This window comes from Pleuronectes platessa, chromosome 1 (genome assembly GCF_947347685.1).
Source record: "Pleuronectes platessa chromosome 1, fPlePla1.1, whole genome shotgun sequence".
NCBI lineage: Eukaryota > Metazoa > Chordata > Actinopteri > Pleuronectiformes > Pleuronectidae > Pleuronectes > Pleuronectes platessa.
The window spans coordinates 20,942,503-21,077,506 of NC_070626.1; the positions used below are offsets into that span (position 1 = coordinate 20,942,503).

The 135,004-nt window shown below is 41.9% G+C and overlaps 4 protein-coding genes across 6 annotated transcripts in view; 2 read left to right on the forward strand and 2 right to left on the reverse strand.

Moving 5' to 3' along the window:
• Positions 1-3,113: 3,113 nt before the first annotated feature.
• On the reverse strand, positions 3,114-69,242 carry plekha7b (pleckstrin homology domain containing, family A member 7b). Of its 2 annotated transcripts, XM_053435679.1 has the most exons (28): positions 68,802-69,242; positions 68,608-68,684; positions 68,410-68,467; positions 36,004-36,087; positions 31,894-32,002; positions 30,940-31,044; positions 30,306-30,378; positions 29,697-29,797; positions 26,037-26,215; positions 24,280-24,708; positions 23,498-24,038; positions 21,238-21,321; positions 20,659-20,793; positions 19,785-19,838; positions 17,524-17,595; positions 16,292-16,372; positions 15,965-16,114; positions 15,071-15,172; positions 14,789-14,900; positions 13,752-13,951; positions 13,407-13,598; positions 13,196-13,313; positions 12,972-13,063; positions 12,158-12,364; positions 9,701-9,928; positions 7,808-7,941; positions 7,517-7,665; positions 3,114-3,804 (listed from the first exon to the last, which is right to left on the reverse strand). In XM_053435679.1, the coding sequence occupies exons 1-28, from the start codon at positions 68,882-68,884 to the stop codon at positions 3,782-3,784; spliced, it is 3,972 nt and encodes a 1,323-aa protein (XP_053291654.1). In that variant the 5' UTR covers positions 68,885-69,242; the 3' UTR covers positions 3,114-3,781. The 2 variants fall into 2 exon arrangements, with proteins under 2 accessions (XP_053291654.1, XP_053291735.1); XM_053435760.1 differs by lacking the exons at positions 3,114-3,804; positions 7,517-7,665; positions 7,808-7,941; positions 9,701-9,928 and having other exon boundaries at positions 10,001-12,364; positions 19,770-19,838.
• Positions 69,243-79,813: 10,571 nt separating this feature from the next.
• nucb2a (nucleobindin 2a) lies at positions 79,814-86,936 on the forward strand. The gene is made up of 13 exons (XM_053442555.1): positions 79,814-79,947; positions 80,305-80,439; positions 81,665-81,772; positions 82,017-82,149; positions 82,282-82,385; positions 82,474-82,659; positions 82,806-82,896; positions 83,005-83,063; positions 83,142-83,234; positions 83,552-83,641; positions 83,765-83,935; positions 84,342-84,402; positions 84,496-86,936. The coding sequence occupies exons 1-13, from the start codon at positions 79,843-79,845 to the stop codon at positions 84,714-84,716; spliced, it is 1,557 nt and encodes a 518-aa protein (XP_053298530.1). The 5' UTR covers positions 79,814-79,842; the 3' UTR covers positions 84,717-86,936.
• caprin1a (cell cycle associated protein 1a) lies at positions 86,786-94,657 on the reverse strand. Of its 2 annotated transcripts, XM_053442476.1 has the most exons (17): positions 94,503-94,657; positions 93,279-93,413; positions 92,911-92,973; positions 92,569-92,655; positions 92,075-92,316; positions 91,856-91,938; positions 90,861-91,016; positions 90,728-90,780; positions 90,541-90,624; positions 90,266-90,427; positions 89,723-89,831; positions 89,120-89,181; positions 88,672-88,803; positions 88,254-88,413; positions 87,720-87,908; positions 87,522-87,628; positions 86,786-87,397 (listed from the first exon to the last, which is right to left on the reverse strand). In XM_053442476.1, exons 2-17 carry the CDS (start codon positions 93,411-93,413, stop codon positions 87,311-87,313), a joined length of 1,911 nt encoding a protein of 636 aa, XP_053298451.1. In that variant the 5' UTR covers positions 94,503-94,657; the 3' UTR covers positions 86,786-87,310. The 2 variants fall into 2 exon arrangements, with proteins under 2 accessions (XP_053298451.1, XP_053298459.1); XM_053442484.1 differs by lacking the exon at positions 88,672-88,803.
• A 28,288-nt stretch (positions 94,658-122,945) lies between these two features.
• alx4a (ALX homeobox 4a) overlaps positions 122,946-135,004 on the forward strand; it is a 16,994-nt gene continuing 4,935 nt past the window's right edge. Inside the window, exons 1-2 of the mRNA XM_053424253.1 lie at positions 122,946-123,300; positions 133,435-133,754. Of these exons, the coding sequence (XP_053280228.1) occupies positions 122,946-123,300; positions 133,435-133,754 (675 nt within the window). The remainder of the gene's footprint in view (positions 123,301-133,434; positions 133,755-135,004) is intronic.

Genomic DNA, 135,004 nt, shown 5'->3' on the forward strand with positions numbered 1-135,004 from the left:
ATGTTGGTTTAGGACTGGACCATATGGCTGAAATTATATTGAGATGAAAATGATGGTATGAGTCGATATCAATATGATCATCGTGATAAACGTCACATTATGGTTTCTATTAAGTCTAAAGACAGATTTTCACTCCTGAGTAAAGGTCGTGGTTTAAACTCCACTTTACTGGGCAGTGACTAACACTTCATTTTACAAATCTGCTGTGGATCAACTCGATGTCACAGCTCTTCACGGTGCTTATAAAAAGCATTATATTGATATATAATGGACTTTTATTAAATTGCTCTTGATAAATTTATATTGGGAGGATTATTGGTTTATTGCACAGCTCTATGTCGCTTTGCTGACTGTATGTAAATTTCACTTAGCTCAGTGTGTGTGTGTGTTAGTGTGTGTGTGTGTGTGTGTCTGTGGAGCAGCTAGATTAAAGAGGAGGCCCAGAGGCATTTGCTTCATTTACAAAGCAATTGCTTTTATGTACAAAAAGCCCAATTCACTGTAGGTATTGTAAAAGCCGAGCGTTTAAGGAACATGAGATGAATCCATTGTTTAATGTAACACAGCACATTCTCAACACGCACTTAATCATTTATGTCGGAGGGATTGTGTTCTCTTTCTGTTATATTACGCCAGTAAACGCATTATTCAATATTTATTATTTCTGCACTTGCTCCCAAATGATGCCGCGGCTTTAATACATAAACACTGTGGCTCCGGAATCAAAGATTTCCACAGAAGCTATTGTTTTAATTTCTGCAAATAGAGCCACTGTGGTGCAGCGTGACTTTAATCCAGCTTTCCCTCTATTCTTTTTATAGCGCGCACACACGTTGGGAAAAATATTCAGTGATTCTTAACTGTTCAATTATTCAACAAATCTCCATTCTATTTCTTACATATTAAAAAATGTATCGTATGTGGAGCTGGAGAATGATAAAACAGCATAAAATACTCTTTTGAAATCAAAGCACCTATTGCATCGGCTTCCTTGCTTTTGTATTTGTACAATTGCACTACAATCCGGATCCCCACTGTGTTTCCCACTGTAGTCTAATCCTCAGACACTGTCGGCGAGTAACAATCATATTTATGTGATGGAGATATTGGTATCACTGGGAATCACTGTAGGATTTCTCCTTTCTCTGCGGCTGTCGGGGGGGAAAAGAGTGAATATGTTACAAACGCAGGGTGCAGTGTAGTGAACAATATAGACCTGAGAACAAGGTCGGACTCCTCAGCAGGGTCTCAATAGGTTTCCTCCTTTCAACCACAGACCTGCCAAAAAAAGAAAAAACAAGAAGCAACACAAGTCAAAGCCTCGGCCTGATCTGTGTCTCTACAGCTCCCTGGAAACACCGGAGCTTTATTCAGCGTGAGGTCTTTTATTTACTGCTGCTTGTTTATTAGCTTTTATTTACGTGTAGAAAAACCCTCTCTGCCTAAGATTCCTGTCAGGAGACTGAGCCGCATGTGTCTAAGTCTCTCCCCATGTGAAGAAGCATCTCTGAAGCCAGTGAGTATTTAGTAAAGGATTAATGCGGGAGGCCGTGATTGCGTTTAACAGAACAGGACCCAATTAGCATAATAGGCCCTCTTTCATTCTCTTTGAAGTCCAGAGCATAGAATAACAAATGTATATGAACCAGCAGCCAGACGTCAATACATGGAAATGCCACAATTCTCAGCGGAGGGTCTCGGGTGAGTTTTTCTGCAGGAGGAGGGAAAAACATCCCATTTTACTGCGGAGTAAGCAGAACAGAGGATGCGATGGGTCTTCTAGCCACCAGGGCCGGCTGGTGCTGTGGGCCACCGATCCTGGAGGAGAGATGGAGGCAGGGAGGCTGTGGCTGCTGTGGGAGGTGCATCCTCCCTCTCTCTCTCTCTCTCTCTCTCTCTCTTAATCTCTCTCTCTCTCTCAGGTGTTTTCAAAGCACCGCGGTGCAGACGAGTGAAAGTAATTACTCTCTAATCAGAGATAAAGATGTCACTTGGGAGGGAGCCGCAACACAACAGCTCGCTGCGAGAGAGGAGAACCAAGGCGAGGGTGCTGCATCCATTAACATCCTGCTTATGCATATTTACCGCAGTGATTTATGATAAATGTAATAAATATTCGTATTGAAAACTGCAAGAATTTGGCATAAGGGCAATGTCTCACTTTTTTATTTAAAACATATTCTCACTATTCCTTTCTTTTTGAATTGCATGTTCTTAGAGATTTCTTTTTACAATTACAAAGGAGGTATGGGTTCATCATTTAAAGATATGAATTCTGTACTTCAGAATCCAGAGTTATTAGTATCCACCTTCTTGGGTGAAAATACACGGAATTAAAAATGCTCTTTTGAGAAGGAAAAAGCTTTGAACTTAAGAAACACTTCAAGAAGCCTCCCAGTTTTTTTTTCTTGCATTGAAACTTCACCTCCTATGAGCCCGCCATAGTTTGGTTCCTTTTTCAAATAATAGAATGAGGTTTAATAGGTCATGGCAATCAATGTGGAGGTTCAAAGAGAATCCTGGAGCTGTGATGAGTGCACATTTTGTATGTTTCCTTTGTACATGATTGGAATAAAGATTCGTTCAATAAACGCATCGGCGAAATATGAAAAAGAACAAAGGCTCTTTTGGGTTAAATGTTAATGATTAAATTGATTTTTTAGGCAAATTTTCTTAATCAGATTTAAGAATAACAAAACCATGTGGATTCAAGTGTCTAGACGTGGACAGCAGTAAAAGAAAAGCACCAATCAGTGAGAGGCAACACTGTCCTGCTCCTGCAAACACACTTTACTTGTTGCTGTTGAACTCGATGACTCCGGCTCAAACCATTTAGACCCTGTGGGATTATTCAGACCTCTACTGTTTCCAGGGTTTTTAATTTGCTGGAAATTCTTCCTTCATTTAAAACTGTTTTTAAATCGGCTCAGTTTGGCATCAAAGGCTAAGTAAACATTTAGCTTCGCTCCTCTCACAGTTACTGAACCTCATATGTTTGTTTGATTGAATTCACTCGTCTGACAGCGTGGTGATCAACTCATTCATGTCTAAATATCAGAAATATCAGGAAATAAACACATTTGTGAACCATGATGAACCAGATGCTGTGTTAATATCTTTAATATTCACATTTTTATAAATTTCCATTGTGCAACCGTCCCCCCCGCCCCCAGTCACACAGAAAATATGTTTAGGGTTATTTTCGTCCTGATGTAAGCAAAAATAAAATTCATTTTGGCAAGCTACAAGGAGACTGGCAGTGCTACCGATACATACACATGATATCTCAAGGGGTTTGGCGTAAGAAAATGATCTGAGTCTTGATAAAAATAGTGACTGTCATGACACAGTTACTTACAGCTTGTTTGTAACATTTTGTACCTGAAAAGAAACAAAAAGAAACTGGTAAATGTTCCCAGTTGATATCACACTGCAAGTACAAGCCAGTCAGTCATACCTTGAAAACGCTATACAGTGTACAATTCAAAGTGCAATAACATGTAGAAAATATTTCTTTTTTATTATTATGAGATTAACATTTGTTAGACACTCATAGTTAATAAGCACAGCAGCTCCCACAGTTTTCCTAAGGAAGCGTTCTCTTAGTGCTGAGAAGTGTTTCGGAGAGTCGACGCTGTTTGAGCCTCGGAGAGAAATGTTTTGTCTTGTAAATCTTTACACACGGTTCCTCTGCTGCTGTATGGAAACGTATTAATGTCCAAAACCAAACTGGATCCTCTTTTCCTGCAGAATCCAGTGGCTGTCGATGTGGACGAGCACCTCAGTGTCCAGAGATGGCTTGAGCTGAGAAGAGAGGAGGGATAAACACAGAGTGAGGACGCAAACATTCTGAAGTCAGAGAAGAAGACGTCACATCAGTTAGTGAGTTTTTATGTTCGTGACAGAAATAAAAGACCAGGCTCTTTCTGTCTTGAGATCGATCAGAAACACATTTTTGCTTTTAATCCTTAACACTAAGCGAGTCGTTTTTTTCCTAGATGTATATATGTTTTAGTCGGGTGAGCCTGTCCCCTAAACGTACTCCTAAACTTAGTAATAACTTACTAACTCTACTTAGTTTAGTAAAAGTCACATCAGGGGATAATCATTAAGGATATTATCAGGAGGTTTAAAGCAGAAATAGCTGCCTAACAAATATGAAACCTGAATGATCAGTAAACATGTGAGTAACTACACTCACACACAATAGTGCAAAGTGCAACTTTTCAGTAAGTGTAAAACAACCGATAGAAAACAAATGTGAACGTTGCAGGACCACTGGTTGGTGAACAGTTGAGTGATCTCTGCTCTGGTTCTAGTATTTTGATACTGACACAGAATCTGACGATTAGATCCTGAATGTCTGATCACAGAACTCACAAAAACTGACCACAACAACCAAGGACATGTCACATTCCCACTAACAGCCGACCTGAACGTGAGGTCAGATGACTCAGCAGAAACAGTTTGGTGAAAAGAAGAAGGAGTTAAGGAAAAAGGCCATAAAGGTCAAAGGTTCAATGCAGCTGGATGGACACTGTCCTACTGTGTGTCCATGTATCATAAACTTCATATAATTATTCTACATATGTGTGGACATGTATGGAACCTCATTCTCCAGCTTTTCATTTCAGACTTATTTGTCCACGTGGAGCTTTTTGCCTCCTGAGTGAATCACCAGCACTTCAGAAATGAAATGGAGTAATCAGGTAGTTGTCAGGTCTGTCTGATGGAGGTAAGTCTATTTTTAATATGGCGGTGAAATGACACTTCCCAGTGCGTTCCCAGTGACGCTGATTCCCAGTGTGTGTGTTCCTCCGGCTTCTCGCTGCCAGGCTACAGATGGGGAGCTAATTGGTGCGGAGGAATGCAGCTGTGCTGACTGGTGAACTGTCAAGGCGCTAAATCCGAAGGTGTCTCTTTTGTTAATTACACACAATGCTACAAACGCTCCCGCGGCCTTTTCTCTCCTCAATCAGCCATAAATATTTTGGCAGTGGTGCAAAAAAGAGGCAAAAAAACAAAACAATTTACACACAGTTCTCACAGTGGGATGAGCAGACTGCCTGCAGATGTTTGTTTTGATTGTAATGGGAGAGCGGAGTGGCAGGGATTCCCCCCCGATCCAGACGAGACGTGTTTCCCACGATCAAAACAGAGTAGCGCAAGCACGGGGCGAGGTGCCGGACCCCCCCCCCGTGTTAGAGAGAATCAGGGCCGCGGCCCCCCCATGTTAGAGGGAATCAGTGCACTGGCCCCCGGGAACATGAGCACCGTGAAACATGCAACTCAGGCCTTACTTCGTTTCTCAGGTTAGACAAACGTGTAGTGAATTCCGTTGCTTAGAGGAGACGAAGGAGCCAGAGACGAAGGAGCCAGAGGACAAGGAGCCAGAGGACAAGGAGCCAGAGGACAAGGAGCCAGAGACAGGGGCGAAGGAGCCAGAGACACGGGCGGGAGAGGAGGAGGTGGAGGCGGAGGAGGAAGAGGCAGAGGGGGCGGGGGAGGAGGAGCGGGGAGGTTAGCCTGTGGTGGAACTAGTAGCAGGAAGAGGAGAAGGAGAGGAAAAGACAGAGGGAGAAAAAGGACATGTGATGTTAGTCCTGTGACAGGTTAAAGGCTGAAAAATGGTTGAGAACAAAACAATTAAAGGACAGAACTCTGTGACAGTGATGACGCTCTGTCAACTCCTGCCGACTCTGCAGGAACAAACCTAATGTCGCTCTATATTTTTATATCCTTTTCAGGGGGGTTGAATAGAATGTTTTTTTTCAGTTAAAATAACCCAATGGGTTTGATAATTGTTAGAATCAATGATCAGAAAAAACACAAATGATTCTCTGCTACTGTGTTTCATTTGTATATCATTGTTCATCTTTTGTACTTTTTAGGGCTGATATTTGAACAAAATGAAAAAGGTTAAATCTAAAGATGCCACCTTTCGTGTTTGAAAAGATATTTGTCATGGAAATCTTAGAAAATAAGGATTTTGAAAACCGGAGCCCAAGATGGTGTTTCAAAGATCGTGCTTTGTCAGACTCGTCCTAGAAGAATCCAAAAATATAAAAATATTAAGTTTACATTCACTCATGACAAAGAAAAATATGAATCCTTTCATGTGAAAAGCTTCAACCGGAGTGAAAGATTTGACATTTTGCTCAACTTGACCAAAGCAGCTGCTGGTGGATGTTGTGTCTGTGAAGGAGCCCCGCCCTGACTCATGACTGTAGATACAGATGGTTTCTTCAACAGCCTCTTCACACACGTTACATGCTACGTGTACTGTATGTGCGTTTGCTTTTACCAGCTTTCAAGTATATGGTAGTGTAAATAGTTCAATGCAGATTTGATCAAATGTTGAAGATTTCAGGTAACGTGAAACACTGATTCATTTTAATTTTTCTGAACATTTCACCAGAATAAAAAAAAAGGAGGAACTACACAATGCACTTTGTAAGTCATTGATATTTTGTAGATCTTTTTGTTGAGATTATTTCAACATTTCTGACAACTAATTACAAATATAACTGATCAGAACACCACCTCTTTTAATATATAAAGGCCAACTGTATTTAATTGTAGTGCTGAATATTCCTGCTTTCATGCTGGATGTATAATACAGACTCTTCTTGAGTTGAAGGTGCACCCCCCCAACACCACCTCCACCACCACACCTGCCTTTAACACCAAAGGGAGAGAAAGTCATTGATTCAGTCTCCACTGACAAGATGCCACCAGTTATATTCTCTGACATTTCTCTATGCTGGAAATAATGTTATAATTGTTGACTTTGCCTCGCTGTGCATATTAAGCTTCCACACATGCTGACAGCTTGAGTGTTACTGTGTGTGACAGATATACTGTGTGGGGTTGTGTGTGTGTGTGTGTGTGTGTGTGTGTGTGTGTGTGTGTGTGTGTGTGTGTGTGTGTGTGTGTGTGTGTGTGCGTGTATGGCAGACTGACAATCTGCTGCAGCTCCAGTGAAAATGAACTTGCCTGCCTGCTGTAGAGTATGAAAGAGATGAAAAGTGAGTGCAGTGTCTTTTATGCGGGTTCAGAGCTGCGTTCAAAGCAGCAGCGGTGGTGGGCAGAAGGAGAGTTTGACTGGGTCATTGATCAGCTCACAAAATGTCCTCATCAAGCGATTCCTCCCCCGTCTGAAAGATTCTACACGGCTCGCAATTAGAAACTATCTGAGCCGCTAACAAGGAATAATGTTCGGTTATTAAGAAATGAACGGCCTTTCTGCCCGACTCTGCACCTTACGCCCTTCTCATCTCCACTTCATCAATCCAGCCTTCTTGAAAGGCTGCGTCCCTGTCTCTCTATCCCTGCTTCTTCATCCGCCAAAATATGTTAATTTGTTACTGGGAGAAAATTCACTAAAACTGTCTGCACTTATTTATTCTTCTTTCGCAGATTCAGTCATTATTTTGCTGAGTGCTCCTGTAAAAAAACAGATTTCCTCACTCCCTTTATAAAGCAAAGAAACCATGAAAAGAAATGAATGACCAACCTGCGACTAGTTTGCTCTTGAGCGAGGCCTCCGAAGCCAGAGCGTAGGACATGGTGATGATCCTCTCCTGCTCCTGCAGAGCTGAGTCCAGGGCCACCAGCCCCGCCTCCGGCTTGTCCACACACACTGTGGGTGCCAGGTTCTGCACACTGCACCCCATGTACACAGATATGTGTTGGTTATTGATATGATAGAGCAGTTGAGGTATTATCTCTCATCTTGGTCTAACCACAATCTGATTTGAATGGGCCACACTCAAATAGAAATGCAGTTCTGTAACACTTGATTTACCTTGACTTTGCCAGGATGCTCTTGATGCGCTCCACCTTACGATGCCGCTCCTCCTCCTCCTGAGGACTCAGCGGCTCCTCGGGCTCCGAGTCCACGTAGCGCTCTGGGATCAGCACTTTCTGAGGCTTGGACAGCTACAACAGAGATATGATGTGTGTTAGGACCCAAAGTGCTTCGTCACCATCCTCTGCTATGAGGTGTGACACAGAACAACTCTACCACTTACACAAGTCTCATCAATCATCAAACTGTATCTGTACAGCACCTTTCATACAGATTAGTGCAGTGTAAAGAGCTTCACTGGCCGATGAGCCAAAAAATAAGAATAAAAAAATGACAACGAAATTAACGAATAAAATTAATTTTATAAGCTGGGATAACAATTAAAAAAGATTAAAATAAATAGAAGAGATCATCAATAAAGGGAGATTAAACATATGATAATAATATTAACTGTAATGTAAAGTGGAATAACATGTACAACATGGAATAAAATAAAATAAAGGTATGTCTATAAACTATATTTAATTAAAAAACAGTGTTCAAGCTCAGGTTTTAGGAATCAACTGATTTTTCTGAGTTGAGATATTGAATACATTGACAGTAAAATAATTTACACATATAATTAATGATAAGTAGCAGGAGAGGTAAGAATGAGCTCCGGGTTGAGCTGTAGCTCTCCTGAAGCTAAACCTACAACAAGCTGGTAATTTAGCCGTTTGTTTAAAACTGAAAGCAGCGCACGCAGTCAAGGCTGCAAGTAATTGGGACAGTTATAAAAAACATTTTTTTGTTCAGCAGCCTCTGAGCTTCAGCTCCTTCAATTTGAAATAAAAATAATGGAAACAACAAAAGTTAAGTGCCAAGTCTCAGCTTTAATTTGAGGTTTACATGAATGAAGAAAGAGCTGTGTGGGAGATGTCGCCCTTTAAACACAGCAGAGTTCAAAAGTTTAATTTTAATTTTAGGAGTTGAGAACTAATTACACTCTTGACTACTAAACGTTTCTGGCTGCAGTGAGTCGGTTAATGTTGGTTCATGCATGAAAAACAACCTCACACGTGGCTGGTGGAGGAAGAACGCAGCTGCACATAGAGACTGTGACTGTGTGAGACAGAGGCAGAGAACTGAGCTGGAAGAAAACAGATATAATCCAACATTAGTGGGCGGTGCTGGTGATTCATCAACACAGGAGTACAGATGTATATCTGCTTTCTTCTTCTAACTCATTTGTCAGCCTCATACAATCAGCACTCGATGTTACTTTTGCTTTTCTAACATATGATTTATTTGTTTAGCACTGAAAGAGGGTGTTCATGTGACTATATCAATACCCAGGGTAGAACAAAACAAGCAGTCCCATCAACTCAGTCCAAAACAAGTTTGAGCAGTAGCTTCCAAACACCAAATCAGTTGGCTTGTTCTCTTTATTCAGTTCTCAGGGTCTAAGGTCTGTCAGTTGAAAAGGAAATAACAATCTCAGTTTGCAGAAACTTCTTCTGCAGTTTGGACTGAGGTCATTCAAATTCCAGCCCTCTTATCTGTCTCTGAGTGAATGTGATGTTCCTTCTTCTACCTTTATTTATTATCACTGCTTCATGGAGGATTCAATTCAAATTCTTTCACATTGTGAGAAAAGGTGTTTCTCCACTTTTTTTGTGAATTTCTTAAGACATAATACAGAGATCCTGATAACACAAAATTGGACTGATATTTAATCGTGTGAGCAATTTGGTGCAGATCAAAATAAAAATCTGGATCTATTGGATTAAATATGGTCTCATAAGGCGACTGTTGGGCCTCGACAGACGTATGCACTCTACTGGGTGACATTCTAGTTGACCTAAGTATTCACATCAGCTGTATTTCTTCACTGAGCCAGAGAGAACTCACCTCTTTGTTAAGGTCCACGTCATAATCCAGTGGCTCCAGGTCAACTTCCTGTGCAGGAGGAGTCATGGCCGTGGAGCGATAGGTCAGCCATTCGTCCGACTGCGACCGGGGTCTCTCCTTGTGCTCGGGGGGTCTCTCCTCCCCCTGGACGCTCCTAACGCCCTGTGCCTCCTCGCCCTGAACAGCCCTCTCGAGCAGCTGCAGGTCAAACTCTTGCTCTCTCTTCCACTGGAATACGCACACAGGGGAAAACATATATATATATATATATATATATACTGTGAAACAAACGACAGGATGCTGCCATCAAGATGTCTCGATTCTCAAGTCAAGGTGAAACTGACGCGTTTCACTTGCCTTCATGCTCAATTTCATGAAACTCGTACCTTGCACCTGTTATCACGGATGATAGAAGAGAGGGTGTTTGTGTGTACAGGTGTGAAACAGAAAAGGGGAGCATGCATAGATGAGTATGCATGTGTAAATGAAATGAAAGGCTCTGACATTAGAGAATTCTGTCAATTCTCCACAACAGATATAAGGAGGACGCCACAATGCCACTGAGAGAAACAGGAAACATCTCTTCACTCACACCGATGAGGTTCCATTCACATGACAACACAAATAATGAATAAAAAACATGGCAATTTATATTCATCAGAAAATATTGTTTATTTATTTGCAAAACATTCACATGCAAAATGAAGGATTCTTATAACTAACAAGTAATTAGCAGATAAAGACACTGAGCAAACAGTCAAATGATTTAACCTTTGTTTTCAGAGACGTTCGTTTGTCTAAATGAAAGAAGTCCTCTCACAAATCCTGGGGGCGGGGGGGGCACCAAAACCCATCAACACTCAGATCATCTCCATCTTCATTCAAGTCAAAGTAAATCCAGTTAGGAAAATACTGTGAAGATCTCGAGTTGAGTCGGTTTAAATAGACAGTGCTCAGTGCATGTCAGTGTTTTGGTCAGTAGAAAAATAAGAAGGCACTTTATTTAATTTTCTCTCTCTCGCGCACACACACACACACACACACACACACACACACACACACACACACACACACACACACACACACACACACACACACACACACACACACACACACACACACGGACACACACACACGGACACACACACACACACACACACACGGACACAAATAAACAGACTGCTTTGAGACAGCAATTTGCTTAACTGAAGAACATTAATATCTGAATGAAGACACACAGGACAGACACCAGGTAGAAAACATGAGTGAAATCAGCCACGGTCAAGAAATGAAATGATCAGGGAACAGAGGAGAGAAGAGATGGATGCAACAGAGGGAAAAATGGGGTAAATAACCATAAATGATCAATGAATGTGAGGAGTAGATGTTATTAAGGTCCGATGTCGTAGGTAATTAGTGTGTTACATGTTTGGTAGGCAAGACACTTTAAGATATTAGCAAGATTATCATCCTTATTTAAAAGTAATTATTTCTTCCTCATAATAAACACGTTTCAGTTGTTCTACATTTTAAACACTTTTGTGCTACAGATTGTAAAGCAGAGAGTGTTACCTATCTTTGTCAGCCTTTTTCACTGAAGACGTTTTGACTTGTCAGAGCAGGAACTACACAGATGTAAATTATAAAAAGTATTGATGGCTGTATTCCATTGAGCTGCTTCAGTTTCAGGTCCTGTTATTCTGCATATATACCACTGTCACAGTGGCTTTCAAAGCAGCACAAAACAGAACCAATATTTAAGTTAGAAATTCTACTACTACTAAGGTAGTGGAATTACAACCCTGCACCAATCAGAGCAGATTTAGTGAACATATATTTATTTCCAGACTCATATGAGATCACAATGACCTTTGTCCACTGAAATCTTTTCAGTTTATCTATTGAGTCCAACTGAACATTTGTACCAAATTTGAAAAGATGCTCTCAAGGCGTTTTTAAGATAGCACGTTCACAAGGTAAAATGGTTTTCAGGTCACATTAACTTTGACCTTTGATCACCGTATTCTATTCAGCTCATCTTTGAGTCCAAGTGAACGTTTGTACAAAATTTGATGGAATTCTCTCAAGGTGTTCCTGAGATGTTGCGTTCACACAAACACCACAAATGAGTTCTGTAAGGTCACAGCGACCTTTACCTTTGACCAACAAATTCCAACCCTGAAGCATAATGCCTCTGGCCACAGGCTGACTCAGACACGGGGGCTTAAACCCTGAGCGTTCCCTTCATCAACAAGTCAAAATGTCTGCTGGGAAAAAAGATCAATTCAAGCATGAAACAACATGCATGAAATAGTAGTGAATTATCATACTGCATTAATTGAATGTATTACCAGCTACTCTGAAGTAAGGCATGCACCACTACCGTAGATTGCCATTCTCGGTTTGGCTGTCGTCAAGCATGAGAGTGTTATGTGTGATTCTGTTCTAGTAACATACTGATCCAAAGTCTGCAGAAAGTGGACGCGAGGATGCGGCCCGGCGGTCTCCGTGACTCAGGGTGCGTTTGCGCTGGCGGACGAGGGCCTTCTGGTGCCTCTTCATCCTCTCCAGCTGCTCATCGGCACTCATCTTCCCCCTCTGCTGCTGCTGCTGCTGCGCCGGCTCCCCGGAGTAAAGACGCTCCAAGGCACTTTTTGGTCTCTCCTGAGAGGAGTGGGAGGGAAAAGAGAGAGTTGATAACAAGAGCAAAAGGTGCAGCTGAAGGTAGAGAAGTCGAATGAAAGAAAAACAACAAGCTAAACAAGAAGGTAGAAGCAGACAGCAGCTGATGTAAATAGGAAATGCAAAAAGAACACAGGAAATATCTGCAGCGAACAGACAGAAGCAGATGCAGAGAGCTTCAAATACTAAACACTAAAATCTGAGATCTTTTGATCTTCAATCGAAAATTATTATTAATATTTTGTACCTGGTGATTTAAAAAACTGACATATTAAGATCTATATCTGACAGTGGAGGTGGTTATTATTTTTGCAAAAGCCCACGGTGCAGAAATAACAGCATCCTTCCCTCTACCTGTGAACCTCCAGCTGGTTCTGATGGAGCCAGATGAACTAAAGCTCTTAATATTAAAGAACTTGACTCTCAATGAATCTTTTAATGAACATCATTGATATGATCCAGAATTGAGAGTTACAAGCTACTTCATGTATATCTGTGCTGTCTCTCTGTTTATTTGTGTCTTCACTTTGAAATCAGATTTTTTATTTGATGTTGGATTGGATTCTTCATAAATTAGTCGGTGGCTCACCTTCATGCCGGCAGCTGAGGCTGATCTTCGGATGGTCACATACGACGAGATGCTTGAAGACTGATTTAGTCGGAGTGAGGAGCCAGCAACTCCTGAGGCAGAGTCAACATCAAGACACTTGGCAATATGTACACGGTAATACGAAATACATTTATGTATACACAAAAATCTTTGTTAGTGGAAATGAGGTCATCTGAATCCTACAGGCTCTTTCATCCACGCACCTCTGCTAGGTAACGTCTGGTAACCTCCATCATGTCCAGATGTTACCACACTGATGTGACTGGAGCCGTCTCCAGCTCCCATGAGCTCCGGGTCGCTCAGGAAAGGCCTGAGTTCCACCTGAGACACGCAGACAGAGATTAGAGACCGATGAGACACTTACATAGAGAGATGGAAGCAGCACACACAGATACACAGAGAGAGGGCTTGTACCTTACTGTCTCCATTAGTGTACTGGCCGATCTCCCTGTCCCGCTTGCGCTCGTCTGACTGTCGCTTGAGGCCCCGCACTGACATGTGTCTGATGACCGTGGTCTCCCGGGGCAATGGGGGCACAGTAGGGGGGGGCTCATCTGGACTGTAGACTTGAGGTAGAGGAGGTCTAGGAGGCACATGTTCCTCACCCTGCACACAGAAAATCTGTTAAACAATGTGAGATAGTAAATGAAATGTGAAGGGCTGAGCAAACAAAGTAAAGAGACTTGATGTGATTTTTCTTTTATGTCTTTAGTCTCTATCGACCAGCTGGAGTTACTACTGTGGCGAAAGGTCCCTCACCCATTTGAGCCCACTGGTGAACGTGGAGGAGTGGTGCAAGAGCTGCTGGATGGGGCTGGAGGAGAGGGTGGGGGTGTGGCCACTCGGGCTGAGGTGGGGGCTGGGCTGCTGATGCTGGGACAGTCTCATCTCCATAGCAGACGGGCTCCCAGACACAGAAGGCACTGATGATGCCGACACTGAAGGCACAAACTTCCTCTCTGGGGAATGGGACGTGTATGAACATGTAACATGAACACACACTGTGTAAAGACTGCTTTCTTTTCCCATGGTAAATGTTCAAGGCATCAGCACAGAGTATAGGTTTAAAAGGCTTAATGACAACACACAGACACATGAGTACATGGCATATACTACAAATACAATTTGGATTGTTCACATTTAAATTGAGTTATGCTGTTTTTTTAACCTGGGCCACCTGTTTATGAATGATATGAATAAACAGGTGTGTAAATGAATGGTACTTACAAAAGCCTATAATAGTTATATTGATCGCCACCACCATTAGCTGTGTCACAGCAGCACTGGCTACAATGTAATCTTATGGGGCAACTGCGACGCTCCATGGAAAGTCTTCTAAAGGTTCTTGTTCTCATTTAAAGATACTTACTCTCAGGTCTCGTTAGACTTTGGTTGTTGCAGGAAGACCGGGGTGGAAACGAGAGTGAGAGAGTTTGAGAGAGGAGTTTGGATTTTAATCAGAGAAACTATTATGCCATAATCAGTTTTTTTTAACTGCTGCACGGTGGAGAGTGAGACTTCTCATGGACTGAGACATGTGCAAGGTTGCCAGATTCTCAGCAAAGACCAAGGATAAAACAATCCACCTTTCATTGTAAAAAAAGCCATTTTAGTGGATATTTTGTGGACTGTCACAGTTGCCCCATTAGATTTTGTTGTAGCCACTAATGTCGTGTCACTGCTGCAGGCAGAGGTGATCTACTGGACCTATTACAATGTACACAGTTAAAGACATCGGGCCCAGGTTGCAAACTACCAGAATCTTTCTTCCAAACCTCCAGGAGGCTTTGTCTTACCTGGGTTGGTGACAGACGAGATCGTGACTTTGTAGTTGGCTTTACTGCTGCTGAGACCTGCGATGACGTCCTCAATCCTCCACAGCTCCTTTCTGATCTGGACTTTCTCCTGCTGCTCGTACAGAAACATGGACCTCAACACGGACACATTTTCCATAACATACACGGTAAATTAGCCGTGTACCAAAATATTCATTAATGATCCCACACACACACACACACACTTATGTACGTATTGCATATATGCACTAATTTGTAAAGTGAGATCACTGCTCCACAGACCTGAGAGAGATCCGTGCGGTTCATGTGTCCCTGCAGGGCTGACTTCAGCCAGTCCACATCTCTCTCCAGCCGACTGTATTCATTCCATGCGTTCTCCATCTCCTGCAGAACAAAGACAGAACGCACTTCATGCTTTAATGAGACAAGAAGCAGCCTCCAGTGAGAGGAGTCATTACACGAGCCAGTGCTACTTAAAAATGTTTTAACCCAGAGATTTACAGTCACGCTTCACACATAAGCTCATGTTAGGGGGTTGCAGGTATCTTACTCCTGTTTAATGCTTCCTCATTGAAATCCAGTGTTTATAGCTGAATCACTGATCTGAGTTTGTTTCCATCGCTCAGTCAGTCATATGCATCACCTACTGTCCACTGGGAGGGTCATACATGTTTGACTACAGACAATGTGGTTGGAAAATACCTTTTAACTGTTGTGTAAGCCTGTATTTTCCATTTAAAATTCACCTTTTTACTCAAACACTGAATATTTTGAATATCACTGAGTTTTTTTTGACTGAAGCATTTTTCTGTGAAGTGGAGACATGCACTCCTGAGTTTCCCTGTGGCCTCAGGCTCATCCCCGAGCACGCATTCTCACACTGTCACCGTCGAGCTGAAACATGGTGCCATTTGCAGAAACCATGAAAAAGGGAACAACTAAAAATAGAGGTGAACACGATGCTGATACTGAAGACGGTCCAACCAAAAAGAACATGATGCAAGAGGTATGTGTCTGATCTAAGTGGAGGAGACAGTGTGAGTGGTTTGAATCAGAGAAACCCTTCCCTGTGAAAACTAAGTGTGAGGGAGCTGCACTTCATATTTGAACTTAAACGAAGAATCTGTATTTTCCACTATAAGCTAACAGAACTTGTGAGTGCTGCTTGGGTCTCACCGTGGAAACTTGGGATATTTCCGCCCTGATGTGCACCACATCCTCTTGTAGTAATTTCTGCTGATAGGCGATCTTCTCAGCGTGGGACGGCTGATCTCTGTACTGCTCCATCTGCTGGTGGGAAACATCTAGCACAGACTCCAACTTGTCCTAGATAGGGACATGAAAGACACTGTCATGATGCAAGAAGCATTCATGAGCCACACTAATACACCAACACAGGCCAACACACACACACACACACACACACTCACTTACACAAACAAGCACACACACACAAGTTATACTGTATATTGAGAAAAACATATATGCGGATGAAACAAAAACCTTGTCCTCCTTCAAAGTTCGTATCGTGGCCTCGAGCTCCTGGAGAATCTTGTCTTGTTCACACAGTCGACTTAATTTCACCTAAAGGAAAAACAAATAGAAATAAAAAAGAAGATAGAAACTACGTACACTTCTCCTTCTTATTAGTCTCTGTTAAGCTGTAATAATACAACAGTGTGGAGATAATGCAACAATAAAAACTGAAAAGAGATAAAAAACAGTAAGTGGACTGATGAGCCACAGTATCTGTTAACAACAGACTGTTCAGTTCTTGTTTTTGTGGAGCTACAGTTAAACAGCACAGCCAGATGAGATGGATTGATCGTCTCCCGCAGTCTCTGCTGTCTGGGAATATGTCAATAAGGCTCATCTGTATGAAAACCCCAGAGGAATCCTCTCATCAGCGCAGTGAGAAATATCAAAAGGCTCCAGACTGTCTAGTTTGGGGGCGAGAACTGGTAATACCCATTATAAGTAATCATAATCAAAAATCCATATTTTCACATTCACTTTTGGCAAAAACCGCCTTAATTGAGAGTGACAGATTTGTTTTCCCAGAAATGGGTTATGTGTTTATGAAAACAGCATAAGACTGCCTACTTCACAGCCTTTCTCACACAGTGCATTTCTCTCCTCAGATCTATTTATCATTCTGTTCAATTAATAATTAAGCTGTTTTTATTTTTGCGGCCGTATATTGTTGTTTTTAATTGCATGAAATATTCATTGTTCAGACAAATTTACTGGCAATTTCTTATAAATTGTTAAAATGGAACAATGCTAATGATGAAAAGCCAGGACATCCATCTGATTTACCTCCATTCAGCAGAAAACAAAGAACCAGAGAAGCGGCATCAGGCAAATCAAACTGAAAAATTTAACAGCTCAACATCTAAAACTCCCATTACATGTATTTTTCTCTTTAAATTGCAGGGAGGAAAATAAAAGCTGTGGTCGATACTTTCAGGCCCTCACTGTGCAGTGTGCGTGGAGGTCCCCACAGTGTTGCAATGCACATAAGTTCCCTTCCCTTAGCCGCCTCTGTTTACCACAACTCAGAATCATGCACACACAAAAACCACACCAAAACACACAGTAAAGTCGGGCGAAAGTCAGATGCTTCTCTGTAATGGATTACAAGAAGTGTAGAAAAAATAGATCTTACAGAAAAGAAAGAGACGGATAAACAACGTGCTCATCTTCAAATCCTGAGACCGTAACGATTCACTTACATCAGCATCACTTTCTGCTATTTTCACAGGCCTGGAGGGTCTTTCTTTTTTTAAACTCTCTCGTCCAGTAACCTGAAATTCCCAACAGCCACAAGTAAAAGTGTTTAACATCAGTAATCGAAAGACATTGTTTAAGATATCTTACGACTAATGCTTCCAGGTCACAGATAACAACAACCACAAGAATATTCATCATACAATGAGACTTTTGGACAAGTCAAATTGATGGAACTACAAAAAATAATGACGAAAATAAAACGCAACCAAAGGAACCAAAAGCACAAGCTGGAAAAATCTTAGAAGAGGCAGAGAGAGTTTCTGTGTCTTTGAATTGGGGGGGGGGGGGGGTCCTAAAAATCACAAGGCTGCTCTTTCTTAGCAGCTTCATACAAGAACAACCAGGTCCTTTATCAGAAACATCCCTTTTACTACTGGGTATATTTAAAGTTGAAATGTTCTTTATTATAATTTGGGTCAATGTTGAACCATAATTTAACATTGCCTCTAGTTTCATGGTGTGTAAAAGCTGCATGTTCTGTATATGTGGCTGTGATAATAAATACACTTTCTTCTTTTACTCTTTATTTTTAACATCCATAATTAAAAAAATTCTATTCTGGGGTTTTTTCTAATCACCTGTGTAGTAGTTAGAAGCAACTTTTCTATTTTCCTTTTTTAAGTCTCAGTATATTAAATAAATCCAGTCCTGTCCAGAGGTTCTCTAGATAATGGGACAGTCAGTTAGTGTGACTGGAATATTCATGAGACACCCAGATCACCACCCGAAGCACAGTAGTATATCCAAAACCAATGGGAGAGTCTGATAAAGGTGCATTTCATCATTTAATTTAATTTTACATGTTAAAGTTAATAACTGTGACTTCTACTATAATGAAAGGTAACACACAGCCTGTATTACAATTTATTCTCTGGTTACTGAGGAAGTCTGGTTGTTTTTTTTTTACTCGAGTGATCACTATATTGAGTTTGACAGACATGGGTTTTTACCAGAATGAAAAAACAATACTAAGTTGAATGTCACAGGTCACAAAGTGTGTTGTGATCCTTCTTTCAAATTTTCCAGCTTTATAACTGTATTATTAATTTTCTACTGTACTCAAGACCAACATCATAACAATGATGTGAAGACACCACCGAATGAAACTAGAGGCCCAAAAATCGTTTTCCTAAAAAGCTCCATTGGGTGATCTTCTCTGCTCTCACAGGCAAAACAAAATCAAAGTAATGATAACAAAGGCACGTGCAACAGCACATTCAGAAATGCATTCTAGCATGCAAGGAGTCATCACAACTTCCTCTCCATCATCTCAAGTCTCATAGCAGCGTTATAGAGTCACACAGTGAGGGATCGGATTAAGGGATTCATGTGCAAAATCCAGGGGATGCATCGCATTCCATTCGAGAAGCAGAGGAATGGTCTGATTGAACTTTGTATGCACACCATCCTTACATTGTAACAGTACCCACAACTCGTGGTGGAGTTTGCAAACACATTGTGTACTGAAACGATCATCGGGTCAATACTTTGGATCTGTTTTGAAACAGGAAATGGAGAGGCGTTACAGGACGTACTGTCCGTTAGAGGAACCTCCCGTCGTTCCAAAACACAACCCACATTTCCAATTATTGCATAGTGGTGTAACACATACAAATCAATTAGGAAAATGCTTTGCACAGGAGTAAATTGAATCTGTGTCAGCGGATAACAAAATGAGGCATATTGTTAAAATACAGCTCAAGTGGGGCTTTGCATTTGAGCGACACTGAAATGGGAATGGGAGTTTACACGACTCAGACATTTTAGAAATGCAACCATGTGCTTATAAAAACTACAATTGACATCAACATGTGTTACAGTGACAAAACTACGTAACAACACTGCATCATCCAGTAGTTTCATCTACTGGAAAACATTGTGACGTACATGAGAACTTCCACTCTGAGTGAGAAGCCAAATGGTTCTTTAACTTTACGATGCTCACATTCGTATACTCTCTTATTAATGTGAAAATGAGCATTAATCCTCAATTGTGTTATTTACATAATAAGAAGACAAGACATGTAAATTCCATTAGAAGTAGAAAGCAGACAGAACAGTGCAGAACAGAGGAGAGATCAAGGGGGAAACAGGAAGGCAGATGTTGGAGGCAGCAGCAGGAAAACAGCACTGCAGTCCAGAGACAGGGAAATGAAGTAGAGGATGAAAAGGATAAAGTGGCATTTACTTTGTTGGGGCCCACCTTCAGATCTAGATACTCCAGGTCCTTCTTCAGTTGTATGTAACTATCATCAGCCTTTAAATGAGCAGCGGAGAGATAAAATCATTTGAAATGAAGCTGCAAAGGATAATGGGTGTCCAGACGACTCCTGAGGCCTTTATTAGCTGTTCAGGCTTTGTAAACAGAACTCGAATTACCTTGATCTCAATCTGCTTTTTATCCACAGTGAGTAGAAGCCAAACTGTAACTTGGTGATGGTGGAATTGAACTGGTTTCATTTCTCATGACTGACCTTGAACACAAATGAGCAACACAGTTCTTGTGCATGCCATGAGGTCAAAGTGAGTGTTTACACTCCTTCATAAGCACAGACAATGGTTGGATTATAGAAACTGGGTGGTGGTGTCATTACTGAGCACCACTACAGCTTCACTGTGGTTTTCTTACAGCTCTGCTCTCAGAAGAGAAACTGTGGCCTGATTGCTGCTTTACAGTGATAACACCAAGAGCAGAGATTTACAGGAATGTAGATGGAAATGTGAAAAGTTTTAAAACGCAAGCACAGTCAACAAGCAACATGCTGGAAATATGGCACATTACTTATTATGAACAGAATAACACAAGGCTTTATTAGCTCTTTTTGAACAAAGTGGACGAGCGACACTCATTATTAAGACTGATGTGATGCTAAAAGGCAAACTGGACAGTCTGAGGTACTACACAGCCCATGCCAACATGATTGAGTAAACAAGACAACCAAGCAGTGCCAATGGACTCACAGTCTCTGAAGCATGACAGGGAAGTAATGTATGGGATTGGCTGGGGTAATGGGAACCACAATGCACTGGCAAAGGTTGCAGTTAAGGTGGTTAGGGAATGTGCGAGGGCCCCTGACCTGCATGCCGGGGCCTAGAAGGCCGTTGTGCTGGTGGTGCTGCAGGTGAGCGAACGCATAGTTGGGGCTATGCACACCAACCATCTTGGCCTGGTGCCTCCGAAGCTGAATGAGGAGCAGAGTCAGCTCCTCCGGCTGTGGCCGAGCCCCGGGGTTTAAGGGCCAGAGGGCCAGTGACAGCACAGAGGAATGAGAGAAACATATTTGAGAACCATCTGTGGTAGTGCAGTGGTTGAGCTACAGCAGCAGAGAGAAGTGGTACAGGAGACTTCTGCTCATGTTCTCATAATGGTGGGAAAGTAAAAGCTACAGCTGCTGTGTGGAGATGTGATATATTGTGCTACAAGGGCTTTGAGGACAGAGGTTATCATCTGATAACACACAACAAATATGTGACTTCAAGATTTTACAAGCTTTACAATGGAGCAGCTCTAGATTCTAAATCTTGTTGCTGTCACAGAGATAAGCATAAGAAATACAGTGTTCATACCAGGATGTCTATGTTCGACTACAGTTAAACTACAACAACACTACCAATGAACCCAAGGTATGTGATGCATGTAGTGGAGAGGAGCGTACCGTCTTGCCATGTAAGCTCGGTGCACTGACGGTGTGTGTGATGTAGCCCATGGCGGGCATGGACCTTCTCTCTATCTGGGAAGTCTGTGGACAGACAAATTAAATCAACTTGTTATTACAGATCCTATGCAGTCAAATCAAACAGAATGTCTAATTTACTCCTCAGTGTTGAAAGTAAGATACAAAACCGAGATGTTGAAGTTAAACCATCGCCTCCAAGTCTGAAAACAAATTTGTCTACACGGCAGATTTATTTTTTCATCTATCCCTTTCTCCCTTTCATCGCTCCTCATCCCTTTCTCGAAACAAGGTGTGCCCCGAGTTCGAGACGCTACAGGGCTCGGGAAATTTGACGTTTTTGCTTAACACACAGAATAAGCGAAAACCAGGCCCACTATCGAGCCTTAAAAGGACACAAACAACAAGAGATTTAATTAACTACACATAAATTATACTAAACCTGCTTTCTTAAAATAACATTTGTTTGCTACCAGCAAGAGAAGCACTGTAAGCCATTCCCTCGGAGATTCCCATGCCACTATTTTTTTGCTGTATAATAGGTTTTTTATTTAAATGAGAGATCAGAAGAAAGAGACCGCTGCTGATGTTTGAGATACAGTAGAGATGTTTATGGGTGCTGAGGAGCCCTGGGCAGATTGTATTAGCTGCTAATAAAACATACTTCTTAGGGATATTCCACAGAGGAACACAGACCGCTATTACTTAAGTGCACCACAGCCAGAAAGAACCAGCAGCCTCAAAGATGCTGGGTGCACCAAAACTAAGTTTGTGGCGCTTAGATTTGGTTCCCATACACATGGCTCACTCGGATCATCTTGCACACGGGCTGTGGTTCCCTTTGTTAAAAATGTATCTTCTATCAAAAGGGTTTTCCGTAATTGTGCGTCACTGTTTTGTGGTTATAATTAGTGCTTTAACACTGGGGTGAGTGATGGAGGAAACACAGCATCTGCGACACTTTGTTTACTTGTGCAAGGCTAACGGGTCGGTCGTGAGGCTTGTGTGTGCTGGCAAGTGTGGTGACGGTTTGGAGGGAGATCTTTTCACATGTGGAGGGAGTGGTGGGGAGACGGCGCAGGGTGTGGAAGACGGGACGTCCCCTCGCTCTGTCTCCTGCGGTGGCGGCGCTGCTGTCTGAGCGCTGCGATTGGTTTGGGGGAACGGCGGAGTCGCGAGCTCTTGCTCACACACGCTCACACCACCTGTGGAGGAGGCCTGGGTGTGGACTGTGTGAATCTGCAAATGATTCACATGAGCATCAAAGTGTGCGCGCTGAGAAATCAGAGCCTTCTCAGGCGGATCGTTCCCATGGTGTCCTTCAACAGATACCTCACATCCCCTTCTGTGAGAATGAGACCTTTGTCCCTTTGGTTCACAACATGTGAATTTACACATTTTACTTTAATCACAAGCCAATGAAAGACTACTGACATTTACAGTGTCCCAGTCTTAAGGGTAAAAGCACCAAGGAGTGAGAATACACATTTCTGTGGGGCGGGACTCCATCTATCCATCTGAGCATTATCTAACTTCAGTCAAATAATGATCTTTTTATAACTGATTCCCATGAGGTCCTTCACAACGACAACTCTAACTTGAAGTGTGAGAACACACCTACTAGCACCCATGTGAATCCTCACTCCTCTTTGCCACATTAAGGGCACTGTGGCACAAGAGACCTTTTAACTAAACAATAAGTAATTTTGTCTACAGAAAAATCACACGCTGAAGAAAAAATGCTCATCAAAATTTCTCATGGACAAAACCCACATATTGACATTACCTTCTTTTACATCCAACAGTCCAAAATGCAAAGATAATACATCTACAAAGATAGTATATACAGATCCAAAACTAAGAACAAGTAGTTAATCAGCAGATTAGCTCCGCAATTTTCTTATTGTCTATAAACTAATCTATAAAGTATATATCTAATCTGATTAAGCAGTAAATTATTTTTAGGCGAAAAGACAGCCCATTCTCCAAAGCCCTTAGTATTTTAAATATAGTTCAGGAAGATTAAGCTACATAAGGACAAAGAACAATACTTGTTTCTGATTTGACCTTTTCATAATTGGTCAATATAATACGAAATAAGACCGAATCTGATCATACTTTATATTTCTCTGAAAAATTGCTTTAGATTAAGTAAATCAATACAATAATATAATGACTTTAGTGACCTTTAAATCTACAGGATTAACCTCATCACCCTCTCCACACTTAGCAGGAATCTTACCTGGGAAAGATGTGCACAAATATGGCCGGGGGAGCTGGATCGTGTGTTGTCCCCGGAAGTTACTTCATCCAGGGGCCTGACTGTGCGTCTGTCTGAGGGAGTGTGTGGCCTGCGAGGGGACAGCGGTGTGAACGAGGAGGGGACGGACGGTGGGACCTCACACGGGGACGGAGGGACGGAGATGGAACGGGGCATCTCCACAGTGACTCTGAAGGAGGAAGAGTCCGTGAAGTTCGGCCCACTGTACACGGGGGCGGTGGGGCTGCCGTGACGGAACTGATGCCGCTGCTGCCACTCGTACAGCTGCCACACCATTCCCTCCTTGGCGGCCATCCGCTCGTCGGTGGACATGCGGAAGTGGCTGAGTCGGTCATGAGCGTACTTGTAGTCACTGGGCAGGTTGGACGTTGCTGGAGGAGAGTTGCTGCCGGACGGAAGACGGGGAGACTTTGGCAACGACTGATATGTGGCATCCACTGTGCTGCCTTTGGGCTTTAAGGGGGGAGTCCGCCGGGGGAGGTTGTACTCAGTAGAGGCAGCACTGAGACAGAGAAACACACTTTAATACAAAGATTTTCATTTTATCCGCGCACAATTATGATTCTTATTCTACATAAAATGAAAAGAAAATAAATAAAACCACTGGACAATTCAAATACACGTATAAGCCACTAGAGGGAAGCATTTACTTGAGGTTATTTTTCCATCCTTGTTCATGCTGCTGTAGAGAGAAATGCTGTTGGAGTCCATGACTGTATATAAAGGAACGGAGTCACACTGACCTCTTTGGTGGATCCCCCTTCTGAACTTGGACCCACTGCTCCACCTGAGCCCGTGTGTTCTTCCTCTGCACATGTTTCTCAGTTCCTTTCTGAGAAACAAAGCTCCGCTGATAGACAAGATTTCCATTTTGTTCCGGCGGCAGAGCCACTTGGATTACAGTCGGCTGTCCGTTCTTGTGGGCGGCACCATTGACAGGGTCAGGAGAGAGTCGCTCCGCTCGTTCCGCTGAGGTTGACGGGCCGGGCCTCACTTGGATCTCTATTCCATACCTCACTTCATCTCCAGGAGCCAGTCTGATGCCGTTATCACAAGACTCCTCTCTGTCGGCCCTGTGAAGGATTTCTGGCTGAGGTGAGTTCTGGACGACATGGACGTGGTTCGTTTGTGGGAAGGCCTGCTGTCCAACTTTCTCTGGCTTCTCCACCTCACTGGGGAATAGTCAGATAAAAACTATTAGGGGTATTAAAAAGACACACTATAACCTGTCAACCCTGTTGTGGTTATCAAGTGTTTATCAAGTTCATTTAGTTGAAATACATTGTAGATAATAATGAATTGAAGGTTGGTTCTTCACACAAGCAATTAAAAAGAGGTGGATAAAAAAAAAAGCATGACCACACTCAGATTACACAGCCATAGTCATTTCCATATCCATTTGTTTTCATACGGTCAGATTCATTACTGAGTTTCAATATCAGACACCACAGGGGATTACACAGTGAGTTCCCATCTGCACTTTCTGAGAGAATCCATACACGGTGAATCCTCAGGGAGAAATGACAGTTGTCTTGTCTTCATTTAATTGCTCAGGGTAATGTGCTGCATTTCTAAGTGTGCTTGACTGATAAGACTCATCAGGTTTCATTTTTAAAATCCATGAAGCATTAGTCCTAAAATGAATAAAACATGTTTTAAAACAGCATACTTCATACATCTTACTCCTTAAATAACTGCTGAGGTAAAGGTAAATATTAAGGAAGGGCAATAATTAAATATACTGTAGTGTAAAATAATATACTTTGGTTGATTGAGGCACATGTTTTCATGGCAGCAGGGTGAACATTAATGTTAATTATAACTTCCTTAGTGCAAAGCATTTCAGGAAGTTAGTTTCATTTGAAAGGCCCAAACTGAGATTATCATGAACATGAGCGCTTTCTGAAATAAACATTTCAGTAGTATTGACTTACATTGGCCTCTAAGTGGCATTATTGCCCAGATTATTCAAACCATGCGGAGCATCCAGCTAATCTAATTACAGTTTACAGTACATTTACCACAGACACAGCTGTCACAGAGTATATATTGCAGATTATTTCTCTTAATCACTGTTAATATTTCCGAAAACCATTCAGTGCACAAGTCTCTTTTGTACATTATGATTAATGCTGTAGAATCAAATTCTGCTGTCAAATGTATTATGTGTGATCAGTGGTTGCAGTGAGCCTCATTTATATCAGCCTCAGATTGACATCTACACACTGCAGACACAACACTGCCCCATAGGAAACACACAACACTGAATCTGCTGTTATAATAAAACACATAAAGGAGAGAAAGCGAGCAAATTCAGAAACAAGACCAAAATTAAAGCAGTGACCAGTTTAACACTACAGTCCCAGTGATGCCCAGGTTCTCCAATGATGTATCAAGACAAATCCGCATCACAGAGACTGCTTTGCTTTATGGATGTAAAGACGATGGTACTAGAGTACCAAGCAATAAAGTGAATCCTGCTCTGTAGTGCGAGACCAACCTCTTCATAGTGTGACTCTGCTGCATCAGCGCAGCCTGGTTCATGGCGCGGATCCAGCCATTCATGTCCTCCTGTGTGTCCGCACTGAAGAAATATGTCCTCATCCCGCAGTGTTCCGCCTGTGAGCCAATCACAGAGTTCTTATTGTAAATGTAGGAGCGCATTCCTGTGTGGCTCGCCTGTCAAACAGAGAGAGGTCCAGAGGGAGAGAGAGGAGGTACATGACAACTTTTTTATCACAAGATTAGACAAACATGTGAGTGATGAGTGAAAAGCTTTGCTGTTTAATTTATTGAGACGGACAGCTGTCAACTTAGTCAGCACAAAGTTTACAGCAACACTCTACTGAGACTAAAAGAAAAGGGAGAAAGCAAAGAGCTGCAGCAGAAACAACACTGACATTGTGCAGTTTCTGGGAAGAAAATAAAAGCATCAGGTTATATTTTCCACTGATATAAGCTCTGTGCAGTCTCTTCAGCACAGAGGATTAGACAGCAACTAAGTAAACAGCCATAGGGTAACAAAGAAATAACAATTATGGGCACCTGTCACTGCGTTACACACACACACACACACACACACACACACACACACACACACACACAGAGAATATGTTGCGGGTCTCATCTATCCAGTACGCAAATAAAGCAACAAAGGAATAGTTAGTAATACTTTCTATCATTGTGTGTTTCTCCATAATCAACATTTTTGTGTATGATGCCATTATTTCTTTTCTTGTAACTTAACTGTAAAATTCATGAATAACTTCTGACACTGCATCTGTGTCAAAGGAAGAACTCCATTCTATGCTACACATCTTAAAAAGATCATGATCTTTAATGAATCAAATACCACAATAGGCTAAATAAGCAGAAGTAAAATCTGCAAAAACCCTATCCACAATAACATAAAAGCATCTTTCATTTGTAATCCTGAAGAATCGCATGTATCCTCCCTCAAAAATAAAATGTAAACTTTGTTACATTATCTCATAGCTCTTATCACACCTGCACACGAGAGCTGGGGTTTTGACCTTTGACCTCTTTACTAGCTTATGCACCTGAGAAGCAAAAAACACAATTTTATGAACAACCACAATTACTTCATTTTTACATTGTCAAGCCAAACACTGCAAAGTAAAGTCAACAAGAATCCTGTTTCAAAATAAATGTAGTGAAACAAGTAAGCAGTTTATACGGTACATATATGTATATGTACAGCAGGGGGCAAATATTCAAAGAAACTTAAATCAGGGAGTGTGGAAAAAGTGGCTCAGATGCTGTCGTCCCACATCTCCCATGATTATGATGACGTGTTAAGTGTTGTTCAGCTTGACAAGACAAACACCAGAGCCATATATGTGTATATATTTGCATGAGAGTGAGCCGCTGGCAATATGACTGTCATGCTGTACCTGTTGACCACATTTTTTAAATTAGAACTTAGCTATTGTTTTTCATTATGACCCGGATGTTATCATAGCTATGAAACTATAAGTTCTATGTTCTAATAATTTGTTGGCTGTCACGTACAGCTTTGAATGTGAAAATTGTTTTATTTTTCAATTAAAATCCAATTTACTGGAGTACAAAGGTGTAACTGCCTTAATACCAGCATTACATAAGAAACTAACTAACTATCTAACTATCTTTATATTCCCGAATAAATTCACACTGAAATGATTCATTAAAACTAACATCACCCCTTCAGGCTCTGAGATTGTCCGTAGACTTCCGCTGTAGTCATGTCAGCACATGATACTACTTCGCTGCACATTGATAGTAATGTGCATTCAGCTGATGGGACGATATGGAATAAAATGAGCTGAGAGTGGCGGGCCGCTGATGAGGCTAAAGTGAAATCAAATACTTATTCATGCAAGACAGGAAGTCAGGATGGCTGCCTGCAGATAACAGTACTCACTCCGCCCGTGCACACACACCAGGTCACAATGGAAGGCAATAGACCACCAGGGAATGAGAGAAACACAGTGAGATGAGCAAAGATATGAGAACATAACAAAACAACAACAGCAGATCAGTGCTGACTCTGCAAAATGTCGTGGTCATCACAAGACTGAGTAACAGTGGCAAAAGCATACAGTGTTATGATAAATGAGAATCTGACATCAGAGCACAGGCCATAGTGCTTTCAGGAAGGTAAAGAGAATCTATTCTAACATGTAAATATTTCAGATAAGTAGCACACTGACTTACACAGACTGTTGTAGTCTCTTATATCTCCACTCAACTGCTGCTAAACAAATTAGTTTTATGAGTTATTTGAGTCACCAACTATAGTACATTATTTCATCTCATTATTTCCGGCCAGCACAGACTGTAGTCTGTAATTCACTGTACATGTCAGTGGCTCTGACATTCCTCTGTTGAACAACACCAGACATCCACTGAGCAGCTGTCACGCTTGCTTAGCAGTAACTGAAATATTCCAAAGCACCTCCGATGCACGTAATGTAATCTCCTGCTCTTTAATGCATGATGGCTCGGGGAAAGAGGGAGCGAGGGAAGGAGGGGATAAGGATCTCTTAAATACAGGGTGGGAAAGCACAGCCCCGGCTCATTTCACCTAACCTTACATATACTCCCTGGCAAGCGGTGGGAGGAGACAGTGAAGAGGCTGAATGTATAATTAATACTCCCTGCAGAGCAATTATTGTACAAATTCCATTGTGCGTAATTTGATCTTTAATGCACGGGCGGTATGTCCCACAGAAGCACCCACATTCACACACATGTACACACAGACTGGAAGAACAAAAGCCCCACTACAAAGGAGCTGAAGAGGATTGCAACAGAGTGCCCTGAAGCTGCAGTGATGCATCAAACATTCAGGTACCATTGTTCTCTGCAACAAGCTCTGCTTCCACAGAGGAGGAGCTGGAGAACAATCACCCTCTCGCCATAAGAAAGAGACATAATCCCTCTGTTGTCCTCTGGCACAACTCACAAAAGACTTTCCAGTAAAAATGACATTATTACCAAAATGCTTTCTGGCGGTTTTATGTGCAATAAACAATGTGCCATTCAAGGTTAGATGGGAAAACAAAGCTCCTGCACTGTGCTCACCGTGGTGAAGACTGCACTACTGCAGCCTCTGCAGTGCACTGGAGCTACTGAGAACAATTTGTTTCTACCCTGCTCACAGCAGATGAATAAAATGAGACCATGCATAAGTCTGCTGTACTTGAAATGCATATGCTAATATAGGCAGATCACCTCATTAAGAAGGTGTGACTAAAATATGTAAAGCCTTGTGCTGCAGCCGTCCACTTTAACCCTCAGCAAAAGGTTTGTGTCAGAGAAGACCATTTGGTCAAAAGGTCCTCATGATGTTCATAGAATTCAAAACGTGAGTTGCATGCAAAATCCCTCTTGCACAGAAATGTAAATATAAGTAAAAATGTTTTTTAATTCAACAAAATGAGGCAAGCCAGCTTTTCAACATATCAGTGTTAATGCTTTCATGCTGTAACAGCAGTAAAGGTTTTCATTAATAAAATAAACGTTAAATATCTGATGTACTAATAATGATGATGACCTGATCCAAATTTTTTTGTACATAACTGTAATATTTCTTGATCTCTCATTTTACACACACACATGATTTCATATGTCTGACTCAGTGACACTTCAGTGTTACCTTGAAAGCATATTTGCGGTTGATGTGGTCATCAGGCTCAACTGGTGCAATGACATAACTGGGCAGAGGGATGCTCCCGAGCACGGCCTCCTCTCGGCTGTCTATGAACCAACAACACACACATAGACTATTGTTACTGGCATCCAATACAACAGTCTTTACATTTGCCAAGAGATCTTTTACAATGTGAATGGCTGATGGCAGGTTAATGAACAGCAGGAGGATCAATGAGGCATAATTCATGGGTGACTCTTTTCTGGGCAGGGCTATGTTGTGGCAACGTGTGGCACGAGGTGGCATGTGGCTTATCTATTATTCAGTATGATTAATGGAGGAGAGGAGGTAGATGCTATGGCAACACAAGCAGAGATCACATCCCATAATAAAACACTCAAGTTAATGGGGAGGGAGAAAGGAGGGGAGGAGAAAGCCAGGGAGAGTCAGTGATAGCAGTGGGTGTCATACGTCTAATTAGAGGGTGTCATCAATCAATAACTGTATCTTCCCACAGAGGAGATCTCTAAATGTTGTTATGTGTGATTTCACAACCAAAATCACTTTATTTATTTCCCCTTAATCCAGAGCCAAGTGGACTTTCCACACACTCACCTTTGTAGTAAAACAAGCAGAAGTCTGACAAAACAAACCACTTCCTTTTCCACAGTCGCATTCCAGAGCTGTCCTGGAGGTGAAGGGAGAAACACAGCAGAGTGTACTTAGAAACCCTCCTCCCAGGAAACACATTCCTCTTTTGTATTTCAAAAGAGGAATAAAGTGCTATATATAAAATAATACAGTCCTGATACAAACTTTAAAGCCCGTGAATACTGATATCAACTGTTTATCCTTTGTTCACAAGGTCACATCACACACAGATACAGATGGATCTCACTTTCTGCATGGAAGGTCAACCGATCAATATGCAACTATTATGACTATGATGTGAAGTGAGAGATTTTAATCGGTTTTAACTTTTTAGCATCTGCCAGGCTGCAACTAGCGATTATTTTCAATATAGTTTTTTTATTCGTATGATAATCGATTAAAAACTTCCACCAACAAATGTCAGATATTAGAACTTAAGTCCAAGAGCAAATCCTCTAGTTTTTGAAGAGGAGGAAATAGAGAATGTTCGGCTTAAAAAAATAAAAATTAAACAAATTTAAGTTCTCAAACTGTTAACTTAGCTGATAGATAAGTGACAGGTGGGGTTTTCACCAGGAGCAGAGGAAGTGCAGCTCACCTGTTTGTAGAGCCAGCCTCTCACCACCACTGGGATGTTGAGGTTTCTTTTAATAGCATGATCCCTCTTGCCAAAACTGTGAACTTTCCCCAAACCTCTGGAGCCCTGCAGAAAAAAAAAAAAAAAAACAGAGTTGGCTGTGCTGAAGAACTGTGTGTCTATTTACTTTGATTACCTGAGGAAACATGGGGTAATTATTAGTAATATTAAAGTTTCCGGGACAATGTTGGTGCAAAGAATACAAAAACAAAAAGAGTAAAATGGTTTTTTTCCTGGAACTTCCTTCTTTAACAACCACAATGAGAAGAGGAAATACCAAGTGACTGTTCCTGGGGAGGCGTCCATTTATAATCAGGCTTATTTTTAGACAAGGTCATTTCAGACCACAAATTATCAGAGGAAATGAAATCATACTTTTTCTCAGGTGTTCTGCTACATATAAATAACTTTGGCTGTCACGTTGTCCAACTTAAAATAAGACAAAGAGACAACTGTGAGGTGACAAGAATTCCTTTGTTAAATGTTTATACAAACACGTGACATAATTATTGTTTTAAATAGACAAAATCTGAAAAAATATTCTCTACCTTCAAGTTCAATGTCTTTGCGAGGTACAATTTAGGATTCCTATGTGACTCTACTGTCTTTTGCTTCTGTGGTGTTTCACATATTCAGCAATAATTGACATGGTCATTGTGGAAACAAAAGCAAGGATGCACACAAGCCTGTTCAATCCAAGGGGATGAGTAAAAGAGTCTTATTAAGCTTGAACAATGACTGAATCATTAATCAGAATGAGATAATGTCTCTGAGTTGATTAAACCCATTTATCAACATGAGAATTAACAGTGATAGAGCTCTATAGCAATTCAGTATAAAAAAACTCTTAAAATATCATTACATATTTCAGGTTTTACAGTAAAACATATTTGTAAAAGGTTGAACTCTGCTCACCTTTGACCCTGAGGTATCCAGAGCAGCTGGGGTCCCACCCTTGGAGGACTCTGTGACCATGCTGGGGGATCTCTGGATGTTGGCTGACTTGGACATACGGGCATCTATCCTGCAGTTGAGAAGGCAGCGAATAGAGGGAGATCACTAACAGACAGGATGAGAAGCATCGGACAGTGACGCCTCCTCTGACAAAGTCCAGACAAGCAGTGAAACAGTGCAGCCCTGTGCCGAGCTTTCAGATGGAAAGGATATGGCTATTTCCTGACAACGCCATGCAACATGTCACATAGCCAATGGCTCTGCAGGGGACGTGTTAACAGTGGAAGCTTTCTGATCCAAACACGTCAGTGAGACTTGGTCTGACACTCACCCCAGGGCGGGCTCCTTATACATGCCGAGATAACAGGCCCAAACAAAAGAAACAACAACAAAAAAAGTCTAATGTTATAACAAATACCCACCCAGACACACAAGCGCATAGGAGAAACAAAACCCTGGACATTAAAGTTAGTAAGTGGTTTTACAGGTTAAAATGGTCTTTGGGATCAAAACACATCAGAGTCTATACTTTTCTGTTATGGTACATTCCTATTTAAATACAAAACTTACAAATAATATTATTTCTTACATAGGTAAGCAAAGGATATTTATAGTTTATATTCTTTTCAATAAAAATGGACATTACAATTAAATAAACAGAACTGTTACAGCTCAGAGCCAACATCATTCGAAATGATTCTGTTATAATGATAACATGATTTACAAAATGTTATGTCATGACTTTTCAAAGTGTTGCATCTCATCTCCTAAACAAGAAACTTGATTAACTTGACAACATTGCCAGAAGAGAAGGAAAACTCCTGAAACATCTTCAGAACTTGAGTACAGTCAGTCTAACTGATCTGCAACTGACAGGAACAAGACCCCCGAGCAGACCTGGTCTTAACATCCATCCTGGTCAGGTACAGGTGTCGTCTTCTAACCGGCTAGTTCCATGATGAACCCAAAGTATTGTCACACATCCCTGTGTCTATATTTTGTATTATTTGTAGCCATCCCCACAAAGGGCTGCTACATATTGATTTTCTATTTTTTCAAATGAGTAAAATCTTGTTTCATTGTCAAGCTCCGTGCTTTGAATCCTTCAGCCCCTTCTAGCTCCACTCTTTCCCCCTCTCTACCTCTCCTTCTCACACCTACACACACATTTACAGCACATCTACTACACATCTGTGTAGTTGGAACAGCTGAAAACAACATATTATCTTCTTTGTAAACAGGCGACACACGGTATGAGTGTATTTCCATATAGACTTAGTAAGTGAGATCCGATCACGAGGTTATTCAGTATTGATGTTGGTTCCAGGTCTGAGCAGAATGAATATGTGCCAAGTCCCTCTGCCTCCTGCATTGTTATGCAAAGGGTTTAAAAGCGGCACCAATCTTATTTTTCCCTGCTTTGTGTGATGTACAACACTGAGGCTGAGGAGAAGGAGATAAACTCAAGATGGGTGTCAGAGACTAAAGCAAAAAAGCAGGTAGAACAAGGGTAAAAAAAGAGAGAGAGCACAGTGGAGCAAGACGTACAGTATCTGCACTCACAGTGTGGACTGCAGATAACATTATCAGGGGATGTTTCTCTCACATGAAGGGGACTCCGCTGTTTTATGTGACACTTTCTTACTGTTTACCATCTCTGTCACTGGAGCAGGTCCCCAGGAGATTTGTTGTGGCGTGTGGTTGAGAGTGGCGATATTTCACATCAGACAGCAAAGAAGGGGAAACGACACTAAGCCTCATATATTCCTGCTTCTCCCGCTATGATGGAAATGAGGGCAAATGTGACGTTTTGAAAAATCCTTTCAGGCGGCTGGTGCTTATAAAGAGATTTGACAAACTGATCATGTGTGATAATCTATACCAGAGTCCAAGCTCTCGGACCAGCAGAGCATCGGCTGATCGACCTCTGCGTGGTGAGGGGCTTCCTGAGGATCTGTTTCCTGCTCTGCCCTCAATCCCATACAGGTCTCCAGGGAACCCACTGTGGTCCCCTTCACTTGGAAGTGAGCCTGGGACTCATGCACCCCACTTCCCTTTCAGACATCATTATACACAGAGTGGCACCACTAACCTCACCATGTCAGAGAACAGCAATGTTTTGCAGTTGAGGTGAGGTCACCCCTTTGCCACACACATTCAATACTAAAACTGTCACACGCTGCACACTCAAGTCTTCAACAGGATTTTACCCAGAAGGAAAGAGGACTCGAAATGAGGAGATGGATAAAATAGGAGAAGACGAAAAACAGACACAGCCATAAAGGGTAATGCCCCAATTTCAAACAAGGATAGGTTTACTTCTCACAAGGAAACCTACTCAGCTGTAATAGTTGGATTTATAGGTAATTTGGGATTTAGTGTTTTTGGAGCTTGAGCCACAGTCTTGAAAATAAAGTCAGCATAACTCTACTGCCTTAACTTTCTGGAGTTAGCAGAGTTTGAGTGAGCTACAAAACAATGGGGTTTGGAATAAATGGGATCTCTTATTTAATTAGTGGTATTAAACTAGTGCAACCAACAAATCCCCGAAAAGTCTCTGTAGCTTTCAATGAAAATGCTGAATAAGTGTTTAAGTGGTGTTTTAAAGTGGTGATTTCAGGGCCCGTTCCAATGTTAACACTGATCTGGCCTCATTTTACAAATGTCACTTGATCTTACACAAGTTCTCTGATTAACACATCGAGTGGGGGTGTGTTCGGAAGCCCGGTCGGAAGAGAGCTCGGTAATTTGAAGTTAAATACACCTCGATAAAAAGTAAAAGAAATCCATAAAGTTTTTATAGCCCTCTGCAGTAGGCACGATTCAGCATTAACTCACTAGATATCTCTTTCTCTGTGTGCATCTCATCTCTAAGCAGACAGGCCCACCTGCCCTGCTGTGCTTCAGCTGCATATGACACTGTATTGCATGTGTAACTCACCACTATCCTGACATCACTGTTTTTCAAATATTGGCTCAGGCCCAGGAGGTAAAACGTGTTTGAATATTTTTCTATATCTGTCTCGGTCGTTGCTCAGAACTCTCTATTGATTTTGGTTGCGATATTGTTGCTGTGTGTACAAAGCTTCTCTTCGATGGCTGAAGTTCAAAGTTCAACACAGAACTAGGCTGGAGAATGCATGACATTTTAATATGCTCACTGAATGTGCTATGACTGGGTTTCTTAACCTTGTCTCGCCCGCTACTTGACATCCTCGTCATGTTGTTGTGACAGGGGCATTAAACTGATGCTATTCTTACTATAACACGTTTAAGAGCTTAGGACTAGCATGTCAGAGTAACAGAGTCATTTTGTTATTGATGAAAACATGAGGCAGTTGAGTGAGGCAACCATAACTTTAAAGCCGCTTGATGGTTTACAAATCCCTCGCTGAGCAGCCCCGAAGCAGGGATAATGTGGGGTTTGAGGAAATGACTGACAGAAGGAGGGTGCGGATGAATCACAATCAGTTTTGCATTGCCGCAACAAAACAGCTTTTAATTAGTGAGAATGCAGAGGTCACTCAACACGCTTCTGCCTCAGTGGAAACTCTCTTCTATGTGTGGTCGTCTTACAAGCGGCAGCTTAAATACGATCCGACACCTGCTGCTTTATATTGTGCTCTAAATCTGCCAAACAGCTTTGATGGCTCGGCAGGATGAGATTCACACACCAATATAAAAGAATGACAATAAATCGGACTCCCGTGTCATGACAAGTACATACTGTAGTAAATGAAAAGACAATATTGCTATCCTCTGGGAAAGTCTATCAGTGATCAAGTCTGAAGAACATTCAGCTTTCTGCTTTTATGACTTCATCAACACAGAGAAACAGCTCCGATGGACCTAAATAAACTTACATCACATCCGTAATGAAGCCAACATTAACATAAACCCAATGATTGATGGGACAGTTTCATGACTCCAGATGTGTTAATTGAAAGTCAAGTTTTTATTCTTCTTCTTCCTGCAATTTCCACCCCCACAATATGACCTTGAAGTGACCCCTCTGTTCATCTGAGCATGTGGCAAACGTCTCAGGCACATGAAGAGAAAAGAGCCACTCACCTGTCTTGTAGAGTGTATTCTGTGTTTTCAGGGGAAATCTGTCCGGTGACAGGATGCCGGAACGATGTCATCCTCAGGTTGTGGCTGCAGGCGGCAGGGAGATAGAGAGAAAACAGCACCAGGGGAGAAAATGAAATTGAGAATCACATCATTAATCATAGTCCTGCTCCCTCCATGTTTTTTGTATTTTTTAAATTTGGCTACTGATTAAAGTTACATACAAAGAAAGCTCCTGATGATGCCTCAGTCAATAGTAAACAGAAATCTATGGTAGCTCTAAAGCAAGGTCAGGAAGCACAGCTCATTTTCTTTGACGCAAAATGTAGAGCTCAGCACTCTGCTTCCGCCAGCCCACCAGGCTTTATTGATTTCAATTAGATGGGGCCATTTATTGCTTTAACTAGAGCATAAACGCATGTTACTGTCAAAGCACAGAATACGAAACAGACATGTGAATCATGGTGCTGAGCTGGCTGACATATTGTGCCATGACTGGTTTATATTAGTTGTTGTCTATTGTTTATTTACATATGATATGGATTTAAATATATAAGTAAGTATAAAATTCAAATATATATATTGGCTGATACATATATTAAAACAAATGGCCATGATTCCAAAGATGTTGTTATCAAATTCTTTTGACAAAGAAATGTATTTTAGGCTTGATATTTTACAGTTTAACCATAAAATACATAAAAAGAAAACGCAAATACAACCAGATATATAGAACTTAAATTAAGAAAATAAATCTATTTTAAAAGAAAATATTAAACATAAATGCTTTGTTTATTATGTCAGATAAAAGTTTTCATATTGGCAAATAATATAAATGCAGAAACTGATGCTTCTGTGAAAGGCGCATATCGGCCGATATTAGAAGCCAACATATAAACCAGTAAGACTCTACACATTACAATAAACACAGACATAATTTGGGTGCTTTTACTGTTTTACAATAATAGAAAACAATATCCGAGAAAGTAATTAGTCTAATATCATAGCACTTATATTCTTTTGAAATATTGTCCAACTCTGTCTTGCTGTATCAACATTTGTTGTCAAACACACTGATGGACACATTCACACACATCAAACTGGAAAACTTTCTTTCTCATACTTCACTTGGATTATGTTTTATATATGAAAAGAAATTTTAATTTTAATCACTGACGTATTTATCCAATGTTGAATCATCTGTCATAGAAAGTGGAGCCCCAGTCACTCACTGTCTTTGGTTTTCCATTTCATTTAGATTTTCTCCCTTTTTACACAAAAGCCCACTACAGCAATAGAGTCGTAGGGATGGACGGTTTATCAACTATTAGGATATATATACACATACACACAGGTACAGATAAACAAATAGCTGAGATTAAAATGTTTACACAACCCTCACTTAAAGCATTCCAAGGGTACATAGCAGTTACAGGGCTGAAACAGCAGAGGAACAGCTGCACAGTTTCAGGAATATAAAGGTGCAGAAACATATACAAACTGAACGTGGTGCCCCGTTGCATCACCATGCAGCAGTGGGAGGGGGAACAAACTGAGCCGACAGGAAAGATTAATGATTTGACATTTCAGAAAAGTTCAGGGGCGTATTGAACAGGAGTGATGCTGAGCAATCGTGCACACAAAAACTACCTGTCACCAACTATAAACAAAACATTACATCTACTCATGAATGAGTGTTTTGATCCCACATGCACACATACATGTAGATATATGCAGGTTTGTCCAGGATGGTTCCTGTTAGTGATTCATAATTTGCTGAGCTGCTCTGAACAAAGTCAGCACTGCACCAGCCTCCCCCTGTTAATTAGGAATGTGCATTCTTTAGGCTTTTGTTTTAGCCGCATTACTTCTGAACTATTTGTCACGGAATTTGCAGCATCCCCAGTTAGTGTAAGAACACTGCAGCACAGTGGGTCCATTTGTTTGCAGAACAATTCCTTCCATCAGCGCTTGTGACAACAGTGTCCCAAAGCGGGAAATGGACTCTAGTTGAGATGAGTTAGCACTCTGCATTCTGGATTGTGTCATGGAGAAACAGAAAGTCAGAAGAAGTTGCCAGAATTGAACTTCACAAATCTGATTCTGTGAGGTGAAGATTCATTTCGTATAGTCATCATGTCATTTATATTCTTTGTGGTCAGATCAGATCAGTTCAGCTTCAGTTTAAGCTTTGTTTTGCACATTGATTTGAGTGCTGTTAATCTTTAACACAATCACGCCTGCTCTTATCAGTAACTTGTTTATGGTGTAAAACAGAGATACAGTAAAAATATATTACTTGATTTCAACCTCTAAAGCAAAAATACTCCACATATACATTTGTATATAACTGAAAGAAATCAACAGTTTCTTTTTATCTTTACATGAAGTGTGATCATAGTAAGGTCAAGATTTTCTTCACATTCAAAACAGCTAAATGTGTGTGACTCATAACAGCTGTACAGAGCCCCTTGAATCTCAAGAAGCCAAATTTAGTGATTCATCAGTTAGTCAATCCGAAATCTTCCCAAAGATGAAACAATTAACAAAACATCTCAGTTCTATGATGCTCAATTTAAGATTCAAGAATAATTGAATTACAAAGCAGACATTGTCTCACATCACTAGTATATGCTCTCTGAAAAACAAGACATCGGGTCAAGTGGAGTTCCTGCCTCCATTAGGCAAGAAAGAATGACCGGCATCTGTCCTTGCAGAGAGGCTCAAGAGGGCATCTCTCAATGTTAACATGTACAGCAGAAGTGGTGTCACATCAACGTAAACAAGAGATCAGTCCTAACGGAGTAAAGAGGGGACTCTCAAGCTACGTTTTTTGTGACCCAATTGTTATTCTGATGCAGAAAAACTACCGCAGCAACTTGAGGATTTTCCATAAACAAAACTGATGTGATATAAAGTACGAGAACTCAGCTATGACCAGGGATGAACCTGAGAATGAAATGATAACATGGTTTTGATTTCAGCCAAAGCTTCTTATAAGAAATGTGTAGAAACAGCAGCACTGCAGCTCAAACAATGTGTACATATGCTCTCTCTCTCTCTCTCTCTCTCTCTCTCTCTCTCTCTCTCTCTCTCTCTCTCTCTCTCTCTCTCTCTCTCTCTCTCTCTCTACCTCTACCTCTCTCTACCTATACCTCTCTTCCATGCTGCAACACCAGGCATACCATACCACTGTTGTTTTAAAACAAACAAGAGGCCCGGTGTAATCCCTGTCTGACACGGGGACATAATCAAGGCAGCCGAGGCCCCAGGGGCAATAAGGCTCTGTAGCTTGACCACCTCCTTTCCTCCCTCTTTTTCCAGAACCATAGCAACACACTGAGGCTCCAAACTGCTGCTCACCATCCATCACGGACAGGAATCACACCATCCGCTTACAGTCTCAACCCCTGTATCTGTTTACACCGCTGTCCCTGAGAAAGAATCTCCCACCAGGGGAAACAGAAAACTCCTGTAAACCTGAGCGCTCACTACCGGCACAGCTCTCCTGCTCCGCTCTGTCACACTCGCACAGTGGAGACAGTCTCACCCGCTGAGAGAAAGTGAATCATCGTGAATCAGCTGTTAGGTCTCGCTGTGGTGCCGCAGGTCATGGAAATCCTCTCCTCTGCATTATCGAAGCAGGTGGGGGGTGCAGAGAGGGTCTCTCGTAGCAGCTGGCTGCCCGCGAGGAGCGGAGTAAAAAGAGGAGCCGGCACGATGAGGACAGGAGTTTCTCCGTTTTTTTATCCTTCGTGATGTGTGAGAGTTTCATCCCACACCAGCAGACTGGATAGTCGAGATCTAGCTCCCTCCCATCAGGGGAATACCTCTGTCGCTTACCAGATCCTCCTCCCTTTCCATTTTATACTTCCCTCTCTCCACCTCTTACTCCCTTTTCCTTGGTACAGAATCACCTCTTTCCAGGAAATAACAAGTTATGTAGCTGCTGTTCAAGATAAACTGGCATTGATGATGCAGCCACGAGAAAAATGAGGAGGTCTTTTTTTAATTGGTTGGATAATTGCCAATTCCTTGAACCTTTTTTGCTGCACTGACAGAATTCCTACAATACTGAAGCTGCCATTGTTTAGAGGTATTTTGGGTGGTGTTTGTAACAGGGATATGCCACTGGTATCCTCTGAGTGGCAGCATTGCAACTACAGAGATAAAGAAGGCGGCATGTTGGCAATTTAGTTTTTTTTTTTTTCAATTAGTATATTAACCTCCTTTCACCACTTTGTTGCTCCAAGTTCAATTTTGGACTTCACATAAAAACAAGAGGTACAGGAGCCCCTTAAACAGCTGCAGCATTTACAACAGCTTTATCTAAATGCCTGCTATGTTGTCAGTGGATTGTTAAACCTATACTTAAAACAAGATTCATATTAAACACATGTCAAACTGAGTGTTGAGTGGGACAGATATACAACAATTTGGGATTAAAATACTTTTAAAAACTTTAAAAATAGATCACCTCTTCAAGGGCACCTCAGGGTCATCGGTGTCTACATTTTGATGCACTGCTCTGAGTTAAGAGGGAATTTAAACTAATCCTGAGGAATGCAGGCGGGAGCAGGTGGTACCAACATACTGAAGGCCTGTGGTAAATAATCCAAGCTAAAGCAGCAGAGGCTTCAGTACTTTGTGTATTTTCTTTGGACTCTAGTTTTTGTCTTTTTTTTATTTGGAAGTTTAATGCAATGACACCTCTCCTAACTTGAAGTACTGTACATTCAGACTCAAATAAGAGCCAGCCCACTAAGAACAGGAGCCCCAATAACAAGAGGTTATATTTGTTTTGCATGTCCATTTAAAACTTACTATTAAAATCCTATTATTAACTAAAGAAGAATACATTTGAATTGTCACTAATTACATTAAATTATGGTTATTGTTTGTTCAATGTTATATGATGTTTATGTTTAACAATTGGAAACTCCTCCATTCATTTCCTTGTCAAAATCCAAGCTATAGTGTTTCAAAATAGTAGAACGAGTATGTAAAAGTCTTCCGCTAATTGTTATTTCAAAACTGAAGGCATCACTCATTTTATTGACCACATAACCCTTGTTTTTGTAAGATTTTCATATGTGCACAATAAAACCTAATTATGAGATCCACTGATCAATAAAGGTGAATCTGTGATCATCATAGCAGAGGAACAGAAACAAATCTCTAAAACCAGTGTAGTGTAAGAGTCAACGATGCCTACAGTACATTGTAGCTTTGATAATAAAACACAAATCAATTCCACTAATCACCAGAGAGCACACAACAACAACAACCATTTCATTTAATCTGATGGCTGCATTAATTTCCAGAACAATTCAATTAGCTATGACGAACATCAGCACATTGTTAGTGGGATGAAGATGTTCTTCTGTATAATCAAAATGTCAGGTAAAATGAAATTCCCATGAACCAACACTGAAGTGCAGTGACTGCAGCCATGTCTGTGTGTAAGGCAGCCTGCGCAGGCAGTGTTCCTGTGTGGCGGAGTGTGACAGGACATTAAGTAGAGAGAGGGAGATATTACTGACTCCCAGACACACCCTGCAGCATCCCGAGCCGAGCAGGCAAAATTAACCGAGCCTAAATAACAGTGGTTTGTGCAGAGTACATCCAGGCACAGGGAGCCATTAAGGAGATAAGCATTCTGCAGCAGGATTTGCACATGTTGCCTGACCTTTATCAGTTTCAGTGCAGAGCACTGCAGCAGCCTCGCTCGCTGCGTCTCTCCCTGACATTTACTCAGAATGATCTCGTCAGCCTTTGCTTGGAGTTATCGGGAGATTTCCCTGTCATTCACTTCACACTGGCCTTTCCCTGTAATTGCACTCACTTACTACTATCACCATCATCGTCATTGTCTACAGCTGCAGAAACTCAAAGCGGATTTGACACTATTGCACATTGATTACAACTCTACAGCAGCTAGCTATGCATGCGTGTACATTACTCTGAAACAGCATCAATAAAACAGGAAAACACCTGCTCTGTGCTGTACTCATATGGAGCTCGCAGTCATCCAGCAAGCCACTCGAGCAGAACCAAAGAGAAGCACAGACAGGCTCAAACAGGCCCAATGCAAAGCAGAGACAAGTGCAAAAGGGTTGCCAGGGTCTGAGCCAATCAGAGAGAGGGTTTGGCAGAAAGTGAAAGAGCTGTCACATTATTAACATTCAGCACACACACACTTCTGACACAGCACATTTCAGTGCAGTCACAATGGTCCTTTGGGCCATGCTGTTCCAAAACATAAGCAAAGCAACCGCTGAATACGTCTCAGTGAATACGAGAAAGGCCTGTTGTGGGCCAATAATAAAGAATTAGGATGCAAGAAAACACTTCCAACGTTCCAATCTAGCTCTAAAACAGAACCAGTGCTCTGAGTAAAAACACTGATTATTTCTTTTTCTGCTGCGGATTTACTAATCTTCTGCCAAAAAGAGTTGTTGCCATCATTTCATGCCTGCTCAATTGGAATTTCTATTTCTCAAACTCCAATGAAATTGCAAAAAAGGACAAAAAAGCTATTACAAATAGCCAAAAGCCTGTAAAACGGTTCTGTACATGAAAAGGTATAGTATTGGTTTATAAACTTGTAATAACCTGAAATTCTTCCAGCAACAGCCTGCAGCGAGAGAGCGAATAGCTTCAGCAAAAGATACATACATGTCAGCAATTCTTATGCTCTATTGGCACGAACATAGCTGACTGATAAATAATTATAAAGGGTGATTAGAGGTAATTCATCAAAGAAATTGTGGTTTTATAACGCCTCCAACCATGACGACAAAATGACTTCCAAAAGCACTTAACTAAGGGATCAATAGACGACAGGGATATGCTGCAACAAACGAAAAAGTTAGGAAGTTTTGTGGAGCGAGCAGTACTCTGTGGAATGAATCAATGAAGGGACCCTGCAGCATTAGAGTCAATATCTTACAGCACAGAGTTACTCTGCATCTTACTCTCTGAATAATGATGAACCAGGGAAACCAGTGGTCATCCTTGTTTCATCTCTTCATTTGTGCTATAACAGATCATCAGCCTGAGGTGTGTGAAAGTGTGAGTGTGTGTTATGGGGAATACAAGCAGGGAAAAGGGGCTGTAAGATGTCTGATATTCTTACACTGTAACTTTATATTCGAAGATAGGATTTTCTAAGCAGGTATTCCTAAAATGAATTATTGTGTATATCCAGTCTATCAATGCCTATAGTTTTGAGAAACCAACCATTTGCAGCAACTTCTCCCTGGTCTCAAACGAGGTTAATCAATAATCCTGCACAAATTGTGTAAAATCGAATTTTAGAAAATGTAAAACTCAAATAAAAGTCAGGCAAACCTTTTATGTTATATTCACTGTTCCCTCCCTGTCTAAACATGTATTTACTTAGAGTTGAATTATGTCCTGTGTCTGCATTGGCCAAAACAAAATAAGATTAGAAAAACCATGTGGAGAGAATAGCTTGTTATAATCCACAGTGGATGTCTATATACCTGATTAAAGTTAAGAAAAAGGTCAATGTAAATGTTCTCAGTAAGAGTGAGTGGGATGAGCCTCTCTGTTGCAGCTCCACATTTAGAATAAATCAGATCAACGGATGTATTCTAAACACAGACACCCTACCTTGTTTATATCAAAACATCACAGCAGCATAGCTGGTTCGATCTGGCTCTGCAAATTTCTTCTTGTGGGACTGAAAAGCTATAGTAGACAAGATCTTGCGAAGCAATTATCTCTCAGCAAGAGAAAAACAGACAATCAGCAAAAGCACCACATACCTGACAATGTAAAGGAGATGATAGGCAGTGCACGACGTATGCTGCTTGTCTGAACTGCAGCATTTACTTTTACATGTTATCATTGGTGCTTGTCTACTGATAAAGAATAATTTAATAAAAAGAGCACAATAAAAATAATAATAGCGGATCCCCGTCCTGCCCCATTTGTACCCAATGTTTAACGACACAAACACACCGACACCCCCCCTCCCACAGTACTGAGTCAATCTCTGCCACAGGAAATCACAGGTTAATGAGAAGCAACATGATGACCTCTGACCTCTGTTCCCCTGAGGCTCCATGAGTGCTATACATTGCATTGAGCCACTGCATGTCAGAGGGAGCTGTAGATAAGTGACACATACTACAAGGAGGAATTTGGCCATGAGAGAAGCACAGGTAGGTCATCACATCGTGTGCATGACTACAAAGTGAAAACAAAGTGTCAGCACTCAGCAGGACAAGAGGTTCAGCTGCACGTCCTCTTGTTCTGTCCACACTGGATCTGTCAGGCTGCAGCACTGCACTACACAGCATGACGAGGATTCAGCCACAGATTTAGTATGCTGCTTGATAAAAATGCTACTGTGCTGACATTTTTTTTATAAAATATGCTAAGTGCTCTTCAAGAACACTGTCTAATCAGAACATTTAGGGGAAAGTAGGTGGGGATAAGCTTCTTCTTCTTTTTTTCTTGCAGTGCCTGTGCAGATTATCTTGATTGTGTCGTGCATGGAGTATCAAGTTTCTCAAATAAATCTATGTGTGCACTCAACCAATGAACAGACGACTAATCTGTCTCTGCTATGTCTGATCTTTGATGCAGATGACTATCAGCAGAAAAGTTACACATGCAGATATAATCAGTCCAGGGAAAGCAGAGTCAGGTTAGGTAAAAGACTGTCTCTTAAATGTGAACACACACTGAGGTAAACAGATGATAACTCATAGATATCACACCCTTACATATGCCTGATTCTTTTTAAGATTGACAAATTCTCAGAATGTTAAAGAAAGTGGAAGAAAAGTCCTGGATCCATGTCAAAGTGAATGGCTTCTTTCTTATCCCATCTTTCAACAAAGTTACATCGAGATCTGTTGAGTAGTTTCTGCGTAATCGTGCTGACGGACAAACAAACCAATGGACAGGGACGAAAACATTAGCTCCTTGAGGTAATGGAGCATGGACAGCAACTGCCAGCTAACACAGCCGGCTGGATGATCAGTCTGCAGTGAACCCTCATTAGAAGGAATCCAATCAAATCCATGCAATTATTTATGCTTGTCCGAAAACAATTTCTGGCCTCGCCTGTCCGACACTGACACACTGAGCTCTTCACTAAGTGACATTATGTGGTAATGGGAAGGTAGACAGGCAACCAAGCTCATTCCACTGCATCTTCATTCTGTTTAAAGAGTGTAGTAGTGAATATGTGATATGATGCTGGAATCCTCTTCAGTCAGTTATTCAGATGAGCTGAAAGAGTCTTTGTTTGGCAGTTTGATGAAGTGAGACTTGACAAAAATGAATCATCACACAGAACGAACCTTTCAATTCCACTCATTGCTTCTTATGCAACATGAGCCTGCACACACTATTGCCTGTGCCTAATGAACAACTGGACTAGAGCATTGGTGCTTGAGTGCAACTGGGCTGCTTCTATATATACTGTGTCTCAGCGGCTAAGTCCAACCCACACCGCAGAGCCAAACACAGCTAACTGCTTAGCTGTGCAATGTAGGACAGGAGGGGATGGGAAATGCAGCTTTTCTAAAGCTGAAAAATCATAGGCAGTCATGTTATCTGTAACGGAGCAAATTAAAACTACCAAGAGGCTTCAATGTAATAAAATCTGAAAATGAAAAACAAGTGAAATGCTGTTGGATTATCTGTTCAATTGGCAGAAATATTCACCAATAGCTCAAAACTGAACATCTGGAAAAACAAACTTGCACAACATTCCCCAGAAAGATGCTTCAGTAGTAATTCATTAGAATTTTACTGACTCACCCTTAAATCCCTTCAGGGAGATCCACCCCGTGTGTAGGAGGCTTAACTAGCAAAACGATCATCACACAGTCAGCCGAATAAAAATAAGAATATTAAAGAGCTTAAGGTCCTGAACACTATCAAAGAAAGAAGATAATATCAGTTAAGATAGAGGAATATAAGATGGTCCCTCACACCCTCTACTCACACATTGTTCTCATCCACAACAATACTAAACAGTGTATAATAGCTGCAATGAGTCATCCTGGATGCAGACTGACCAGGCAGAAAGATTGATTTCCTCCCAGGTCAGACAGTCACCAAACACTTTCAACCAAAACACAGAGCGGCACAGCATTCAAGTGAAGCAGATATCACATTGATACTGTCTGACGCCTGATTATGTTGTCAGCTAGTGCAGAAGATGATGTACAAAAGTCAATTCAAAAAAGAAAATTACTTTCAGAAGGAGCGATTTTACACGATGGTTCAAGAGGAATAAAATACAACACAATAGAAACATTTTTACAGGAATATACTAGGCTATTTCAAATTGAGAAAAACGTGCTTGTAGAACACAACTGCTGAAAATATTTTTCTCACGTTATCAATTTTATCAAGGTAATGGGTTAATAGCAAAACTTAAAAGTCTGGCCCATTGTCAAAATTTGGAGAGGTGAAAAAAGGGAGCGGAGCGGAAGCAGCAGAACATTTTGGGAAAACAGGCTCGACGTCATAATTTCCTTTACTGCACGTGTCATTGATTTTCATTCACATCACTGTCAGGCCTGTCACAGCATCCTTCCTATGATACAACTGAGTCTCCCTTCCTAATGGAGCTGCATGTGTGCACCCATGTGAACTGCCTACACATCCTGCAGTTTATCGCTTAAGAGAGAATTTACACTGAGGCAGCTTGTTCTCAATGCTGTATTAATTCTGCAGCACAGCCTGAGAATAAAACACTAAATCACTACCAATGGACATATAAAAAGTAAAAAAAAGGCAAAGAAACTTGATGTCAGCTTTTCTTTTCTGGTGTTAAAGACAATCATAACCAATCATGAGGCCAAAAAAGTCTCATGATTAGGCCCAAGATAAAGGCCTTCATCAGAGGTCTAATCTCTGTGCAGCAGAGTGGCTGAGGTCTGATCCCTAAACTGAGCATCAATACCTAAAATAACACATGTATCAACAGATATAACACATGATGAGTGTTTTAAGTATTTAGAAGAAACCAACACAGTCCTACCTGCAGATTCTCAATGCATGTCCCACACAGCAGCAGTTCTCATTAGCTAAACTGACTCCAAGCATTTTCATTTGTCTTCAAACTCAGAGGAGCTGCCTGCTCGCAGAGGTTTTACTGAACCAAATGAATGATCTGCAGCAGGGCTATGTCAGCATCTGCTAAAAAAAGACAATCTGTCGCACCACACACACACAAATTGCATATGTTTGCGGTCAGATTATCCGTCTGATCTCTGATCCTCATAATCCTAAAACATCTGAAATAAATCAAACATCACAAAAAAAAGTCTAATTGAAACAGACGGTCGTGGCTCAGAATAGCAGAGAATTATAAACTCTGGTTCAACTTTTTCTGTTAATTATAAACAGAAATCAAATGAGTGACTTCTGCAATCACTTAATGACTAATATACCGCAGCTCTGGTACTATGCTTGCAAAGAAAGAGACAGAATATAGCAATGGAACTAGTGTCCACCTTATAAGATCATGTCTGGTAAGCAGGCATGTACATCCGGTTGGGGGGCAGCTCAAATGCTGGGTGACAAGGTTGGTAGAGAAGCAAGTGAGACAGTTTTGATGGCAGTATATTTGTGGGTGTAGATTCTAAAATGTTGTTAAAAGTGTTATTGGGATGAGCTCCAGCAAACAGATGAGCATGATGGAGCAGCTACTTGTGAAAACAAATGGATGTTAATCAGTTGTCATGTTGTCATGTTGAACACAAATTGTTCTCATACATCGCTTCTTTACATGCAATAGTATTATGGTTATATAATGAATTGACGTAATAAGTAATATAAGATATTGGTCATGGTAGTATATTAATAAACGGTATCTTCATGTTGTGATCTGCTTAACCATGCTCGGATGCACCATGTGCTCTTCATAAGCAAAATGGGACAGGTGTGGTTGCTTTCCCTCGTATCTTCAGGGATTACATTATCTGAACCAGGCTAATCCCTGTTTCCAAAAGCCATTTCATGGAAGCCGTGTCACTTGCCAGTGCTTTTGTCCAAAAACACAGGAGCAGATCAACAGCCACTGGATCCTCAAACAATCAGTTTCAGTCCAAAGCCCTTACACAATCATGTCAGAGGCATCAATGACATCCCACTGCTAAACATCCCTTTTCCCATAACCCCCCCAAACACACACATACACACACACACACACTGCTATCAGCAAGATGACAGTGTAGTAATGTATCAAATTAGCCAGGGGGCTAAAAAATCAACCATAAAGAATAATGATCTTATGGATTTTGTTCGGTGGCAAATGATGCTGTCATCATATTTGGATATAAATATGGAAGGTACTGTCTGAGACAAATCTGATTAGTCTGATAGATTTTGCTGCAGAGAATCTTGGTCCTGAGGGTGTCCGAGCTTGCATAGCGCAATATGCTTTACTGCAGCAGACCCGTCTTTACAGCAGTGTTTGCCTCGGTGTCAGCTGAGGTAAACAAAGACATTTCTGACTGTCATCGAGAACAGTGAATATCTTCTCCCCCACATGCAGTCCAGTCATTGCAGGACATCCGAACAGAGAGTGTGTGTGTGTGTGTGTGTGTGTGTGTGTGTGTGTGTGTGTGTGTGTGTGTGTGTGTGTGTGTGTGTGCACACCATCTTTCTCCTGCAGTTCTCATTACAGAATCTGAGCAGACACACAGCACACAGAGTAAAAGCTGCCACTGTACACACTCCCACAGGGGAGTTACGTTACTGTGATACACGGGGTTAAGACAACACAGCATCTCCATGACTGTACTGAACCTCCTGCACACACTCCCACAGTGGCCGGGAAAAACACTTAAAAATCCAGGAGGTACAAACTGATTTTTTTACAATGTCTTGTTACATTATGTAGTTTGATTATGGCTTTGTGTCTATTCTGAATTAATGTTGTACACAAGCTATTAGTGGTTTATGTCAGTTTGTTCCCTCTTGTCCTCTAGTATTCCCCAACTAAGATCACATGAGTGTCATTTGTATGCCTCCATACCAGATACCGACTGGCTGGAGGTGATATGTTTTCAGGTTGTCTCTCTGAAATTACCTCCGACTGTCCGTCCCCTTCTTGTGAACATGAAATCTCAAAAACGTTTTGAGGGAGTTTCAGCAAATTAGGAACAAACATTAATTTTATCTAAAGGACAAACTGATTTAATTTTGGAGGTAAAATGTCAAGGTCACTGTGACCTTATTAACTATATATTTGGTCTTGTGAACATGACATCTCAGGGAAGTCTTGAGGGAATTTCTTGATATTTGGTACAAACATTTAATCAGCCTAAAAAAAAGAAGCGATTCTATTCCGGTGAACAAAGGTCAAAGGTCAAGGTCTTGACATGATTAGAAGATATGTTGTAATAATGTTAAAATTTGATCAATAATGAAGTTGAAACCCACTCCCATCTGTCCCTTTTGATTAATCCGGAACGCATGAACATTAACGCATGAACATCATTTTATCACGAGGGAAATTAAACAGGTGGATTAAATAAATAAGGTGAGGTTCCACTCGGCTGGCAGAAGGTAACTGAATTGAACGGCTATTTTTAGCTCTCGATTGCTGCGGGTGGGGAGACCTCGTATAGCCATAGTAGGCTTATTAAGTCAGACATCCGTAGAAGACAGTCGGACACATCTGGTGCACAGCCTGAAAACTCTCCACTGGCCAGCAGAATCGAGATTTCACCAGAACAGTCCCCTCCCCGGAATGTCTATCCCACTCACAGAGGCTGATCTAAATCTCAACCTGGGAGAATTTAAAAGGTCACTCTCTCAATACACAGAGAATGTACTCCCCTTTTCAAATACCTCAACCTTCTGGTAGATATCATTATGTCTCTTTTTAGAAGTATTAGCCCTCCCTGGAAAAGTGCAGAATGGCTGGAGTTAAGGAGAGGTCACCTCCTCTCTCTGATACCAATTCCTGTTAATCCATGTATTCTGTCCCCTGCACCAAATTGAGAAGTATATTTTTTTCCGACTGAGGAGGTCCAGCCATTCAAGGCCACATGTAAAAGACATGACCTCTATTGAAGCATTAAATGGCATTCTGTGGTGCTTGGGTGCGTTTCAGCCTGTGGTCGAGGGATGAACAGAGGATGAGCTGGATTGGGTGAGACTGGTTTGTACTGAACGTTCCTGGACCTGACTTAGGGAACTGAACATCAAATCAGATGTTATCCAGCACCCTGAGTAAATCCTTACCAAGCAAAAGTCACATTACATAATCCATTAAAAACAGACCAACACACAGAATTGGTAAAACTCACAGGAAGCTCATTGATGTTGGTTAGACCCAAATTATACATGTTGCTATATCCTGCAATGACGATAATATTGATTTGAGTTGGCCCACAGAGTTATCTACTGTTCATAGGTGAATCTTTCTGTGGTTTAATGTTTATGGCCCATTGCCTCTTGGCTGAGTGCACAGCAGGTGGGCTGACCGCTGAGGGAGCACATGCATGAATGATAAATAGCCTGAGTAACCTTATCGCGGCGACTGACATCGAGACCCTGACAGAATGATAATAAGCTTGATATCCTTTGTGTGGATCTGTGAGTGGTTGGATCTATGGCATGGTTTCCATCAATAGAAATTGACAGAATTAACCAAAGAACTGCTCAAAAATGGTTACCAGCTGATACACCTGGAAATGTCATCATAGTTGTAGACTTAATCCCTGGATTTCACCGAATAAATATAGGTAATGTTCAGCAGAAATTTCCAATTCACTTTAATGCTGTAAAATGTTGACATCTATGCTAATATAACAATCTAAAGAGCTCAAAGCAGTGTTGCTAAGGTCAGAGATACAAACGACTCACATTCTCAGCAGACAGAGAACAAAGTAGTACACCAGTGCATGGAAAAGTTTACTATGAGCAGATGTGACAATGTGTGGGCTGGGCCCTAACAGCAGCTGTTCTGAGAATTAAGAGCCATTCCATGTAAACATGTACATTCCTTAAAGATATGTATCTGTGGTTCACTGAGAGGAGGGAGGACTGCAGCAAACAGCCTGTTCAGTAATAACCTATGCAGACATCCCACATTAACCATGTATATAATAAACAGCCTGAGTGATCCCAGATCTGCTGACATCAACAAAGCAGTGACCAATGATCATGAGGCACTGCAGTGAGTCTCTCTCTCTCTCTCTCTCTCTCTCTCTCTCTCTCTCTCTCTCTCTCTCTCTCTCTCTCTCTCTCTCTCTCTCTCTCTCTCTGTCCGATAATGAAGTTATGTATTGGATGTTGGTTTGATGTCATTGATCCATGTACTGATCTGTATTCCATAATCTGATGTTTTTAGGAATAATAAATATGTAATAATTAAATTTTAAGCCCATAACCCCAAAAGTTAATTATTATGTCATTTAAATTCTCTTATTATTTAACTCAAGTGTAGAAAATTCCTTACTGTGCATGTGATTTGTATTTTAAGTATTTAAAACATTAGAGCAGTTGACGTAGAAAATTCTACTCTTCCTGGATGTGTGTCAAATTAATTCCTTGAAGTACATTTAAATGTTAACAGCAACAACAATAATGTGCATATATTGCGCATAAAAATAACAATGATAATATATTCAGGAATAAAGAGCTGTGGCTATTAAAATTAGTTTCAGTATCAGCAGAAATCCAAACTCAAGTATCAGAATCGGATCAGAAAAGGTGGACTGGTGCATCTCTATCCATTACGATGCATTGATATACAAACCTAAAGACAAGGCAGCTGCCTCTTATGCCATAAAAACACAAAAACAGACACATAAGCATGCATGTAAATTCACCTGCCTGCACATCTACTTAAAACACTTAACGGCATGCACTCCGATGCACTTTATGTCCTGCAGCTGCTGGCGAGCTCTGCCAGACACACCTCCTGTCGAGCTACGTAGCGATAGAGTCCCACATACGTGTTGAGAGATGGGCTGGGATACACACCTGAGAGTCGCCCGATACACTGGCTGCCTCCTGTGAGGGATGTGTGCGGTCGACTGTCCTGGTTGGCCCGGCATGTTTGCTGCAGGTCTGTGATTTGCTGTGCTGTGCTGTGCTCCTCTCAATGGTGCCTGTGTTGGTGCCTGTGTGTGTGTGTGTGTGTGTGTGTGTGTGTGTGTGTGTGTGTGTGTGTGTGTGTGTGTGTGTGTGTGTGTGTGATTGTGTGTGTGTGTGTGTGTGTGTGTGTGTGTGTGTGTGTGTGTACTCGTCTCAGCTGGTATTGCTGCTGTTGCTGACGTCCTTCACCGAGCACTGTGGCGTTGATTCATTCAAAACATCCTCCTTCCCGCCTCTCTGGTGCAGGGCTGCTAAGGTGGAGCTAAAAATACCTGCAATCACTGAACTGTCCCGTCTCCCCTGGCGTTAGGTTCGTGATGGGAGTCATTAAAGCAACCAACCTAACCAGTACTAACCACTACATCATGGCGAGGCCCCGACGCACAAAGTGAAACCACAGCTACAAAGGATTAGCTGTAACCCGTGTCCTCATATTGTCTCTCCTCTCTGTAGTGCTACCCTCTCTCTCCTCATCTCTCGTCCGCTCTCTTCTACGTATGCATTCCTCAGCACAGCTCTGCCATCGGAGCTGTTCTCTGAACTGGACGCCCTCTCTGCTCCATCCCCTCTGCAGTCATGCAGGCAATACACAGCATGTACAGCAGGCAGGGGGAGAAGGAGAATGAGGAGGAAGGAAGGAAGGAAGGGGAATACAATAGTGAGTAAGGAGAAAAAAGATGAGGGAGTGATGCGAGGAAAATGAGAGAAAGTGCACTAAAACCTAAATATGACATATTACTTTATAATAGATAATTGTATTAAATATGTGCTGATCATTGTACTATATTGTACTACATTGCCCTATATTCTATACTCTATATGCAAGTAATTTGGTACCATTTGTATCAAGTGGACATTTTTTATCCATCACTAAATTGAAGCTGTACCTATGAGTGCAGAGATGACCTCTAAGGATATTATATTATTTTACACAGGCATAACCTGTCAGCTACATAATAAAGACAAATATATGTATTCAGTAATTTTACTATGCAGCCGGTGACTGTAAACTGTTTAAATAGGAAACCCTGAGACAACAACCGGATCAGCTGAAGAGGAGAGTGAGTTGGGGAGCCGTTATGAGAAATGGAAGTGATGACTGGGCTACAACCCAGCCGCTAAGGAGACAGATGACTGTGCCATGCTACAAATGCCTCCTATAAGCTAATAAAGAGAGTGGGGGTCCAGGTGAAAAATGTTTTCTGTGGCAGCGAAGGACTCCGGAAGTCAGTTTGCAGATTAAACTGACAACACCTGCACACGTACACACGCACACAAACACGCAGGTAATGCATCCAGCTGATGTTGCCCTCGTCCCCCCGGGTTTCATCCTCTGCTGCTCTTCTCATCCATCTCCACTCTCCTTCCCATCTCATTAGCATACCCCAGGAGTCGCAGGCACTCGCACTGCAAGTAAAGACCTCCTCAGTGCTGCGGAGATGATTCCAGGCCGACGTGTCTCTGGGTCTAACCACCACCAATGGTCATATAAATTGTGCATTAGCCCTGTATTGCAGTAATTCATCACAGAGCGTGGAAAATCTCCAACATGAACATCATACAAATGACAGGCAAGGCCACTGGGACCTTGACCTTTGGCTGCCAAAATATTCAATTGAATGTTGGATCATTACTAAAAACCCAACTAGCCTTAATGGTAGAAAGTAACCAATTACTTTTACTCAAATACTACACGTACAAGGTATAGTTACAAATCACTTGAGCCTTTCAGTTCTGTACATTTATAATGTACCACATTATAGAGGGAAATATTTACGATTCCACCATATTGAGACGTAATAAACATTTCACTAGCAGATTTAGGTTTAGCATGTAAAATATGATCAGTTTATAAATTATAAAACTATAAAGTATGATGTAGTGTAGATTTTATTTTAAGTATCTAAATTAGTAAGAAGAACAATAGAACCACAAATTAGGTAAAAATCTGAATAGAATATTTTTTCATTTTCTAACTGGCTGCTTGTTAAACAGGCCAGTGCAATTGCTTTTCCAAGAAAAAAGATTAACATGCACATTTACTCATGTGGCAGATGTAAGCGAATTGTTTTTGAAGAGAGAGAGAGATAACCCCTCTCTGGTAACCTAAGTTGCTCATTCCACAATAAGGAACCGTATGAACTACCAAACTTTTGTGCTGTGATTGTGTTGTGTGCAAGGATAGTGATGCCAGAAGGAGCATAAGCACGTACGATTGATTTAAAGTAGAAAGGCGATAATTACAGAAGTTGCTGTAAAGGCAGCATTAAGGATTTATCCTCTCAATCATAAATGTTTCTATCTTGTTACTTACCAGATGTGACAAATCCGTTCAAAAGTCTCTTATGTCCAAAACTCTCTTTATTCTGAAGACGACCAATAAGGAGTGTCCCTCTCTGTTCTCCAAACGAATATTAACTGAGCCTGTTTCTACTGAGTGCACAGTGGGAGGTGTGCATTAGACAGAGCAGAAAGAGTATCAGATAGGAGTAGATCTGCTGTTTCAGCCTTCTCCCTCTACCCTCCATCACTCAGTTACACTCCGAGCACTTACAGTACACAGCTCTCCTTCTCTTCTCTAGGGAGGAATCAAACAATATCACTACATAGTTTTCTGTCCCTGCAGAGAATTTAGTGGAGAGAAAAAAGCACCTTAACATGTTGAGAAACTGTGAAGCCACCGCTCTTTGTGGTGACCACAGACGAGCCGAGAGATGTGTTCACACAGTCAACACAAAGTGCTGACATTGGAGTGTTACTGCAACCAGAGCCCTCAGTCCCTACCCCAAGTTATAACATCACGTCCCAGTCAGCCGGGGAGAGGGGATGGAGGACGGAGAGCAGACTGTAGCTGAGGGGCAGGCTGCTGCAGTGCCCGCTCAATAATCCACAGACAGACATATAGATAAGAGCAGAGGGCCGGATGACAGTGGTTTACCTTGATGTGTAGACGGCCAGGTCAGCATTCATACCTCACTCTATGGCTTTCTTCAACTGTTGTGATCCCGGTTGTTGTTTACCAAACCCATGTGTTGGGGTTAAAAGCTTGACAATCACAGAAACTCATGCACTACCTGTCTTGTTAAAAAAAGATATATATCAAATATAGAAGCAAATGTGATACTGCATTAAAAAGACAAAGACTCAACAGCAGTATCTAGTGGCTACATTAGGAACAGCACTTGACAATGCACACATTCCACCACGACTCAATTATTCACTGAAAGGGGACATCATCATGAGAAAAACACCATAGCATATAATACACTGTCAAAATCCCAACTAAATCTTTGCTGCAGATCTTGTCTCTGATCTTTATCTCACTAAGTAAATTAGGGTTAGAGGTGACAACTGCTCACGAGGATCTTAAGTCAGCACACAGATTTAGAATATTGAAAATGAGATGAAATCAGAACATGAATAAAAAAAAAATCCCTTGCTTCTCTGCACTAAAGCAAATTAAATTGGATTGCTTCGCGAGAACTCACACAGCTGTTTGGTCAATGTGTTCAATAAATGCTGCAGTGAGTGGAATTGGCCTAACCTCGGATATCTGCTCTCGCCAGCAGCAGACAGATGGTACTTTCATTCGTCTTTTCACACTCAATATTCTATTAAACAAAAACAGCAATATTTAATGAAGTAATCCACAGTGAGACATTATTTCAGGGCTTGTACACAAAATCTGCAACTTATTGAAGTGTTGCATTATTCAGACAAGCAATATATATGGAGAGTAAACCACAAAGCATTATTATTGTTATTGCAATAAATCTTGTGATTATTCCCTAATTGTAAGATTAAGAAGACAAAGCTGTATCGCGATTCACGGTGCTAAGTTGTAAAATAGCTGTGAGTGGAGAGACTTGTTTCTCTTTTTCTTTACAATCGGGACATGGAACTATTTCTGTTCTCACAGGACCGTGGAGTGCAGTAGCGTCCAAGGTCATCTTGTACTTAAAAGTTGTTTTCTCAGATTTGTTCCCCCTCATTTCCTGTCTTAACCTGATTTCTCACAATAGCCCAGTTTCTTGTGTGCAAACATAAGCACAGCTACTGAATGAATGCACTGCAGTGACTATTATATCATATTATAATTGTGTTTTTTTTGGGCCACACAATGGAACAAAAACAATGAAATATTACCTCATAGAAAACTGAAGTCAAGGAAAAACATTTTTAGATGCGTTTCTGAAAACTAGATGCATGTTGGTCCAATAAACTTTCTCAGTAGCTTCACTAACAATGACTTGAATAATATTAAATGCACAATAGAGCTGAGAGAACTGCAGAGCTTTATCTCTCCTGACCTTAAACATAGTCATTTGATCCTGATCACAGACAATATGGATTAGTAAAGCAACTTCGATGCTTTTATATAATAACACTTTAACATTTACCTGTATCATGTATGTGTGATAGTAGTGCCCAGTGGAAGTTTCATGGTAGAACTAAAATGGCACTAATAGGGCGCTTACCACCGCCAAGGCCCAACAGTCTCCTTAAATTCAATCAAGCTGCACCAAATCACACACATCCATATATATCAGTCCTGTAAATATGCCTGATTATAATCTGATAGTAATCCATTAATTACCCCCTGGGAAATCTGTGAAAATGTCAAGAAACACAATGTTGCAAAAACCCAAGATTTGCCCCTTTGTCCACATCTATGATTGGTTTAATGGGTTTTTCCTTGGCCCTTGTCCATCCTTCTACCAAGCTTTAAGAAAATCAGTTCAGTACTTTTGAAGTAATCCTCTTGATAGAGCAAACAGCAATGGAGGTAATAAGTCTGTAACATACTTTTCATGCAGTACCCAACCCAAGTGTTTTTTTATCTAAATGGAAATTTCCTGTGCTTGCAGAAAAAGCAACACAGCACGATATCCGGTATTATATTTTCCACTGGTGAAATGAGTTTCTCACGTTTAAATTACCTTCATATTTCTCATCACCTTTACAGCAATCACTGCAATCTATTGAGCAAAATAGAGAAGGGTGCTTCTGTGAAACTGCTGGATCTTAGATATGCTCACTAGAAAGACTTTCTCCTTCCATACAACATCAATCTTCCACCTTTGTGGCTTTAAACTAATAAATTGTTCTCTCCCTGTCTCCGTGTGGTGAGAGGAGAACAGTGTGGGACCTGCTCCTCTCTGCAGTGGCTCCAGTCGCACTCAGGCTCTGACAGAATGCGGCAGAAAAAAACTGTCATCTGAATTCAATCAGAGGGAGGGAATACGAACTCGATCTCTCCTCCAGAGACGCAGTGAAAAATTACTTGGATGCAGAGCTTCTATCTTTAACATGAAAAGTTTTGAACGATAAAAGTTTTGTTTTAAAATGTTAGGACCATCTCTTTGTTTCAAGCCAGCTACATTGACTGTACATTATTATAGTACATCTGGTGTATTAAAGCCTCTATTTCACACAAAGCAGCAGCTTAAATGTTACTGTGTAATACCATTAAACCAGTGTTACCTTGTCTCAATCTGCTTCTCCTCCTCCTCCAAACTGGAGGGCTCCAGCTCAGACACCAGCTCTGTTTCATGATCAGCTGAGTCAGACCCCTGACCGAGGGGCAGGCAGCTGCAGCAGCAGGTCCCCATCCCAGCCCGGGCATCTCATCTGCTCTGTTCCTGCTCTGACTCCTGCTCCAGCTCCAGCTCTGACTGGACAACCAGCTCAAAGCTGTCTGGACAGTGACTGACTCGTTCTAGAGAATGTATATCATCGTACAGAGCACACCTCAGGTCCACAGCTCTTTATGTATTCATTCATTGCAGGTTAAATATTGCAAGTCCATCCAAGTCCTGATGGAAAGCTTCCTTTCAGCACAACTGCCCACTGTACAGCTCTCTCAATCTGCTCTTTGTTTCCATCATTTTTATTCAGTCCACTTTAACCTCTGTCTATTTGTAGGCCGCCGACAGGAGCAAACAGTCTGTATTGTCTAACTGTCACAGGCCTTGTGATAAGTTACCGCGAACGTGATATTGACAACACAGCTCTGTTTATAAATCGTTTTGGCCTCAAGTGAAGGGACAGGCCGTCTCACCAGCGGACAGACAAGACAGATGCACAGACATAATAGCCGTACACGCTTTAAACATGATACAAGGACCTACTGATAATGACAAATGGTCAACGTAAATCACCCTACAGGACTCGCTACCTCACCAACATCCCATTTAAAATTGCATAGCCATGAATCCTTATATCAGATTCAGTATTAACGCATCTGCTGTTAAAGATGCTGTAAGTATGTGCGCTGCTGCCATCTTCACGGGATTAATGGTTCATGCTTCAAGGCAAGGTTGTGTCTATATGCGTCTGTTGTAGGAGACTGAAGTGTTAATAAGGTTACATATATAGTTTGTGTGTTTGTGTGTGTGTGGGGGGGGGGGGCAGAAAGAGAGAGAACCAATCTCGCGCTCTCATTACTCCATCATCACATTATTTATATTTCATATTATATTTTATTACTACGTATTCAATCTATTATTATTTCTATGATGACGCAAAAGATCAATTTGCTCTTCTCCTGACCTTGAAATCCATTCGGCATGATCATTCACCACTTTCATTGCCTGCACTGCAACATGGTTCAATGGTGGGAAGAGAATTGCAACAAGCAGCAGGTTGTGTTTGTCAAACAGCAGGAATTGTACGCTGCAGTAAAAATGGCTTAAGAGCACATATGTTTACAGCTCATCTCTTGTGATTCAGCTTCAGCTTCATTCTTCAATGGCAAAAAAAAGTCGAATTGCCACAACCCCAGTATAATGTTAATAATAAGAATCCTCCTTCAGAATACAATCATCAGCCAGCAGGTGCTTTTCAGCATATAGACAGGAAGTCTGTCTAACTTAAGCCCTCGACATGGTACAGGAGTTTGGTGTTTTCTATTCGCCTGTCATCTTTTGCAAAGAAAAAAACAGGAGTAATCGGATCCATCCACACTCTGCCTGTCAAGAATGACACAACCATTTTGTAGAATCTATTTTCAGCTGAAGGTCACTGTCTCAACAAACTGCTCGAGGGAAGCTAGAAAAGAGAGGGACTGAACTGTACACATAGTAAAGTAAAGTGATTTGGATAACAGATGCAAACCATGACCAGACGCCATGTGGGTATGAAACAACAGGAAAAAGGAAAACTGATTGATGAATATGATAATACCAGAGGTTCTGGACTTAATATAATTCATAATAAAGGCCCACTTTGGTGCAACACGTGCAAATTACATCCAAATCAGATGTTATCCAAATATATCTGTGTGTCACATAATATCATTCCTTGTACCAACCATGGATGAGTAAGAAAATGTCACCAAATGACAAAATGCATCTAAGTGGAGCCACAGTGGAAGATCTTGAGAACGGGTCCATTTAGCAGGTAGATTACTTTATTCCTTCTTTGAGTGCAAAACTGAAATATGTTTAACATATGATTAATATGTACATTTGCTTCATCGGGCTGAATGAAATTATAAAGCTTGTTTGCTAATTTGAATGTCGACATGCTTAAGCTGATTATCAGCCACCTCTGCTGTAAACTGAAACCTGTCAAACAAAAATCAATCAAACAATGATAGTCGCATTACACAAATTCTACAGGCAAAGAGCCGATTCAGTAAAAACCGGATGAATCCATTTAGAAAGTCCCTGATATAAATATTTGCTATATTAACACTGCATATAATAGCTGTGGTTTCCTCTACGCCTTAAGTCAATGTCTGTTGATGCAGAGTACAAGTGTCAGTGCATCCTACAGTACAGTCAGTTACTCTTCAATTCATCCATCCATCCATACCACATTTCCAATGCGGGTCATGGGGTGACTGGAGTTAATCCCTACTGACATTACACTATTGAACAGCCAGCGAACACAGGGGTGACATACAGAGACAAACAACCCTTCACATTCACACCTATGGACAAGAGGTGGAGAAAACCCTTACAGACACTAGGAGAGCATGGAAACGCTCCCACTTAACCACTGTGTCGGCCCCTCTTCAATTCAGAGGGATACAATCTATATAAAGTGATGCTGTAAGAGTCTGAAGACACAGCTTTAGGGAACATGGTACCCACAGCACCCCCAGGGACCCTGTGAGGGCAAATCCTTTGTAGGGCAAATGCAACACAGTCTGCAATGTGCCCAAGTCATTTCTCACAGTAAGCAGGAAACTTGGAAAGTGTGAGACAGTGTGAAATGATTTGGAAAATGTAGAAACTGCATCTGAGTCTCTGACACCTGCACTGTATAAATATGTAATTAGTATTCACTCCCTGGAGCACAAGTACAGTAGGAAAGCTGTTGGTGTTCTAGGATCTGATTAAATCAAACATCTGTGACAGAAAGTTCTACTTGGACGAGCCTAATGACATACACACTTTCATCTGTACCTGCTTGTCTGTAACTTCCAAACACTGTTTACACACGATCACTCTCTCAGTAAACACAATAGATCTAAACATAACCGTTTCTATATCAGTATCCACATGGATGGCCCTTCTTAAGTGGACTCTCAGTGAGGAGTGAAGTGAGACTGTTAGTAATTGGCATTCATTGATGTTGTTTTTTTTAAGTCTTTCTTCATTCCCATGGCACTCGACAAAGATTACCAAGCAACGTTCCTTTACCCACACAGTCCTTAGTGCAAACATGAGGCTACTCAGCAAATCTAACAGCAGTCAGTCGCATCTATTACACTCACTTACAATTTAAAGTTTGAGGTCATAGTCACAGTCTTACTCTGAGCATTGACAACTTTTTTAAGTAAAGAATGACTTAGTTACATCACAGGTGAGTTTCTGCTGCTTCTTGGAAGAATTGAAAAAAGAAGAAGAAACGACTGAATGCACCGTCTTCCTGCCTGAGCCCAAAGCTGGACCAGTTGGGAAAACACTTGACAAGTGTTGTCTGTCAAACCAAAGTCATATCCTAAATCCATTGTAGTCAAGTGACGTGGCCCTGAACAAAGAAACACCAGGAAGTTTTACCTCACTTTAAAAGTTTGAGTCAATGTCCAGTGTGAAACTTGGGAGTAGGAGTTTGCCTTTCACAGATGAAGACTGCAGCAAGAGATTGTCCGAGTCAGACACGTTCACAGTCAAGAGGTGGTGCTCGGGTAGAGTGTGAAGGAGAATGCTGCTGCTGAAATCTGGTCTTTTTGTTTACAACCTCTTGGAACCTCTCTTTCATCCTGAGATATTTATATTCTTCCGGTTTTGGGTCCACTGTGTGTAATGACTCCAACACGCCCAATCACTCACTGTGACTTTTCCTTTCATTTTCCAGCTGTATCCTCACATGGACTCACTCTGAAGTGGTGTCTGGACTCCAGTTCATATCTGAAAAGAAGCTTCAGAGGGAAGTTTTACTTCACTTTCAAACTAAAGGTCAGCATCCAGTGTCAAGGGTAGAATATTGAAACTCAGAATGGAGGCAGAAATTGCTTTGGAAACACTTTTTTTTACGGACATTCAATTATTTTTCTAGACAGAGCACAAAGATCACCAACACGTCTGTGCTTGAGTTAGCAATATGGTTAGGACCTTGGGGCTAGTTTCTGTCCGCTCTTTTTCGCAATGATGTTTTTAATTCTGCAGTGATGTATGGATTTTCTGTTTGTAGAAAAGTAACCTTCATTAAGTCAGCCTTGAGATAAGGGCCTGTACGGATTCTAGGCTCATTTTTATCTATTAAAATGCCCTGCTTCAACGCACCCAAAACATCCCATGGCTAATTAATCCACTCTGTCCACAACAAATATAGTCAGCTAGTTAAAAAGATGCAAGCACAACCTAAAAGTTCAAGCAGCAGGGGACCGGACAAACACCCAAAACACCACTAAAGATCTAACAACGAAATATCGATGGGCTCATCACATTTCCTGAGAGTTGACACAGAAACAGGGGAATCCATTTTTGTGAGTTTTAGGGTGGTTATCAGACACTTGTTCCTGGACTGTCCCACAGCTATTGTAAGTCCACTCAACAATGTGAACTGTGTCCTCAACAGGATGCCATTGTACCTCAGTGGGGACATTTTTTCCCTCAGGGAGCTATAGAATTGCACATTTCCTGAGTGCCACGAATGTGCTGGAGAATAAACCTAATTGAACTGGATTCCTTTTATGAGAAAGTTACTTAACACAACTTCTTAATAATATTCATATTCATATTTAGCTAACAGACTGATGTATTTGACTGATATATCAGAGCACATTAAGGTTTATAACAGATGAAGTCTACTGCTTTAAGTTGAAAAAGAAGCTTAACTTAGAGTTATACTTTAATTTAGAATTAGTTACACATATCTTGTGCTTTCTAATAGCTTGATCATAGATAAGCAATTACACCTGTGGACCTCAACACACAGGCCAGCCACACAGAACAGTTTCATCTGCAGCATATTATCTTCTTGGATTGAAAGTACAATGACTGTGGAAGATTATTTCCAAATTGGGTCACTTCCTTGGAGCTTTGCAAGAAGTATGATAGTCAGACACACTCCATCTCAATCTGCTCCACAGATGACAACAGGCCTCGCCCCTCAGCTCTGACAATCCCCTCCTCCCATCTTCACAGTTCACTCACTCTATTGATTTGTTAATGCAAGTGTATCAAAAGTACAGTTACAAAAACGTATGCAAATATTTTATCATGAATAAATCTTAAATAGTGTGAGTTGAGAAACTGAAAAGGGTTTTAACTCGCTACACTTCTTGTAAAGCAAACACTGGTCAGGGTGGCTAAAAGGACGATAGGTAAATAAATACGGGGTCTGAACAATCCCTCCTTTGTATCCAACTGAATTCCACCATCAACATAAAACCAAATCTACCGACTGTTGACACGGCTGCTCCGTGTCGACTTCCTGCTAGAGTTTGTGTCTGTGTTTTTCCTGGACAATGGAGAGGTCAGAAGAAAAAAGGGGTTTGGACGACACTAGTTTATATGAAAGAACCTACATGCTTCATGCTAAAAGTCAGTTGATCACTTCAAGTCAGTGGTTTAGTTCAAAACTAAAAAGACTAAAACTAACTAACTAACTAAAAAGTTACGTCGGAAAAATATGGCCAAAGTCCAAGTTGTCCTGTCCCTTTACAATTTTTTAAATATCACATTAAGTCAGGCACCTAAGCTGTTTATTCCTGTTTTAAATCTTTAATCAAAACCAACTCATGTTTTAAAACCAAAGTTTGAGTACATTAACCTGGTCCGTGTCACTCTTACAGCTCGACGCAAGCGGCACGTCCTATAATTACCTCATAGACACAAGGGACACATATAGAAACACCATTATCATCATGGCTTCATCTCTGGGCCCAGTAAATCAAATAAACCACCACAGATAAAATCACCCACAATAGGAAAATTACATTAAATGTTCCTCACTGAGTTCTAATGAATAGTTTGTGCACGTAACATGTTTTACATCAATTATCCATTTCTCTCCTGAACCCTGAAAACCGACCAACTTCTCTGTTGCACTGCTTCAAGAATGAAACAAAGATTGATCAGTTTATCTATCAGCAATCTAATAAAGTTTTATAAACAATTTAGGTTTTTAGTATTACTGCTATTTCTGTGCATTATACTTTGACCTGCCTGACATGGACAACAACTTAATAGTGTGACTATGTTAGATATTTTTCTCAATATTAATATGACACAATAACATAGTCAATGAGCTTCATACAAACTCATGTTTATGTTCGTTTTTGGTTGAAATTGTATGATTCGTCTTTGTTTCAGAGACATTTAATTTGAACCTAGATGTCACCGTATTTTTCAAGATTCAATTACATCACAAACTAGAGCACATAACTCTGTTGATGTTATCTTGCCATTTTTAAAGAAAGCGAAAGGAAGTTCTCGGATCCAATGCCAAACTATACTGGATTTTCCTCCGCTCATGCCTCCCCACTCCATAAAGTTCTATGTAAATCTGTTGTAGTTTTAGAGGTATCATTCTGACACACACACAGAAACCTCAATGAAAACAGGTAATGCAAATAGTGACCCAGCTTTCACCCATTCTGGCGAACAAACCAAGAGAAGGTGGAAAGTTGTCAACTGTGCTCAAGATAAACCTCCTGAAAACACGAGAATAGTGTTGTTTTGTTCCTGTTCACTGTTTGACTCCAAGAAGCCCTCAGCAACAAAGAGTCACGCAGAGAGTCGGAGCAAAACAGGATCCTTCTACCATCCATCTGGGCAACAAGTAGACGCCTGATTTAACCGCCCTGACATTTAGGCCACCATATATCACACAACTTCACTGTTGCATTGTTCTGGCTTCTTTGAGAAAGACAGTGATTGAACAAGGGACACACAAAGGCCACCTTTATGCTAAACACAATATAAGTGTCAGCAGCAACAAATTTGTTAGTCGAAACCACTTTGTGTTTGTTTGTTTTCCAGCACACATTTTGATGCCAGCATGTCTTTCCAAGTGACTATCGACATCAATTTGTTGGATTAAGTGCGACCTCTATTTATGATTTGTAATTTTTAAATCCCTGACTAGATGGATTTTTTAAATAACTATTACGGACTAATTGATTTGACTGCTCATACTTATTTCTGTGTAGCAGGCACTGCCAGGAACTATCAACAGCAGAGAAACGGCAGCTCTGTGGATCTAAATCCCCCCCATACAGGCCTTCTGTCTGGAACCAATGGGGCAAACAAAAAGGGCTATGACAGGACTATGGCTAGTGGAACTGTGCAAAATGTTAAACAAGCTACTGAAGGAGGAGTCACTAATTCAAAAAGATTCCAGCTCCAAAGAGGAATTCAAGTCTCCACTGCAGTGTTCTGGAAATCACTTTCAGGCTGACTTATCCAGTTGATTTCAGCATGATTTTATGGAAGCTGCCGTGGCCTGGTTTCTCTCACAGTAACCGTCTGATACACAGTGATAGCGACAGACCAGAAACCACACAAATACCCACAGTTTAAAACCAATACAACAGAAAGCAGATGGAAATGAAAGCTGGAGTTTGGAGTTTCTCCGATCCCACGGTTTAAGACCGGCACAGTTCTGCCTTATCCACTTGAGAGCGTTTATTTCTTTTAATGATCTTCAAAGAGTGATTCATGCTTTTGTCACGTCTCATCTGGATTATTGTAATACAGCGGTTACAGTGTTTACATCCCGTAAACACAACTTGATTGCACAACTTCAGGATGTGCCAAACACGGCAGCTTGACTTTTAACAAATACAAAAGCATGAGCATATCTCCTCTATCAGATCTCGGCAATGACCTTTTGAGGAATGTGAATTTTACTAAAGAGGTTACAGTAAAATATAGTTTTATTAATAATACCACACACCATTAAGACACTCAGCAGAGTGCATTATACTGTATACTTAATTTTATATTATTCGTTTAATATTGAAATTAATTATTCTTATTATATACATTCCAGCTATTACTTCTCTGTTAACTGTCTTTTCATTTGCCACTGATTTGTGAAGCACTTTTTTAAGTCTTTCTATATGAGCTCTATAGATTAATTATTGATCATCCTTCTGACATTCAATAATGACTGTCATAGAGGTTTTATAAATCTAACAAAAACGGTGGAAAGGCATATTTCTGTCTCTGTGTGTTCACATTTGCTTTGCACACATTTCTTTCTCTCTTTGAATCGTACGGTGCAGTGGTAACACTTATTCTTCTGAGTGCTTTCTTTGGCAACTGGCCGGGCTGCACAGCCTGAAGGGTTTCTACGCTGCAGTAGACTTGGATGAACTCCTCACTGGTCGGTCAAGCCATTCTGAGTTGAGCACATTTGGGGGGGAAAATAGATTGCTCCAAATCGATAGTCGGAAATTTGAACATTTAGAACGTTAACTTTAATAAAAGAAGATTTAAGAAGATTCATCTCACTTTGATTTCACGTTTTGCAGAGTACCTGCTCTTCCTCTCTCATCTCTATCCCGTTCTGTCTTTCTCTTTTTCTCAGTCTCCTCATCTTGGCTCCTCACATCGATGAAAGACATTGAACCACAAGTAGTCAGCAAGAAAAATTCTCAAGTTAACTGCATCCCCCTTTGGTGGTATCAACTATATCTATCCAGTTTGCTGACATATTCAAAGAACCACTTTGCTGCACCACAGTAGAGTTCGTTTTGGCAATTACTTTTATTATTCAATGTGAGTAAACGACTGAGGTCCGGACCTTGGGTGACCTCAGTGGTGTATACAGCCATGATTGTGAGGCACATAAAGGGAAAAGACATTCTTTGTACATTACTTTAAACTTGTCTGGTGGGACAAGTACATTTGTTTTACACTTGCCCTATAAAGAAATCCACTTGTCCCGTATAAAGACACTAATCTTAATGTTGAGCCCTGGCCTACTTCAGCCTCCCTTCTCTGGCTGCCGATCCTTTCAGATTGGATTTTAAATTTTACTCTTGACTTTTAAGGCCCTGCGTGGCACTGAGTTACTGAGCGTCTAAATCACTCCTCACAGCCTGTAGCTGGAGGTCTTCACACAAGACCCTGATGGTCATATCCTCATGAAGGTTGAACACCAGGGGTGACAGGGCTTTAACTAATAGGGCGTCAAACCTCTGGAATATTTTACATGAGGAACCTCAAAGACAATATTCACTGTCTGGTTTTAAAACATTGTTTGATACTTATTTTTTACAGTCTGGCTTCTGTTTAATTAGGTTATCTGTAACTGACTTTATGTGGCATTTATGTGTTCACTCAATTCATTATTTTACAATTACCTTTACTGTTTTCTGTGCTATTTCACTACATCCACCGAGGAGTGTCTTTGCTGGTTTGTTAGCAGGATTACTCAAATACTACAAAAGGGATTTCCACCAAACTGCGGATTAAGGGGTGGATCCAGAATGTTTTTCATTTATATTTCTACTTTAAGAACTAGATAATCCCGTGTAGGATTGTTTTTCTGCCTCGGCGGAGTTATGTAGTGTGTGTTTTAGAGATGTGATTGTTTCATTATTTTCTCCTTTGTCACTGCTATTTGTCTGTTTGTTTGTTTTTTAGCAGAATCGCGTAAAACTGAACCCATTTTATTGAAACTTGGTGGATGGGAGCCCATTCCCTTTTGGAGTGGTTTTGATTATGGGGCAGATCAAGGGATTTTTTTGTCACTTTGTTTGACCTTGCAGACGTTTTAATGCATTTCTCCAGAGATAAAGCAAAGATCTATATGTGAAAAAAAAGGCAGGTGTAGATTGTTAATATCTATGAACAGGTGTAGCTTGGTGTTGATTTGAATAATGATCTGGATGTAGCTGATCTCTACATATGTATATGCAATATGGTAATAAAGTGGCCAATCAGCCGCGGTGGAGGGGTGTGCTCTCAGGGTGTCCTTCTACTTGTTCCTATTGTTATTATCATTAAGTATAATTGTGAGACAAACGTGGAAATCTAACCAAATAAAAAAGACTTCACAGTGTGGTGTGTGACTTTGGGAATTCTTGTCCCCTCCGCCTCAATAATGCAATCATCCCATACATCTCTGTCACCACATGGTCCCACCCCTCTCCTGCAACCTTTGCAGTCTCTCTCTCACTGCCACGCACACTCACGCACGCACACATCAGGGCTATGCACCTATCTAATGGAGAGAGTAGAGGTCCTGCATGGAGGATGTGAGGAGAATGTTAATAGCCCTCCTTCCTCCTGTCCTGCTCGGCACCGCCACTCTCCATTCACAGTGCGGCCGGAGAAAATTGGTTTCACCTATCAGATGGAACCCCAGTGTGTGCATCCATGTGTCCGGGTCATTTGTCATGAGACCTACACGCATGTTACCAGATGAAACGGTGCGTTCACAACCCGGGACTGTTTCGTTTCAGTGTGCGGTGGCAGCAAATCCAGCGTGTTAGCAGAGGAAGAGAGTGGGATAGCACACATACACCAACACACACACACACCAACACACACACACACACACACACTTGCCTCTCTATAGTTGTGAGACTCTCATTGACATAATGCATTCCCTAGCCCCTTACTCTAACCATCACTACTACAAACCTAAACCTGAACCTATTTCTAGTCCTAAACCTAAACAAAGTCCTAAACCATCAAACAGTTGGAAATAATGAGGACCAGTAAAAAAGCCAAAGTAAAAGTACACACACTCTCTCTCTCACTCTCTCTCTCTCTCTCTCTCTCTCTCTCTCTCACTCACTCTCTCTCTTACACACACACACACACAATGTAAAGCAGCTTATTGAGATCAGATTTTTCTTGACAACAACGCTCACGAGCCACTCACTTGATGAAGTAGCTGGCCCCTTCGTCCGTGAAGCCCTCCTCCCATCCTCTGGGCAAGTCTGCAGGGCGAACAAACACACGCTGAAACGAGTGGCACAAACACACACACAAACACACAACAGACAGAAAAACCGACAGAAAACTGACAGAAAGAAACCCGCGCTGCAGCAGAAACCTCCGTCCCCCCCCCCTTTCGTACCTGAGCGAATCATGTGTCCCGAGTTCACCGGCTCACCAGTGCGCGGATGTAGCCAAGTGGTGCTACGAGTTTTATCGCTGCAAGAGAGACACCTGTTACTGAGCGATAATAAAGGAAATGGAGCCGCTAAACCTCCTCCACGCCGCGTTACTAATGACTCGTTACGGGTCCGCGGGCGAGTGGCGGCCACTCACTTGATAAAGAAGACGCGGCCATCTCGGCAAACTCCGTACGACCAGTGGTCAGGTAGGGTGTCCCGTCCTAGAGGGGCCGCCATGATCCCTCGTCTCCGCCTCGGCTGGTCCCCCCTGTCGCCCCCTCTCTCCAGCCCGCAGACTTTCTTCCAGGGAGCCCGGGCAACATCCACCGCTAGGGCTGCATAGTTTGTTTTAAAGGGGAAGAAACCCTCAGTGGGCAGCGGCGACGGCGGCGGCAGACTTCCACCGGGGCTCCCACCAGTGTGTTGTAATGGGAGCTCGAGCTAACCTGTTTCCCACGAGAGGCGGTGCTGCTGCTGCTGGTTAAACATCAAGCTCAGACTCTGTCAGTCACACACGTGAAGCATTAAGAGAAACACGCCTGCAGCCATGTGATCCAAAAACATGTCTGTGAAAGTGTAACCGCACTAAAGCAAAACAGGGGATATTAATGTACTGAGTATGTGAAAGAATTGAACCTGCAGTTTTATCTCTGTTTGAGCTGCAGTGCACAGAAAGAGAGAGAGAGAGAGAGAGAGAGAGAGAGAGAGAGAGAGAGAGAGAGAGAGAGAGAGAGTGCGTGTGTGTGTGTGTGTGCGCGCGTGTGTGCGGGCGTGTGTGGGTGTGTGCGGGCGTGTGTGGGTGTGTGTGTGTGCATGCCTGCGTGTGTGTGCGTTGGAAGAATTGATTAACTAAGCATCCTCCAAGAACAGTTTCATCACAGGCTTATAAGAGACGAGACACAGCCATGTCCGAGGGGGACTGGGAAATTAAAAGTAGCCCATTAGTTCTCAGTCCTTTGTGACTGGGGCTGTTTTAGAGCAAAGTCATCCAAATAGCTAACAGAGGAAATGTTGTACAGGTACAGGATTAATAAGACAACAGACAAAAAAGGGTCAGATGTTGGTCAAGAGGTTTGTCTGCATTTTAACCCAGATGGCATCAACTTAAACTGGTGAAGGGTTAATCAATTTTCTGAGTCATGATGAAAGACTGTGAAAATCCAACGTGAAGAATCTGTGTCTCTTACTTATGGCAATTTTAAAAGTGTTACCACAACAAAGCATTTTCTATACAGTCTATGTATAGATCTATACAATCTTATGTAATCCACTAAAGGCAAAGTTTACAATGAAAATGCACAGTTACACTTGTGAGCCAGAAACGGATGAAGACTTTTACAATAATTTGTATAGAGAAAGTTTATGACGCAGAAATATATATATATATATATATATACAGATTCGTCACTGTAGCAGAGCTCATCTGCAGGTGTGTGTGTCTGTGCATAAATTGTCCTGGATGGTTCAGTTGCAGTTTGTCAGGCTCACGTCACCTTGACTGCAGTCACACTGAGGACAGAGAGCCTCCCCGGCCGTGACAGGTTACAATAATGCTTACACGGCATCAAACAGACCTGCCCAAATTACCATTGCTGCCCATTAATTTTAAGCAGGGGCTGTGTGAGGACAAGAAACATTCAAAGTCACAGTAGTGGTGGCACAGTTTTTATTTTGCTGAGCATCAAACACCAGAAGAGAAGCAGGAAGGTTAGACGTCATCGTGTCACGCCCTCTTACATAATTACCATTATTATGATTACGTCCATATAACTTTAAGTGCTGTAACCGTGTGAGAACAAAAGTTATCCCAACACAGCCATGAAGAGATTCCTCTTGTGTTTCCTACGAGGTGAAGCTTACAGAATTACCTTTGTGAAAGTAAAAAGCTGTGTCAGTTGGCAGGGAGCAGCAAACATCTGCTATAAATATTTGATCTGTGATTTCCATTCCGGGGAGCTTCATTGAAACATTCTCTCGTGGTTTAAGGCACTGTACTTCAAAGATAGTGAGAGATAAAACACTTCCTTTCAAAATCCATTATCGTACAGCTGCAGAAACCCCTTTGTGGTAAATCATTTAACATCATATCTACTTGACAGAAAAGTCAAAGAAGAAATGGATTTCCTCTGCTCGAGTTTATGTTTCTAACCTTGCATGCAACTTTTTCTTCCTAAAGGACACAAGAAAGGAATCATCAAGTATGACAGGTCTACAGAAGAGTGACAAATTAAGGAATACATGCAAATTACTAAATATATAACATAAGAAATGCACATGTCTTCATAAAGGACCGAGTAGAGCAGAATCCATTGATGCCTGCATTACTGGACGATAAGTTTTGAATCTTGGATCTACACCTGATCCAATCACAGTGAAAAACCTTCCACCAGCATCCATTCCAGTTGCTAATTCTGGCCCAAAACCTTCCACTTGCTAAGTATGTTGGATTTCCATGTACCTACACCCACATCTGTATTTTATTTTGAAGGAATAGAGAGTGAATCCTGAGCTGCAGGCGATTGCAACAGATTTAAAGAAGACACAGTGCTGCCTGTGTTGTAAGGTCAAGCGAGGATTGATCGAACTCTGCAACAGGCATAAATACGACCTGGGTTATTCGACTGTCACACTAACACTTTAAGTTTGGTGATATGTGGTGCGGGAGGAACTTGTTTTTGCCTCAACCAGTCCTGCTAAATGAAGCACAGGGTAGCTGGAGCACCATAAATACTCAGTGTTGTGCAAGTTCACTACTCTCATGAACTAGTTCAAAGTTCAGTTCATACAAGTAAACATGAATATTTCAATTTCATAGTTCACCATTTAAATTCTGAACTAGTTCATATTTCAGTTCATTTCATAGTTTTAAGGTGGAAAGTGAGAATGAAAGACTTAACTTGTTAAAGAAAACCTTATCCATCACTACCCCTTGCCTTTAGTGTCGGAATGTTTATCAGACAGTGTGTAAAAATCCCTCAGATAATAATAAGGTGCATCGGATCTCAGATGTCCTCTCCTGGAACCGTCACCTTATCGTGGTGGAGAGGTTTGCGTGTCCCTGTGAACCTGAGGGCTGTGTTGTCTGGAGCCTTGTGCTCCTGGTAGGGTCTCTCATGGCAGAGTGGTCTCAGGTGAGGGGCCAGACTAAGAATGGTTCAAAAACCCTCAATGAATATCGACGGAAGAGGAGATGTGACCCGGCCCGGAGGAAGCCCGGGGCCCCCGTCTGGAGCTAGGCCCAGACGAAGGGCTCGATGGCGAGCGCCTGGTGGCCGGGTTTGCCACGGAGCCCGGTCGGGCACAGCCCGAACAAACTACGTGGCACCCCCCCTCTCTTCATCTCATGGGCCCACCACCTGTGGGAAGACCCGTTGGGGTCGGGTGCGCAGCCACATGGGTGGCAGCGAAGGTCAGGGGTCTCGACGGACCAGACCCGGGCGGCAGAAGCTGGCTCTGGGGACGTGGAACGTCACCTCGCTGTGGGGAAAGGAACCGGAGCTTGTGAGGGAGGTGGAGCGCTACCAGTTAGATCTGGTGGGGCTTACCTCCACGCACAGTCTCGGCTCTGGTACCGTACTCCTGGATAAGGGTTGGACTCTATTCTTCTCCGGAGTTGCCAAGGGCGTGAGGCGCCGGGCGGGTGTGGGGATACTCATAAATCCCCAGCTGAGCGCCGCGGTGTTCGAGTTTACCCCGGTAGACGAGAGGGTCGCCTCCCTGCGCCTAAGGGTTGTAGGGGGGAAAACTCTGACTGTTGTTTGTGCGTATGCACCAAACAGCAGCTCAGAGTACTCGGCCTTCTTGGAGACCCTGAATGGAGTCCTGTATGGGGCTCCAGTAGGGGACTCCGTAGTTCTGCTGGGTGACTTCAACGCCCACGTGGGCAACGATGGAGATACCTGGAGAGGCGTGGTGGGGAGGAACGGCCTCCCTGATCTGAACCCGAGCGGTCGTTTGTTATTGGACTTCTGGTCATGGATTATCCATAACAAACACCATGTTCGAACATAAGGGTGCTCATAAGTGTACCTGGTACCAGAGTACCCTAGGCCGAAGATCAATGATCGATTTTGTGATCGTGTCATCTGATCTGAGGCCGCATGTTTTGGACACTCGGGTAAAGAGAGAGGCGGAACTGTCAACCGACCACCATCTGGTTGTGAGTTGGATCAGGGAATGGGGGAAATTTCCGGATAGACCTGGTAAGCCCAAACGAGTAGTGTGGGTGAACTGGGAACGTCTGGAGGAGGCCCCCGTCCTAGGTATCTTCAACTCACACCTCCGGCGGAGTTTTTCTGGCATTCCTGTGGAGGTTGGGGACATTGAGCCGGAGTGGGCGGTGTTCAAAGCCTCCATTGCTGAAGCTGCGGCGGCTAGCTGTGGCCTCAGGGTCTTAGGTTCCTCAAGGGGCGGTAACCCTCGGACACCGTGGTGGACACCGGTGGTCAGGGAAGCCGTCCGATTGAAGAAGGAGGCCTTCCGGGATATGATATCCTGGAGGACTCCTGACTCGGTTGCAGGGTACCGACAGGCCCGAAGGGCTGCAGCTGCTGCCGTGTCGGAGGCTAAGCAGCGGGTGTGGGAGAAGTTCGGAGAGGTCATGGAGAAGGACTTTCGGTCGGCACCAAAGTGTTTCTGGAAGACTATCCGGCACCTCAGGAGGGGGAAACGGGGAACCATCCAAGCTGTGTACAGTAAGGATGGGACTCTGTTGACCTCAACTGAGGAGGTCGTCGGACGTTGGAAGGAACACTTTGAGGAACTCCTGAATCCGAATAACACGCCCTCTATGTTGGAGGCAGAGCTCGAGGTTGATGGTGTTTCGTCGTCAATTTCCCTGGTGGTGGTCACTGAGGTAGTCAAACATCTCCGCAGTGGCAAAGCCCCAGGGATTGATGAGATCCAGCCAGAAATGCTAAAGGCTCTGGGTGTTGAGGGGCTGTCATAGTTGACACGCCTATTCAACATCGCGTGGGAGTCGGGTACAGTGCCAAAGGAGTGGCAAACCGGGGTGGTGGTTCCCCTGTTCAAAAAGGGGGACCAGAGAGTGTGTACCAATTATCGGGGTATCACACTTCTCAGCCTCCCTGGTAAAGTCTACTCCAAGGTGCTGGAAAGGAGGGTTCGGCCGATCGTCGAACCTCAGATTGAAGAGGAACAATGCGGTTTTCGCCCCGGACGTGGAACTACGGACCAGCTCTTCACTCTCGCAAGGATCCTGGAGGGGGCCTGGGAGTATGCCCATCCGGTCCACTTGTGTTTTGTGGATCTGGAGAAGGCGTATGACCGGGTCCCCCGGGAGAAACTGTGGGAGGTGCTGCGGGAGTATGGGGTAAGGGGGTCTCTCCTCAGGGCCATCCAATCTCTGTACTCCCAAAGCGAGAGCTGTGTTCGGGTCCTCGGCAGCCAGTCAGTTTCGTTCTCAGTGGGTGCTGGTCTCCGCCAGGGCTGCGCCTTGTCACCAATCCTGTTTGTGATATACATGGACAGGATATCGAGGCGTAGTCGTGGTGGGGAGGGGTTGCAGTTCGGTGGTCTGAGGATCTCGTCACTGCTTTTTGCGGATGATGTGGTCCTCATTGGATCATCGGCTTGTGACCTTCAGCACTCACTGGATCGGCTGGCGGCCGAGTGTGAAGCGGCTGGGATGAGGATCAGCACCGCTAAATCTGAGGCCATGACTCTTAGCAGGAAACCGATGGATTGCTTACTCCGGGTAGGAAATGAGTCCTTAGCCCAAGTGAAGGGGTTCAAGTACCTCGGGGTCTTGTTCGCGAGTGAGGGTACTATGGAGCGTGAGATTGGCCGGAGAATCGGAGCAGCGGGGGCAGTATTGCGTTCGCTTTACCGCACCGTTGTAACGAAAAGAGAGCTGAGCCGCAAGGCAAAGATCTCGATCTACCGGTCGATCTTCGTTCCTATCCTCACCTATGGTCATGAGGGCAGGGTGATGACCGAAAGGACGAGATCGCGGGTACAAGCGGCCGAGATGAGTTTTCTCAGAAGGGTGGCTGGCGTCTCCCTTAGGGATAGGGTGAGAAGCTCAGTCATCCGTGAGGAACTCGGATTAGAGCCGCTGCTCCTTTACTTAGAAAGGAGTCAGCTGAGGTGGTTCGGGCATCTGGTAAGGATGCCCACTGGGCGCCTCCCTTGGGAGGTTTTTCAGGCACGTCCAGTGGGGAGGAGACCTCGGGGAAGACCCAGGACTAGGTGGAGAGATTATATCTCAACACTGGCCTGGGAACGCCTCGGGATCCCCCCGTCAGAGCTGGTCAATGTGGCCCGGGAAAGGGAAGTCTGGGGCCCCCTGCTTGAGCTGCTCCCCCCGCGACCCGACCCCAGATAAGCGGATGACGATGAGATGAGATGATGATGAGGATCTCGGATGTAGTTGCTGAGTCTGCGTCTCTGCTTTCTCTTGCCATCTGTATATGAGACCGAGAGCTGTTGTGTTGCAGGTATGGCCTGCCCCTTTAAGGAAAGTTTGTAGTGTGTGACGTAGTGCACCAGGGTATTGTGGGAAAATACGCTAAAAGTGTGTTTATAAGGAGAAGTGACGAGCACCTAGAGGTGATGCGAGTGTTGCTCCTGCTGTAGATCCGAGAAGTAAAGTGGCCGCATTCCAAGTAAAGAAACATCTCCTCCTCCTTCTTCACGGAGCGGTCCGGACGGCTGGTTACCGGCCAGACAGCGAGCCAAGATAACCAGTGACAGGGGCGGCTCCTGGTACAGGCGACATAGGAGACTGATTTATCAAGACGTGACACATGCAATGTAAAACAATACATTAACGTCACACCATCATCCTCTAACCCCGGGGACGCACCGGAGTTAGAGGCGCTGCGAAAAGCGCTCCGCCTCCTCTCCTCGCCCATGTTAGATACTTTGGCTGTTCGCACCGGCAGCGTAGTGCCGGGAAGAACCAGGAAGCGCCGCAGCCACACACACAAGCACATGATCTCCTGTGTGGGGGTGGCGGCTACAGGCTTGCGTAGCTCAGTCACCTGTGAAGACCAGCATAATTTACCCCTGAACCAGCGCGGAGAAATGATGATGAAATGTAATAAAAAAAATTAAATATAAAATGTTTTAATTTTTTTAATTAAATTAAATGGGTGGGGGGGGAACTGCGCGCGCACATCCTGCGCAGAAGCCCACTGCGCACATTCTGCGCAGAAGCCCACTGCGCACATTCTCCGCAGAAGCCCATTGCGCACATTCTGCGCAGAAGCCTACTGCGCACATTCTGCGCAGAAGCCCATTGCGCACATCCTGCGCAGAAGCCCAATGCGCAGGAATTGCGCGCGCAGCTTTTTTTTTTTTTTTTTTTTTTTTTTTTTAATACATTTTTTTCCTGTTTTTAGATTTAATTAATTTAAATTAACATAGTGTAAGTTATTTTGCAATTAATAGGAGAAGTCCTGCCGATTTTAAGTGTAACATATTGCCAGTTTGAAAATGAGAAAGAGTGGGATTCAAACCCGGGTCGCTCTTGCTAGAGACCAACCGCTTTACCGATTCGGCCACTTCAGCTAATGGTTTTCACCCAGATCTATGGATTCTTAGTCGATGGACCAATTATCGTGTGTGTGTCGGTGTCATTTTATGCTGCTTTTGATAAATACTTCAGAGAAAATATTTTCTACTTTACTACATATATTTGACAGTCTTACTTAAAAGTTACTTTTACATTTTTGGCTTTTAGATACTGGATGAAACCTTTTGTTAGAGAATAACCCAGTGGGGGGGGGAAATATTTTTTGAGAGAAGATTCCAGATTCATGGATCATCTCTGATCCATGAACTTCTACCAAGTTGTGTCGCGGACATTTTACGGGCACTGAGCAACGACATGGTGAAAGCATTCGATTTAGACAGCGTCTCTCCTTAGGAGAAAGTATTGAAATGTCCCAGTGAAAGGGTCAGTGAACAGGTAGGGGTGGGGCACGTGAAAGTTCTAGGCCAATGGCTGTAGGGTTTTGTGGGATGCCAGGCTCTCATTGGCTGTTGAGTTGGCGTATCAAGGGTGAATGAGGAAGGGGACGCTACAATATGAACGTGTTCACCGTTCAAATTCATTATTTGTCATTGTGTTGCGTTCAGTTCATCGTTCTCATAAAAGTGAACGTGTTCATTGAACGCATTCTTTTGCGTTCGTTCATGCACAACACTAAAATACTGCAGTGTAATCATCTGGTATCCCCACTCAATTGCTGTTATTTGACCTTGCTATGATTTATTATCATCCCCACAACATACTCATCCTCTTATGCATACTAATTTATACACATGAATACACAGATATTTTATGCGCAGTCCAGAGAAGCTCTGCAGTACGGTCTCTGCTGCTGCTGCTGCTGTTGCTCAGTCCTGCCTCTCGGCTGCCAGAGGTTCACAATGCAGCAAGGTGACTCAATGTTATTGTCTTCTCCTCAGAGAGAGACTCCTCCTGCTGAATCACGGCTTACAGAGGGGGAAGAGAAGAAAATGTATATAATAAAGATTATCTCATGCTCCTCTGACTTTCCGTTCTTTAGTCAAGAATAGTTTTGATCCTAATCTGCCGGGCAGATGCCCACAAAGGAAATCAATTAAATCTTTATTGAAATGCTTTTTCTTTTAAATTCTCACTTCAATCTCAGCAGAGTGCGAACCGGTTTCCTAAAAAAACGTAAAAAGTAAAATACCGTACACACATCGTATTTAGACTGTGGCCTCCTCGTTTGCAGAGCGTTTAATCATCATATAGTGGCTTCCATGTTGATGACATGAGACAATGATGAATCTCCTTCAATTGAGTTATTGAACTGATATCTACAGAGCAGGGATGTAATATTTATCATAAGCCAATTGATGCACATAAAGAAGATAATCATTGTCTTGTTGTGCCGGCTTATAAAAAAGCTCATAAAAACTATTTTTATTAGCCCTTTAGCACTTACATTTCCTGTAGAAAGCCAATGCTTTTACAACTCACAGGCGACACATTTATCTCTTTATACAAGCTGCACCAAACGGCTGCTGGTATAACAGCATCTAATATGAACACAGTTTACATCTTTTCTCTGGAATTATATTTGATAGATTTAGGATTCTGTCATTTTTAGTTATTATTACCACAATCACTTATTTGTTGTAATAATTAATGTAGTTTATATTCATCCATGCACTCATTAACTCCTGTGCTGGGCAAATTTGACCTGTTAAACTGAGTGTGAAGTAGAACAGACAGCAAAATGAACTCAGCCAACACATCACAGCAGCGCTCCCTGCTGGACAGATGACAGCTCAGCATGTGATTCTGCACAAAACATAGTTGAAGATCATCTACAACGGAAGTGTTGCCCATTGTAGGCCGCCCAAATCACCTGTTTCTCTATGTGTACAAGTGGGGAAGATCATCACTTGCATACAACTATCTCCTGTTGTCATCAGCATGTATGTTATGAAGAGCAGTATGATTATCTGTGAGAACAGCCACAAGGTTCCATGTAAGATCTCCCCATGAAGCCGGCGAGCAGAGACGGGGTGAGAGGTGGACGTGGACCCATTAATCACACCCTGCTGCTTCCTGAGTCGAGTAAAAACTGAGATGGAACTAAATCTGCCATTTGGGGAGTTGACACACTGCATGTTTTTAAACCCTTTACCTTTATTACAGAAAGTACTGATTGAATAAGAAATAATGTAAACAGAAGATACCCTCATGACCTTGAAATGTCTTGTTGATCTAGGTGAGTCAAGCTCAAATATACTTTGAGATACTTGTGTGATTTAATTGCATGCTACTTCATACTTTTATTCTAAATATTTTACCAACAAAATCTTTAATCATCTTAACAAGTATGTTGCATTGGTATTGATTAAATCACCATAGGAAATTTAATTTTTTTCCATTTCAGCCATGCAAGAGCAACATTTAAATGGCATAGTAATTGTGGGCCATTTTGAGAAAAAAAATATATATAAAAAAATAAAAGAAAATAAAAGAAATAAAAAGAAATTAAGTAAAATTAGAAAAAAATTTATAAAATATAATAAATAAAAGAAATTCAAATAAATCCTGCGCAGAAGCGGACTGCGCACTTCCTCCGCAGAAGCCAACTGGGCACATCCTGCGCACTTCGGCATGCAGATGGGGAAGAGTGGGGAATGGTGATTGCATTTAGCATTTAGTGGCCATTTTGGCCATATTCCACATTTTTACTTTGAGGTACTTGTCCCAAATGGTGTTTAGTGCATATGAGATTTTAGTCAATATCATAATTTATCCCAAAATTCACAGGAGCCAATTGAGGCACCAGTCTCACTGTTTCAAGTTAGCGCACCATCATGCGTTTAAGCTGTTGTTTCAGGTTTCACTCTAATCCATTCATTGTTTGGTTTATAAAATGTTTACAAAATAAAGTGCTTGTTTTATCTGACCAGCAGCCAAAAATCCAACAATGTTAAATTCTCATTTAAGAGGCCCGAGTCAGTAAAGATTTATTTAAAAATACTCAAATGACCAATCAATTACAATTATCGCGGCCATCAATTGTCTGCTAGTTATCTATTTCATTAATTTAATAACCACGTCAGCTCTACAGTACTACTTGGTTTTCTGGTGCCTGGGGAAATAATGCAATTGGTAAGTAGAGCTGGGGGTCGATAGGGAGCCGACAACAAATCCTTATCCCAGGGCCTGGCTGACAGGGTTAATCCAGCCATTGGCGCAATAATGCAAATTTATTTTACTGTTGAGAATGTGCTTTTTACTCGTGGTACTTTTGTGCATTTATACTTAAGTAGTTTACCATAGGGGTGGGATTTATGACCTGTACTGCAGGCTGCCACCAGGTGGTGATGACTTTGGCTCCACTTTTGAGGAGCGGTAATGTCATCCATCTTTATAAGCAGTCTGTGGTCATTCTGATTCTGAGGAAGAATAGAGGGAAACACTTTGCTGGTAAAAAGCCACATTTGATCATGTAGCATGATTGTTTTGATCGGATCCATTACAGAGCCCTCTCCCTTTAAACGCCTCTTATCCACCTTACATGCGGATGTCTCTTCGCCGCCGCTCTGTCCAATAGCAGCCGCGGATTCGACCAGAAACACGGAGGGCCCGCCCACCTGCTCCGTCGTCATGCCGCCACGTACGATACGCTGCAACCCAGCATGCTGCTCCGTTTGACTGACTGCTCCGGCGACCAATGCGGCCGACACTTCCGCTCGCACAGCTAGCACAGCCGGCAGTGAGCGAGCTAGCTGCCGACGGGACTCAAGCGGAACAGATGGCGTCCAGGATTCATAACAAAGTCAGTATTTCAGTGACACGCGTTTATTCTGCTTTTCTGTGACGCTCTCGACCTAACGCGGACATTAGCTTTGATGCTGAGCCTGACGACGTCACGGTAGATACGTAACAAGCTGTAATAGCCAACTAGCTTCATTGGCTAACTGTGTCAGAGCTAAAGCTTCCTCAGGACATTATTAGCTACTTGGTCATTAATCTGCAAACTAAGCAGGTTAAACGTGTTAATTGAATGTGCTGCTGTAGATTGAGTTTCATTGTTTATCTTTGGGACCGTTCGGCATCAAATACTATTTAATAATATGAATCTCACTGTGATGAACATTTGCTGTGATGACAATTGTTCTCGTTTCGTGTCCAGATGTGTTGGGTCCTTCTCAGCAGCTGGGCTCTGCTGCTGCTCCAGCTCCTGGGCTCGGAGGCTGTGCCCATCAGCATGGATAAGACCAAAGTGAAAGAGCCAGAGCCCAAACTTGAGGAGCCTCCAGCCAGTGTGGTGAGAGGACACAACATGACTCATCTCCATGAAGCCTAATAACTGATCTTTAGTGTTACACCCAATGGTCAGTAGTGATCCAGCAACAATACACGTGTAGTATTAGTGTGAAGAGCAGTTAGTTCGGGGGCTTCACAGCAGAATATTTTCCTGTAATTGGTAATCATCTCTATAGATATAGATCTATCTCTCTATGTAGATATTCATCAGTATAATAATTTTTGGGAGTTGGTGGTCAGATAGGGAACACTGATGGAGTCAAGCAGGCTTTGTTAACTTGTAAAAGCTCAATTCCCTTTTTATTGAGCTTGTAATGCTTTTCGGACATTTCATTTTTACATTATGGCCAAAATTCTCTCCATATAAAAGGTTCACATTAGTCAATATCTATAATTATTCTGGCAAATGACAAATTATTATTTATTTTAAGTGTAAAGACTAATCTTTGCTCCTGAGTGAAGGTGGTAGTGTTTAACTCTGAGCAGAAAACAACAAACATTTTATAAAACCAAGGTAGATCAGTTGTGTGTTATACCTGCTCACTGGGCTTACACCATGTATAAGCTTTATACTCAGTTATATATCTGACGTTTGTTTTATTGCAATTGATTAGATATATATTACGATCGTATATGATATTTGTTCATCGGCCAGCCCTAATTTATACATTAAATCACAAATACATTGTGATTTATGAAATTAGTCAGCAGATATTATCTGTGAGTTGCAGCCATGACACTTTGCATTTATGCCACGTCTTTCTTTTACCTGCCTTTTAGGAAGTAAATGAGTTTTGTAAAAGCCTCATTTGAAATGAATCAGTCTGTCCACACAAAACGTATTATCCATCAAATCATTACAACAGCTCCAGATGTTTTAGCTGTGTGACGGCACAGATTAGACTCTGATTTCTGGGCAAGGCTTTGGTCCTGTTAAATATTGACGCACTGACTCAATGTCCCAAACAAATACCATGTAGAGTCTGTCTAGAGGCTAAAATGCAACTGCAACCCTTGAGAGTCAGCCGAGAACAGCTGCAGGATAATATGGCAGCAAAAGGCAGGAATGCAGTTTGGAGGAATTTGGGTCACAACTTGTCATTTCTACGTTTAACTAGACAGGAGATCTTTTCTGTTAGTCTGCAGACTATGCCAGCTAATGATACTTTGTTAACATAATAGAATTCCCCAGTATGTATAATCTCTCATTTTCTTACATTTCATAGGACACTGGACTTCACTATGACCGCTACCTCAGGGAAGTCATTGATTTTCTCGAGAAAGATCAGCACTTCAGAGATAAGCTCCACAATACAGACATGGAAGACATCAAGGTATCTGCAGTTTCTTTTCTTTCGTCTTATTAACACGGGGCAAAGTTTTTATCAGCCACGAATAAACTGTAAAATTATTATTCTGAACTTTTAAGTATAAACGTTCCCTTGAACGTGATAAATCTGCGTAAATCGTGGATTTAGTTTGAGAAATGACTCCAATCCTCCATTAGATTTAATCATTTTTTTTAATAAATGTTATCTCAAACTGTAAATAACACGTCTTTTCATCACTCCTCAACAGGCAGGAAAGCTTGCTAAAGAGCTGGACTTTGTCAGCCATCATGTCCGAACAAAACTAGATGAACTGAAGAGGCAGGAGGTAAACCGACTGCGAACCCTGATCAAGGCCAAACAGGACATAGAAGGAGGGAATGGTATGTTGCGCAATAAAATGTATATAACCTTCTGATTAAAATAAAAAATAAGATGTTAAACAGTAAATCAATTATAAGGAAAATGCTAAATCTCAGTTTTTTTTATTATCTAACCACTTTATCCCTGAATAGACATCGCAGTGGATCACCAGGCTCTGCTGAAACAGTTTGAGTACTTGAACCACATGAACCCACATACTTTTGAAGTGGATGACTTAGATCGACTCATCAAATCGGTAAGGTTTCCAACAGGAAAATACAGATTAATTGCACGACATAAACTGTTGATCTGATTTTAATTTGTCATTTCTCTAATGCCTGAAGGCAACCAACGATCTGGAGAACTTCGACAAAGACAGACACGAGGAGTTCAAGCAGTATGAGATGATGAAAGAGCACGACAGACGGGAACACCTGAAAACACTGGACGAGGAAGAAAGAGTGAAAGAGGAGGAGCACTATGAGGAGATGAAGAAGAAGCACGCAGACCACCCTAAAGTCAACCACCCGGTAAGTCATCAATTAAACTCCCTGGAGGACGTGGACACAGATATCTGCGGACACCATGGATGTTAACAATCTACCATAATGTAGAAAGTGGTTGGGTTTTTATTTAATCTACCGGTAATTCTAATTATTAAGTTCACTTGTTACAGGGCAGCCAGAATCAACTGAAGGAGGTGTGGGAGGACGCTGACGGCTTGGACCCTGAAGATTTCGACCCTAAGACCTTTTTCAAACTGCATGGTAAAACTTTCTTTAACCTGTCAACTGCTTAAGACTTTGATAGATATTATGTGTCTTCAGATAAAACAGGAAATCATGTGTTCCCCCGTGTCTTTCTCTATAATGCAGATTCCAATGGAGACGGCTTCTTTGACGAGCAGGAGCTGGAAGCGTTGTTCACCAAAGAGGTAAATCCTCGGCATGTGAAAATGTGTCATGTTTCAGGGAACCATCTTTGCACTGACTGTTGGTCTTTGTTATTTTAGTTGGAAAAAATCTACGACCCCACCAACGAAGAAGACGACATGCTGGAGATGGAGGAAGAGAGGCTGCGTATGAGGGAACATGTTATGAACGAGGTAGAGCAAGAGACTTTTTTAATAATGCTGCTTTTCTGTTAGTCGGGTAGCCGTTGTTTTAAGAAATGCATTTAATGAAATATTGATGCATTAAGTTTATCGTTAACTTCATGATCATCTTTTCATGTGGACATTGGTGCCATCAAGGCAAGAGCCACTGTTTTTAAGCTGTTTACATAGAGAAACAGCAAATAAACACCTGGCTTTAAATCTTCATATTAATGAAGACTTCAATCTGTTATTTATTGCAACTGAATAATAATAAACTTGAATATATACAATCTATGCTAACATCTCTCCTCTTGTCTCCATAATAGGTGGATTCTGACAAAGACAGGCTGGTCTCTTTAGAGGAGTTCCTGGTTGCAACAAAGAAAAAGGAATTCTTGGAGCCCGATAGCTGGGAGGTGAGATATACACTCAATATTTCCGACTTTATCATGTTGACATTATTTCAGAGAGATTTGAACCTTTTCTTAAAACATGTGGGGCTGTAATGAATGGTTCCCCCTCTGCTTTGTGTTGCTCAGACCCTGGAGCAGAACCAGGCGTACACAGACGAAGAGATGAGGGAGTTTGAGGATCATCTTGCTCAGCAGGAGCAGGACCTGAACCTGAAGGCTGTCGACCTCCGGAAACAGAGAGAAGAGCTGGAGCAACAACAGGAGCAGCTCAACGCACAGAAAATAGAGCTGCAGCAGGTAAACAGGCCCTCACTGCTGCCTGAAATGACAAGGGTCACTAGAGAAGGCTACTTTAACAAAGAATGAGGAAACTGTCCCAACCGAATGTTTGAGGTTTATGATTTTTCATGTTCTATCACGACAACGGATTGAATCTTTGTAGGTGGAATGTAAAGCTGTTTTCACACAAGTACTGGAGCAATCCAGCTGTGAACGTGTCTGACTCCATTCTGAGAGGCACCAAAATGTTTGGGAAATTTGTATCCGGACATTTTCTGGAGTCTGTCATGTCATGTCTGGAAAAGTGATATGTTCTACAACTTAATTTTCCTCAACTATGTTTGATTTTTATTCAAGTTATTAAAATGTGACTATCCACTGCACTGTATGTCATAAAATCTGATATGAAACTTCTCGGTTACAGGCAGTAGAGCACATGGAACGGTTGAAATCACAGAAAGTAGAACCCCCTCAAGAAGTTCATAGTAAGTGTTTTCTGCACTATTTCATGTTTGTTAGATAATTTTTAGCTTTTACAGGCTGAGCTCTGACAATGTAAAACTTTGTCTTTGCTACAGTTGAAGGAAATGCCCTTCCAGAGATATATCCAGTGGACAATCAGTTGCATCCTGAACTGGATGCTCAACCACAAGAGCATCAGCCTGCAGCTCAAGATGCAGCTCAGGAACTCCACGCACAACAAATTCAAGACCTGGCTCAGCACGGCCTCCCCCACACTCGCCAGGATCTGCCGCCAGGCCACCAGGAAGCTGCACAAAGCCAACACAACCTGCCATAACAGCTTTATCAGAACTTGCAGCACCAGACTTTTGCAGCACCTCCACTCTAGCGTGCAGAGGAGAAGACCCTCCCGAGTTTCACCAGTATGACTTCGGAGTCTGGAGCGAACTCGAGATGAAGGAAAGCAGCACAAGCGGAATCCCTGTTGAATGACACCAGTGTTTGATAATAACTGTAATCGTTGGATTCATGATGACCAACCGAGGACATGCATCTTCAAATGTGCTCTCTTAGTTGTGCTTGATGACGTTAGAAATGATCCAGAATGTTTGGTAATGCAATCAATCAAAATATATATTTTTGTTGAACTTAGTCGACCTGCTGTCGGCTGTTCAAACTACAGAACCTCAAAATGCCACTGGCTCCACTACCTAATGGTTTTGTTGCAGGAGCTTCTCAAATGTCCTCATTGTGACTCTTGTTTTCTGACTTGACTACATAAAAGAATCCCTAAACCTTTTAGATAGAGATTAATTTACACGTGTGGCTTGTGGTGAAATGCTTCACTGGACTTTTTCAGCCATTTTCTTTTTATTTGAGTTTTAAGATTTTCTATCATTGCATTTGACCTGGAAGAAGAGGCACTATTGAGATTTTAACGAGTTTACAGCAATCTGATTCCATAACAGGAACAATTTCAACTGAAAAATAAAGGTTAAAACAAACAGGCAGAGGATGATGTTATAATCTATAAGGCTTCACTCAGATCTTTGTCCAAAAATATGAATCCAGTTCTCCCACAGTCCTTTCAACTGAGGAAATCTTTTAAAAGACTTTTCAAAACAGGACATTTTTGGGCCACACTACAGTTCCACTCCACTTTGTTGTTAAATTAAAGTCTCAAGGTTGTCGAGATAAGGAAAACATTTTAATCATCCAACAAATAACTAACCTTTCCCCTAAATCCTTAGCGCTGCAGATGATTAAATAAAGCAGTCAGTTACAGTTTGGTTTTACCAATAATAATTTGTGAAACAACCTTATCATACAGAAAGAACCGTTGAACCTCTGAAAAAAAAACCTTCCGTTTCACTCCGCAGTATAATTGGCATTTGATATTTCCTTGTTCATACATGGATGTGTGTCATGTTTATTTATGATTCTGATCCAAATTGATCATTAATTCTAATTTGCTTAATAAAACGGTTTCAATGTCAAGCTTTTTTTATCAGTTAGGATATAAACAGAGTATTTTTGATTATTTCCACTGATTGAAAGTTTTTATTAGAAAAGGGTGCATATTTTTACCAGTGACACAATCAAAATACGACAGAATTTTAACCTGTTTAGGTCAAACTCTCATGAATGTTTTAATTACTTTATACATACTCAGTGTATGCACACACACCCATTAAAACTAGTAGCTTGTTTTAATTTTGTGAATGGCCAGTGTAGTTTGCACTCAGTTCCCATTAACTTGTGTCTGGCTTGATCCTAGTTTGAGTAACAAACTGCAGATTTTCTGATAAACCAGCAGTTTGATGTACTTGCTGCCTCTTCTTGTGTAGTGTTGTGTCCGTCACGCTGACAGACTGTGTCCATGGTGGACGTGTTGCATCCAGACAAACAGCTCTGCCTTACTGTGGTTTACTTCATACTAAGTTTTGACATGGAATACTTTTGTTTCTGCGTGCCGAGCGTAGGAAACACTACAGCGCCATGATTTGCACAAAATGTACAGGTGGTGTTTCCGATTACTTTCTGCTGGATTAAAGTCATGTGATGGTACTGTACACCTCCCTTCAACATAATAAAACAGTTATCTTTCAGGTTGATCACCTGGTGAATAATGTATTAAACTTTCACAGTATGATGGAAGACACAAATTTTCAGTTTGAAATCATTTTGTTATTTGTAATTACCTTGTTTATTTATAGTGATTCATTATAAATGGCATGTACTTTGGGCCTGTTTGCAGGCTGCATGTGAGAATGAACAAACTGAATGTAACACAAAGACTTTGCCACTGGAATTGTCTTGATGTCACAGGTTTGAAGGCCTCAGTGACAATAACACCAAACTGAACCAAACCAATGTGAAAGTGTTCGGAATTAACATAGCAGAAAGTAATAGAACACAACTTTATTGAAACAGTCTCAATGAATAACATCAGCATACAAAGAGGTGATGGCGTAAGAGGTGAATGGGGTTAAAAAAAAAAAGAAAACCAAAACATCGAATGCCTTCATGAGACGTATTAGATCAAAAAGGAAAGAGTGACTGGCAACACTGGGCAGAAGAATATCAACCGCATGGAATTAGATCGACAGTGGCAGGGTATTTTTTGCATTTATTTTGTACAAAAAATAAATTAATGAAATCTTTCAAGTTTACAGGAATATCTATTTGTTGTTTTACAACACACAGACATGCTGATAATCCTACATGTGGTGAAGTTCAGCATTTTGTGTTAAAACATTAAGAGGATCTAGACAGACCAAAGCAGACTGACTCAGATAGTAGTAGGCCAGGAGTTAAAAAAATAAGATTACCAATGAGAAATAAAACATTGTTAGAAAAGTGAACAGGGGCGAACACATTCAAAAATCCTGAATGTTCAACGTGGCGCAACTTGGTGATCCTTGGAATCCTTTAGGACCTCATCGCTTGAGCGTTGCCTCGAGACAAACCTCGAGGTCCTTGGGCGGCTCCCCGCTTGTAGCCTTGCTGATATCCCTCCTTGAAGAAACAACAGAGTTTACCATCAATAGCCATCTTACACATTCAAAAATAGTAGAGTATTAACTGGACCACACACAAGATATTTTGTACATTAAGTAGTGAATAATTAAAGAAGCCTTACCCGCTGGTAGGTGGTATTAGAATAGTCCCGAGATGTGTTGAATTGGGTTTGACCATAACCGCCGCTGGGAGCGTTTGAGAAAGGAGGGCGGTAGCCTTCATATCCCCCTGAAATGAAGCATCATGTCAATAAAACAAACCAAACTAAACACTAAACACAACAGCTGTATATTTGTATAACACAGTTTGATGCTTGTACCTCTAAATCCATTAGAGGAGCCCCGGTATCCATTCATCACGCCTCGGGCGTTCCTGGGTCCGGACCTGGGCGCGGCCCTGCTGTTGTAGAAGGACTGTCCCGACTGTCCAAACCCTGCACCTGGAGTCGACTCTTCATGAGCTCCTGCTGGAGCCATGACTGGTTCTTGGGGCTGGAACCCACCAACAACTGGACCGCAGCAAACAAGACGAAAATTTGAAATAACATTCAACCTGAAAAATCTTCACTTGCTTTTTTTTGGCTCAGTCACATTGAATGTCATGAAAGGTATTTAGTGTTTCAGGAAGAAGAAAACATAAAGCCTCTGTAAACCCCAACAAATATTTGACCTGATGCAATCAATTCTGTTTATGCTAAATAGAAAACATGTGATTTCCTGTAGAATCATGATCATAAAATGTGTTTATTTTTCCTCACTATACTTTGTAATGTCGTCTGCTGACTGTAGAGGTGATAAACTATCTCAGCAGCCTGCTCTGGTGTACAGGCAACTAGCTGAAGGTGGAGCCTCACCTGACTGTAATGTTTCCTGTGGGATTTCCGGCTGGTTGACAGTACTCTCTGACTGGCTGCTGAAACCCTGTCCATAGCCACCAGGGAACTGACTGGGCTGCTTCAGAGGGTCTGCTTGGCCTTCAGTGGCTGGAGGTACAGGTGCATTCATATTAAATACCTGAGGAAGAAGAAAATAATTCTGTATTTCAATCTGCAAAAACAAATATCATAATCCCAGTAGAGCGTCTGGAAAGAAAGGATTTATCTCAGGTTGGGAAATAAGGGCAGTATTCGTATTGCTGCAGCAATTGCTATCCAGTGTTTTGCTGCAGCTAATGAGCCAATTCATCCTGTACATACACGTACAGAACCAGAATGTTTTTGACTGAGGATAAAGAGTCCAAACATAATCACTGGACCCAGATAGGACGCGTACCGCTTGCACTGACTGGAAGGGCGCTGCGTTGACATTGATGCCTCCAGTGTGTGTGGGCTTGGAGACAGGTGGGAAGGCAGAGGACAGGGAACATGGGGCGGGGGACTGCTCGGACGAAAGAGACATCGAGGCCTGAGGTGGGAGGAAGGAGGAAACAGGGATGGCGAGGAAACAAGGATTGTGAAGAGGTCAATGTGAAAGAAGGGATCTTAGATTTCCCCCACTTCTACCCTATCACCATTTTATGTAACTCCCCGTAATACAAAGTAGGTGAGATCATGATATGTTGAAGAGCATCTCGGTAAATCCATGTAGCAGCACTTTTAAAACAAGGCCCACAAATACAATGACCTGTTCCTCTCTAGTTAATAAAAGGCTGCACCGCTCTTTACAACACATCAAAATCTCAACAACTGCTTCCTTCTTGCTGAGCTTCCACTTGACTTACTTGTGAGGATTCCTGTGGTCCTGGCACGACACTTGTTTGAGGAAGTCTGGACTCTGAAAGGGCTGTTGGGAAGAGAATAAAAAGTTATTAAGACTTTAGAAACTACCCTGTGTAGTACACTAGAAGGAAAATACAGTTGGATCAAAAGGATGTGGACAACCCTTAGATTTTTATAATTTGGACTGTGCAACAGCAAAATGGAATTGAAAAGACGACATGCAGATGTAATATAAGTTAAAGTTCAGACTTTCAGATTTAATTGAAGTTTGATTAAAAACAGTTAGGCAATTAAAGCCATTTTACATACTGGCACATTAGAGACCCCGAGGAAATGAATTCTACATTGCTCCAGTTGCTGCTTCTTTGTGGGTCTGTAACTTGTCTACAGTGACGGCAAAGTATGCTGAGGTCAATTGACTGACTTGAAGATTTATTTTGAACTAAAGCTGGAAGTTTTCTCTTCAATCAAATCTTCATTTTAAATGCATTGTGATGATGTACAGGCGGGCAAATCTCAAAAGACCCGACAATAAATCCAAATACAGTGACCAGACATTTCTCAATAGAATCTTTTAAGTTAAAGTAAAATGAAGTGGCACTGACGTGAGGGGCAGCTCATCTGCTGCAGGTCCGCAGACTGCGCAGGCTTCATGGGCTGAGCAGACACAATGGCTGGGTCCAGAGCCTGGCCGTCAAACTCCAACACTGAGTCCTGGGATAAAAAGGGAAATATATTGTTGAGTCATGGATCGGATTTAGAGACAGTGATGTAACAAAGTAAGTCATGCATCCTACAACAGCCGGCATTTGCCCTATTCGAGGCTTTCAATAAATCAGCTGAGAAAATCAGGCTGAGTGAGAATCATGTGTTAAATCTCTTTATATTTTCTTTCTACCTTATTGGTTGGCACATTTGTTTCCATGCAGCACTCAGGTATTCTTGTAAAGGGCCTCACACAATAGGATTATTTTTCAAGTATGTTCTTATGGGTTAGGGTTATATAAACTAGCTCCACGCTTGCTCTACAGATTCCCTTTCTGTAGCTCCCTGTGTCATTTAACTTTGTCTCCATGAGAAAGCAGACAAAGATTGAACTACATCAATCCATAAGTAGGACACGTCAGTATATAGCGAGAGTATTTCACCTGCATGAAGTTGTAGGTCCCCTGCATCTGGGCCATGAGGTCTTGCACTACCTGCTTTCTGACCACAGGGTCAGCGTTGGGAGGGGGGCTGTCACAGTTCATGGGAACAGTTGGCTCTGGTGTCAGCTGGGCTGGGGGCTGCTGCTGGATGGAATTGACCATCTATCCAACACAGAAACATATGACCAATGTATCAGAGTAATGTTGTTGAAACATGACACAGTGGCATTATGTTGACATGGTATCAGTGTTGTGATTGCAGCTCAGCAGCATACCTGAGCCTCCACTGTCCACTCCTCCACTTGTTCTTTGTCTGTGCTGCTGTACGAAGCTTCTGGAATGAACTGTCTGTTTACAAACTATAAACACAAGACAACAAACTGAAAAACAGCAGAAAGAGGAAGAATTCTCATTTGTGTGATTTATAAAACAAAGATGAGGCAATTCTCATGGAAAGCTCACCTCTGTGGTTTCCACTTTAATTGGGGGGGTGTATTTTTCACTTGCTGTTCCTTCTGGAGAAAAAGGGCAAATGAGAATTCAGTTTTCCTAAAGAAATAATGCACATACATATCTGTGAGGGGTTTTTAGTTACCAGGTTCTGATAGCTGCTCCCCAGCGTTGGACTCAGCCACCACAATCTGCTCCTCTGGTTCCTCTTCCTGCTCACACGTCCCATTCTGATGAGTTTGGGCTCGGTCAAAGTAACCACTGAGCAGCACTTTGTCCAGAATGTCCTTCAGTGACTTATCTGGAATAAAGAGTGACAAGTTAAACAGAGGAATGTCTCATTGATTGATACAAAGAGTTCCTTGAGATAATAGTCAGACAAAAATAATGCAGAGCCCAGAGTTTCTATGGAAAAAATACTTTGGCTTCCAACTTACATTAAATAAACCACAATGACAAAGTGAAAATATCCATATCAGCAGCCAACATCAATCAGGTCTTAATGGTAGAGAATGAGTTGGTGGAAGCTACTTTGAGACAAGGCACATTACAGCCAGAGCATTTAAAAGAACTTTGAGGGTGAGCAACACCAGCCACTGCTCATAAACTCACAAAGCACCCCCCCAAGGGACATTTTTATGGTGGTAGCAGCTACATGCAGAGAGGTCCTTGAAGAAAACCTGCTCTTGACTGCATATGACATGAGACTGGGGCATCAGCACGAGAACGCTCCAAATCATACAGTCAAAATGACTATTGGTCACATTTCTGATTGTCCTTGAGTGGCCAATCTAAAGCCCGAACTTAAACCCGATCGAACATGAAGATCACTGAAGATGACAGTTCACAAACAACCATTTGATCTGATGAAACTTGAAAGCTGTGACTGCTTCTAAAGGGAATAAATACTGTTTTATATTAAAAAAGGTATTATATCTTTAATACAAGTGCAGAATTGGCAGAAAACATTTTCATTCTGTCATTATGGGTTACTCTTTGGAGATTGATTGTGCAAATGGTTATTTTATTAATTTCCAATAAAGCACAACATGCAAAGAGCTTACCCAATACTTTCAACAGTAATTGTAGCGTGAATTAATTGTGTAATTGTGGCAGAGGATAAAAACACATAAAACTCACATGTGGTCCCTGCCACAGCCTTGTCATGGCCCTCAAGCAGTTCCCACAAGTGAGTTGAGGCTTCTTCATATTGGTCAGTCAACCTGCACAAAGGGAAACACAGTTTGGTAATAAGCTACTGATCCTCTGTTCAACAATCATTTACACAACATATTTAAATGGTGAAAATAAAGCATACTTATATATTTGTGGTACTGGAAATCCCAGGCCCTGTCTTACCTGACGTCATAGTTCCTATCAGGTCCAACGAGCTTGTAAAACTCATCAAGGGAGGTGAGGTCGGCATCAGTGAGCAGAGGGGAACCAGTGGCATCGGGTCGTTTAAGGTCTTGTCTGACGCTCTCATCCCCCAACTGGTCCAGTAAAAACTGAAGCTCCAAAACCGTCTTCAGCCGCCGCTGCTCCATCTCCTCTCGCTGGAGCTGTTCCCGTCTTGCAGTCTTTTTCACTGCCTTTTGGATCTGAACACACAAGGTCACGCATGTTTAGGTGCATTTTGTTTCACACGTCCCAAACAAATCAATGAAATACAATGGCTGAGATCTCGTTATAGATTTTACTTTACTGGAGACTGAGAAGACATTTGCTACCGTGGCCGTTGTGAATAAATGTCACTAAAGAGATGCATCATACAGAGAAAACCATCAAAACGAATGACGACAAGGTTTGAACCAATCACCAGCAAATGAGACTTAAAACAACTCGGGTCTCACCTCTTGGCCCAATGCCATGAAGTTTCTCTGCAATTCTCGAGCAAACTCAAGATTGTAGGTGATCTCTTGGTACTTCGTCAAGGCGTCCTTCAGGAGTAACAGGAAAAAAGAAATTCAGATGTACAATTATAGAAATGATATTATAGGTTGTAGTAATATATAAGAATGCACTGTTTTTGCAGAAAATATGAGAACCCTGATTAGATTCTGATAAATTAAAAGAAACAAAAGGATTTGTATGGATTGTCAAGATGTTCAGTTAATATTAATATTTCAGCAGATGTAAAAAAAAAAATTTAAAAAAAATGAATTGTGTACCAACTGCAGTTTCTCTTTTCTTACCAACTGATCTTGATTCAGGCTTTCTCCTTTATTCTTCTTTGCCTGGTAGTCATCAAGTTTGGACTGTAAGAATAAAGAAACAAACATGAAATACAGAATTTAAGTTGAAATAAATTATACATAAACAGAAAAATCACATGCTTGCATGAAAGAGACTATTTCTGATCAGGCTGCTGGTCGATATGCTCAAAATCTCACATTTCTCATCTGACATTCCAAATAGATTGTTCTAATGTGTGTTGCGCCAAATGATTAAAGGGGATAATTATGCCATATCGTTATCATAACCGCAATATATTCACAACGATCACAACCAGATTAGGGCTACACAAAACAAATGAATTTAACCCTGACAGAACTACAAATACCTTTTTCTTCTCCATATTGCGAACCTTCTTGTCCATCACACCAAGAACCTGCTTCATGGCCTCAGACTGACTTCCATTCCCCAGGTCTGGAGTGACAGACTGGACAGCACTGTTGCCAACCATAGCTGAAGGCATCTATGGGGAGAAGAGGTTAAACAGATTAATTCTGAACCAACACCTCAGGGGCTGAACCAGTTGGGTTATGAAATGCACTGTAGAAAGTTGATACTTATAATGGAAAACCCCAATAGGTACATTGGGTGTAGTTTCTTGGATTTCTTGGATAACTTATACTGATGTAGGAGATGGGGGCATTTTGCACAAGGCTCTTGATTGCATGTTTAATATTAATACATATATAGATTAGTTAAAATTATTTTATTTTATAGGCTCTCAAGTACAAGTCAGCTGAGGATACACGCGTTATCCAGGAGGTTTCGCTTTGAGTAAGGTTAGAAACCCTTCCATGGTGCAGACAGCTTTTATGACTTTCGGGTCATCTGGGGTTAACGTTGGGACAATGACAGTCAAATGAGGCAGGGCCAGAGAAAGTGAAGCATGGATAATCCAGCAAATCAGGCCTTCGTCTATTTTGGCTAAGAACGAATAAAACGCATTATGCTCAATCATGGGGAATCACATGTGTGCAATGGTGTGCAGGAACTAAATCAGTCTGGAAGTTATTACAAGTTAAAAACGCAGGCCTGCTAATCAAAGTTAAAACCCCCCTAGCCCCATTAGAAGACACCGGCTAATCTCACGTTGAGAGATGCTAACCTTACACGAACGACCCACATCCCGTCGGGTTAAACAAGACGAAATAAACCCGTGTTCGTTCGCGGTGTTGGACTGGTGCGGGGTTAACGTTAGCTAGCTACACCAGAACCGTTCAGTAGGCGAGGAACACTGCTCCTAATCTCCCCATCCTATTGTTAGCATGGGAAGCTAGCGTGCTCGGTAACGTTATGTGGCTAAGCCCGGACTCAACCCCGCAGGTCACTTCAAGCTAAACCGATTAAAAGGTGTAATTCTGGGGGGTTTTGTTCTCGGTTGATGAACAAGTCGAGTCTTCGCTTAACGTTTTCAGTCGTTAAAAACAAAGAGCTCGACGGGACGCTGCGACAACTCGCTCGGGGGGGGGGGGGGGGGGGGACAACGAAACATGATTAAAAGACGGTTTTGTTCCGCCGCCATTTGTCGGCGATGGCGTGGAGACTCCTTTACCTTTAAACTCTTTGTCTTCAGAGAGCTCGTGTGCGGGCAGATTGAAGGGGAGCAGAGCGAGCGCAGTCCGAGTCGGTTAGCTGCTCCGGGCTCTTTCTGGAAGGATGCTCAGGCTCACACCGGCCGAACTAGCTGCTGAGGCTACAAGGACCCCCACCCGCGTCTCTGCGAACCTCCGCGCTGCCTGAACAAAAAACATACATCTCCAGAAGAATAAACCCAGACAGGTGACGTCATGCTGTTGTAACGACGACAGGTTGACGGTGATGCGACATTTATTTTGTCACCTTTTGATTGATTTTTGTTTTTTAGATGCAAATGTTCAGCAGGAATCAGGATCTGATTCCAGATGTGGGGTATAGATGTTATGACAGGAGGTGTAGCCCGTCTCGTAGACTGTATATGTGTATAAAACCCTGTGTATTATATATATGTATATACAGTCCTTGATCTGACTGAAACATCTTTACATTTCCTTTAAAGGTACATTGTGTAGAATTTAGTGACATCTAGTGGTGACGTTGCATGTTGCAGCTGAGTGCCCCCTCACCTCAGCCTCCCCTTTTCAATCATGAGAGAGAACCTTGGGAAGCCCAAATTTTCATAAAAACTCAAAAGATGTTTAGTTTGTCCAGTTTGGACAACTGTAAAAAATTAAAAATATGGTGGCCTCCGTAGAGAGGACCAGCTCCTGATGTAAGTATAAATTATTTAAAAATAAAGGGCAAATTCCAAGGTAAAGAAAACAGCAATTCATACAGTTTATATGAAACACACAAGTGAAAACACCACAAATATGATTTGATATTCACTTCCTGTCACTAGATTCCTAAATCTTAGACACTGAACCTTTAAGTAATTGATTTTGTTTTGAATGCATATTCTTGAAAATGGGAGACCACATCATTGAGGATGGCATAATTTTATTTATAGTTGTACATATATGTTTTAAACTCAACTGGTTGTGACTATACTGCTGTACATGATATGTAAATTCTTTGTTGTTGTTTTGTGGGTTTTCGTTGTGCGTCATCTGCAGGTCTTTGTGTTGTATATCCCTGTATTAAAGGTTGAAATGCTGTGCTCATCATTGTATAGGCCTCACCCAACAAAAAAATCAATTCAGAATTCAGAATCTAACATTTTATTTAATGTTTGAAGGACAGATGATCCTTTAGTCTCAAAGCCCATGATCCCTCCTTGATCAGAACTCTGAGCCAAGACCGTAAAAGTAAAAATCTCAGGAAGCCTTAAATTGAGGATGATTATATTTGACTGAAAAAACTACACTAAGCAATAGCAAAACTTGAACAGAAGGTGGCGCAAGTGTCCCATTTTGATAGCGTCGGAAAATAATGTCCAAAACCAAACCAAGCCAAATAAGTTGTTGTCTCAGATAGTCCTTTAATGTGTGTTTACTGTGATGCTGCTGTAATTTCAAATTGTATTCTCTCTGCCTTGTCTGTGGCTTTCGGGCAACATAAATCAACAACCATGTGGTGATGTGCACAGATAAATTAGTTTAGGAGGAATAAAAAAAAGGACAAATCAAGAGTTTCTCCGGATCTTAGGTTGTGTAACAGAATGACTGTAATTTTGTATTACATAAATATCACAAAGCCAAAAAACAATCCAGTACACATTGATACTAACAGTACAGGCGCTAGTTTATTCCTCATGTCTTGATCAACACAAATGTCGAAACCTAATTCTAAGATAAACTGTTTTAGATCAACAGCCATGTGCCACTAACAAAAACTTGCTTTCAGACATTCACAGAAGAGTTGATGTTTTTGCCTCTGCCCTGTTTTTATAACTCTACTGATGAGTTTATCATTATTTTGTCTTGTAACAGAGAATTCCCGAAGCATATTTATCTTTCAAGAGATCAAAAAGTCAAAGTTCAGATCTCTAACGCTTTGCATCGCATGGTAAAAATAACAGCACATGAGATCGGCATTATTAAACCTTCACAGCTTCGGAACTTCTCAATGAACTTTCACGCTAACTTTTCACACCTCCTTTATGATCCCTGTGCCTGTTTTTCCGATCCATGCCAGGTATGCCTGTACTGTAACTGGTGAGGTGGGGGGTGCACGGACCTCTAGCTCCTCTCTCTGATGTGGGCTGCTGAGTAATGGGTGTACATCCCTCAGTGCTCCTCTCCTGCAGCACATCTGAACGGATTAAATATGTGCAGAGGATTTATTGGCTGAAAAACCACAAGAGCCTTACAAACACGTTGGCCCCAGACCACTTGTAGTGCGGGCCAGGCAAAGCACAGGGAGTCTCTTTCTACTCTCTCTTTCATACAATGCTTTTTCCTGACCGTTTATTTACATTCTTATTTAACCTTTCTCCACCATTATCTAAAATTTTATTGGGTTTTGTAAAACCTCACCAGAAACACAGACCTGAAACCAGGATCTTGGTTGTTTCCAGACTTTTTCTTTGGTGGTGAGGAGCTTTTTCCACACACAGCCTCCCTTCAATTAACTGGGCAACATTAATAATTCATGGCCCACATGTGTTACAGACAGATTACGAGCATCTCCTCGTAACTACCGTCATTATCATTATTACAGCCGGAGAATTTTATTCACCATCATGCAGTCTGGGATTCATGCGATTGAGGTTTGATTTTGGAATGAGGCTCAAGGGGGAGATTTGTTTACGGTGCCGGCCTTTGAGACAAACCGTGATGATCGGTCTCTCCAGTGCAGTTGCATTTGAAAACCAAATGTATTGTTTCCTTATTGGAGAGCATTTAAAAGACCATATTGATGCACTTGGGGATGTTGGTATTTTTCTATATAGTTGGCCATTGTTTATTGTCCACAGCTAGTGTGTCACATGTTATGTTGAATATGTTCATATTGTTATTACTTGTATTTGTATTTTGAACATGAAATATAACAAATATTTGAATGTATGAAACTGGAAGAGTGTTTCTTTCATCACAAGTTCTTGATTTGTATCAGAAGTCAACACAGAAGTTATTGAATCAACGATATCATGACATGATTCATGTAACAGATAACGTGATAACACAGAGCTTCAATACAGAACATCTGCTTTGCCTAAAAAACACTGTTCAAAAATAGTAAGTACATTTCTTGGCATGCCTCCTCTGTCACGTGAGACACTGTTGGATGTTTTTTAAGTTCTAGTGCTTATCATCCTTTGTCACATGTCAGGTACAAGTTCGCTAGTTATAGTGTGCTCACAACTCCAGACTCATCCTTGTTTTATTTTATCAATTGTTTTTCCTATCCTGCATTTGTGTTTGCAAATAACAAACAAAGCATCTCTGTGAAAAATCGTATTCTACTTGCTAACTTATCACAAAAAATAAGTTTAAAGGAAAAATTTGTTTACCTAAAAACTAATCTTGTTTTTCTTTATTATAATACAGAAACATTGAATATGCACAAAGTAAAGTTGAGGTTGTTGTTTGGTTAAATGTTCGGATCTCACTGTGAGGAATGGAATAAAGTAAACTAGGAGCTTTGACTCCCTGTCCTGGATTGCGTGACTGGTGTGGGCTCCTGAAGCCCAAACCTTAGTGCTGGGGCATCAAAGACCTGGTCTGCTCAGTCACAGGAATCCAACACACAAACTGATGTTATCTGACGGCATGAAACCAAAGTAGACCTTGCTCCTCTGTCCTACGGAGCCTGGTCCACGAAGGCACCACGAGAAGTCGGCTCAGGGATGAAACACCAACAGAGGTTCTGATTTTTTGGACCTTGTCTGAAACTAGATTCAGACCAGCACTTGTCACTCATGGACTTAGTTAAAGCAGCTATTCATTTCAAGCTACATCATCGTTAATTCATGTTTATCAACTATTTTTCTGAGACTGAACTACTGAAATAAAAACAAGTGCTTAAAATTCATAATTTAAATTTTACAAGTTGGGTCATTTATAGTAGGATATGGATTAAATAAAGATCTCATCAGAACTTCACGCCAATTCAGACTGAAACAAATCAACCAGAAGCTACACCCAGTCAAAATAGGCAGATTTGAGATTTGAGTGAATCCTCATCACAGATCACAAGAGATAATTTGGGCTGAAATGTACGACTGCACGCTTCTTGGAAACATTCTGCGGTTTTTGTTCAGACTCAACCCATTTTGCTGAAAAGCAAATGGAATGTGTCATGTTTGCTCTGCGTTTGGATTCAGATCAGCTTGGATGAAAATCTATAGCTAAGCTCAGGGCCAAATAACCTCCACTGTCCATTTGTGTATTTCAAAGTTATGGAGGAGTTTCAGACTTCGACTGTTAGCTCACGTGAAATCCATCCCCGCTGAAATACCAAAACAAAGGAGATGTGGGGATAATAAAGCTTCATCCAAGCGAGACAAAGTAGAATCATACTCGGCTGCAGCCCGACCATGAAGATGGTATCAACCACCAACCGTGGCTGGTCACAAAAATGTCCTTTTATACATCCTGTTGTTGGTGTTTCAACAGCAAAAATGCAGTTTATCAAATCTTGAGTTACTTAAAGGTTCAGATTCACAACTTTACTTTATTGTCCTTAAATAACTCCCACTTAGATCCATTGTCTATGGAAGGACCTATGCAGAAAAAGCCCACATGACTGGCTTGGAAACACAGAACCTAAATGAGAAATGTAATACACATACGTGACATGTCAAGTCAGAGCTTAAACAGACAAGTGTGGACCTGGATAATGACAAATGTGCGACTGTTTTAAACCAGTGTGGACAGAGCTCTGATGTTATGCATGCTTGTTTCATTTAAGTATTCATGCAACATCGGGACACACAGGCGGCTGACGTCTGGTTTGCATCCCCCCCCCCCCCCCCCCATATCCCAGAATTCCCTGTGCTTCTGGTGAGACGTTTGCACAGAAGGAGAGAGTATCTGGACCCTGTCAGCATTTCCCTGAAGACCTCAATTATACAGGCAGGCTAAATTAGATCAGCCTTGATTGCTATTTCAAATGATGGGAATAGCATGAGGCTGTATTTTTGTCATTCCCACCCATCCCTCGCTGTCTCATTGCTGTCGGAGTGCTGTGTACAATTCTGTCCAGCTTCATAACTCACTCAGCAGCTTCAGAGCCGGTGAGTGAGGGAGTGAGTGGGCGTTGTGACAGTGACGCAGGGCTGATGTGGCAGGTGCTCTGTGGATGATCTGAGGTCAGAGTCTAGATTGAGCCTGAGGAGCTTTTAAGGAAAGACAGGCTACTGACATTATGCACCAGACATCTGTCACAGTCTGCGGATTCATGCAGAGGAACCAGTACCTCCAGACTCCATCACAAACAAACACACACTGCCACGCATAGGGTGACAACCCCGTAAGAAGAGTGCCAGAAGCCCAGAGAATACACTGGTGACCGGGTTGTGTCATCCACAGTCTCCATTTCAGTCACAGGAGCTCATGTGTTTTTTACGTTGATATACCAGTGCTGTTTACTGTATGTTATGTGTTGCTGCATATTTATGCATTTGTGTATTTACATGTTCGTGTTGTCATCACTATACAACCTGTGCTTGGGCTTAATCTAGATCTGTGATTGTGTAGAATAATCAACAAATGTGCACATAGATTTTAGTGGCTAAAACTGCTGAAAGTGTTTTGGACTAAGAGTTAGAAATACAGGCCGTCGTCATTTACGACTTCGGACAATTAGCTGTTGGTTTACACATGATTTTTGCTACACATCTGCCATGGCGCATCTTCAAAGGAATGTCGGGATTTGTCCATATCCAACAGGATCTACAATGTTTATATAAATTAAGGTGTTTATAAATAAGTTCATAAATTGTTAAATTAATGAATTGGTGTTTAATGTTAAACTGGTCTTTGTTGATATTGCAGTGTAGTTTGGCTTCCTCACATTTTGTCTTCAGTATTCTACTTTAGCAATGAAGTGTGTCACAATATTAACTGAAGGAAAACAGGATTATTTGTAAAGTCAAGCTCTTGAAGAGGAATCTCCTGTGAAAAAAATAAAGTGTGCTGGTTGAAGTGGAGAGATACAGGCAGAGGAGCAGACAGAAGGAGACACTGTGTGACTGACATCTGAGGCACAACAGTTCATTATGTAGTTAAAGCTGCAGATCGAGTGGTATTGGTGGTGGTGTGACTGTGCATTCATTGTGAGGCAGCCTGATGCTACTCCAGGTAGACAGAAAAACAGGCCGTGGAAAATTGAGCTTGGCAACTTTCCCATCGTCAACCATGAAATTAAGTCGGTTTATTAAGTCTGTTAGAAAGAAAAAAAAAACTGAGCATTTTGTTTTAAAACTGACAACAGAGCAGGGCAGCCCCATCACCACAGTGGTACCTCTGACGTAAATACACTTGCAATTATGTTCCAACATGGATAAGCTGTCTCCAATTTGGAGTTAGTTTGCTCTGGAGCTGGAAATTGACTTCAGAAAGTGTAGAGTGAGCAAGGGCTCAAAGGGTAATCCATATAGATAATGGATGGGTGGATGGATGGGTGATGAGCAAGGATTTGCAGAACTGCTATTGTTGAGACAGTTAACAAAAAACATGAACATATATTCTGATGAGAATAGTTAAGTTTAGAGTGTTTTTTTTTTTTATGTGATATTTCCTGACTAATTAAGCTCCATAAAAGAAACTGTACACAACAACTCATACAGAGACACAAGAAGGAACCAAGAAACACGGGAGTAAGAAAATAAACTGGAATGTCACCCAACTAGAGCAAATACCTCAGAAGGCCCAATGATCCCCTTTAATTCAATGTCGCTGAACCGAATCCTTCTCACTCATAGAAATCAGTTCCCTGAATGTTCCTGATTCTTTCATCAAGATCCAAACATTATTCTTTGGGATATTAAAGTGTCATAAAAATGCAGTTAACATCTCGCAATGTTAAAGAAATGAAAAACATATATGCCTGGATCTGCCCTTGTTCTTCCCTGACCCTTATCACATCCCTCTACCAAGTTTTTAACTTAACCACTCTTGATGTATATTTAATAGCACACAGTTGGCTTGTTATTTCCTAAAGTTGTAGTCTTATTTAATGAAAGTAAACCATACAACATTTCTCAGAACTTTCTATTTATTTGTCCCATCCACTTATCTCTTCATCCCGACTCTGTGACGTGCACTGGGGGAACGACGTGCTAATCTGTTGGCTGTTTGGCTTGTTGCCTCATTCTAACAAGACTAATAAGCCCGTAGAGCTGCAGCAGCCTCCATATGAACTCACCTATGTATCTTGGTCTAACATGACATCTGTTTGGCTTCACTTGCTTTGACTGATGTCAAGCTGTGGCTGATCCCTCCTGCTGCTCTCTGTCTGCATGGGAAAGTGGACGCTGCAGCAATGCTTGTGTTTTTTTACATCCAATGCCTTAAGATTAATATTTGTTAAGTGAAAGGGTTTTCTGTCTGCCACAAGGGCAACAACGGAAAATTACTATTTTGGGGTCAAAGTATAATCAAGCCTCCATCGTGCCCATTCAGTGCATATCAGTAAACTGGAGGTCAGGGGGTGCACATCTGGGTTCCTCGCTTAAAGGAGCGGAGTTGTGGTTCTGGGTTTAAACACACTGTAACTGCCACAGGAGGAACAGAGAGGGCTTCAGAGAACGCAGACTCTCCTGTCAGTGAAATAAGGCCAAGCCGTGCAGATAGCCAGCAGGGCTTGTTTCCTCCTGTCAGTGAGGAAAGAAGACCATGACCAGTGTAAATACAGCTCTCCCTCCTCCTCCTGGCTTTCATTCTCTCCGGCCACACTCCTCCCTTCGCTCCGTGCATCTCAACTCCCAGATCTTACCACAACTGTAAAATGACAAGAAACAGTGTTCGGTCCCACGTTGACAGACTCAAACAAGCTAGAATTTATTTTACATATTGGATGTAAAGTCTGTGAATGTATATCTGTCCCCCCCCCCAGCCGCCCGCCCCCCCGCCCCCTGCCCTTCCAAGTAAAAACTCATCTATAATCACGCTTGACATGATTCTGCTGCAGTGTACTTCAGGACAAAAAGCATGCAGGACACAGTAATTACAGTGACCTTAGAGATGCAATCAAGAGCTCAGTGTCCTCCAGCGGTTCTCTACTCTTTGTTCCACAGGACCATCTCAAACGCTTGTGTTTGCTGCTCGTTCTGCAAAACAAACAAAGACAAGCGGAGCTGGAGCAGTGATTAGAGAAATCAACAAATCCTCGACAGGACATGAGCGCATCAGGCCTGTAGGCCAGATCAGGTTCTTTGGAAAAGGTGAGTCAATGAGGGTAGAGTATGAATGGAGGGGGGAGTGTGTGTGTGTGTGTGTCGGGGGGGGGGGGAGGGGGGGGGGGGGGGGCTGTTGCTGTGGGACCAGAGGTGTGAACCCCGAGCTGACAGGACAGCCTCTCTCGATATAGTTTTCCATATCCGTCATGGGAACATCACTTCTATTTTCTTTTCATTACCAAAACCAATCTCTCGACAATCCTTCCAAACAACAGTGGAATAACAGCTTATTTGCTCTGTGTGGCCTCGGTGGAAGGTGGGCAGGATCCTCGGAGTGGTCTGGCTCAGTGCTCGGCGAAGGTAGAAACTATTTTGTGAATCACTGAAAAATAAGAGTCTCGCCCACGGAGCTCTGGATTCTTTCACTCTGTTGTTTAACTGTTTGGAGGAGGATACTGTGAATTCTAGAATGAGTGAATGTAATGAAAATTGAAGTAACTAGGAGCTACAGGATAGTAGAGAAGTTTGATGGCACATACCTTATGGTCCTAACTGCTCTGATAGGCACAACCCCAGTGTGACTACCAGCTGGGTGAAGCCTTTCCCCTGACCTCCTTCAAACAGATCTTGTCCACCTTCACAAAAAAGATATAAATATGCCCCCCAAAAATAATTCTATAATTATTTAAACTATATATGTATCTTTAAACAAGTAATATGTATTTCGGCCAATAGGGGTCTCTCAATCAGAACAATCACAAAATACTTAGTTTCACGTCATCATGACACAACCTATGGGATCATGGGAGTTATTGTCTTTATCGCCATTACCGATGAAAATCGACCTGACGCAGCTTTTAAAGGGGATGAATAAGTATTAACCATTACCAGTAACCAATGCAAACAGTGGAAGGAAAAGACAACACTGGCTAACCGGCTGCTAACTGGCTGCTAACTGGCTAACAGTGTGTTTGAACTTTGTCATATGTTGTCTACAGAAGTTATAGAAGAGTGGATATGATGCAATTAAAAGGCGACAGAATGAAAAGTCCCATTTCCCTGAATAAACCTTTGGACTTCTTTGGGTTTGAACATTGTTGGAAACATTTTGGATAATATAGGTACTCATAACAAAATGTACAACACAGGTCTAGTTGATTTAACTAAAGAGATAAATATTATGACTTTGATTAGAAATATACGAAGAAGCAGAGGTCCTTGCATAACTGTGTTAATTATATTAGACCACATGTTTTGACTGCACAGCTTCAAAAATCCCCAAAAATGAAATGTGGCTGATGTTTTCATCCAGTTTGAAAACATGAGCAGATGTTGCCCTGTCTCGGCTTCTTTGGCCAGACAGGTGAGTGATGCATAATGCCATGGCTTGGCACCGCCGCGCACGACTCAGCTCTGTCTCCACCTAATTGTCCTTCCCACACATAGCCTGGTTCAGATCACATCTGACATGTTCGCAGTGAAAGGCACAGAAACGCTCTCTGAGTACATGTGAAACACTTTAGTCTCTGCAGGACTTGTTTAAAAAGTGTGTAACTGTTGAGTCGCCCCTGGCTTTGAGGCTACTAGTATATCAAAAGAAGATAAAGTCGATGATGGTCGGTCAAATTCCTCTGAAAATCTCCCAGAAAAGCTGAAGATCCTCAGAGAAGAATGCTGTCCGCCCAGAGTTCAGTTAAGTGGAGGGGACAGGCAGTCGTGTCTGTATTGATTCATCTCCGCATGATCAAAAACTAGTTTTGTCCTGTGAGTGTGGTCTGAGGAAGACAATAAATCAGCGCTGTGTATTTTAAAATAGAACAAAAGGTTATGCGGCCCTGCTGTGCAATGTTATCCTGTAGGATGCCTGCTCGGTCTGGTGCGTATGGCACATCTCTGCCAGGAGTCCTTGAGATAGTTTCCTGCCATAAAAAGCATGTGTGAAAAAGAAGAACACGAACCGCTCATTTTCAAAATCACGTTAACACCAGAGTGGAACTGGAAAATGTCTGTTTTTGAAAAATAAATCCAGGACTTATCTCATGAGTGAATCAAAGGGATGTTTTGAACATTCTATTGGCAATTATTGTGTGCAGACTGTGGTGCTGTCCAGCTCCTCAGTGGGCTCTTTCAAACAGCCAGACACTCGCCATACTTCTTTTTTTTTCTTCTTCGTGCCCGGGCTTAGCTTTTAATGTAACTGCAATCAACCACAACAAGATTTTTGAGGCCCAGCGTTCATCCCCCCGAAATCCCACCAAACGTGAGTGGTATTGGAATTCCGGAGCACCATGCCAACCGTGAAGCCTCCCTGCGTCTCGCAAGCGCTGCACGGAGGGGCAATTTTCCTCCGGGCTGAACTTCCCAAAGCTGCCTCACCTGGAATCAATCTGTAACACAATCGAAGGGTCCTGACTTGAAAGCCCATTCCTTCCCTTTGAAAGTCTCGTCTTGGTAGCCTGCACGGCGCTGGAAACAGGCCTTTTGTAATCTGCAGATACAAAAGAGCCAGGGATTGGGACGAGTATCCACCCATCAAAGTGCATTACGCAAACAATCGAGAAACAAAGCTCAGATACTCCCTGTTTTTTTCAGCTTTTTTACTGGGAGGATGGGGAAAACTGGGCTTGCGTTTGGAAAATGTTAAGTCTTGTTGTCATTTTTTATTTTCCTCTGGATCATGCCGTGTCATTTCTTTTTCCTCTTTTACATTTGACGCGAGTACTTCTGAAGTATACGATAACATTTTAAGCGACAGGTGGGAGTCGGGCACTGAGCTCCTCTGGTGTAATTTGACGGCTTTCTTTCCACAGTGGCTCTAAAAATTTGCCCCACCGGTGTTCTCTCAGCCCCTCCAATTGGCAAGAGGGGGCAATTAAAGTTTAATAGCTGTCCGTTCAGGGCTCCTGGGAAATTTAGTCCTGAGTCAACATGCCAAAGGCCATTTCCTTCCTTCATGTCTTTCTCTGTGAGCAAAAGCTCCCTCACGCAAAATGGCATCGTAGGCCTTTCCTCAGGAAGGTGGTTTGTAACTGTACTGTAGGTAATGTGCTGCAATATTAATAATAAATGTAAGAATATCTCATATATATATTAGACAGTATCAGACGTCTAAAAGATGAGGCTAAGATTCACCGCTTCTTTCCCACATTCAAAGGAATTACCAGTTATTTTTGTGCACAATCCTTCGAAAAGGTTATTTACTCTCTCATACATGTGATTTCAATTAAATGATTAGCTGCAATTGAATCAGCAGCAGTGTGTTGGATGTAAAGCATGAAATGAAAAGGACACTTGTTCAGGGAGCCTTCTCTCGACACACTCACAGGCCCAAACTTTGACCGACAGTCACAAGCCGCCGCTGACACTCGGCCAACACTGTGTCCTTTGCTGCTCTGCAAAGAGTGAAGTCCGGCCAAATTGTACATGCCTCCATTCAGTCTGCATAATTAGTTTATTATGTCTGTCTTTCATGTTCCTAATTCTCACAAGAAAAGCTTTTTTTTATTCGGTACACATGTCATCTTGTTTCAAACATACTGGTCTTTGACTCGCAAAAATATTTTGGACATGACCTTAACCTTTTGTCAAACCTCAGTTTTGTAACAATCATCTCTGTGTGCTGAATTGATTCGTTGAAGATATCACAAAACGTTTTTACATATTCATCTTATTCTGGACATATTCAAAAACCTAATCCACCTAATGTTTGGATGGATCCATAACTTAAGTTACATACTGATAAGTTTGCAAAATAATTAAATCTAGTTATAGATTATGTGACAATGTTATGTATTGTTACTATAACCCAAACTCAGTAATGAACTGTCAAACAACAGAGGAATGATAAACAAGTTTTAGTTTAACTCTTAAAAAACAAGCAGAATAGATAATGGATATATTTTTCTGGCAGACATTATGAAATGTTATAGTTAGAAAAGACCAGGTTTACTAATAAGATTATATAATTATACCGTTATATCAGCCAATACCAGGACTTTGATGTTGAAACTGAAGCCATTATTAATATCATCATTTACACCGGTGCTTTTCCTACTGTGAAATATAAATCCTAATGAATGGTTGAAGTACTCTTAGCATTTGTTTAAAGACGTATATATTAAATTCAGACAATACTCAATTAAGCACATGCCTGCAGAGAGGACAAATATATGAGGTGTGAATAAGCCTAAAAATAAACTAACTCCATAAACAGTTCAGCACAAGTTGTAATATCAGATCTTCCGACACGTGCTGTACTTAATCATGGCTGTGGTAACTGGTTATCGAGGCTTTTGGCACATTGCCCTGGTTTTTAACTGGTTTTAAATGATGTTTTTTTTTGTCACAAAAAAATGTGTACAGAAAGGTTACGTTTTGTGGCAGTTTGTTTTGTTTGACCTTTTTCCTTTTGAGGCAACTGGGTAAACCACTTTTCCACCGTACAAATTATATTTCAGGTTATATGTTGTACTGTCAGGAACGAGATTTTCAACATAAGAAAAAGACCCTTGGGATTATGTGTAAAATACTTCAACCACAACATGTGCTTTAAGATAACCACAGCCTGTTTTAGAGAAAACTCAAAGAACATAGAACAATCTGCTCTGTCCAGTGACTTTATATAATCTCTGAATTTCTCTGTAGCTCTTTTTCATATCACTGCCACTGAGCGATCTGTTTTCCATTTCAACGACTGGAGTTTCGAGACCACCTCTGGCTGTTTGTATTCATTCTTCTTCTTGCAATTGTTTTAAACGTTTGAACTTGTTAACCCTCGGCTCATTGTCAGAGCGGCGGAGCTTCGTGAGTGGTCTAAGAGGGTCCCGGACAGAAGAGCTTTATGATTTGACGTTTGCGTTACAAGACTCTGCCGGAGCATCTGTTGGCTCCTTCATTCAGCGCTGTGTAGTTTTTTGGCCCCGGGCTCTGCAGATTCTTTATCTTTTCCTTCCTCTGCCCTCTCAGACCAGTCACCTCTCCCTTTCAGTCAGCGGATGCAATATCATACTACAACAAATTGATTAGTCTTGCTTTTTCCCACTCGCCTCCAGTTTGATCTGACCAATTTGCTGACTGGTAGAGTTCAGTTCAGCTGCTCAGTCTCATTTTCTGTGCTTCAGAGCATTACATGCATTCGGTGCTGTTATTATAAGCTCTAGTTTTCAAACATTGGGAAAGTAACTTGCATATTTAACTGTACAAGCATAAAAAGATTAAACATCTTGAGACCAACAGACTTTTTTAATCGCCCGATTAAGAAAGTAAAAGACAGCACATCTCAGTGTTTGTGTGAACAGACTCGGGACAGAGAGAACACGGCTCTGCTCCCCACTCCTCTGATCAGACTCCTTCATGTTTGACTTGCACGACCCCAGCCTCAGTAAACAACACATGCAGCTTTAATTGGAATCACTTGGTCACCCTGAAGCAGGATGAACTGGGCTTTGTTGACGGCCTGGCAGCTCCCACAACCTGACACACACACACACACACACACACACACACACACACACACACACACACACACACACACACGCACACACACACAACCTGACACACGTAACTCCAAGGAGGTGGCTGAACTGCAGAAACTGTATGAATATCTCACACTTCCCAAACCCCAAAACTGTGGCTGATGCTGTGCTTATACTGCTACAGCGAAGATTGTGTTGGGATCAGTGAGTTATATATACGGAAAATATGATTAAAGTTTTTTGCTGGGTCATATTCAACATCAAATTGAAAAACTAGTACCACCAACCTTGTTGTGTTTCCTTTGCTCTTTAGTTTGTCTGGACTCAAGTGACCGAGGATGGACTCAAGAAGGTTTAGGATGTTTATTGTCAAATGAGGTCATGAGCCTGCTGGAGTTCTGAGCAGCCAGATGAGGACATTGCTGGATGAGGCTAAAACACTGGTGCAGAATGGAGGTTGAACCCGAGACAACCAGTGAACATGTATAACCGAAACAAACAATGCGTCTGAAGCTAGGTGAGTTGTCCTGTAATGTTACAACACACAACACTGAGGGACTTAGTGATCTGGTGGTACCTGCAGGGATGAGTGTAACAGATGCAGCAGGTTGACAGACACACACACACACACACACACACACACACACACACACACACACACACACACACACACACACAAACACACACACACACACACGTGCATGTACACTAAAAAACATGTGGAAGAAGGGGAATAGAATCCACTACACCACCTGCACATGTACTTATAATGAACACAGGAAAAAACAAAATTATAGATTAAACTGGTAAGTTTAACATTGTCTAATTAGAAAAACAAAAGAAACTACAACTACTGTACTGTAGTAGTTTTCCTTCTAATAATGTCAGGTATCATATGCAATGTCAACCACAAAACAGACCTATGTATTAGAAGAAAGTGGAAAACACAGTGAGTTTTTCTTATGAGTTTCTTTAACATTTAGATCCACTGTCAGGAAATACTTGGGACAGACAGTATATGTGTAGAAGGTAAAGTAAAGTACCACAGTGATTGCAATCGAATTATTTTATTATTTCAATATTAACATAACTGAGCAATACATTTAGATCCACATATACAACTGTTCTGTGTAAATGTATTTGTTAAATATTTGTATTTATTGTCCACATTTCTCTAATTTCACAAAGAAATGTCTTTCTCTACTCAGTGTATCTGTTGCATTGAACATGTTGACGGCACAAGATATTCCCCCGGGCATTAATAAAGCCCTTTCTTATCTTTTCTTAAATAGCAACCATTCATTCTTGCATGATTCCTTAAGTGGATAAATGAGCATCTGAAGAAAGGGGCATCTGCGTCTGTGCGAACGTCCTCTCAAATTAAATAAAGAACATGACTCTGATTAAGATCCTGTTTGAAAGGACTTTTCTTTCTCCTCGCAGCTTCCAGGACATTCCAGGATATTAGTCCAGTGAGTGAGCTCTCTGTTTTCGCTTGGTGCTGACCTTTGCTAAAAAAAGGTCAGTGGGGTTTTTATGCTGGTCGTCAATGTTGTTTCACTATCCCAGTGTCTCAGTGGCTGCACGATAACCACCAGTCCCTGTCAGAGGGTCTAGTTATAGAGGAACACATGCGCTCAGCTCAATATTCAGAACATTTTTACTATTAAACTATTCTACTCTTATTTTTATGTTTTTCGTAAAGCGGACCCGGGTATAATGAGATCTAAATTCAAGTTATAATTATTATTAGTTTATTAATAATAATATTGTTATTCAACAAAATACTTAAACAGTATTTAAGTCATGTTAGTTTCTAAGTAATTTGATATTTTTCTGTAGTTTTCAGTAAATTAAGCTAAAGTTAAGTTCTATCTTGTTTCAGATCAGATCTAAGAAACCCTATTCTAACTCTTAGAACTTAACTTGGTCAGTGGTCAAAAAACACTTGGAGACCTTTAAAGTATTTTCTGTTATTTTAACACTAAAACAGTTATTATCTCTCTGACACCACTAACTTTAAAGCGTTGAGTGCTGGAGTCCAATGCCTCTCAGTCTCTGTAATGCAACATGAAGCGTGCACAGTGCAACTGACACAAGGATTACCTGCAGCGGCTGTGAGCAGAGTATCTGAATTGACATGTTTACGAGAGCAGCAAATCTCTGTGACTCTAAGATTTCTGAAATATAAACCTCAGCCCCTTTATCCCAATGTAGATATGACTATATGTCAATTTGTACATTGCCATTTGCATGTATCTGTATCTCACATGATGACCCGACCATATTCATCGTGTTTTTCCCCGACTCACCCAGTCGGGGACAAGAAAGACGATAATGATAAAAGAGAAAGTAGATGAACATGAGGATTGCATTTGTTCCCAAAGCTTAAGAACGTTCCACATGACCAAAATTTATATCAGCTAAATGTATATTTTGTACAGATGAGCTTGAGAATAAAGACAAACTGTGTTCATCTTCTACAAATGGAGGCTGGAGTCCTCCTGCAGCGGACGCTACTTCTGTTCTGACTTGTCTCTTTGCTGCATATCTTCCCCCATTCTCTCTCTCCCTATGTCATGCTTACTGTCCAATCAATAAAGGCAAAATGTCTGAAACAATATCTACAAATCACAGATTGAAGTTATTTAGATCATATTTCCCAGTTTCCTCTTTACACATGTCAGGCTATTTTTTTCAATTAGCTGGCTTCTCTAACCCTCTGGAAAAAGCCGGACTAAGTCAAAGACAATTCAGTGAGACCATTTCTTGACATCTGTGCACATGTTCAGCAGCAGCCCTGCCCTCTGACCCCTTCCCACATGCTGCTGCGGCCCTCCTCTCTGGAGTCTCGGTGATGTCCGGCGGCCCCGGTTCGTAGGTCACTGCGATGACAGCGAGCACCTTGCTGCGAGACTCCTATCTGCCCACCAAAATAAACACAGGAGGGTCCGCTCCAGGCCTCCCACAGCATCCCCCTGTCCAGCTCCGACTGAGGCTCAGAGATTAAACACCAAAGATGCACAGGATCCTGCCTCCTCCAGTCTAAATAATGTTGGGGTCAAAGGTCGAGCTGGGAGATCACAGTCAACTTTTATCTCTGCGACACTGTTCCAGAGAACGTGGCTTTACTCCAGCGGAAGGAAGGAGAGTCTTCACTGTTTTCCTTTACTGGACTCCTGTTTGTAGGAGCTTTTCTCCACTACCTGTTTGTGTTTCCCTGCTTACACAACAGCCACTGTTAGGTTGAGCAGTTTCTCTTCTTCTGTCTTTTGGGCGGTTGTGGGTTAAAAATTGAATTGCCAAGTGAAAGAGCTGAAAATGTATCAGCTCCACTGAAAATCATGACAATCCACATCTGTCATTGTCTTAGACAACACATTGAATTTCAGAGTCCCCCTTTTGTAAACATTTTCATAAAACAAAATGAAAGTCAGTGACGGACCAAATCTATAACTTTATTTACAAATTATTCAGAGAAGATAGGAAGATAAAAATGTGTGAAATAAATCAAAATAGATGTAAAAACCTCAGCAATGACCAAAGGAATGAAAGTATGAGAACGGAACGTGTTGTTATTTATCCCCTGAAAGTAGAATCAGATTTTGAGGAGGAATGCCAAGGGAGAGGAATTGAAGCGGCTGTTGAAGACATGGGAACATGGCAGGAGTGTGATGAAGGAAATGTGGATGGATGCAGCCCGGGGGTCGATCAGGTTGGACGTGCAGCTGAAAGCGATGTAGGAGCAGGTGGGTGGCTGGTAAACCGGCGCAGGAATCCTTGGCACAGGAAAAAAGACAGTGTAATCACAAGAACCACAGGAAACAACCACATTGTAGATGGAACCACAGTCAGGGTTCATCAGCAGTGAGCTGATGAGATGATTATCAGGTCGAGAGTTGGAAAGCTGCACCCATGACACATGTATACACAAAGAGACAAACATGGGGAGAGCAGGGAAACACAGAGAAATTCAAAAGAAAAACAAGACATCACATCCATTATCTGTACTTCATGTTCTTTGAGGATCGTGGGGGGAGCTGGAGCTAGTCCTATTTGGCATTGGGCGAGGGGCGGGGTACACGCTGGACAGGTATAGGATACCTAGCAATATGCAGGGAAGACATACAGAGATAAACAACCATTCACACTCACAATCACACCTACAGTCTCCAATGAACCGAACCCCAGTCTGCACATCAGTGGATCCCGGAGTACAGAGAGGAAACCAAAGCTAATGCAGGGAGAACAGGAACAGAGACCTGGGCTGAGCAGGGGAAGTGTAAATTTGGACTAAAACAAAGAATCCAGGTCCATGTTCCTCTGTTTGAGAAGTATAATTGTTAGCACATTGTTTATAAATATACCATAGGCTGGTGTACTGTCTTATATCAAAGAGCCAGACAGTGAGTTTGTCTTTATGCTCTCAGTAAAACTTTAAAGAGGAGATATTGAGGGTTTTATTGCAGATGTCAGGGAAATATGAACATTAGTGGTTAATCTGAAAACACTACTTCATATGATTACACTGCTATAAACCAATAAGGTTTTCTCATATATTAGCCCATTGGCTATTAAAACAAGTCAGTTGGAAAACCTTATTAAATCGGGTCAGATAAATTATGATGTGATATCAAATTTCATTTTGGAGTTTCACGATGGGGCACTGAAATGTTAGTAATAAGATCGAGGTTTATTTTGAAGCGGGAGCTCTCTGGTAAGAAACCTTATGAAGCTCATAAAAAATGTAAAACTTACTTTTTGGCAGCTTCGATCAGTCAGTGGTTTACCAGACTGTAACTGTAACTGTACTTCAAACAACTCAGTTTGAAATGTCCATCTCTCTTGTCTAGGAAGTCCAAAACTATCTGTTATACAAAAGTATATATTTAAAAGAGCAAAAAGATGAACGATGTATGTGCAACAAAATTAAAAAAGAGCCAACGGAACCAAAAAGCTGAAAGCATCAGCCAACACTCCAGCATCTGGACATTTAAAACGACAGGGTGGTAGGGAGGGAGATAACAAATTGCTGGACATTTGTGTAATTTATTCAGAGTGCGGTGCCCTCTGGATTCCTGCCTGCAACCTATTTGCACAGCATTATCTCTCAGAAGTGGTCGGAGCCGGGTGAGGTGCCAGTGCGGCATCTCTGAAGCCTCTTCTTACTGGTTCACATTAGTATCACATGTCCCTGCTGCTTGTTTTTTAACTTAACATGCTGGGGAACTTAACAATGCGTCTCACTTCAGTTGTATTGGCAGCACTTCAGCGCATTTGACACTGGAAAGTATTAAAAGCATTTTCTCATTGTAGGTATCCCACAAACAATATTAAACAAAGAATCTATTATTTCCATGCCTCCAGATTATTCCTCAGATGACAGTTTACTCTTTTCTCTATTCTCTCAAAGTTGTTGTTGTCCACAGCCGCCTACAACACAATAAGTTGTCCTGATGATACAGTAGCACATTTTGAATCACTGCCATCACATTTGTTGCTGTCAGCTGCGCAATCACCATGTTCAAGTGTCATTATCCTCCGAGGAGCCCGGCGGACATATTTGTGGCTGTGGTTTCCCGAGACTGTGAAGCCAATTGAAGACCTCCCTACAAGCTCTCTGCCCAGTAGAGCCAGTACGATTGCTCTTAGGATCTAAATTATAGGTAGGGGCACGCACGAGGCGAGAGACGTTACCGAATACACAGAGCTTTATCCATTTAAATACCAGTGGGTGACTGCTAAATCATAATCTGTCTCCTTCTTAATATGTATTCACTTCAGTGTGTAGAGCAGCATGAGGGATCACAGAGAGGCAGCAACAGCTCAGGTCAGCTTATTTTTATCTTCAGGTTGGTTTGGTTGGTAAGTTTTGGTTGTCTCGTTGGTTGGTTGGTTGGTTGGGTTGGCTTGGGTTGGTTAGTTTGTTGGTTGGTTGTTGGGTTGGCGGGTTAGTTGGGTTAGTGGGTTGGTGGGTTGGTGGGTTGGTTGGTTAGTTGGCTTGTTTGGTTGGGTCGGGTTGTTTGGTTAGTTGTTTGATTAGTTAGTTGGTTGGTTAGTTAGTTGGCTTGGATTGGTTGGTTGGTGGGTTGGTTGGCTTGTTTGGTTGGGTCGGGTTGTTTGGTTAGTTGTTTGATTAGTTAGTTGTTTGGTTAGTTAGTTGGCTTGGATTGGTTGGTTGGTGGGTTGGTTGGCTTGTTTGGTTGGTTGGGTTGGTTAGTTGGTTAGTGGATTAGTTGGTTGTATGGTTTATCAGTGTCACAGAAAAGCACATTTACCCCATAATCCGTGTCCAAACCGTGAAACAAACAACCGAGCCACACAGTACACACATTACACACAGTACAGAGTATTAGACAATAACAAACAAACCTATCTCACTAACATGAAACACTGTGAACTTGGTAAAGAAAAATCAGCAGCTCATGAGCAGCTATGTTTTTCTCCTCCTCTGATCTTTAGAGCACGGAGGTCCATAATAAAATTGTCCTACCACCAACATCTCTCACCAGTAACACGACAACACGGACACAGTAGAGGATGCAGTGGACAGTGAAACGTTTAGTACAGTAACACCCACTCTCGCTGTGGAAGCACGCTGACTGTTGAATGAAACTACTCGGTTTGATCAGTAATATCTTCCAGATAGCAGCCTGCCAGCTCTAACTTTAACCTCTCTACTCACACACACACACACATACATACACACACACACACACACACACACACACACACACACACACACCTCCCCCGTGCTGCGTGCTATGTGTGTCGGCTGGGTGTGCTCTGAATTTGATGAAGCAGGATAATTCTCTCGACTGATCATATCAGTAAAGAAGGAATCTCAAGATCAACACCAGATTCTGGAGGGAGCCACATATGGGACACATTTTTCCAGATCCTAATAAACTTTCATCCATGAATGTTGTGTATGTTGAGGGTCTGGACGGGCTGGGCACCATCTCCGGGCCCTCTGCGAGTCCTGCACAGCCTGGAAATCAAGGAGGGTTTTAAAGAAGGCAGATGGAAAATAATAACTCTCGACCGAATCCACGCTGCGCTGCGATGGCGTGAGAGGCAGCTGTGGCTCAGGGAGTACAGCGGGTTGTCCACGAATCGAAAGGGTCGGCGGTTCGATCAACTAGCAGAAGACTGAGGGAAGGAGACAGGTAGCAGGGAGATGATTAGAGCAATGATGTAAAATTGTATCAGGATTAATTGGTGACTCCGCGTTATGTTCTCATCACATGTTCAGTATATTTGAACCAGAGTCACTGAGGTCCTGTGGGACTTTACCTGCTTACTTTGAACCTGACACAAGGACCAAATGTTTAAAGCTACCCCACAGGAAGTCCTGCGCTCTTCTCATTTCACTGGCACTGCATGCAAAACTCTACATCTAACTTGGAATGAAGCAAGAACAGAATGTTATTTTTTACGTCTTCCTCTCCTTGAGTCTTTTTTTCAAATAAAACAATTCCAGATAAGTGCAACCATTTCTGCTTTCCCCCTCTTTCTTCATGTAATTTGCTCAGAAAAACAGTTGACGCAGAGCAGCCCTCCACTCATGTGAAAACAATTTCAGCGGCACATATGAATCTGGTGCAGAGCTTCGAACTGGCAGAGTCTCATCCTCACACACGCAGATGTGTGAAGCTGCAGGTGCGTTTCCACCGTTCTCCACAGCGACACCGAGACGGAGGAGAAGCTTTTTCACACGTTCAGTGTCCGGGCCGACACTTTCACCGAGGCTGGCACTCGCACGAGCAAATCAACCGTTTGGACGATATGTGCGTGCCACTGGAAAAAGCAGACCAGCAAACAGATTAATGGGATCCATACACACAGATCATCATTATGACCAACTTACTGGTACTCATAAAGAAACTGTGCAGAAGGAAAACCTGGAAAATCTAAGACAACGGCTTGACTTCAATGGGATTTCCTTACTTCGATGAGTCAATTGAACACTGAGGGATTCATTCAACTCATTGTTTCAGTTGGAGACATTCTTGACATACGTTCTGATTAGGACTGAAATTGTATCCCATATTAAATAATGTAATTAATATTTGTTCATTCTGCAAAAGTCCTGTTTACTTTACAGCCTTGAAACCAATGAACCTCATGTGCATTATCTACATTTGAGAGAAAAGTAACTCAGCCCAATAAGCGCTGTGATATTTATATTTCTTCTAATTTACCACATGAGGACGTCTGTGAAACATATTGAGGTCCTCGTCTTGTTTGTTTGAGTGAATCATTAAATCTGAGATTCAGAAGCCTTCAGTCGTAATCCTCAAATCAGTTCCACTGACTCAGCTGACTCCTGGAAAACCTCACCCACTGATACACTGCGCTCAACTTTACTTTTTATGGTTTAGGTAAAGAAAAATCATTTGAAAAATATGGGTTGTGATTAATGCAATAACAGAATAGGCAGAAATAAGCAATAAATAAAAGTTGCATGTGTCAGCATAAGATTAATAAAAACTTTATACAAATTGATGACTGTTAGAAATAGACCAATGTAAAAAACATATGTCATAGATGGTAAATTAAAGAAGAAATGTTGTCTTTTCCAAATGTTATAATTACCAAAGTTAAAAATACACGACCTGGGTTGAGTCAAGTGATCATCAAAGAGTCCAGGATGACTGCTGCTGCAGGACTGTTGTCCCCCACTGGAAACCCTGTTATAGGCTCTGACATGTGAGTAATCTTTGATTCAGTCAGATGCACTGCAGATATTTACAGAGCAGAGGTTACCTCATATTTTACTGTAAAAGACAGAATGTGGCCAGAAGTCATTTCAGATGTTTTTCCTGTGAGCAGGACCAGGTAGTGGCTCAGAACTTTCCCTGATGATGATTTGAACCTCGCTCCTGAAATGTGATTTCAGTCTGCTGCCACATTCGATGTCTTCAAAAGGCTGCTTTGGTTTCATCAATGCTCGACAAACCTCTCCTCTGTGCGCACAAACATACACACACACCGAAACACACACACACACACACACAGCGTATGATCCCCAGCATGTTAAGAAAGGAGTACGCTGAGATGCCCAAACAGACCCAGTGGAGCTGGAATGTCTCTTTTATGTGAAATTAAATAAGATCATCTTGTGGGCCTCTGTCCTTCCTGTTCCGCTTTCCGTTTTATGTTCATTTCCATTCCCAAACAAAGATGTCTCTCCACGGTGTATTAATGCCCATCAAAGGCCTCAATCAAGTTCCTCTGCCACAGGCGAAAGTCAAACTGGAGAGGCTGAAGTTTAATGTTGCCAGTGCAGCCGGGATGTGGGCTCTTGGTTCTTCCAAGCCCTTGTGTTTGCTTTTAACCCCCACATTCACAAATATCTTGCGAGTCGGGTCTGAGGGAACAAGGCATCTGAAGACAGCCCACACTAAAAGAGCCACTTCAGGGTCACTGACTGTGACAACAGTCTTACTCATTGTGCCATCAGGACAATGACTTCATGTATGTCACTGAGAGAGCGGAAAATTCAGAAAATAAAACATAATTACGCAGGGCTTCCTAAAAAATTAGTCACGTCTATAAGTCAATACAGTCTTAGTTTGGAAGTATCCGGCGATGAGAAATATTTGAGAAAAGGCTGACGACTGTCTGCTGACATTTTCTCTTCCTGAGTGGTCTTAATTAAATGTCCGTTAAACTTATTAACCCTATCTATTTTAAAAAGGTTTTTCATGTAGCGGTGGTAGTGGAGTTCATGTAATGTATATAATTGACCACAAAGAAGGATTTCATGCTGATAAACCCCCATTTCTTTCTCCACTGAATTGTCAAATTGTGAGCAATAGTTTGAGAACAATAGATAATATATAGAATTACCAAGAGCGGGAATTCTTTGCTACTAGCAAAAACATATTTGTCTATATAATCTGCTTCCATTAAAATTATAATAGATTTGATCACATGAATATTTTATCATCAAGGGACTGTCATCATGTGAATCTTATAAACTAGCAGATTTAAACCTTCACACAGGGGAATAAAAACATACAAATTAAATAAATGACTTTATTTGACTCGTAATCAAAACTGTCAGTGAATTTTAATATTCAACTTCTGTGATGGTAAATGTGTAACTTAATAAAGACAAAGGGAGGTTGTATTTCTGGAAGTAAAGTATGATGCCAGGTTTTTTTCTTTTCTTTGTGTGTATGCATGAATGTAGTCGGTGTGTGTTGTACTCACGCATTATGTGTACGTTTCGACGCTCCCTTATTCACTGCAGGTGGGTCTGCAGCTAAAGGGAAGCGTTCACTCGCCGTGCCAGAAAACTGACAAGTAAATAACTTCTCAACAGTCGGGAACACAGTTCCTCACGTTCTCACTGTGACCATCGCATGCTGCAAATGAAAGGGACGCTGCATGGTTCTCATAATAAAGCAATTACACTTAGTAAAGCTGGGGACACAGTTTCCCTGTGAAATAAAGTGAGATCAAATCCTGTTTGTGGCCAAAGAATGATTCAGCGGCCTCTAAACACGCCAATGGAAATATTAAACACACTATATTCCGTCTTTATCTACAGCACTTGCAGACTTCCTGGAGCTTCACCGGGGATAAAAACACATAAGACAACATCCAGACATTCACTTAAAAAATTGCATGAATTTGCATTTTGCACTGTTGAATCTTAGGAAGGTTCTAAGTAGAGGGTTTGTTTCAAAATGCAAAAAGAAGAAATGGGAACAAGAGCCCAAAAGTTGTTAGCAGGCGATTTATTGAAAACAACAATTTAACTGAAGTAGGCTGTTCATCAGCTGATCAAAAGTTTAAGACCACAGCTCAAAAAAAGAAAAAAAACTCCTAAAACAGAAATTAAAGTGTCAAAAACTGACTCAGTAATGAGTAGCTCCACCATTATTGTTGATCACTTCAAAAATTCGTATTGGCATGCTTGATGCAAGTGTTTCCAAAAGGCTACTGCGAATGTTGCGCAAAGTGCTGAAGATGGCTTCACGAAGGGCATCCACTGTCTGGAACTGAAGTCCATTTTTGTAAACTTCCCTTGCCATCCATCCCCAAGTGTTCTCAATTGGATTAAGATCAGGGGAACACGCAGGATGGTCCAAAAGAGTGATGTTATTCTCCTGGAAAAAAGTCTTGGTCAGACGGGCATTGTGAATTGGAGTGTTGTCCTGCTGAAAACCCAGTCGTTACCACACAGACTAGGCCCTCAGTCATGAGGGATGCCCGCTGCAACATCTCCACATAGCCAGCTGCTGTTTGACGCCCCTGCACAACCTGGAGCTCCATTGTTCCATTGAAGGAAAAAGCACCCCAGATCATGATGGCGCCCCCTCCACTGTGCCGCGTAGAAAACATCTCAGGTGGCATCTCCTTGTCATGCCAGTAACGTTGGAAGCCATCAGGAACATCAAGGTTACATTTTTTTCTCGTCAGAGAATAAAACTTTCTTCCACCTTTGCATGTCCCATGTTTGGTGCTCCCTTGCCAAGTCTAAACTGGCAATTTTGCGGCGTTGAAGGAGACGTGGCCTTTGAAGACGTTTCTTGTTTTTGAAGCCCTTCCTTCGCAGATGCCGTCTGATGGTTATTGGGCTGCAGTCAGCACCAGTAATGGCCTTAATTTGGGACGAGGATCGTCCCGTGTCTTGACAGACAGCCATTCGGATCCTCCGGCTCAGCGCCGGTGAGATTTTTTTGGGTCTACCACTTGATTTTTTTGTTCCATAACCCTGAGGATCTTTTAAGAAATGCAAAATGACATCAGCAGCGATGGCACGTTGTGAGAGGCCTTGTTTATGCAGTTCAACAATCCTGCCACGTTCAAAGACGGTGAGCTTTTTTGCCTTTACCATCAAGAGATCTTCACAGTGTGATTACTTGACAGGAAATGACATGGAATCCAAATTTTTGCACAGATTTAGGCTTTTAAAGGCTGTGGTCTTAAACTTTTGATCAGCTGATGAACAGCCTATTTGAGTTAAATTGTTGTTTTCATTAAATTGCCTGCTCACAACTTTTGGTCTCTTGTTCCCATTTCTTCTTTTTGCATTTTGAAGCTCTACTTAGAACCTTCCTAAGATCCAACAGTGCAAAATGCAAATTCATGCAATTTTTTAACTGGTCTTAAAATTTTTGATCAGGAGTGTATAGTTCAGAGGCCTGGAGGTACACACTGTGCTTCCTGGTGAAAGACACAAATAAACCATTTTATCGATGCAATTATCAAATACTCTCATTAAATTGGTAAATCTGTATGAAGGCTCTGACATTACAGGTTCATTACCTCATAAGCTGACTGCTCAGAATAGCCCATTCTGAGGTGTAGTGTTCCAGCAGGTTGGAAAGTGGGCTAAGTAATCATTAAGTCTGGTTCACTGCCATACAGCGAGCTGCTGACATATGGAGGGAGAGTTCAGTGTAATTAGATATTTGTCTGACTGTATTAGATGAAACATAAACTGTTGTAAAGTCATTTTATCTCTTCCCCCCTGAGACGGTTTACAGCCGAGTGTTTTCAGAGCATGAACATGAGGTCAGATGTGCAGAATGAGTGCAGACACCTTTCAGCCTGATGGACTTCACTTGAAATCCAATCATGTACGATGGAGCGGATTCCTGCTCCTCCGTCTCTAGGCTGCTTTCTTTTTTTTCTCTCCCTCACACACACACACACACACACACACATGTACTCATAACCGTGCATGTGTCGGCCATGTGTGCATGACTCTATGAATATATTTGTATTGTTTATAGCAGTATGAGCACACAATGTGTAGCATCTTAGCCGTAAGTCTGTCACTTTTTAAGATCTCCGTGAGTGCAGCCACTTTATCCTACGTTTTTAGTTTAACAACAAACTTGTGTTACACGTGAGTGTCAGTGCACAGACACGTTTACTGACCGGGTTCAACTGCGTGTGGTTTATCTCCTATTGGTCAATGTCAATTATTAAAAACTAAAAAATCTTAAATATTCTCTTAGACCTAAATCCATTATTCAGGTAGATTCCTGTATGCGCATCACATTTTATTTTTCAAAATAAACAGAGGCATGTATGTAATGCCTGTTATAAATCAAATTATAGATATCAATTTGAAAGCAAATTAAGTGCAGTAGACTATTTGTGCATGAAAGTAATTGATTCAGTCAATTTCATGAGCTCACATTTCAAGACAATGGTTTATCACAAGTGAATAAACATGATATTGCCAAAATATTATTGAACATAAAATATTGTACTTTAAGGAGACAATTCACTTTAAAGAGATGTTTTTTTTGCTTAAAATAAAACTCAATTAAATATAGTATACTAAAATAAATGTTACTATCATGAATTATATTGAAATTAAATTTTATTTCATAGTCTGTCATTTTAAAGGCCTATTAACATATGAATACGTGTATTAGGTGGTGGATGGGAAATGAAGCTATAGAATTAGACAAAAAGTTAGATTTTCATGTAAATCAAAACATTTTAAATCTGATTTCCAACCAAGACAAATTAAAAGACATTAAAAATAAACTAGCAATGTGTTGTATTATCAATTTAGACAAGTGTACAGTTATTTCAGCATCATGAGCCGTAAAATACACAGGGCCTGAAAAATCCTGTTTTTTGTTATTGTGGACAATTTTCCAGTTATAGCCATTAATGGACTGACCTCTAATGTCGTCATTCGTTTGAAAACTGTTGTCTCCTAAGAAATTTGTAGACATTTTGTCTACAAAGAAATTACGTTGATTTTCTTTTCAGGGTGTTTAACTTTTCCAGTCTGCAGAGTGTCAAGGCTCTAAGGGATTTCATGAATAGTAGAGAGAGGCTTTCTCAAATGTTTGCACGCACATGAACATCATTTTCATCAATAGCTCACCACTGAGACACAAAAGCTGTAAAATAATATAATATTATAAGAGTTATAGACAGGCTAAGCAAAATTTTAAATATCAATCTCACATTTTCACGCCAAAACTGTTCGATGAAATTAAAAATACAAATATAGAATTGATGATCCAAAGTGTTCCTTAGAAAATGATCAAATATAAATGTTTACATTGTTCAGAAGTAATATTTAATATAAGTATCAATATTATAAAATGTCCTACTCCGTATTTAATAGAAACAAAAGTAATAAAAGACCCACACTTAGAAGAAATCAGCGATTCTTCGTGTTTAACTGTTGTTTCACCACAGAGCAGCAGGAACACCGAGGCTGAGCTGCCCTTGATGAACCATTGCGAATGAAGCGTGAAATTGTGCCCTCTCCGCCCCAGTGCCATCACTCATGGGCTATATTCATATCCAAATTACATTAATGTCATGTGTTAAGCCCCCCGCCCCTGTTTTGTGAAACCTTTTTTTGTCCTCTAGCTAATAAGTGGCCCGACTCGTTCATGTCATCAGCATTAATCCGTTTTGGAGAGAGAGGTCCAGAGAGCCGGGAGCTGTGGGTCTCATCCTCTGAGCGCAGACACGTTTGTGTAACTCTCCTCAGACCTGCGGGGAGCTCGGAGTGTTTGGTCAACGATAGTGGTTCCTAGAAAAGATCTGAATCGTTTTATAACCAAAGCCAGCTGTGCTCTGGTGCGCGCCGCAGCCTCTCTCTCCGTGCTAGTGAGTGTGTGTGTGCGTGCGTGTGTATGTGTGTAGAGGTAGAGGAAGGGGCGTCTGCAGAGAGAGAGAGAGAGAGAGAGACAGAGAGAGAGAGAAACAGAGAGAGAGAGAGTTTGGTATTTTTCTTTCCTTCACTTTTTTTATAGGCATGAACACCGAGACCTGCGTTTCATACAGCGACATGACATCCATGGATTCATATTATAGCGCCTCTGCAGCAGCGCAAGGCAGGGATCACCAGGCGGACCACTTTAGGACATTCCCGGCCACTGACACCAAATACAGCCCCACCGCCTTCCTGCCCAACAAAGGTCAGGCGTACGGAGAGAAGTCCCGGAGCCCCTTCCAACAGGAGTGCCAGTCATTGGATGCCGCCGCAGCTGGGCAAGGCACTTTCGGTAAATACCACCTGTTTATGCAGAGGTCGTCTTGCAAAACGTCCTCCGAGGAAGGCAAGCTGCACCCGGAGAGGGGACACAACGGAGGGCTCATCCCCTGCTACGGTGAGTGCAAATAACAGAATACAAGAGTAAACTTTAAGATGACGGAGTTGCAGGGGAGTGCAGGAGATGGAAAGGTGAGAGGGTGCCAAGGTTTCAGTACGCAGCAGACACGGATGATGAGAATTATAGACTATGCACCAATAGTTGCTTTATGGGAAAGATTTCCCAGAGCCGTGCGCTTCTGTGAAACATTAAATATGAGTCTGATGATCTAACACATGGGCAGAAGAGTTTGTAACCTGTCAGTGGTCGCTCCTTTCTCAACCTCTTCCCACGAACGCCGCAGATGGAGCCTGACAACGCGGTTTGGAAGTCCCGAACGCAAAATTATGGCGCATGACGCAGAACCAGGCCATTTGTGGTTCCTTTAGTTCACCAACAAAACTTAATTTACACGTTAGTTGTTTCTAAACTGTCTGCCTAGTAAAAGAACGTATCCAAAAATGATTTATACAGGTTCAACTTATATCTGTGGTTTCAAATTCTCCTCCACGATGGAAAACCTTGGTGCGTAAAAGCGCATCATGAACCTTATGTCTCCAGCAGCAGCAGCAGCAGCAGCAGCGGGATACACACTTACATCCCAGCTCGTTACGACGTGGCCCGTGCGGGACTTCTGTGCGTAACACAGTTGAGAGAAGAGCCATAATCTCCCTGGCTATCAAATTGTCCCGTTGGCCATCAAAATTAAATTAGGGCGCGTTTAATGCGATAATCTGCATTACAATCCTTAACATCGGAGCTGAGTCGGACAATTGAATTAACAGGTTTTCAGATGGCACAAATAGCGAGCTCCAAACTGATAATATTTTCATTTCATTGCTCTGCCCTGATTGGCTCCAATTAGTGGTAATTGCGCGGGGACGCGGATGTAATGGGTGAATGATGGGGGTGTAAATAAACGGGTCACCTCATTAGGCAGGAGGCCACTTTGAAGCAGCAGCATTACACTCACCTGGAATTATCGACTGCAAAAAAACAAAACACACAATAAAAAGCGGAGGAACTACATGTGTCAACAAAATAAAACGTGGACACACTCACATAATATTTGCTACACTGACAGTGAGTCCTATATATTTTAATCCAAAGTGTATTTATGCGCTCAGCTTAATAAACAACTTGTAAATAACAGAGGTACAGAAATTACAAGCCAGACAAACAAACAAAAAAATAAACAAACACAATTTATTTTCCTCAGAATGACTCGAGCTGCTGTATAAACATTACGCCTCGTTATCACGTCCAAACACACAGTAAATAATCGAACCCCGAATAGAATGAGTCGCGACCGCAACAATAAAATAACATCAGATGAATTAGATGACATAAAAAAAGAATAAAAAACCTCCTCGTGTAAAAGGAGAGAACCGTTTCTTTTTTTACTGTGTTTTTATTTGACTGGAGCCACCGAGCCGCGTGTCCGTCACTGGTCCTCTGACATGTTTAGTAGATTTAGTTCAAAGATGTTTGGACGCTTTCTGGAAATCAGCCTTTTGAAATAAAAAAGCTATGACAGCTCCGACAGAGGACGGAGATCAACTTTTTCCAAAGTGTCTTTATAAAGTCTGTTAAGTTTTTATTACCTTTTAACTTTGACAAAGATCCGGTCAAGATTAAATACAGTTTTAAATTCGGTTGTAAATAATATAATAGCAATAAGTAAAATAAAAATATTTAGTCCAAACGAAAATGTTTTTATCATATAAAGGAATTCCCTCTAATCCCTATATTATTAAGAAGGATTTGAAACTTAATTTCAGCTCCCGTCTCCTTTTGATTTAATTTACTGCCCTAATAGGCAAATGTCTATCGTTTATTGATATAGGAAGAGAACATTTATATTATGTTTAATCTGTATATTTAGATTGAAATTGGTCAGTGCAGCTTGTCTATGCTTTATTGTTTTATTAAATAAATAAAAACCGGAATCACACTGTAGAAAATGTCGGCGATGTGACTCAAATGTTTTTTTTACTAATTATTAATTGTAATAATTATCACTATGTGCATTGAAATGAACTTCTCTTTCATGTGTCAGTCGTGTGAAGATAAAATAGTTCGGTTCGTTGCGAAGTATTTACTCGTATTTTGACTGAGTTGAATGCAGCAGTAAAATCTGCTGAGTTTACTGGAGACGGGATGATAAATGGTTCCTGATGTCTTTATGGACTTTATTGGAAAATGCTGCAGTATTTTACTTCCTGTCTGGTTTCTTTTGTAGAAGTATTTAGTTTCGTCGTTATTATTCGTGGCTTGATTTGTTCTGTTGGAGTAGATGTGATGACTGTGAAGTGAAACAGAGGTGTCTTATAAACATTTACCTTCGTTAAAGTCACTAAAACAAAGGTTCATGGATTTCCTCACTCAACACACCGACGCTGCTGTTGTTACTGAAATGAAGGAAGCATGAAGAGGCGCACGAGCAGAGTGGAAGAAGTCAGATCTGCCTTTCAACAATACAGTTCTCCACTAGTAAAACGGACTGAATAACAAATAAAACACAAAGCTAGAAGGAGGACTCAGAGAATATAGTGTTAAAGCCTGAATTCAAAAATATATTTAACTTCAAATAAAAGAATATTCTCGCCAGAATATAAATCAATAAAGTTCAAATGTCTCATGCAGAACGTTCCCATGAATTAAAATGCAAGCAGCATTTAAATATTGTAGTTTATCAACATTGCATGTTGTCACAGGTGATGAATTTATTTTTGCATAAAATATTAATCTGAAATGAAATTATTACATGTATTAAATAACAACAGCTATTTTTCAGAAAAAAACCATAGTAGAAATTTGATACGCAAGTAAAGTAAAGTAAATTGGAGTACTTCAAAGTTGAAGAACCTCAAGTTTTCTTAATTTACTGACCACATCTAAAAATGTACATTGAAGTTGTAGAAACAAACAGACTGGACACCAAACAATAACAAATATATTAATATATATGAATTTACTTTATCAATATAAAATTGGTAAAGGAGCCTCCTTGGCTGAAACAATAAAACTCTGAACAAGATTCCCTCACTTTGTCTGAAAGTTTTCAAGCATCACATGTCTTCATAAACCTCCAGAGACCAAACCCTTCTTCTTTTGATGATGTCCCTGTGTCTGAGGGTGATGACCTCTATCTCCAGTTCCCTGCCCTCATCTGTTTGGAGAGGAGAGCGAGTTCCTCTGCGCTCTCACACACACACACACACACACACACACACACACACACACACACACACACACACACACACACACACACAGCAGAGAGAATCCATTCGAAACAGCCATTTGTACGTCTCTGGTGTCAGAGCAGAGCTTTCTGCAACATTTGGAGTCCAGTTTGACACAGCAAACATTTCACTGCTCCAGTGACACAGAGGATGTTGTGAGGACTCGTAGGCCTGATGAAAACAGGGCCGTGTCTTCTGTCACTTTCAGTCTTTTCCAGAGACAGAGATGTGCAGGGTAATGACGCTGCTGCAGCAACAACAACAGCTCTGGTGTAATGTGAAGACATAAAACGCTGCAGCTCAAATCATAAGTTACTTTACAGGCTAAGCAGGAAGGAACCCCTAACTCTAACCAGTTCTGCAGTTATCTCTATTTTCTCCATGGTGCCCAACATTCAGGTGTGAGAGCTTTTGCTTTGTGAGGCCGACCCCAAAATGAAGATAACTCGACCGTTTCAGCCTCTTGTAGCGTCCGTCCGCACTGATTGGCTCGAGCAGGGAGTAATGGGAACCAGCCAAGACGCCCAGACAAGCGGGGGACACACTTCAGCCAGTCAGTGACTTGAGTGGAGGTGACACCGACTCGGGTTCATTTCAGCGTTTGGCCTGAAGTTTGGCAGGGCAATTTACATCAGGCTCAGTTTGCATGGCCGAGTGAGAGCAGCAGGGCCGAGCGGCTCAGGACTTCCTTTGGTCTCTTTGTCACCGACTCATGTAAAATGACACCGATGCTGATTCCTTTTTTTTTTTTGGTGCATTCTCAAAAGTCATGGACGACAGGTTTTCAGAGAACATGGTCGAGGTTTTCTTTCTTTTCTTTGAATGTTACGTCTTTGTGCAAAGTCACATGGCTTCACCGAAAAGCATCATTTCAAAGGAGGAGGAGGATTTGAGGTTTTATATATTGAAGACAATTGTTTTTTTTCCAATTCTGATTGCTTTTGAAAAGTTATACAAGTAGAATCCAAACACACATCGTCTAAACATTCAGGAAAACAGATTCCAAGGCTATGTCAATACGTTTAGCCGATAGTTGTCAGTCTTAGAACTTTACAAACCAACTCTAATTCCTGGGATTAAGTTTGTTGGGTCCGAAGGCCTTAAGATACTGACCATTTAATTAGATTTCCTTGTCTGACAGTTATTAATTTCTTATGAGCCTCTCAGAGAGTTGAGTTTCTCAGACCCACACAGAATGGTTGCAGCACAGTTGGGAGTCATATCACAGCTGGTGAAAATTGCACTTTGTGTCCTCAGACTAATGTTTGAATATTCAGATTTTCCGTCCATGGATCCTTTGCCTGGAAGAAACGTTGTTGTTAAGTCGGTTTGCCAGCAAATTATTTTTCTATTCAACAATAAAAACTAAAGTTTCTTTAGAGCGTTTTCCCACTCAGACGGAATGTTCTCCTCCGATCAGACAACAAAAACACAAGATGAGGGAAACTCTGTTTTGCTCCAAGGTCTGAGGGAAACATTTGGAAGAGAGCTGGTGGATGGGGGGGGGGACAACGGGGGGAAGAGCGAGAGGAAAAGAGTGTGAGAGGAGATTTATCTGTCTCAGACTTTATGGATTTTATTGTTTAGTACGTGAATTTTGCACAGCCGGCTGAAATGGTTAATCGCTCTGCTCAGTCAACAGTGTTGAGTTTCAAAGTTAATGGTTCAGAATCACGAAAAGAAAAAAAAGTAATAGATTTATTCGCAGAGGTTTTGTCTGTAAGAAACATCAAGTGTTTCCAAATCAAAGCAGTAGTGTGCAAAACACATTATATCTATGGGTAGTGGTGGTGTGTGTGTGTGTGTGTATGTGTGTGTGCGTGTGTGTGTTAGTGTGTGTTTGTATGTGTATGTGTATTTTTGACACGTGCACCTGACACCACACAAAGCAAGTCCATGGATGTGTTATTTGAGATGAGGTTAAACCTCTAGAAGAGACTTGTCTGCATCTTCAGCAGAGGTCGGATACATATTAAGATCCTCAACATGTGATTTCAATTTATCTTTTTACAATTTAACAATTATACGAAACAACCATTTAGCTTGTTGATGTGTAAACAATGTCACAATGTGAAAGTGGTGGGTCAAAGTAATAGGGTTAAAGAAAGTGATAAATTGAAAATGCAGCTCCCCTTTGCCTTGTAGAGAAGTCGCAGTAGTTTGTGTTCAGACGTCTGGGTCACATGTTCTGCTGAGTTCACAGCCATTGTTGTCATGAGCCGTTTGCAGCTATACACTCAGGAAAACTACTGGTAGGTTGGGTAGAGTAAGAGCATAGCAGGAGGAAGGTCTCTGGAACACACTGCAGGTGAGGTTGGGGGGGGCGGGGGGTAGACGTGAGGCACACACAGTGTTTCACATTCAGCATCCGCACTATAACTAAAAGCTCATGAGTCTCATTGTCTTTCCAAGTTTGCATCTTCTTCCGAGTCTTTTTCATCCTGAGATATTTGTATTTTTTACAATTTTACTTACGTCAAGAGTTTAAAATGTTCTCAACATGTTCACTCACTTGCTTTCATATTCAGGACATTTTCTTGCTGAATTATGCTGAAAGGTACATTTAATGTCCAGTGCAATTCACTTGTACATTTACGTTCTCACATACGGCCCCTCTGGAAAATATCAGGAAAATGTCCCAAGTTCATTGCATGTCCGACAGCAGTTTTCAGTTATCAAATGCATATTTGGTGACAGAGACATATTTAGCATTCAGAAGCTGAGAAGTCCCTCAGGAATCGGTGGAGACCAAAATCAGAGCTAAAATAGAATGAACATTGCCCATACATACATCAAATGACCAGAAACACGACTCTTAATGAATGATGATGTTGTTCCATCACTGCCGGATGTGTAAATAAGTAACTGTAAGTTCATCATATGTTCTCGACTTCACTGTCTTGACGTGATTGTTCAGCTGACACAGGATCAGCTTCTCCGTCTGTCTCTGCAGCCGAGCAAGACTTGAGAGGAATCTACAGCTCGGAGCTCCATGCTACATCCTAATCCATCTTTAAGTCGGTAAAACACGTACAAATAAATACTTTGCTCCGACATTTCCTTTCCTCCGTTCGGTGCATTTGGTTAAACAACGTTTACCTTTTTTCTTCCTCTTCTCTTTTGCCGTGCGCTGTTTAATTTATAGTGTTTCCTCTTAACACTATGAGCTGACCCCAGTCGTCCAAGTCAATAAAGAGGCACGGATGGTGCCCTGTCACTTTACAGCCAGTTAAATTACTCTTTGATGTTGCCCCCTCGTTTAACTCTCTGAATTAGGTCGCGAGCCGCCCGCGCTGAAGGTCTGACCCAGGAGAACATTGTTTTCGTCCCGATATCCACACGGGAACCACCTCGCGATATTAAAATGAGGCCCGGTGGAGGCAAATCTTTGTTTTGCTTCTGATGTCAACGCCATTAGAGACACACTGTGATGTACACCAGATAAATATTTCACTCTTGTGTACGCTGCGTGTGAAGATTTAGACTTGTTTACAAACCCGTGTGGAAATTTACACACAAAATAAACTGTAAATCAGCGCTCAGCTTATTCTGAGGCACTTTTGTGTGTATTGAAGTTTTGCAGAACTTTCTCTGATCCCACCGCACAGAGCTGCCGAGCCTGCTCTCCTAGTTTGAACAGATGCCGAGTGTTGAACCCTCTGCAGTTGAAATAGAACATTCTGTGGCTGCAACACAAAACATTTAGCGTGCCACATTAATCCGAAAAAACTGATTTTAGTTATGAGTTTGCTGGAATACTGTCGGGACGGAGGCCCGCAGGTGTGAGCTGAAACTGTCACATGTGTAATTGAAGATCAAGCAAATCATCCTGGTCATAAACACTGAGATTGTTTTTGATGCAGCACGTGTTCTCTCAGTCTCTCTGCTCAGAGATGATATCGTGACAGGCGTTGTTTACAGTGAGACTTTCTTATGTTCATGGTACATATGGAGAGTTCTCTGCAGGAGGGCCCGACGCTGTTCACCTTGGGCAGCGCTGGGGAGCCTCCCAGCTACAGCGGATCGCACGGATAACAAGCAGGACACTGTCACAATATTCCACTCCTGCCAAGAAAACATTGGTGACATGCGATATAAACAACGGTCTTTGATCAGGGAGAGGCCTCCTGATTTCAAACAGTCTGACAGCTCTCGCCTTGTGGGGCCGGCGGGTGCCGCGCTGGGGAAATATGATGAAACGTCCAGGGAGGGTTTTGGTCGGGTGAAGCCCATTTACTCCATTTCAAACCCAACAGAGAGGCCATGCTGCAGGGGGGGGGGGGGGGGAGACCCCGAGCAAGAGGTCCGCCACCAAAACATGGCTCCTCAGCCCAAATCCACTTCCAGCATCGCTGAGTAAACATCTCAGAAACCAGAGAGCCGCTGCTCACTGGATCTCGCAGAGATGAATAGCATCTGGTCCGGTTATACAATACATCACTGTGATACAATATAATATCTGCATTGTGTGCAGTATGGGGTCTCCGACCAGGGGGGGGGTTATGCTCTCCTTGCAAGGAGGAATAAAATAAAACAGCAGCTTCATAGGGGACAGTGCTCCTGCATATAACTTATTTCAGCAAGGCCCCAACTGACTGAGACACAAGCACCATGTGTCAGTAAATCCTCTGTAGGGTTCTGTGTGCCAACCAGAAACCAGAAACCTGAAACCAAAGACACAGACAAATATTTCAGATTCACTCAGTTGCTTATTTGACCTTAAAATGTTTCTGTTTGTATCTGGACAACATTTATGTATAGTTGGGCTTTTTGTAAAGTAAAATAAGAGGAATTTCTTCAAATTATAGAACAAACTTTTTTAGAATTACTACCAAAAGCACCAAGCTTTGCCTTGAGGTATTTTAACACTTACTCCTCAATACAATGACACATTAGTCAGTTTAAAATGTCCCCAATAAATCATTATTCATGCTTCTGTTCAGCTTCTATAACTTAATGTCAAACTAACTAATGGTTCTGTAGAAGATGTTTAGGTTGATGCTGTTATTATTGCCATTTTGTGCCTGTATGTGTGAGACACTATCTATTCACTTCACCTTGCAGCACATTACCCAACATGGCTGTGGTTTAGGGTGTGTGTGTGTGTGTGTGTGTGTGTTTGTCTGTGTGTGTGTGTGTGTGTGTTTGTGCTGAGAATTGCACACCGAGCTCAAATGAGCGCACACACCTCTTGGTTCTAACCTGACAAATTGCAGGATGGGCAGATGAGCGTCCCTGAAAATAACTTCACCTCAGATGGTGCTGAGGAGCGGGAAGGTGCGGCGCTGTCGTCATCAGATGGAAAAAGCACGCTCACAGGCCATACTGGGCAGGGTGGGAGCATGTCCTGTACACATGATGGGAATGTGTATTAATCCAAAGGTGTGTGTGAGATACTGGTGAGTGCAGTGAAGGGCAGCCGTGGGGAGAAAAGAGCTGCCAGCTTAGACAAGAACACTGGCAGAGACACGGCTATGGAAATTTATGATCAGAGAGCTGCCTGAGGTTTTGCTGTTAAGCTGCAGCCATGAAACAAGCGTGTGTGACAGAGAGAGTGAACAATGATCGCTCTCATTTTCTCATGGCTACAATTTACTCCCCGGCAAATGGCTTGTGACAGACTTGCCGCCAGGTGACTCTGCAGTGTTTAACTGACTCGATTAACCTCAATCACATGCAAGACTGATAAACAGAGTCGGAGTGGAGGAAAGGATGGTGTGTGTGTGTGTGTGTGTGTGTGTGTGTGTGTGTGTGTGTGTGTGTGTGTGAGGCAGAGGTTGGGGATGGTTGTTGTAAAAAGCTGTAACTTTTTGTCAGTCTCAAAATTAAGGGCAGGGCGTCTTGTTCCACCAAATCACAAACTACAGCAGCTGGATCCTAGAAGCAGCCGGTGATCCAGGTCAGGCATCAATTACACAGCGAGTTAGAAAAAACAAATCAACACACAAACTCTGCACTGATCCCTCAAATGTATCACCAGAGAGGAATACACTTCCAGAGGAAAAGGATCAATCTCGTCATTATTACTGTTTATTTACCACTCAGCCGAACACCTAGTCTCCTCATGAATGCACACTAAAATTCTCTAGATCCATATTTTCATCTGCGCAAAAAACGATCACATTCATCAACACCGACCTCATAAATATGTTTGTATTTTTTCATAATCTCACAATGTTAAAGAAAGTAAAAAAAGTCCTTGATCTGCCTCTTGATCCGGAGCCTAATGGAACCTTCCCTGGCCCATTTCACTTCCTTCCACTCAGCTCCAGTGTAACCTGCCCAGTGTGTGTGTTGTTCTGACACATTTGTCTTGTAATTGGCTGAACTTGGTGGATTTTAGATTAAGATCATCGCAGAGAGCTGAGAAACAGCACTGCAGTGTGTCAGTCGTGTCATTTCTGTTCCAGCAGCTGCTGCTTATCGGTAAAACACTTTATGAAACAGAGACTTGAGAGGTTTCCCAAAAGAACAAATGTCAGTAATGTAGAGTAAAAATCCAGTTCCACTAACTTTGAGCAATGCACTAAAGAGTTAAAGAGCTTTGAAGTCTGAATATTAACAGATTTCCTCTTGTACTTTATTGTCGTTTTCATCTTGAGAATCCAGACACATGACTCACATCACTTCCCTGTGCCATGCTGCCTAAAACCCAGAAGAAGAGCAGTAGATCATGATGCTCATTTATCTCACTGTACGTTGTCCTCTCACAGTGAGAGGTTGTGTCTCTCGCAGCCAAGTCATTACACAACTTTCTGCTCGACGTCTTGTAATGACTTTCATTCTTTCCTTTATTGTCACGTTCATCTTCGGTCAGAGGGTAACAGATCCAGACAGATCCGGTTTGAGTCCATTGTTTCAATCCTGATGAAACTCTAACGGTTTCCTCTCCTCCCTGTCTCTGCAGGTAAAGACGGTTCAGGTCTGACCGACAGCGAGCTGGCCCCGGACTCCGACCCGCCTGGAATGGACACCAGCTACCTGACTCTGAAGGATCAAGGTGTCAAGCCGGCCTCCGACAGGCTGCCCGGCACCGACCTAGCGAGCCCTATGGACAAAGCCGATGGCGGCGAAAGCAACAAAGGCAAGAAGAGACGTAACCGCACGACCTTCACCAGCTACCAGCTGGAGGAGCTGGAGAAGGTTTTCCAGAAGACGCACTACCCTGACGTGTACGCTCGGGAGCAGCTCGCACTGAGGACGGACCTGACTGAAGCCCGGGTGCAGGTAAAGCAACAACAGCGTTTATGGGAAACTTCATGTGCGGCTAACTTGGTTTTAAAAAAAAGCAAATTGCTCTGAGGAAAGAAAACAAACCATCAAACATCTCAGAGCTTTCATCGCAGACGGAGGTTAATTAGAAAACTTTCTATTTACACTAAAAGTCAAATGGCTGCCGCAGCTTCATGAAACCATATGGCCGTCACATCAATAAGTAAAAGAAAAAAGTTATTCATCGCAGCAGAACAGTGTTTAAACAACTCATCCTCACGGATCCTTCAACATCTGCAGCTCTGCAGAGATAACGTCACTCACAGAACAACACCAGAGATTTATGTGGGAGTCGTGGGGAGAGAGTGGGGGAGTGGGAGCTAACAGAGGCCAGGGGGCCCCGGGGGGGCGGCGGTTTCAAGCTGCAGCCTGGGCCTCATATGTGCAGTCGGAGGGGAGCAGGCTTTCATCACCATGTGACAAGACTTGTTCGGCTCTGATGTGTTTCCCTGGTATCCGATCCACGGCCTTTCCAGCTGAACTCAGTTCAGGTGCTGGTCGAGCCCGAGGTGTACAGCACCTCTGCGGCTGAACCCCTGTGGTGACCTCCCGGCCCTGATTTGCATGCAAACCAGTCATGGCTGCTGTAATGCATTCCAACCCCGGCGAACAGAGAACGAGACCTCCACCATTTGTGCATTTGTGTGGCGTGTACGCGTGCACCGTGGACGACTAAAGCCCCGGGATTTTCTGTGTTTTTCTTTCATTAACATCCTGTCCAGACAAGAATGTGTCCCTGCTGTGGTCTCCGGGGGGAAGGTGTGAAACCTTTCCCATGGGCTTTTGAGCAAGCTGATATTACGAGGTCACGTCGGAATTTCGAGGCGACCCATATTCCAGGTTTTGCTGAAACGAATGCAAACATAGCTGCGTTGCTATATGTTGTGAGCGAAGGGACGAGATAAGAAACTATTAAAAGTCACGTTCAACACGATGAGCTGGAACAGTGGCCAGAAGCGGTCTGCAGTGAAACACAGGAAGTCTGTGCAGCCACAGGGTTATAACTCAAACCTCTGAAGGTATGCTGCTCCGCTCCGCTCTGCGCTGCTGCTGCTCGTGCCATCACAGAACCGCCGGCCTCAGATGGATGCAGCTTTACAGCCCCCGGCTCTCCCAGCGGCCCTCTCAAACACTCAACTGGAAAAGATAAAAGACACGAGATGCCTTGTCAGTCAGAGAGCGGGGATCTGCTCCCATTCACTCAT

Coding starts and splice junctions, on each gene's coding strand:
- plekha7b (XM_053435679.1), bottom strand. CDS start 68,884: ATGGCGGCCCCTCTAGGACGGGACACCCTACCTGACCACTGGTCGTAC. Junction 16,373..17,523: donor TAGCAGAAAGTGATGCTGAT/GTAAGTGAATCG, acceptor TTTTTCCTTTAG/GTGAAATTAAGTCGACTGTG. Junction 9,929..12,157: donor TTTCTGCAGACTTTGGATCA/GTATGTTACTAG, acceptor TGCGTATTCCAG/TGGAAGAGAGAGCAAGAGTT.
- nucb2a (XM_053442555.1), top strand. CDS start 79,843: ATGCGGCCGACACTTCCGCTCGCACAGCTAGCACAGCCGGCAGTGAGC. Junction 83,064..83,141: donor AAGCGTTGTTCACCAAAGAG/GTAAATCCTCGG, acceptor TTGTTATTTTAG/TTGGAAAAAATCTACGACCC. Junction 83,642..83,764: donor TGGAGCCCGATAGCTGGGAG/GTGAGATATACA, acceptor TGTGTTGCTCAG/ACCCTGGAGCAGAACCAGGC.
- caprin1a (XM_053442476.1), bottom strand. CDS start 93,413: ATGCCTTCAGCTATGGTTGGCAACAGTGCTGTCCAGTCTGTCACTCCA. Junction 91,017..91,855: donor GGCTGTGGCAGGGACCACAT/GTGAGTTTTATG, acceptor TCTTTATTCCAG/ATAAGTCACTGAAGGACATT. Junction 87,398..87,521: donor CTAATACCACCTACCAGCGG/GTAAGGCTTCTT, acceptor TGTTTCTTCAAG/GAGGGATATCAGCAAGGCTA.